A 144,179-nucleotide genomic window follows, 5' to 3' on the forward strand; every position below is an offset into this window, starting at 1 on the left:
GGGAGAGCAGGGAGCGCAGGCGTCTGCAGGAGGTGTGATTGGTGAGCTACAGCACATTCTCACCGCCTTTACGGCTCGGATGGATCAAATAGCCAAGCAAAACATCCTCCTGAACCGCAGGGTGGAGGCTCTCTCCGCGCAAGTGGCGGCGAACGCTCAGGGTGCTGCTGCAGCTCCTCCTCATGCCGACCCTGTGCAGGATATGAATGTTCCAGTGGTGGTTCAACAACGCCTCCCACCATCCCCTGAAGCATACATAAGCCCTCCTGAGCCGTACGGAGGTTGTGTGGAGACGTGCGCGGACTTTCTCATGCAGTGTTCGCTCGTCTTCGCACAACGTCCCGTCATGTACGCGTCAGACGCTAGCAAAATAGCTTATGTGATTACTCTGCTTCGGGGAGAGGCACGCGCTTGGGCTACGGCACTTTGGGAGCAAAATTCACGGCTCCTTCACACATACACTGGGTTTGTGAGGGAGTTCAGAACTGTGTTTGATCACCCTAACAGGGGAGAGACCGCTTCAACTGTGCTGCTGTCAATGAGACTGGGACGCCGGAGCGCAGCCACTTATGCAGTCGACTTCCGCATCGCAGCTGCGAGGTCCGGCTGGAATAACGCTGCGCTCCGCGCCGCCTTCGTAAATGGACTGTCGTCAGTCCTGAAGGAGCACCTGGTGGCCAAGGATGAACCGCGGGAATTAGATGGGCTTATCGATCTTGTTATACGGTTAGACAATCGGTTGGAGGAACGCCGTCGGGAACAAGACAAAGGGCGTGGCCGGGTGCGCGCCGTCCCTCTTCCTTCCGGGTCCGAGAAAGGTCCGCCATTCCCACGCTCCCTGGCCTCTACGTCCCGTGGGGCGACAGCTCCCCTGCTGACGAAGCTATAGACACGAGCAGGGCCACATTCAGACCACCAAATAGACAGAGGAGTTTTCCCCGCGGGGCGTGTTTTGTTTGTGGCTCAATGGAGCATCAATTGAGCAATTGCCCTGAACGGTTAAACACCAACGCCCGCCCCTAGAAACTGGGCTTAGGGTGGGCCAAGAAATTCACGTGGGACACACACATATTTCCACACGGCTCCCAGTTACAATCCTTAGTGGGGATTTAACCCTTCAGGCCCCAGCACTGGTAGACACAGGGTCAGAAGGGAATCTGCTAGACAGCAGATGGGCCAGGGAGGTAGGGCTCCCTCTGGTGGCGCTACCTTCACCATTGCAGGTGCGAGCACTAGATGGCACCCTACTCCCTTTAATCACACACAGGACACTACCAGTAACTCTGGTAGTGTCAGGGAATCATAGGGAGGAGATTGAGTTTTTTGTGACTCCTTCTACCTCCCGTGTGATTCTGGGGTTTCCCTGGATGCTAAAACACAATCCCTGGATTGATTGGCCATCCATGGTGGTGGTACAGTGGAGCGAGACCTGCCATCGGGTGTGTTTGGGATCCTCGGTTCCTCCCGGTTCCCAGGGTAAGGAGCAGGTCAATGTTCCCCCCAATCTGTCGGCGGTGCCAGGTGAGTACCACGATCTTGCTGACGTTTTTAGCAAGGATCGGGCACTCACCCTTCCCCCGCACTGTCCATACGATTGTGCCATCGATTTGTTGCCAGGTGTGGAGTTCCCGTCCAGCAGGCTGTACAACCTCTCCAGACCTGAGCGCGAATCGATGGAGACCTACATCCGGGACTCCTTAGCTGCCGGGCTGATCCGTAACTCCACCTCTCTGATGGGAGCAGGTTTCTTTTTTGTGGGCAAAAACGATGGCGGTCTTCGTCCATGCATTGATTACCGGGGGCTGAACGAGATCACGGTTCGCAACCGATACCCGTTGCCTTTGTTGGATTCAGTGTTCACCCCCGTGCATGGAGCCAAAATCTTCACAAAGTTGGATCTTAGAAACGCATACCACCTTGTTCGGATCCGGAAGGGAGACGAATGGAAGACGGCATTCAACACCCCGTTAGGTCATTTTGAGTACCTGGTCATGCCGGTCGGCCTCACTAACGCCCCCGCGACGTTCCAAGCTTTGGTTAATGACGTCTTGCGGGACTTCCTGCACCGATTCGTCTTCGTATACCTGGACGATATACTCATCTTTTCTCCGGACCCTGAGACCCATGTCAAGCATGTACGTCAGGTCCTGCAGCGGTTGTTGGAGAACCGGCTGTTTGTGAAGGGCGAGAAGTGTGAGTTTCACTGCACCTCTTTGTCCTTCCTGGGGTTTATCATCTCCTCCAACTCTGTCGCCCCGGATCCGGCCAAGGTCGCAGCGGTGAGAGACTGGCCCCAACCTACGAGCCGTAGGGAGCTGCAACAGTTCCTCGGCTTCGCAAATTTTTACAGGAGGTTCATTAAGGGGTATAGTCAGGTAGTTAGCCCCCTGACAACCCTGACCTCACCAAAAGTTCCCGTCACCTGGTCGGATCGGTGCGATGCCACATTCAGGGAGTTGAAACAGCGCTTCTCGACTGCACCTGTGTTGGTGCAGCCCAATCCTAGTCGCCAGTTTGTGGTTGAAGTGGACGCCTCTGACTCAGGGATAGGAGCCGTGCTATCCCAGAGCGGAGAGACCGATAAGGTTCTTCACCCGTGTGCCTATTTTTCCCGCAGGTTGACCCCAGCAGAGCGGAACTATGACGTGGGCAATCGAGAGCTCCTTGCGGTGAAAGAGGCTCTTGAGGATTGGAGACACCTGCTGGAGGGAGCGTCAGTGCCTTTCACGGTTTTTACTGACCACCGGAACCTGGAGTATATCAGGACCGCCAAGCGACTGAACCCCAGGCAAGCCCGCTGGTCACTGTTTTTTGGCCGTTTTGACTTCCGGATCACCTACCGCCCCGGGACCAAAAACCAGAGATCGGATGCCCTGTCCCGGGTGCACGAACGGGAAGTCAAGACCGAGCTGTCGGATCCACCGGAACCCATCTTACCGGAGTCCACTATCATGGCTACCCTAACCTGGGACGTGGAGAAGACCGTCCGGGAGGCCCTGGCACGGAGCCCGGATCCCGGAACAGGACCGAAGTACAGACTATACGTCCCACCAGAGGCCCTGGCTGCCGTCCTGGACTTCTGTCACGGGTCCAAGCTCTCCTGCCACCCAGGGGTGCGTAGGACCGTGGCAGTGGTCCGGCAGCGCTTCTGGTGGGCGTCCCTGGAGACGGATGTCCGGGCTTACATCCAGGCCTGCACCACCTGCGCCAGGGGCAAGGCGGACCACCAGAAGGCACAGGGACTCCTACAGCCACTTCCTGTGCCTCATCGCCCCTGGTCCCACATCGGTCTGGATTTTGTCACGGGCCTCCCGCCGTCCCGGGGACACACCACCATTCTCACGATAGTGGACCGATTCTCCAAGGCGGCCCACTTCGTGGCCCTCCCGAAGCTCCCGTCGGCCCAGGAGACGGCGGATCTCCTGGTCCACCATGTCGTCCGGCTGCATGGGATACCTACAGACATCGTTTCAGATCGCGGTCCCCAGTTCTCCTCGCAGGTATGGAGAAGCTTCTGCCGGGAACTGGGGGCCACTGTAAGCCTCTCATCTGGGTATCACCCTCAGAGTAACGGACAGGCGGAACGGGCCAACCAAGAGTTGGAGCAAGCCCTTCGATGTACTACCTCCGCACACCCGAGGGCTTGGAGTGAACGTCTGGCCTGGATCGAGTACGCTCATAACAGCCAAGTGTCCTCTGCCACCGGCCTCTCCCCGTTTGAGGTGTGTCTGGGGTACCAACCCCCTTTGTTTCCTTTGGTGGAGGGAGAGGTCGGTGTGCCCTCGGTCCAGGCCCACCTGTGGAGATGCCATCGGGTGTGGCGCACCGCCCGTTCGGCCTTGTTGAGGGCCCGGACGAGGGCGAAAGCCCATGCAGACCGTCGACGGTCCCCGGCCCCCGCATACCAGCCCGGGCAGGAGGTATGGCTTTCCACCAAGGACATTCCACTCCAGGTTGAGTCCCCCAAGTTGAAAGACCGATTCATTGGACCCTTCACCATCCTTAAGGTCCTCAGTCTGAGGCTCCAACTCCCGGCCTCACTGCGGATTCATCCGGTCTTCCATGTCTCCAGGATTAAACCGCATCACACCTCACCCCTCTGTGCACCCGGTCCGGCGCCGCCTCCTGCCCGTATTATCGACGGGGAGCCAGCTTGGACAGTACGCCGGCTCTTGGATGTCCGTCGAATGGGCCGGGGCTTTCAGTATTTGGTGGACTGGGAGGGGTATGGACCCGAAGAACGCTCCTGGGTGAAGAGGAGCTTCATCCTGGACCCGGCCCTCCTGGCCGATTTCTATCGTCGCCACCCGAACAAGCGCCCGTTGGGGGGGGGGGGGGGGGGGGGGGGTCCTGTTGTGTGGGCCGCCAGAAGAGGAGGTACTGCTGGCCCACCACCAGAGGGCGCCCTGCCTGAAGTGCGGGCTTCAGGCACGAGAGGGCGCTGCCGCCTCAGGAACAAGCCGTGGTGACAGCTGTCACCCATCATCCATGACAGCTGTCACTGATCATCTAATCCACATCTGGAATAAAAGCAGGAAGACACCTCCATCACATTGCCGAGATATCACCTTCATCAAGAGGTAATTTCCTCAGCCTTAATCTGTGCCGTATTGCACGTAATCGTTATCTGATTCTCTACAGGAGTTCCTGGTAGCTTGTGTCAGCTGGAGGCTGAGCTGGTCGCGGACAACAGGGTGACAAGCTGCACCCTTCCCGACCCGTGAAGACAAGCGTCTGTATCAGATCTGTAGAAAGACTGTGTATATATTTGCGGAGGTGGAGGTGTAATTCCCACCAGGATTATTACTGGGTGTTCACACACCCACACTTGACTGTCTTTGTTTTCTGCCAGTAGTACCAGATCCGACACGCCAAGACGATGGCCACCTGGGGACTTCGGGACTTGGCGGCTCCAGTATCCCTCGGGTTCGGTGGTAGTGGAAATTGTGTGGTTCCGGTTCGTCTCCAGACGGGTGTCTCCTATCGTCGAGCCTGCCCACACGACACCTTTATTAATTGACTTGTATACATTCTGTCATCTGCTGTGTTTGGTTGTGTCATTCACAACAGTAAAGTGTTCTAATTTATCTCCTTCCATTGTCCGTTCATTTACGCTCCCTGTTGTGGGTCCGTGTCACTACACTTTCCCAACATCATCCTCCGTTCCGTTGGCACAGCTCCAAATGCTGTGCAGCTCTCTGCACAGACAGAGTCCGCTCGGAATTAATAACTTCAAAACGAATTGCAGCTTTAAATAAAATTGCACCTCTTACAAATGTTGGAAGACAGACAATAAACTACAATCAACTAAAATGTTTTTTCCTCCCAAAATGAGACATCCCACATTCTTTATAAATTCCATCCTGACTTGCAGCACAGCCGGCTTCAAGAGCTCAGCTCAGAGGTATGGAAAGACATTCATGCCAATAATGTCTGAAAGGAAATGCTTTTGAAAATAACTACAGATTTTGTTTATTTCTATTTACATCCAGAGATCAGTGATCCACCATGTAGAGTTTATTATGTCCAAAATTTAAGGATCCAGTGACAAATTTCATATTTATTTACTTTAAGACTCAATAAAATGTTATTCAGTTTCAATACAATTTCAATTGAATTGGCTTATAAGCGCCAAATCATAACAAAACCCATATCAAGGCTCCTCACATAGAACAGTTCAACATAAAAAATTAAAATAAATAAATTAAAATTTATAATTCAAATACATAATTAAAAACAGAAGTAAAAGAATAAAACAGATAAAAATAAAAACTATTCATAAGCAAGAGAATAAAATAGGCTTTAAGTCTTGACTGAAAAATGTCCACGGACTCTGACTGCCTCACTGTCACAGGAAGACAGTTCTACAGAGGGGGTGCACGATAAGAACAAGCTCTTTGACCCACTGACATAGAAAACCTGTAAAGCCTACTTTTAGTACACAAAAAATTCACAAGAGGTATCGATAAGGGAATCCATAAGGAATCGGACCAATAAGCGGAATCGATAATGGTATCGATATCGATAAAATCTTATCGATACCCATCCCTACTCACAGACAAATGATGAACAGCCAAAATGAAGTTTGGAACATTTAAAACTGATGGATGGATAGGTTTGACCACATTACACCCATTTTGGTGTCTCTTCACTGGTGTCCTGTCTTTGTGAGGTCGGATTTTAAGGTTCTGTTACTAACCTATAAAATTATTCACGAAGTAGCACCTCCCTACTTAGCTCACCTAATTGAACCCTACATACCCGCCCAAACTCTGCATTCTCAGGATGCAGGACTACTTTGTGTCCCGAGGGTGAATAAAAAAATCTGCGGGCCACCGAGTTGGACACCGAGTTGGACAGTTGGATTCTGAAGAGACATTCAACTCCCGACTAAAGACACATTTATTCTCACTTTCATATGCCAAGCATACTGGCAAAGTGTGGAATTATGCTTCCTGTCCTTTTAAATTCAGTTTATTATTAATGGAACAGGTCTCTGCCTCAACTTTATCTAAATTCCGGGTCTGTTAGTGAAGCTTAGGGCTAGCGACCGGTGATCACCTTCGTATTTTCTCTGCTTTCCTGTTGATTTAATGCTGATGAATTATACCTTATGTTTGGTTGTCCGGCTGACTGATTCTGCTCTTTTTCTCTCTGTCCAAGATGTGGAGGGAAATACGCAAGAGTGGTGTCTGAGGAGAGTGGGATGCTGGACTGACGGCGGGATCACATGCCTGAAATTGTTGCAGGAGATGTTTTGTTTTTTCCAAACTCTATAAGACTTTGTTAAACTTTGTAAAAACCTTGTAACTGTTAGAATGGCCGAAACAGTGGGTCACCCCTTGGAGTCTGGTCTGCTTGAGGTTTCTTCCTCAGTATGATCAGAGGGAATTTGTCCTTACCACTGTCACCTGTGTGCTTGCTCTAGGTGTTGGTAAGGTTAGACCTTACTTGTGTAAAGCGCTTTGAGGCAGCTTTGTTGTGATTTGGCGCTATATAAATGTAATACATTGAATAATAATAATAAGAAGAAGAAGAAGAAGAAGAAATTGAATTGATTATAATATGTTCTTGCTTCAAGAACCATGAAATGCCTATGTCGAATCTGGTGTAGAGATCTGCAGGGGGAGTCCATTTAGCTGCTTCACTCTGATGCTGTGGAATGTAAAGCAAACGTTGTTGGACCCCAAGCACAGTGCATCCTGAAGCCTTCTCTACTTCTTCTCCCCTGCCAGTTGTATAATGTTTACATCTCCTACCATTTTCACTTTTCTGTGCAGACCTATAAGCACATGGAAAAAAATGAACTGTCTTGTCTGAGTTCTTTCAAACCGCTTCAGTGTTCCCTCTCCCCAGGAGTTTATTTTTCTCCACGCTGCTCTTTATTTACAACAATGAATTTAGACACTGAATTTGCAAAGTCAGGAAGGGACACACTTCAGGATGCTAAACTACATTTACATTTCTTGGCTTCCCGCAGTCCACTGCACTCTCTCATCCATACAGAATTAAATCTGTCAGCAATTTAATCTGGGCACTCCAAGCTTTCTCCGGCTCCATGGGGCTTTGCTGAAAAGAGAATGTGACTTTGCAATGCCAACAGCTCAATGGGACAGGATTTGCCAGCCACTTAAAAGTTCCAGTCATCCAGGTGAATATTCACTGTAAAACCGCACAAACGTGCACAGCAATCAGCAGGTACCTGATGATGTGGTGACAAACATGGAGAGATCATCCAAATTATTACATAACTTAATGGCAGCAATTTGATATTGATTTGAATGATGTTTTTCTTTCCACATACATCAGGGGTTTTAATATTTGTGCTTATAAGTATTTAATACATGCAGCCCATCAGTTTCTTTTGTTTGGTTGGTTTTATACAACCCCAGTTCCAATGAAGTTGACATTGTGTAAAATGTAAATAAAAACATTACAATGATTTGCAAATCCTCTTCAACCTATATTCAATTGAATACACCACAAAAGCAAGATAATTAATGTTCAAACTGATAAACTTTATTGTTTTTGTGCAAATATTTGCTCATTTTGAAATGGATGCCTGCAACACGTTTCAAAAAAGCTGAGACAATTGTTTTGGAAAGTGTAGTGACACGGACCCACAACAGGGGGCGCAAATGAACGGTCAACAGATGAGCCAACAGGTAACAATTTAATGTTGTGAATGTGCACAACGACTATACAGACAATCTCGGAATATGATAGCAGTCAATACACAAAGGTGACGTGTGGGCAGGCTCGAGGATAGAAGACGTCTGTCCTGAGAAGAGCCGGAACCACACGATTTCCGCCGCCACCGAACCTGGTGAATACTGGAGCCGCCAAGTCCCGAATTCCCAGGTGATCACCGTCCCCGACTGTCGGATCTGGTACTGCTGGTGAGGAGCACAAACAGTGAGATGTGGGTGTGTGCACACCCAGTAACAAAAACAGTCAGAAGGTGGAAAGTCACCTCCACCTCTAATCACACACTCGTGCAGCTCCTGTTAACCACTTATCTGGTTGGAGTGTGAAGCGAAGCCGTCGCTGATCACACCAAACGCCAATCCCACAGATAAGGAAACACTTACAGGAAAACAGCTGCAAAGAAGTTCAGACTATTAGTCAGTGTTTTCAGTTTAGCAGAGAATTACATTCACAGGTAGATGATATCTCGGCAATGAGGTGGAGATGACGTCCGAGTTTTATGGAGTAGTATGATGAAGCGTAGATGGGTGACAGCTGTCATGAGATAATGAGTGACAGCTGTCACCCCTGGCTGTGTCCGTGGCGGCAGCGCCCTCTCGTGCCTGAAGCCCGCACTTCAGGCAGGTCGCCCTCTGGTGGTGGGCCAGCAGTACCGCCTCTTCGGGCGGCCCACACAACAACAATGGTATGTTTACCACTGTGTTACATCACCTTTCCTTCTAACAACACTCAATAAGCATTTGGGAACTGAGGACACTAATTGTTGAAGCTTTGTAGGTGGAATTCTTTCCCATTCTTGCTTGTTGCATGATTTCAGTTGTTCAGCAGTCCGGGGTCTCTGTTGTTGTATTTTGCGCTTCATAATGTGCCACACATTTTCAATGGGCGACAGGTCTGGACTGCAGGCAGGCCAGTCTAGTACGCGCACTTTTTTACTACGAAGCCATGCTGTTGTAACACATGCAGAATGTGGCTTGGCATTGTCTCGCTAAAATAAGCAGGGATATCCCTGAAAAAGACGTTGCTTGGATGGCACCATGTGTTGCTCCAAAACCTGGATGTACCTTTCAGCATTGATGGTGACATCACAGATGTATAAGTTGCCCATGCCATGGGCACTAACACACCGCAATACTATCACAGATGCTGGCTTTTGAACTTTGTGCTGGTAACACTCTGGATGGTCTTTTTCCTCTTTTGTCCAGAAGACACAATGTCCATGATTTCCAAAAGAATTTGAAATGTGGACTCATCAGACCACAGCACACTTTTCCACTTTGTGTCTGTCCATTTCAAATGAGCTGGGGCCCAAAGAAGGCGGCAGCATTTATGAATGTTGGTGATGTATGGCTTTCACTTTGCATGGTAGAGTTTTAACTTGCACTTGTAGATGTAGCGACGAACTGTGTTAACTGACAATGGTTTTCTGAAGTGTTTCTGGGCCCACGCGGTAAGATCCTTTACACAATGATGCCGATTTTTAATGCAGTGCTGCCTGAGGGATTGAAGGTCAAGGGCATTCAATGTTGGTTTTCGGCCTTGCTACTTACGTGTAGAAAGTTCTCCAGATTCTCTGAATCCTTTGATTATATTATGGACTGTAGAAGATGGAATCCCTGAATTCCTTGCAATTGAATGTTAAGAAACATTGTTCTTAAACTGTTGGACTATTTTTTTCACACAGTTGTTCACAAAGTGGTTTCCATAGTAGCGAATAACTCGGGTGAATATCGGTCATTTTGAGCGACTGGGCATGGACATCGGCCTCTGAAAATGCATACCACCCTCCAAAACCATGTTATTGTATTAGTGTGAGTGAGTTTTCTGTAAATCCCTGTCTGGAGCTGCCTGTCTCTCCAATCCTAACATCGCAGTCCAAGAAGGCTAAATGTTTTTTTCTGGCATCCTCACTTGTCCACCGAGTTGATGTGCTCTGTAAAGACCTCCACTTCCTGTTGCTTGATTTTAACCCATGTGTCATCGACATATCTGAACGAGTGACTGGGCGAGATGCCCGTGAATGATGCCAAGGTTCTCTTGTCCACTAGCTCCATGTACAGATTGGCCACAATGGGGGATACCGGAGACCCCTTCGCATAACCATGGATCTTCCAGTAGTAATTCTCCGTAAACTGGAAATACGTGGTGTTAAGACAGATCTCCAAGAGTTGGCAGATGTGGTCTGGTGTAAGTTTGCCACTCCATGCATCTATGGGCTGCCCACAATCCATAAACAGGACGTGCCACTCAGGCCTGTTGTATGTAGCACAGATTACATCACTTACAATTTGGCCAAGCACCGCAAGTGGATTTTGGCTCCTCTTGTGGGTAACTCAGACCACCATGTGGAGAACACACAAGATTTTGTGAACAAGATGAAGGACCTTCAGCTGGAGGCAGATGAAACTATGGTGTCATTCGATGTGACATCGTTGTTCACCTGCATCCCCACTGCTGAGGACGTCACAGCTGAATGTGATGTGCAGCCAATCAGAAAGGGAGGTAACGGATGCACGGAGCGGAAAATAAAATCAGAACAGCTGTTCTGACTTACCAGAAGTCCGGTGGTCGCGCTGTCTCCACTCCTTTTAAATACAGTCCACAAACTATCTCCATCTGTTTACTCTGAAGTCACATTTAATCTCGAGAGATTTTGCGAGATTTCCTGTCTGAGCTGGGAATGTTCGTGTGTGAAATCTGTTTGTGTGTGGTGTGTTGTTTTTACCGTGTGGCTGAACACCACACACTGTACAACCAAACCTGTTAGATCTATGATTTTTTTATCTCCACGTGTGTGGTCCCTCAGGTTTTGGAAACCTGAGGGAAGTGATGGAAACCAAGGGGGAGCTGTTTTCTGACCATGGAGAACCCAATGTGACCAACCTGCAACCCCAGTGGGGGGTCAGTCAGAGTGACAGCGAGCAGAGGCCATTTTGCGATCGCAACTCCATCGTGAACTTGGTGTAAACAGGGGGTTAAAGAGAGTGATTGGTTGATTTTGTGCTCAGTCCACAACACACTCAGGACTAATAAAGACATTGTACCATTGAGATAGGAATAAGACCTTTTTTCTCACCACAAAAGCATTTATACCATGACGCTACTTTTTTCACACGCTTTCAACACTGCGGCTTTTACAATGATGCAGTTAATTTATGGATTTTTACAGGCTTTTTCACAAGTCAAAATACATCAGTTGATGCTATGAATTGATTTCCTGAAAGTTGCGCTCCTCATGCACTGTAAATTCACACACTGTGTAAATATAAGGTCTTACCCGTTCGTTTTAGTGAAGAAAAGTCCCTCTCCGGCACATTGCGCCATCAGATCAGTCAGCGGAGCAGAGCGTTCTCCCTCCACCCTTCCAAATCGGTTCTCTGTTTTGGCGCAACAAGTTGAAAAAGTCACAGCGCCTCAATAATGTCTCATTTACCACAGACTCCATCTGATCCTGGCTGCACGCGATGAAAATCAGAAAAAGAAAGTTAAAATTACTCAGTTCTCTGTGCTGGATGATGTGCGTGTCAATATTTACATGTAACACCTCAGGGGAAAAAGCATTTACGGTACATATTTAATTAAAAGTTAAAAAAAATCTTTCTAACATCTTTCTGTGTAAATATCTCATATTACAATGTAACAATGTATGGCTTATAGACAAGACAATTTCTTTTTTCTTTTTAAAAATGGTGGGTGCGGCTAATATTCAGGTGCACTCTATAGTCTGGAAATTACGGTAAATGTGATTTTTGTGATTTTTAGCGGAACTAAATTTAGCAGAAGCTAATTAATCCGCTGGTGGTTTTCAAAATTAGGTGAAAAGATAATCTGCTAATGAAAAAGTTAGCTTGGCTAATTAGCTGTTAGCAGACCTGTGCCCACCACTGCCTGTAACCAATGATCAATTTAAAGTTTTCAATTTGAGTATGCAGGGAGAACATACAAAACTTCACACAGAAAGAACCAGGTCAGATTTGAACCTGGGTCATTCTTGCTATGATCGAGCAGTATTACCCATGAAGCCACCATGCCACCCTGCTTTCAAAGAATCAGAAAATAATTATTTATTTCTCTTGCTTGTATCTCTCACTGGCCCGGTTCACCATGTATGTTACTCGGCCATCATCTGCCATCTTTTTTCTTTCTCTGTTAAATCCATATAAAATCTTGTCTCCAGGGTTTCTGTGGAGGTATGAAGTTTCAGAAGAAACTGCTGTGAATCAATCAGTAAGTAACAATTTATGTCTATGATATGTGCAGAAACAGAATGTCTTAGTGTTGAACACTGGTGCTTCTAATCCATTATCATAGCACTGAGCGTCCCGCAGGTAGGCATGCTTATTGTTATTACAATAGCAAAACAAAGGTGCTTTTATTGACTGAAGAACATCAAAGTTCACCAAATTTGTTCTCAATTAAGTTTGCCCTCATTACATGCTCTTTTAGATTGATGATAACATTTGTTATTTTTGAGTTATCATGCTGTCAACAGTTTAGTGGTTAGAACTGTTGCCTCACAGCAAGAAAGTCATGGGATCGATTCCCACCTGTGGTCTTTCTGTCTGGAGTTTGCATGTTCTCCCCATGTTTGTGTGGGTTCTCTCCGGGTGCTCTGGCTTCCTCCTACATACAAAAGCATGCAGATTAGGTGAATTGGAAACTTTAAATTGTCTGTAGGTGTTTGTGGGGGTGTGTATGTGTGAGTGTGAATGTGTTTGTCTGTCTATATGTGGCCTTGCAACAGACTGCTGTCCTGTCCATGGTGTAACCCGCCTCACACCCTGTGACTGCTGGGGGAGGCTCCAGCCCCCTGTGACCTTTAACTGGAGTAAGCAGGTATACAAATTGGATGGATGGACACTGTTAACATTTCATAAATCAGTGTTAACAAAAACGCTAAAGTGTAGGGGCTGGACTGGGGGGTGGTACGATACACTCGATCCAGAATACAATACAAATCCTCATACATAATTACACTGCTATTCACACTAATTATGTAAAAGTTAATCTGAATGTAGAAAGTAGAAAGTATGCTGAATGTTTAACATCAAAGAAAGAAATCATTCGGAAGTATAAACGGTAATTCTTGATGTTGTCGGTACTTTTTATTAATCACTTATGATTCTTCTGCAAGAGGTCATTATTATTTGTTTCTATCAGGTTTGACTGGCAAAGCAGGCTGGACGCAAGTGCAAGACGCAGAAACACAGCTCCAGTTTTAAAGTGTTTACTTGAGACTAGTGGTGGGCACAGCTAAACAAAAAATAGCTTGGATAACAGCTAAACCAATAAATCGCCCTAAATTCAGTATTGCTTCCAATACACTTGCAACTACTGACAAGCTGATTTTGAGTTTTAACTCCACAATCACAACTGGTAGCATCAAAAGCAACCACAAACCCAAACAATGAGTCAGCACTTCTGTTTTTGAGCACCCTGCCCACTACTGGAAGCTCCTGTTTACTACATAGCTTTAAGCAGTGAAGCAGTTGAGAGGATCAGCACAGCTCAACTCTCTACTCAACAGCAGTGTTGCCGTGAGGCGGAGGTCTTGGAAAATAAAGCATTGCTGACTTATGGTTTTGATTTATAAATAAAATTAATACCAATAGAATAACTCCATTAATGTCAATTCTGTCATTTGTACTAAGTTAAAACATAAGATATATCTTTTAATTTTAAATAATGCACTGATTCTGAAGTTTTATAACAAACACAGACAGATGCCAAAGAGAGTATGGGTAAATGAGCCTCCACTAACACTGATTGGTTGACTCATTCATTCTATATAAACATCACTGCGTTAATGTGAGGTGTGTGTGTTGGTGTTTACAGTGGGGAAAAAAAGTATTTAGTCAGTCCCTGATTGTGCAAGTTCTCGTACTTAGACCGATATGAGAGGTCTGTAATTTTCATCATAGGTACACTTCAATTATGAGAGACAAAATGAGAAAAAAAGAATCCAGAAAATCACATTGTAGGATTTTTAAAGAAGTTACCGTATTTTCCGCACCATAAGGCGCACCTAAAAGCCTTAAATTTTCACAAAAATTGGCCATGCGCCCTATAATCCGGTGCGCCTTATGTGCGCACTGAATTCCAAAATCTGTAAAAACGACCGACATTGTCTTTGACTGTCGGAAAATCGGACCATTTCCCACTGACACAAGGACGTAATACGTAAAGTACGTACACTGGCAGCGTAGAGTACGTACCCTGGCAGCAATAAACCAATCGGAGAACATTATGTAATACGTAAAGTACGTACGCTGGTAGCGTAGAGTACATACACTGCCAGCGATAAACCAATCAGAGAAAAGTCCGTGAGTCTGTGGTACGTACACTTACGTCCGCCACTCCTCCGGTAGTTACCGTATACTACAGGTATCCTGCAAAACAACATTTGTTTGTCTAAGGACCCCCGAAAATGGCGCCAGCAAAGAGACATGCTTATGAGGCACAATTCAAACTGCAGGCTATCAGTTACGCGGTTGTTCATGGGAATAGAACAGCTGCGAGAGGAAACAAGAAAATGAACTGTGCAAAATTAAAAAGACCAAATGGAGTTTCCGTGGAAACAAAGCGAGGTGGCCACAGCTAGAAGACCAACTCGAGCAATGGGTCATTGAACAAAGAACAGCCAGGAGAAGCGTCTCTACAGTCACCATTCGGCTGAAGGCAAAAACGACAGCGATGAGAGGGAAGATGAGCGGGAACCTGGCGTGTTTGATGGCGAAATTGCCCAGCTGTTCAATTCAGACACAGAAGATGAGGACTTCAATGGATTTGTGACAGAAGCATAATAAAAAATAATGTGAGTACCATGTTGTTGACTACCGGTAGTTCAAAGTTGTTAAAAAGTTCAAATAAACTCACCGTTTTGCTTCCGTGACCTTTTTTTTTTTTTTTTTGTAGACTATATGTTTTAGCGTGTGCCTTTTGTCAGGGTTAAGTACCCGCTAATTGAGGCCGCGCCTTATATTCCGGTGCGCCTTTTGTAAGGGTTAAGTACCCGCCAATTGAGGGCGCGCCTTATGGTGCAGAAAATACGGTATTTGTAAATTATGGTTGAAAATAAGTACTTGGTCACCCACAAACAAGCAAGATTTCTGGCTCTCACAGACCTGTAACTTCTTCTTTAACAAGCTCTTCTGTCCTCCACCTGTTACCCGTATTAATGGCACCTGTTGGAACTCGTTATCTGAATAAAAGACACCTGTTCACAGCCTCAAACAGTCAGACTCCAACTAAACCATGGCCAAGACCAAAGAGCTGTCGAAGACAATCCAGGAAGAAAATTGTAGATGTGCACCAGGCTGGGAAGAGTGAATCTACAATAGTCAAACAGGTTGGTGTGAATAAATCAGCTGTGGGAGCAATTGTAAGAAAATGGAAGACATACAAGACCATTGATAATCTCCCTCAATCTGGGGCTGCATGTAAAATGTCATGCCGTGGGGTCAAAATGATCATGAGAATGGTGAACAAAATCCAAGAACTACATGGAGGGACCTGATGAATGACCTGCAGAGAGCTGGGACCAAAGTAACAAAGGCTACACACTATACAGAGAGGGACTCAAATCCTGCAGTGCCAGGCACGTCCCCCTGCTTAAGCCAGTACATGTCCAGGCACGTCTGAATTTTGCTAGAGAGCATATGGATGATCCAGAAGAGGACTGGGAGAATATCATGTGGTCAGATGAAACCAAAATAGAACATTTTGGTGAAAACTCAACTCATCGTGGTTGGAGGAAGAAGAATGCTGAGTTGCATCCCAAGAACACCATACCTACTGTGAAGCATGGGGGTGGAAACATCATGCTTTGGGGCTGTTTTTTTGCAAAGGGGACAGGATGACTGATCCGTGTTAAGGGAAGAATGAACGGGCCATGTATCGTGAGATTTTAAGCCAAAACCTCCTTCCATCAGTGAGAGCATTGAAGATGCAGCATGGCTGGGTCTTCCAGCATGAAAATGATCCCAAACACACCGCTCGGGCAACGAAGGACTGGCTCCGTAAAAAGCATTTCAAAATCCTGGAGTGGCCAAGCCAGTCTCCATACCTCAAGCCCATAGAAAATTTGTTGAGGGAGCTGAAAGTCCATGTTGCCCAGCGACAGCCCCAAAACATCACTGCTCTAGAGGAGATCTGCATGGAGGAATGGGCCAAAATACCAGCTACAGTGTGTGCAAACCTGGTGAAGACTTACAGGAAACGTTTGACCTCTGTCATTGCCAACAAAGATTATGTTACAAAGAAATTATGTTGCAAATAAATTTAAAAATCTTACAATGTCATTTCCTAGATTTTTTCTCATTTTGTCTCTCACAGTTGAAGTGTACCTAGGTTGAAAATTACAGACCTCTCTCATCTTTCTAAGTAGGAGAACATGCACAATCAGGGGCTGACTAAATACTTTTTTGCCCCACTGTACATATAAATGTGCTTTTGTAAAATATGCCTTTTTTATTTGTAAAAAAAAAAGCCATTTGTAAAAAGCCAAAAAGTCAAGTCAACACTGCCATCTACTGGCGTTGAGACGCTCATACTGCCATGAACACTACTGGCCAGTAGATGGCAGAAGAGACTGTGAAAACTTGCCAAACAAAATTCCAGATAATCCGTGTATATGCAATCCGCCCGCACATCTTTCATTAAAAAAATCTCCTTTAACAGTGGAATATCCGGATAAAATGCTGAAACCGACTTCTTCTGAAACTTCTCTGTTCTCTCACGACGTCCTGGATCAACAGAGCCTGAAATGTGGAGGTTTTAAGCTTGAAACAGGCTGATGACGCTGCCTGAGAGCGCTGAGCGACGTCTCGCACCGTGAAAAGTCCTTAAAGCGACAGAATCACCTCAAAATCTCTCATCAGCTGTTAAAATTTTCACTGAACACCAGCTTAATTTTTCGAACCATGTCCACTTCGATGTGTCTCACAGGTTTAGAAAAAATTTTGATCAAACAAAGCGCCAGTCTCTCAGCAAGTTCTCAGACAAAGGAATTCCGACGAGGGGCTGGACGACTCCTCCCACAAGGAGTGCTCACAGGCGAATGACGTCACCGACAGGCGTGGAAAAACTCACGCATGCGCACGAGGGTTCAAGCATGTCTGACGTAAAAACATATGAATGAAATCCATATAAAAAACAAAAAACAAAAAGGACCTATACTTTACGGACAGCCCTCGTATATATATATTACTTTTAAACTCAGATAAAACTGAAGTTATTGTACTTGGCCCCACAAATCTTAGAAACATGGTGTCTAACCAGATCCTTACTCTGGATGGCATTACCCTGACCTCTAGTAATACTGTGAGAAATCTTGGAGTCATTTTTGATCAGGATATGTCATTCAAAGCGCATATTAAACAAATATGTAGGACTGCTTTTTTGCATTTACGCAATATCTCTAAAATCAGAAAGGTCTTGTCTCAGAGTGATGCTGAAAAACTAATTCATGCATTTATTTCCTCTAGGCTGGACTATTGTAATTCATTATTATCAGGTTGTCCTAAAAGTTCCCTAAAAAGCCTTCAGTTAATTCAAAATGCTGCAGCTAGAGTACTGACGGGGACTAGAAGGAGAGAGCATATCTCACCCATATTGGCCTCTCTTCATTGGCTTCCTGTTAATTCTAGAATAGAATTTAAAATTCTTCTTCTTACTTATAAGGTTTTGAATAATCAGGTCCCATCTTATCTTAGGGACCTCGTAGTACCATATCACCCCAATAGAGCGCTTCGCTCTCAGACTGCAGGCTTACTTGTAGTTCCTAGGGTTTGTAAGAGTAGAATGGGAGGCAGAGCCTTCAGCTTTCAGGCTCCTCTCCTGTGGAACCAGCTCCCAATTCAGATCAGGGAGACAGACACCCTCTCTATTTTTAAGATTAGGCTTAAAACTTTCCTTTTTGCTAAAGCTTATAGTTAGGGCTGGATCAGGTGACCCTGAACCATCCCTTAGTTATGCTGCTATAGACGTAAACTGCTGGGGGGTTCCCATGATGCACTGTTTCTTTCTCTTTTTGCTCTGTATGCACCACTCTGCATTTAATCATTAGTGATCGATCTCTGCTCCCCTCCACAGCATGTCTTTTTCCTGGTTCTCTCCCTCAGCCCCAACCAGTCCCAGCAGAAGACTGCCCCTCCCTGAGCCTGGTTCTGCTGGAGGTTTCTTCCTGTTAAAAGGGAGTTTTTCCTTCCCACTGTAGCCAAGTGCTTGCTCACAGGGGGTCGTTTTGACCGTTGGGGTTTTACATAATTATTGTATGGCCTTGCCTTACAATATAAAGCGCCTTGGGGCAACTGTTTGTTGTGATTTGGCGCTATATAAAAAAATTGATTGATTGATTGGGACAAAGACAACAGACAGTGTTTGACATAAACAGGACTCTAAAGAGCAAACAGGAATCGATTGCAGTGATTCCAACTGAAATAATGGAGAAGCAACTTGGACTTCTTCTGGCATTTTTACATAAAACAAACACAATAACAATGTCTATAAACCCAGAGAATAAATTCACGAGAGTTTTAAGCTCAGGTTACACATAGACGGTTTTGTCGGCGGGCAGTACGTAGACCGAAGTTCGCGGTAGTTCCAGCTGTATTCGCGGTGGAAAGGGGCGGAGCATTTCGCCGGCGTTTTGAGCGCCGTACTAGCCGCAAATGCGTGGATAAAACGCCGCTAAATCCGCCGAATAAAGCGGCATTTTTACGCCGTAGCATCCGTCACACGTCAGGCAACGGGGGTTAATACCCAGTTCTATCCTTTACAATGGCAGGTTAAGACGCACGTGAGAACGGCGGTGTTCTGCTGCCGCTGATAATGCCCTGTGTCCCGCTGGATTTATCCAGGCAAATCCTGCGTTACTCCAGGAACTTTTGCATATAGGCACTGCCCTCAGAGTATAATAGGCTGAAGCAGCTGTCACTGCAGGGGGAGGGAGCTCATCTCTCAGCCTTTTATTCTCCTTTCCTTTTCCCCTCCTCAACGTGTTGCTCGTCTCCACTACAGGGCTCTCCTCTGCTTCTGAACCAGACCTCTTGGTAAGTCCTTGCCGCTGCCAATTTTCTTTTAGGAGGCATACTGGAGCTTCTCTGCAAAAATATCTGGAGCTGGCCGCGAGTGAGAGGCCTGCATGCAGCGCGCTAGCGTTTTTATACTGACCGCCGCCTATCGGTCGTGTTGAACACCATTAACCGGGAGGTGGCATTTAGAATGACGTACTGTCCGCTAGTGACGCCATTTTGTCTGCCTCTGTCACTGGTTAAAACGCCTCTGACGATGCCGATGTGGGCTCTATCGCCATTTTACACGCGTTGGTTAGGGATACAACACCGGCTGCCAATTACGGCGGTGTAAACTACGGCACTACAGGAAGGGGAAGTATGACACGGCGATTAAAAAGTATCAAACGTCGTTGTATGCATTGTCTCCGTCGTCACACGAATTCTCCAGGAGCGCTCCCGGAATTATTCGACATGTTGAATAATTTTTTTGACGATTCCCGGTAAAGCCGAAATTAAGCCACGCCCCCTAGTGCCGGCGTTGACAACGGCGTTTGATCCTTAAGACGGCCAAAAACTCTTCCGGGACGCTTCCGGGAGCTCTTACCGTCTATGTGTAAACGGGGCTTTAGGCACAACATACAAAGAGTTTAATGCTGGTGTCCATGTGGAGCCTGATCAGAGTGTCTCAAATGCATTTCTTCTGTCGTGAATGTACTGAGGTACCCATAATGCACCTGGGCACAGCATGTCCACACTAAAACCTTAGTGCATTACTTTAAAACTAAAACATATATCTGATATTTTCACTTTATAAAACTTCTGACGTGACGTTAATTTAAATAACTTGTCTGAAATTAGTTTGGTTAAAATTTTAACCATAAGTTCAAACTGTATGCCTCTGGATGACTTGGGTGATATTGCCAGCATATCAGTATGGGGTTGAAAGAAATTAGCCTCTCTCTCTCTCTCTCTCTCTCTCTCTCTCTCTCTCTCTCTCTCTCTCTCTCTCTCGTTACCAGTCCTCCTTTGTCTGGTTTCTTCGAGAACCAGCTCTTCTGTGTTTGCAGAGGATAGAATTGCACATCTACTACAAAACATTTAACAGGTAGGTACTCAACTGATTTTAGACTTCATAAATGTTTGTAACTGTTAAGCTTTGTTCACCACACTTGCAAACATATTTTAGTGGTCTAAAAATTATCGGACCAAAACTTATCGGAAGATAATTTGTCCGAAGATGGTTTTCAAAGTTATCTGAAATGCTAATCTGATAATGAAAATATTAGCTTTGATAATTAGTGGTTAGCATATTAGCTGAACTGTATCCACCATTGCTTGATATGTTAGCTGGAGTCGGTACAAAGAAAGGCAGTCCAAAATGAGCAACAGTACAAAAAACATCAGGCTTGGGTGTGGTTGAGGCAAACAGGCAGGTCGACCAAAAACACGATGAGGCAACAATAGGAAAGCAAAAACACACAAACAGAGCTGGAAGGAAGGCACAAGGCACATCGATCTGGCGAGGGACATGAGCACACTGTGAGGCTTAAACAGCACCAGGTGAAAATCCTTATAATAGCTTTTATTTCCATTCGCACAAATGTATTGGGACAAGTGTGTATTTCTACCTGGTTCTTTTTATGTAAAATTGTGCCCCTTACCAAAAACCAAACCATTGTATTCCTCATTTTGAGTTTATTCAAGGTCACATTAGAAACCAGGCCTGGGACGCTCACAGACACTGTCCATCTTGTGAAAGGCCCCTAAAATGAGTCATACAACACTTTTTATACCTTGTGGATGTTAACATAGGTACGGTTTAGTCTCACATTTCTAATGTTACTGGCTCTCACCAACAGGGGGAGCTCTCCCTGTGTCTGAAACTTGGACAGATGACAGAGTAAAACTTAACATATTTCTCAGAACTTCCAAACAAATAACACAAATAGCTAACATAAAACAAAGAATTAGCACAGATATTATCTAACAACTGCACGTTCTATTCCAAATCAAAACATGAAGAAAAATTTTGCAAATTTGTTATTAAATTACAGAAAGTGAAGAAAAAGGAATATTAGGCTGCTCAAACAACAGCAGTGTGTTGTGGGCATGCACTGTTAGTCCTGTCTGAGACAGTGTCTGTGCATTTTGTCCTCTTCATCTGTCATGTCTGTCTCCCATGTGGCTTTGTGTCTTGGTATTTGTATGTTCCCCTGCTTCCTGTCTGAGTGTTACAGTTGTCCTCCTCATCGGTGTGTGTGTGTGTGTGTGTGTGTGTGTGTGTGTGTGTGTGTGTGTGTGTGTGTGTGTGTGTCTGCCTGCCTGCCTGCCTGTTGCATGTCTTGCAATTTGTTAACACTACTGATGGACAACTGCGTCTGCCTGTTGAACTGCGTGGTGCAAGGGTGCCCTCATGTGGCTGTGTCCAGTAGTGTTTTAATCTAGTATTAACACTTTCTAATTTTCAATACACTCACTCACACTCATCTTCAACCGCTTACTCCAATTAAGAGTTGCAGGGGCTGGAGCCTGTCCCAGCAGTCATAAAGCGCGAGGCGGGGTACACCCAGGACAGGACACCAGTCTGTCACAGGGCCACAAACAGGCAAACAAACGCATTCACACCCGCTCGCACACCTACAGATAATTTAAAGATTCCCATCCATCTAACCTGCATGTCTTTAGATGTGGGAGGAAACCGGAGCACCCGGAGGAAACCCACGCAAACATGGGGAGAACATGCAAACTCCACACAGAAAGGCCACAGGCGAGAATTGAACCCATGACCTTCTCGCTGTGAGGCAACAGTGCCAACCACTAAGTCACTGTGCTGCCCCTCATTTTCAATAGTATGACTCGTTTAGTATAAATCGTTAATAAATGCCCTTTTTATATAAATGAAAAAATTACATATTTCAACTACACATTTATTTGCAAAAACAAACACACGTGTTACAGTAACTTGAGTGTTGGTTTTATAAACCAGCAACCAGTGAAGGAGACTCATTTTTCCCATAATGCCTTTTGGCACATGTCTGTTAAAAGCACAAACTTTCAGAATTTAGAGCATTCTTTTAAAAGATATGTCATATGTGTGATATTTTCTCTCTGTAAAAATGACAGAGGTACCATTAATAACAATAACTGTCTGGAATTAGTTGTTTATGAGTAAAACCATAAGTGAAACGTGTGTTGTGCTTCATGTCTCCTCCACACTGACCGTCCATTGGCATGTTAAAACTAAATGACTTTTTTCTTTCTCTCTTTCTTTGGGGCAACAGCAGCTGGCTCGTTCCGCTCTCTTCTGCTGTGGAAAGACTGAGTTCGCAGCCGTCTGACTACGTAAGACAGAAGCTCTGGCTCATTGCTCGTTTTTGGGTTTGTGATCGCTTTTGTTTTGATTTTACTCAGAAGGCTTTGCAGTACTTAAATTCGAAACTGGCTTATCAGTAGCTGATAGTACTAAAAGTTTGCAGTTAGCTATAATGTCCTCTAAAATCTTTTGCGGTCAGTTAGCAGATTAGTTGTTATCAAAGATAACTTTTTGGTTAGCTGTGCCCACCACTGGTGTGTGCACCCTCCTTGTTGTGTCTGTCTGGGCTATGTGTGTATGTGTCTGTGCGCTCCTTGTTTGTTTCTGTCTGCGTCCTGTGTTGGTCCCGTTTACATGTGTGTTGGTGCTCCGTCATCACTCACCCATGTGACCTGTCTGCGATCTGTCATCCGTGTCTATTTCTGTCCATATTTGTTATCTGTCTGTCGCAGAATTCCGTCTGTGTTCTGGGTCGTTGTATTCCTCTCTCGTCACTACATGTGTATTTCACGTCTCCCTGAGTTTCTTGTTTTATCGAGTTTCTAATGTCATTGTTATGTTGGTTTTCCTCTGTGGTGCTTCTTATCCATTGGAGTCCCATCTTGTCACTGCTTGTTTGTTTATTCAGTTGTTGATCTTGGTTTTGTTCTTAGTTAAGTTCAGACTGCATTCTGGTTCTTTTTTTTTCAGTTTCATTGTTTCATTTTCATATTGGTTCCATGTATGTTTTTGTATTTTGTGTACTCCCCATTACCTCACGTTGTCCATTTTATTTTTTATCTCTGGGTGTACCTGTATTTACTCCCGTGTGTACGTGAATTTCCTCCTGCTTTTCTGTTTCCACTGATTCAGCACCTGTCGTTCAGCTGTTCATTGGTTTATTAGTCACTCCCGTCTGCTTCCTTGTTTCCCGGTGACGCAGACCGAACGGTCTGCCCCTAAAAATCGGTTCGCCTTTTGCATCTGTGCATGCGTCATTTCGGACCACAGCAGCACATCTGAGATGGAGACTCTTCACCCAAATCAATAAAATGGTTTAATTGGATTAGTAACCTTCAGGTGATAAAGGTAAAACCTCTTAAATCTTTCTAATGTCAGTTTTAAGCAGAAACTCTAGGAAATTCCGTGAAACAGTGAAATGTTTGACGTGCATGAACACATCAGCTAGTAGCTCGTTTAGCCATGGCACTCTGATCACTTCCGCCACCTTTTATGATGAAATAATGCTGAATTTATGTAGAAACTAGAAGCACTCAGAGAGTGCAAGCCTCCGCCAAGGCCATGGGGTCACTGACACCATATCATCTACACGCCGTGGAATCATTGAACCTAAAAAAGTCTAACAATGATGTTTGCTCAGTAGTAAAAAAGTTTCATCTGCTGTGACTGGATAGCATGTATCCTTAGCACTTGGCATCACAGTTTATTGCAACTTACACCTTTCCCAGAAGCTACTGTCATCTGAGCACTGATACTGATATTGCATGTGCTCATAGACAAAAACAAATAAGAGACAAAATTCAATTTATTATTCAGCTAAACTGCAAATATATGAATTTTTTTAACATTTATGAAACACTTCTCTAAACAAGGTCATAGGGTCACTGACCCTAAAGAGATTCCCTTCTTGGCACAGTGATGTATTTCTTTTTGCCTCTTTCTCTACAATTGTATATAATAATCATTAGATTATTAATATATAAACAAAAATAAATTTAAGAAATATTACAATTTGAAAACAAATGCACCCGAACGTGATGACAGCTGCAACTGCTTAATGCTAACTTTTAACATTGAAAATGCCATAGACATGCTAACGCATTAGCATTGGGATCCGGATCGTGATCCGGATCACCACTAAAATTTAATCACTTGTTCCTCTTGTCATTTCCAACCACTCCACAAAATTTCATCAAAATCCGTTCAAAACTTTTTATCCTGCTGAAAAACAAACAAACAAACGCGACCGAAAACATAACCTCCTTGGCGGAGGTAATGATTGTTGTAAAAGCTTCAGATATCTGTCGCCAAGATTGACTGGGGTGCAGTTTGAACCAGAAATGAGGTGTTAATCTGTGAACCGCAGGGGGGGGCAATTTTTATGGGGGGCGTTTGGTCTGCGACACCTGTCGATTGTCTCTCTTATGCATATTGTTTGTCTCCACCTTAATCTCTTGTTTGTAAGTAAATTGCACCCTGCTGTCTTTTGACATTCACTTTCCCATACTTCTCGTTTTGTTCCTCCCCCAGTCTTTGATGTATCAGATTGTTTGTCACTGTGGATTGACACGTCACTGCTATTGTTATCATTACCACTGTGGATAATTAAAGCACCCATGTTTTTGCTCCCATCTCCTGGCTGCCTGCTTCTGTGGTCCTATTTGACTCAGTTTAGCTCCAGACATAGCGTCTGCATTTTTCTTTCTATGACCCTTATTACAGCCTTATAGGTGGCCCTTATTTAAGGACAAAGGCAGTAAATGTTGTACATGCAGGTTTTAATTCATTTCTCTCTGAAAATCTGAATAAACATTACATTACTTCACACTCTACATTAATCTGGCACGATGCTGATTGAAACGGTGGCTTCCTCCAACTCCACTGAACTAAGAAGCTCAAGCAGCTTCTTAGTTCAGTGGAGTTGGATGTTACGGGCACTCCAGATAACCTTAGTGTCGGGCCGGCTAGCGCATCCGTTAGCATGAGCTTAGCAATGTCGCCTAAAGAGGATGGCCTTCGGACTGTTTTTAGGCGGAAGAAGTCGCATAAGGCCTGGTGCCCAGTTGTGGTACCCGGATCACAATCACCACTGCAAACTGTGAATCGTTTTTCAGCCTTGGACATGCCTGCTGATAGCCCTCCAAGCCCAGGGGTGACTTCCACCCCTTTCTCCAGGCCGAAACATCATGCATTCCCAAAGTTAGATTAGAGACGCCAGCTGACATGAAATGTATTCCTGGGGACAGTGTACCAAACATTGCCTCTCACATTAGGGTGCTGATGTTGCACAAGAATAGTTAGCCAAAGGAACACAGCCCTAGATATAGCCATGTCGTTTTTCATGTTGAAGCCAATGATATTAGGATGAGACACTTGGAGGTCACAAAAATGAACATGGAGAGGACATATGACCTCACCAGAAAGATGTGCCAACATCAGTTAATATTCTCTGGTCCCCTCCCCTCCTGGGGTAATTATGAGGCATTTAGCAGAGTGATGTCATTGAATAGGTGGCCGGCGCAATTTTCTAGATGGCAAGGCTTTAGTTTCATTGATAACTTACCTTCTTTCTGGGGTCACTATGGCTTGGTGATGCCAGATGGCCTTCACCCTACCAGAGAAGGTGCCACTATCTTAGAGCTCTATAGGGAGGGTAACATTAGGACTGTACAGCAGGCTATGGAGCATGATTAGAGAACCTGCAGGGCTTAGTGGGGAAATTAGTGCAGAAAATCCACTATGGTGATAGTGTAGTTTAAGTGGCAGGGAGGGAAATTCATCAAGTTGAATATGTGGCCTGCTTCCACAGATGTGTCCATAAAGAGCATAGAGAGATAGGTTTTGCAAACTTAATACCCATTATGACATTGGATAACATTAAAATTGAGGATGCTCCTCTGGCTGTTCCTGCAACATCAAATGTTGCAGGAAAGGCCACTACCTTTAGCCCATGTGGAACTTCTTAAACCCAAACCTAATTTTAGGCATCTTATATATACTACTCTGGAACCACCCCTAAATCCCAATAGTCCAATTGTCATCCCTACTGAGGTCCTTAGTTTGGGTCTCATTAATATAAGGCAGTGGAGTCCAAAGTATTCCAGAAAGGGCCAAGAGGGTGCACAGTTTCTTTGCAGCCATCAGTTACTGTTTCCTCCCACTTACAAGAACATGCAGCCTTGGTATTTTTTACCCCAGTAGGGTAAAACAGTATTTAGTTAGCCCTGGATTGTGCACGTTCTCCTATTTAGAACGATGAGAGAGGTCGGTAATTTTCAACATAGGACACTTCAACTATGAGAGACAAAATGAGAAAAAAAAAATCAGAAAATCACATTGTAGGATTTTAAAATCATTTAATTGTAAACCATGGAGGAAAATAAGCATTTGGTCAGTAACAAACAAGCAAGATTTCTGGCTCTCACAGACCTGTAACTTCTTCTTTAAGAAGCTCTTCTGTCCTCCACCTGTTACCTTTATTAATGGCACCTGTACTCGTTATCTGTATAAAAGGCACCTATCCACAGCCTAAAAGAGTCAGACTCCAAACTCAACCATGGCCAAGACCAAAGAGCTGTTGAAGGGCACCAGGAAGAAAATTGTAGACCTGCACCAGGCTGGGAAGAGTGAATCTACAATAGTCAAGCAGGTTGGTGTGAATAAATCAACTGTGGGAGCAATTGTAAGAAAATGGAAGACATACAAGTCCATCGATAATCTCCCTCGATCTGGGGCACCACGCAAGAAGTCATCCCCTGGGGTCAAAATGATCATGAGAACAGTGAACAAAAATCCCAGAACTACACGGAGGGACCTGATGAATGACCTGCAGAGAGCTGGGACCAAAGTAACAAAGGCTACACACTATGCAGAGAGGGACTCAAATCCTGCAGTGCCAGGCGTGTCCCCCTGCTTAAGTCAGTACATTTCCAGGCCCATCTGAAGTTTGCCAGAGAGCATATGGATGATCCAGAAGCGGATTGGGAGAACATCATGTGGTCAGATGAAACCAAAATAGAACTTTTTAGTAAAAACTCAACTCATCGTGTTTGGAGGAAGAATGCTGAGTTGCATCCCAAGAACACCATATCTACTGTGAAGCATGGGGGTGGAAACATCATGTTTGAGGCTTTTGGGCTTTTTCTGCAAAGGGGACATGACGACTGATCCGTGTTAAGGGAAGAATGAACATGGCTATGTATCGTAAGATTTTAAGCCAAAACCTCCTTCCATCAGTGAGAGCATTGAAGATGCAATGTGGCTGGGTCCAGCATGACAATGATCCCAAACACACCGCTCGGGCAACAAAGGATTAGCTCCGTAAAAAGCATTTCAAGGTCCTGGAGTGGCCAAGCCAGTCTCCAGACCTCGACCCCATGGAAAATTTGTTGAGGGAGTTGAAAGTCCGTGTTGCTCAGCGACAGCCCCAAAACATCATTGCTCTAGAGGAGATCTGCATGGAGGAATGGGCCAAAATACCAGCTACAGTGTGTGAAGACTTACTGGAAACATTTGACCTCTGTCATTGCCAACAAAGACTATGTTACAAAGTATTGAGTTGAACTTTTATTACTGACCAAATACTTATTTTCCACCATAATTTACAAATAAATTCTTTAAAAATCCTACAATGTGATTTCCTGGATTTTTCTTTCTCATTTTGTCTCTCACAGTTGAAGTGGACTTATGTTGAAAATTACAGACTTCTCTCATCTTTCTAAGTAGGAGAACTTGCACGATCAGGGACTGAATAAATACTTTTTGCCCCACTGTAGGTGTGAGCGAGCGTGTGAATGTACTTGTCTGTCTATAAACCCATTTACTACCCCTGAAACATGATTTTTCTGTAGCTTTGTCAGAGTGAGGCAAAGTACCTCCTGCATGGTATGTACTTTAGAACGGCCCTGAAATGTTGTGGGTGGGACTTGATAGCTTACAAATAAACATTTTCATTTTGTCTTGCATCCATCCATAAGCTTAAAGATGGCTTGCTAGCTTTCGGTGGCATTATATGCTGTCACTGTGAGCCTGGTGATTCTTCACTTGCAGTGGAGACACAGATGGCTGAGGAGTTCATTAAAAGAGCAATTCCAGAGTCCTGAGCTGTAGATCAAGATCCTGCCGTGGAACTGGGCCTTATATGTGTCGGTCCTGCCACACACTGGCGGCATTTTTAGGGTGTATCCCGCCTCTCGCCCAGTGGCGACTGGGATAGGCTCCAGCCCTAAACTGGAACAAGTGGATTCAGAAAAAAATGAATGGATGGATAGTGAGCTGTATGGATTCTGGTGTACATATGCTCAGTGCGAGAACAGCTGTTCTCTGGCATCCCTCGAGGCCCCATGTTAACTCAGATGTGTGTGTCAGCCCATGACTGCACAAACCCACCTCAGCAGGGCAGTGCACACAAGTCAATAAAAGAAATCAAGGCATGCATTCAAAAGTTAAGTCATCTCCCAGGGGCACGGGAGCTCGCCACTCGAAAAACACTTCATGAAGAAACTGTGAAAACAAAGACGAAGGACAGTTGGAGGAAAACTGGGAGGACTTAAAGACACTTTAAAAAACAATGTCTTGTGAGAAGACGAGCTGCTCCCATGGCACCATAAATCAGTAAGAGGCATTCTGCTCGAATGGAAAGCTGTGGACAACACGGATGACCTATCAATCACACACATAGAACTGCTACCATATTGACGACGCACAAACAAAATGTAGGATGTGTGCTAAGTGCTGTTCCCACAGCGGGTCTCACTGCAAATCATTCTTCTGAAGACATCCGCTGGGAGCCCAGTTAGTTATTGAGTGTGTGTGCGTGTGCGTGCGTGCGTGCAGCATTTCTTTGCTGCAAACAACACTAAAGGTCACACTGTTTAAGATGGGAACCATCTCTTTATCGAGGCTATGTTTCCAAAGGTATTCAAAGTGTGTGAGTGAGTGTTCGTGGAATATTATGCTGGTGACATTTGTATAATTCAGAAATCCTCCGCTTATAACCAGCAGACACTGGCTCAAAGCTGGAACTCAACAACAACACAAAAACTCAAGTAAATATTTTGTTTGTGACTTGTGTATTTATTTATGTACTTTCCATGAAAACAGCAACCGATAACCACATTTTTTTCAAACAAACCAAAGATTTGAATCACTGTTCTGCTCCTGAGACAATACACAATCATAACTGTTACAAAATAGATCATGACTCCAATTTGTTTTGTATTTTACCATGATTTATGTGTTTGGGTTTCTGTAAGCACATTCTGAGATACAGTTTTATGGAATGTCTTGTTTTGCAACATGGCCATTAGAGAGCACTGATCACTGAATGGGAGGGGGAGGTGGGGTCCCCATGATGTCACAACTAACTACTACACGTATTAAGCAAGTAAGTATTCTGGCCTTATCATCTTTTCTATGTATGTTTTCCAACTCCAAGCTGTATAAACCTGAATGTTTATTCTTCTACTTTCGGCCTCTCCCCTTAGGGGTCATCACAGCAGATCAATACTTTCCATCTTACCCTGTCCTCTGTCACAACAACCACCTGCATATCCTCCCTCAGCACATCCATAAACCTCCTCTTTGGCCTCCCTCTTCTCCTCCTGCCTGGTGGCTCCATCATCAGCATCCTTCTCCCTATATACCCTGGTTCCTTCCTCTGCACATGTCCAAACCATCTCAATCTTGCCTCTTGGATGATGTCTCAAAACTGTCCCACTGGAGCTGTCCCTCTGATATGTTCATTCCTAATCCTGTCCATTCTCAGCACTCCCAAAGAGAATCACAACATCTTCAACTCTGCCACCTCCAGCTCTGCCTCCTTTTTGTTAGTCCCACCATGTCTAAACTGTACAACATAGCTGGTCTCACTACTGTCTTGTAGACTTTCCCCTTCACTCTTGCTGATATTCTTTGGTCACAAATCATTCCTGCCACCTTTCTCCAGCCACTCCACCCTGCCTGTAGAGCTGTGTCCAGATGGTGAAAAAAAGTGGTCTACCCCTCCCCATCTTATAACTATATGAAACCTGTTTTCTTTGATGCATTTATATACCTACTAATAGAAAATCATGGTTGTATGATTTTTAAGTGTGCATAACATGGTGAAATAACCCCCTTCATTGCGGCTACATCTGAGAATTGTGAAATCAATACAGAAGCCCCTAATCTATGATTTTCTGAGATTATATAAACAAAATGGATATCTAATCCATGATATTTGTAGAAAATACACATTAGCATGATATTTTCAGTCACTTCTGTGGAAAAAGTATGATCCTTTGATAATCTTAACCCTTTGTTCTTGTAAGCTCAGAAACATTTTTGTCTTATTTCTGTGGTTGCAGAATGGGTAGAATAGCAATGTTTCTGCTTTTGTAGAGATGTAAGCTGTAGATTGAAAAGAGGTGATTATTTGCACTTCTACAGAGTACGACCTGAATTCATTTTATTGTCTAAAAATTCTGCTAATTCCTTTCAGCTGCAAGATGGAACTCTGTGAAGAACCCCCAAAGAAGAGAAGACAAATAAATATTTCACACTGCCTAATCTGTAATGAAGCACTTGGAAAGTCAGAAAAGAAGAGAAACAAAAAGATGCCCTCTATGAACGACTATCTGGAAATAGAGAACACAGTTTGAAGGGGGCTATCAAAATTACATATTGTAAAGATTGTAGAGCATAATATATACGAGTATGACAAACCTTGGTTCTGTTAAAACGGCCATATCAGAGGATGTGTTTCCTTCAGCTAGTGCCCAGTCTGATACCTATATTGGGAATCGACTAAGTAGAAATGATTCCTCAAGGTTTAACATATGAACAGACTGTTTTGTTTGTGGTAAGTCGTACATAAGGGGTAAAAAAACTCATTGCAATTTCTACAGGAACAGGTGAATCCACTAGGCAGAAAATGCTTAAGGCAGCAGAGGATAGACAAGACCATCCCATCAGTCTTAGAATGATGTCCTACCCTGATCTATTTACATTTGATGCAAAATATCACAGGGATTGCTACACAGGTTATATAAGTACAAACAATATTAAAGATGCTAGGACAAAACTCCAGCATGAGAAGGGATTAATGGCATATGACAAGGCTGAACTGAAACTGTACAGTTACATTAACAAGACTATTTTCAAAGACTAAAATGGTTGTACCACTCTCAGACTTGCATGCAAAATTTGTTGGGATTCTTCAGGAGGATGGCACTGCAAAATCAAGCATTGTCTCATTGATATCCTCAGTTCTCTTGGCCATTCTATCTCCTATGATGAAGTGAGACAATTTGTCACTTCTGTGGCCAATGATCAGCTAGCTAACACATCAGCAGTATATGTCCCTAGAGGCATTTGTCCATTCAATCCAGACAACACAGAAACATCTGTTGATGCTGCCATTGACAATTTTGATCAAAACGAGGAGACACTGGATGGCAAAACCACAATCCACTCGATGGAAGTTGTTCTGTACCAAAGAAATGTTCCTGATAAAGTGTCCTCCATACCCCGCGCAACCCAGAAGTCCCTCATCTTGTCCCAGGTTGAAGAAGAGTTGGTACAATAAACCCCACATTAAACCTGAGCCTTCTCTGCTGAATAAAAAGCTAAGTGAGAAAAGTGAAGGACCTGGTATGGATGATGGAGGACTGAGGAGGAGGTAAAGGAGACTGATGACTAAGCTGGTGATCCCGATCATTGTCTAAATAAAGTCTGCTGAGGGTATGAAAAATACATCTCTACAAAAGCAGAAATATTACTATTCTACCCATGTGCAACCACAGAAATAAAACAAAAATGTTTCTGAGCACAATATACCAAAAATTACACAAAATTACAGAAATAAAGGGTTAAGATTATCACAGGATCATACTTTTTTCCACAAAAGTGACTGCAAATATCATGCTGATGTGTATTTTCTACAAATATCATGGATTAGATATCCATTTTGTTCATATAAGATCAGAAAATCATAGAATAGGGCTTCTGTATTTATTTCACAATTTTCAGATATAGCTGTAAAGAAGGGGTTAATCCGCAATGCACACTTAAAAATCATACAACCATGATTTTGTATTAGTAGGCATGTAAATGCATAAAAAAACAGGTTTCATATAGTTATAAGATGGGGAGGGGTATGTCCCTTTTTAGGGCCCTTTTTTGGCCTTGGCCACAGCACTACTGCACTCTCTTCTTCACCTCTGTGCCACACTCTCCATTACTTTGGACAGTTGACCTCAAATATTTAAACTCATCTGTTTCACCACTTCTACTCCTTGTAACCACACTACAGTGGTCCCTCGCTATAACGCGGTTCACCTTTCGCGGCCTCGCAGTTTCGCAGATTTTTTTAGTGCAATTTGCATGCTTTTTTTTTTTTTTTTTTTTTACAGCGCATTGTGTTCTGTGTTCTCATCAGGCGGGCCGGTCATGGCACTGGTCGGCATCACCGCGATTGCCTAAGGGAGAGCACACTCATTGTGTTCTGCGTCCTGATTGGCTAAGGGACTGTACACCATTGTCAATCAGTCTCCTCCGTGCCGTGTCTCCTGTACAGTACAGAATGCTGTCACCAAATTTGTTTATAAGAATCTTCTCACCCAGAAGAAAAAAGAGCGCCAACAACTACCCATAACTATGTCCTTCACTCGGAAGAAGACACCTGCACCGAGGTGTCACTCAGTGGAAAAAGATGCTGCGGAGCAGCACCAGGATGAAGTGGCACGGTCAGAGGAACTGTGGAATACTGGTCAGTCACTATTAATAATTTCTTATGTGTCCAACCTTGTAGGTTGATCGTTAAAATTAAATTTGTTAGTTCTAAAAGCCATCATAATTATTTATAGGAAAACGTTCTATTTTTATTTCTCAAACAAATGTTTGGGCCTGAAAACAGGTTTTGATCTTTGGTTTCATTCTATAATACTGGACTTATTTTTCTACTAAGGTTTGAAAAGTGAGAAAATGTTAATGCCTCTTTGAGAAAAGTGTATAAAGTGTGTAGTGAGGGGTTTTACAGCCTTAAAACATCTATAATAATTGTAAAAAAATAACGCTACTTCGCGGATTTCACCTATTGAGGGTTATTTTTAGAACGTAACTCCCGCGATAAACGAGGGACCATTGTATTCCACTGGGCTCCCTCTCATTCACACACATGCTCCTACTGATGTTCATTCCTCTTCTCTCTAGAGCATATCCCCACCAGGGATGGGTGTTGGTAAGATTTTATTGATATCGATGCCATTATCGATTCTGCTTATCGATCCGATTCCTTATCGATTCCCTTATCGATACCTCTTGTGAATTTTCTGTGTACTAAAAGTAGGCTTTACAGGTTTTCTATGTCAACAACATTTGATTGAGTCTTAAACTAAATAAATATGAAATTGGTCACTGTATCCTTGATCTCTGGACATAAATAAAAATAAACAAAATCTGTAGTTTTTGTCAAAAAGCATTTCCTTTCAGACATTTTTGCATGAATGTCTCTCCATACCTCTGAGCTGAGCCCAGTCGGCTGCTGCACATCAGCACAGGACGTCTCATTTTGGGAGGGAAAAAAATGTTTTGATCGATTGCAGTTTATTTGTATTACAAAAGAAGAGGTGTCAATTGATTTAAACGGCTTTTCACTTTGAATTTTATGAATTCCGTCTGGACTCGTCTGGACTATCATTCTAACTTGACTCGGCAGAGAGCCGCGCAGCATTTGGCGCTGTGTGAACAGAATGGAGGACGATTCTCGTTTCTTTCTCACAACAAGACAGGAGTCCCAGTTACTGACTTTAATCCGCACAAAAGTGACTCACGATTGACAAATTCAGGGATGAAAGTGGTGAAAAATAAAAAAAGCTGTAACCCAAAATTACCCCCCAATACCACACACACGAAAATGTTTGAATTCTAGAAGTTCTGAAATGCAATCTGGGACTATTCCAGACAAATTACAGTGAGTGCAGCATCCATTTTGGTGAGAAAAATCTCAACTTTCCTTATTCAATTTCATTCCAGTAGTATTCTGCTATTACTAGGATGCAGCAGTTTTCTAGCTTGGCAGATGGTTTGACCGAAACAAATTATCATTAAACTTAAATAAGACAGAGATGAAGTGGAGGTGTAAGAGTCACTAGGTGTTCACAGGAAACAGTTATTTATTTATATAATTCTATATTTATTTATTTATGTTCATTGTTAGTTGGTTTTATATTTTCAGTTGTGTTTTTAATCAGGTTCTTTTTGTCTCTCTTTAAAATTGTATTGTAGCATTATTAGTTATTATTACTATTATTGGTGTTGTTGTTATTATTGTTATTATTATTATTATTATATAAACAAAATAAATTTTAAAAATATTACAATTTGTAATACATTTGACTCTTTTATGACAACAACGCTGAGCCATTAATTATTATACAGAAAACAAATGCACACAAAACCTCCAAAAACAACGGCCGCTCTGAAGGACCGATTGTTGTGTGGGCCGCTGAAGAGGAGGTACTGCTGGCCCACCACCACCAGAGGGCGCCCTGCCTGGAGTGCGGGCTCCAGGCACCAGAGGGCGTTGCCACCTGAGATGAGCAGCCAGGGTGACAGCTGTCACCCATTATTGGACACAGCTGTTTCTACTCGGCACCAAGGTATATCAGGAGGACGGCGTCTCCACCTCAGTGCCGAGATATCGCCTAAGACTGAGGTAGTATCCCTGCATCCTTATTCTGATTAACCAGCTAATCATTTGTTAAACCTTTTCAGGATTGTTGACTGCTAAAAGCTATATTGCTTGGATAAGTACTCACCTTCCTGTTGTGCATTGACAAGAGGTGGAGGCGGCTTCTCCCCTCTTCGTTACTGGGTGCTGTCGCATCACACCTGTGTGTTGTCGCTCTCTCCTGCCAGCAGTACCGGATCCGACGAGCGGAGGCAGTGGCCACCTGGGAATTCGGGACTTGGCGGTTCCAGTATTTCCAGGGTTCGGTGGCAGAGGAGATCGGGGTGGTTCCGGTTCGACTGAGACGGGCGTCTCCTACCTTCGAGCCTGCCCACACGACACCAGCAAATTCGACCCCAAATTGTGATTGTTGTACTTATTGTGCGTGTTTCACAATAGTAAACCTTGTTATTTATCTTCCTCCATTGTCCGTTCATTGCGCCCCCTGTTGTGGGTCCGTGTTCCTACACTTTCACAACACCGATAAGAGAATCATTAAGCAAAAAGGCTATTGATGTCGGTGGATTGAATCAGTTCTTAACGATACCCTAAAAGAACCAGTTCTCGATACCCATCCCTAATCCCCGCCTCTCCAGGCTGGACTCAATCAGCTCTCTACTCTCACTACATTTCACAATGTCATCTGCAAACATCATAGTCCATGGAGACTCCTGTCTGATCTCATCAGGCAACCTGTCCATCACCATTGCGAACATGAAAGGACTAAACTGATCCTTGGTATAATCGTACCTCCACCTTGAATATATCTGTCATTCCTACTGCACATCTCATTACTGTCCCACTATCCTTGTACGTATACTTCTCTGTGACTTCAGACTTCCTCATATAATACCACAACTCTTCTCTTGGCACCCTGCCATAAGCTTTCTCTAGATCCACAAACACACAATGTAACTCCTTCTGGCATTCTCTATGCTTCTCCATCAGTATTCTCAGAGCAAACATTACATCTACGGTGCTCTTTCTCTGCATGAAACTGTATTGCTGCTCACAGATCTTCACCTGTTTTCTAAGCCTAGCTTCTACTACTCTTTCCCATAACTTTGTACTGTGGCTGAACAACTTTATGTCTCTGTAGTTACTGCAACTCTGCACATCACCCTTGTTCTTAAGAACAGCAACCAGAACAATTCATCTCCACTCCTCAGGTATCCTCTCACTTTCCAACATTTTATTAGAAACTCCACTGTCATCTCTCCGAGACATTTCCATGCCTCCACTGGAATGTCTCTGGATCAGCTGCCTTTCCGCTCTACATCCTCTTCATAGCTGCCCTCGCTTCATGCTTACTAATCCCTTGCAATTCCGAATGTACTTTCTCCACATGATCCACCTCTCTCTCATTTTCTTCAATCATCAGCTCCTCAAAATATTCCCTCCACCTTCTCAACACACTCTCCCGCTTGTCAGCACATTGCCATCTGCATCTTTTTCCACCCTAACCTGCTGGACATCCTTTCCAGCTCTGTCTCTGTCTTTGTCTCAAAAATCAGTACAAGTCCTTTTCTCCTTCTTTACTATTCAACTTCTTGTACAGCTCGCTAAACGCCTTTTCCTAGCTTTTGCCACTTCTCTTTTCACCTTACGTCACATCTCCTTGTAATCCTGTCTACTTTCTTCAACTCTCCAACTATCCCAACTCTTTTTCACCAACCTCTTTCTCTTTATGCTTGTCTGGACATCCATGTTCCACCACCAAGTCTCCTTGTCTTCCTTCCACTGTCCAGATGTCACACCCAGTACCTTCATAGCTGTCTCCAGACATCTGCAGTACTTTTCCAGATTTTTTATTTACTTTTTTTTATTTAACCTTTATTTAACCAGGTGATAGGTATTTGTGGAATGAGGGAGGGTGTGGCCAAAAGTTGTTCACACCCTAAAGCCAGCTCTGGATGCAGGCACTGATGCTGCACTTTGGTGTATCCACAACAACAAAGAACCACCTTAGGGCCTGGATGGCACCCACACAGCCATACAACCGTTCCGTTCCCACATTTCTAAAATAACCTTCTATCTGTCAAAGACAGGTTAATTTTCTTCTCCGGCTACTGAAGTCCACAACTCGCAGGCACCTGTGCACTGGATCATGCACAGAGTAAAGCACCACATGGTCAAAATGTCACATCTAACTCTCACTAACGATGCAGGTGATACACCCCATTTGGGTCTCCCTAACTTAACACTCATTTGACACAAAGTCATTCCAGCAGTAACCAAAGTTGTTCTCCAGAGACCTAGTTCCAAAGACATCCAGCCTTAGGTCACTGGTTAGCGACCAAGTCTCGTTACCATACAATAAGGCTAGTACAGTAGTGTTCAGAATAATAGTAGTGCTATGTGACTAAAAAGATTAATCCAGGTTTTGAGTATATTTCTTATTGTTACATGGGAAACAAGGTACCAGTAGATTCAGTAGATTCTCACAAATCCAACAAGACCAAGCATTCATGATATGCACACTCTCAAGGCTATGAAATTGGGCTATTATTAAAAAAAAAAAGTAGAAAAGGGGATGTTCACAATAATAGTAGTGTGGCATTCAGTCAGTGAGTTTGTCAATTTTGTGTAACAAACAGGCGTGAATCAGGTGTTCCCTATGTAAGGATGAAGCCAACACCTGTTGAACATGCTTTTCTCTTTGAAAGCCTGAGGAAAATGAGACGTTCAAGACATTGTTCAGAAGAACAGTGTAGTTTGATTAAAAAGTTGATTGGAGAGGGGAAAACTTATACGCAGGTGCAAAGAATTATAGGCTGTTTTTCTACAATGATCTCCAATGCTTTAAAATGGACAACAAAACCAGAAACGCATGGAAGAAAATGGAAAACAACAATCAAAATGGATAGAAGAATAACCAGAATGGGAAAGGCTCACCCATTGATCAGCTCCAGGATGATCAAAGACAGTCTGGAGTTACCTGTAAGTGCTGTGACAATTAGAAGACACCTGTGTGAAGCTAATTTATTTGCAAGAATCCCCTGCAAAGTCCCTCTGTTAAATAAAAGACGTGCAGAAGAGGTTACAATTTGCCAAAGAACACATCAACTGGCCTAAAGAGAAATGGAGGAATATTTTGTGGACTGATGAAAGTAAAATTGTTCTTTCTGGGTCCAAGGGCCGCAGACAGTTTGTGAGATGACCCCCAAACTCTGAATTCAAGCCACAGTTCACAGTGAAGACAGTGAAGCATGGTGGTGCAAGCATCATGATATGGGCATGTTTCTCCTACTATGGTGTTGGGCCTATATATCGCATCCCAGGTATCATGGATCAGTTTGGATATGTCAAAATACTTGAAGAGGTCATGTTGCCTTATGCTGAAGAGGACATGCCCCTGAAATGGGTGTTTCAATAACACAATGACCCCAAGCACACTAGTAAATGAGAAAAATCTTGGTTCCAAACCAACAAAACTAATGCCTCGCAGATGTGAAGAAATCATGAAAAACTGTGTTACAACAGGATTGCTAAAAAAGCAGTTTGAACATAATAGTTTTGAGTTTGTAGCGTCAACAGCAGATGCTACTATTATTGTGAACACCCCCTTTTCTACTTTTTTTACTAATAGCCCAATTTTGTATCCTTAAGAGTGTGCATATCATGAATGCTTGGTCTTGCTGAATTTATGAGAATCTACTGAATCTACTGATACCTTGTTTCCCATGTAACAATAAGAAATATACTAAAACCTGGATTAATCTTTTTAGTCACATAGCACTACTATTATTCTGAACACTACTGTATCTTCTGGGCTGCGACAGCCTGTGAACAGCATCCACAAGGAAATTTGCGCAGTTTGACATGAGGTTTGCAGTTGTTCACAATCTATCTTTACCTGAGGCAAGTGGATTGTGAACGCTCACATATCGCTTGATTTTGGAACAAACCAAAACAATCGCCACAATGAACTCCCTCGCCAAATCGTCAAGCAGGGACATCTTACCCGTCACCACATAGTTGCTGTGACTCGTAACGTGCACAACATGTGAGACAACTATTGAGGGGTTGACACACACTTTACTTTTTATATTATCGGAGAGGAACAGCACTTCTTGAAGCAACTGAACACTCCGGCAGCCTCAAGCCACCCAGCTGTGCAGCCAGCGAACACCCACACAACGTGTGTGCTCACGCTGGGCTGGACACATGAGCTGCACCAACCAGATTCATTGTGTCTATTTATTTATTTAGTTACTTCATTAGTTTTCTGGGGAAAGAAGTGCAAATTAAGTTTACGCAGTGAGCCACAGGCTCTCGATTGGGTAGTGTTTATAAAATAGGTAGCTAACAATTTTCAAGGGAGGTAATAAGTTATGCAAAGCTTCTATTATGAGATGGAATGGTCAATCAATCAAGTTTATTTCTATAGCACTTCACAACAGTTTTCGCTGAACCAAAGTGCTTTCCAATAGCACCAGCTAAAGATAAAATAAAAAGAACAGTACGAAAAACACACATAAAAACATAATAAGAGCATCCATCCATCCATCCATCCATCCATTTTCTTCCGGAGTCAGGTCGTGGGGGCAGCAGCTCAAGCAAAGCCGCCAAGACCTCCCGATCCACACAGAAGAGCATCCATATAGAATAAAAATAGACAAAAAAAAGTGTCAAAGCAATTATGTGCAAAAAGCTGCCCTGAACAAGTACGTTTTTAACTTAGCTTTAAACAAAGGCAAGCTATTAATGGACCTCAGTTCAGGAGGTAATGTATTCCACAACTTAGGACCTGCTACTGCAAAAGAACGGTCACCCCATTGTTTGAACCTGGACCTCAGTTTTGGTCAGCAGACCGAAGTGCTCTGACAGGGTTGTGTGTTTTTAATAGGTCACATAAATAAGAAGGTGCAATGCCATTTACAGCTTTAAAAACAAACATTAGTTTAAAATCAACTCTAAAACATACTGGAAGTGCAGGGAGTAAAGTACAGGAGTGATGTGGCTGTGCTTCCTGGTGTTGGTCAACAGGCAAGCAGCAGCATTCTGGACCAGTTGGAGTCGGTTTAGGGAGCCTAGAGTGATACCAACATAAAGTGCATTGCAATAGTCAATCCGGGAGCTGATAAAAGCATGCATAGCCTTTTCAAGGTCCTTTTGGCTTAGAAAGGGTTTGACTTTTGCCAAGAGTCTCAGCTCGAAAAAACTGGCTCTTACCAGACTGTCAATTTGTTTCTCCATTTTTAAACAGTCATCAAACAGCACACCAAGGTTCCTTACCACAGCCCTACGATAAGGAGCCAGGGAGCCAAGATCTGGGTCAGAGTCAGTTTTAGCTCCAAACAGAATACACTCTGTTTTGGCTTCATTAAGGTGCAGAAAATTCTGAGCTAGCCAGTCCTTAATATCCTTAAAAGAGTTATGTATGGAGTCCAAAGCACTTGTATTATTAGGCACAACAGGCATATAAATCTGAAGGTCATCGGCATAAAAATGAAACTGAAGATTGTATTTAGTGATGACTGAACTCAGTGGAAGCATGTACAAAGAGAACAAGAGCGGTCCGAGGATACTGCCCTGAGGCACACGTGGTCAGAGGAACTGTGGAGGAGGAGAGGTCATTAACCATCACCCTGAAAGTCCTGTTGGTCAAATAAGACTGAAACCACTCCAGGACAGTCCCCCGAAGGCCAACCTGCTGGGACAGACGTGTGAGGACTGAGTGGTCCACAGTATCAAACGCAGCTGTTAGATCCAACGTCACCAGCAGCAGAGGTTTTTTAGAGTCCAAGGATAAAAGAATGTCATTTTGTACTTTTAAAAGAGCTGACTCAGTGCTATGTCGAGATCTAAAACCTGACTGAAATTTATCTAAAACAGAGTTGTGTTCTAAAAACAATGGCAACTGATTAAAAACAACTTTTTCTATGAATGGTGTGTGAGTTCAGAATGTTTTTAGACCCTTAGACCTCAACAGTTTCATTTTTCATAAATTATATAATTTTTAAATCTTTATTCGCTGTCTTAATGTATTTATAAATTGTTTAGGTTCTTGTTATCATATACACACTATTATTATTATTATTATTATTATTATTACTATCAGACTACAGTGGAAATAAGTGTTTTCACTTTTTTGTGCCAACACTGTGTCATACATTTATTGTGCCATAATTGTAAATACAATAAAAATACGTTTTTTATTGTATTTACAATTATATTATGTACTTACATTGAACTTACAAAATAAAATCACGCATACATGCAAACGCATACACAGATGTTGTTACGGCATATACTGTCGCAGTGCATATATTGTTGCCACAACAATACATGCCATGTTCAAAGTCACTGGCACATATTGTCCCAAGCAACATTATATATTGACAATCAAGGGACATATTGTCGCTGGTCACCAGAGCAAGAAGTTAAACTTGATGTTTAAGTATAAATTGTTTTTTTTCTCTGTCTCACACACACATGCACACACACTCACTTGCTCTCATTGCGTCCACCAAGAATGTAATAAAATCATCTGCATTTATTTATTTATTTAATATGCTGCTTAAATTCAGTGGGTGATGTTGTCTGATCTGTGGTCATAGCTCAAAGGTGTTTTTTGTGAGCGGCTACCCCAGGGGTGCTCGCGGTCCTCTCAGGAGGGCAGGGCTGGGGGGGGCGGAGTCTGCAGGCAACCCCATCCTGGGTTAGACGCAGACACCCTGTGCACAGAGGTCTAAAAAGTAGGCTTACCATGGATGCGCACAGGGTTCGGTTTTGGCGTTTTATCACCGTGAGCACACGAAACGTGTCACATTTATTTTCTTGCAAGCCTTGTCAGCAGCGCCAGGACTTTTTGCAACCAGTGCACAGTGCGCACAGGACCAAGGAAGATGGTTTGATCCACCCTGTACTGACTGGTGATGCTTCTGATGCTTCTGCTTCTAAATAATTGAACTGCATTTAGCGCTTTTCCATCTGCATCAGACGCTCAAAGCATCTTACAAATGCCTCACATTCACCCCGATGTGAGGGTGCTGCCATACAAGGTACTCACTACACTCTGAGAGCAACTAGGGGATTAAGGACCTTGCCCAAGGGCCCTTAGTGATAATCTGGTCAGGCTGGGATTTGAACCGAGGATCCTCTGGTCTCAAGCCCAACGCTTAACCACTAGACCATCACCTCCCCTAAAGCATGACCTTTAGCACTTACGAGATGCTGGTGAATTATTCAAAGTGCTCAGGTGATTTTCGCTCAGTAATAATAAAAATAGCGGCACTGCTGCTGCTTCTGCTGCTGATGGTGGTGACAAAACAGGACGCGCGCCGGACACCCGAAATCTCGCACTGTGCATAAGTATGGTGACAATTTCAGATGAAATATTCACTGTGTGTGCAGTTGCTGAGTCCTGTCACGCCGTCCCTTCCTCGCCATGAGTTTGCCAAAGTGTGCAGTTGAACAGAAAATGATTGTTGCATGGTGATGTGATCCCCAAAATGAGACTTAAGGACCAATGAGGTGGCACAAATCACAAGAGGAGATGTTTTATTTACTCATTCATGTGTTAGATTTACGCTGCACTGACAGTTCTTGTGCTGATCCACAGATTTATGCGCAAATCCAACCAGCTTTTACGCATGAGGTGTGCGGATCTAATTTGAGCAATTCTGTCGATTTGGCAAAATACGGGACATGAAATAACAAAGACAATATACATAGCCTACATATACTTGCCGAGGATGTCACAAAAAAGCACAGACATTTCCCCATGACAACACAGAAAAACAAACAACAAATATAAAAAAAAAACAATAAACAGAAATACTTAAAAATGGCTACAAAGCCATCTATATACATAAATTAATAAAATACAAAATTATTATGACTTTTCTCTCTCTCTCTCTCTCTCACACACACACACACACACACACACACTCACAACTGTTGCGGCATATCATGACAATATGTACCAATGTTCAACAGCACATATTGTCGTTAGTGCAGTGGATTGTATGTAGTAACACACCTGACACATATTGTCCCTGGCGACAGTATGTGCCGCAATGGGGCCATGAACGTCGACATATATCGTTGTGGCAACAATATATACGAGTACACTGCGACAATATGTGCTGTAACAGATGCCACTTCGTTTTTAGTATATAGATGATTTACTGCCCCCTGTTGGAATTTTGTGTGAGTCCAAAATGTAACTATCAACGTCCATTGTTCAGTGTTGTTATCTAATATCTGTAGTTTCTCCAAAAATATTAGTCCTATCAAGGTTCTGTTTTGGCAGCATTCATCTTTCAACCAAAATATAAAAGCATACCAAACGGCAAATGTCAGCTCTCCCCAGTTTGTCCATGATCAAAGTTAAACACACATACATGTGCACAGATGCCACTTGGCTTTTAATATATGGATGATTTACCACCCCCTGCTGAAATGGTGTGTGAATCCAAGAATGTAATTACCAACGTCCATTCTTCACTGTTGCTAGCTAATATCCCAAATTTCTCCAAAAGTATTAGTCCTGTCAATTTTCCGTTGTCGCGGAATTCATCCTCGACCCAATATACATAAGCATACAAAACAGCAAATGTCAGCTGTCCCCAGTTTGCCCATGATTGAAGCCACACACACACACACGTATGCACACACACATGCATACACGCACACAAAGGCCACTTAGCTATTAATATGTCGATGCTCCTGGGCTTTGGATGCACAAGCTGCACAAACCAGATTCATTCTGTCTATTTAGGTTTTTTTTCTGAGGAAAGAAGTGGATTCGAGTTTAATGTGGTCAGGGCACACCCACCATGCATGCGCGGGATGGACATGTCCTGTCGGGCCGTGGACAACCTACATAAACCAGATTTATTGTTTTTATTTTTTATTTATTTATTATTCTGAGAACAGAAGTTAATGCTCCTGGTCGGTGCACACCTGACATGCATGCATGGACAGCGTTCTGGACATCACCTGCACATTGAATGGGGATACGCCAGCACTCCGCCATTATTTTTTATTTTATTTTTTATTGGAGAACTTCCAGAGGATCACAGAGCCCATGCACGCACAGAGCAGCACTTCGATCAGATCACGGCGCTTGAACAGTGGAGGACTGTGGGATCATTTGCTGGAGGAGAGGACAGTCACCAGTTGGGACTATAATATGGATGTATAGCACCTCCTGTACATCTTCTGCAAGTCTGTGAGTGGCTTTCCACATTTCTTGTGTTTTTAATTATTATTTATGATTATTTTCAGTGGTTTTGCTGCCTAAAGTCGAGGGAGTTTTCAGAGCCTCTTTCACATAATAACAATGTAATAGTCCACATCTGTCCTGAGTACTGTGTGCACAAACGTAACGTGCCTGACACAACATCCCTGACTTTGACAGTATTTGCGTGCAAATCCTTTCGCAAGTGTGCCACGTGCCAAGTGGGTGTCCTTCATGCAGTATGTGTACGGAGCACTCGAGCTTTGTGGCTGTATTTTTGCCACCACTCCAGATGGCTTTCACCGGACAGCTGGCCATCATGCACACGTGTTGGGAGGACCAATTCAGGGACATTCCACATGAGAAAGTTATTGCCTATTCACCTGTTTTTGTGCAATTTTGTGCCTCCGCCTCCTCTCCATCAGTCCCACATCAGTGTAGTGTGACTGTTGGAAAGTAGTTAGAGACACAAAATTGCAACAACAGGCAAATTAATGACAATTTTTCAGTTGAAATCCACTGAAATGGAACTCATGACACTTTAGCACATGTCGCTTGAATGTGTGCTGAATGTCGGTGAAAATAGGGCCAAAAGGCATAAGTAGTCCACATATATAGTGCGCAAGTGCAAACCATGTAGTGTCGTACCTGCTTCTAATGCCTCATACACCTGTTGTTGGAACCATTTGTGCACACAAGTGCCTAAAAGACAAAGTGTGCACTGTGCAAACCCATCGCAACCTCTTGCGGCAGGTGTCGGCCAAATTCCAGGTGACACACACAAATATCTAACACCACTTGCTTGACACATAGAAAATGTGTGGCCAGTCGCACTCTTGGCACGATAACAGACTTCAGACAATCACCTTCGTACTCGCAGAGAAATTTGTTTAAGTCCCACACAGAGTGTGTCTTTGGTGTGTGCGCTGAGATGACAGGAGGTGTGTCCTCCCACTGTGGAAATCTGTGGATCTGGACTGTCCAACTGGACACCACGTACTGTGTTTGGACGGACATGGACAAACAACTGCCCACTGTGACACGCATGTGTCTGTTTGCTGTTATCAAGTGGGCATAAATAAAAACATATATCACTGTGGTGACTTGCTGCAGACAGCGCACGCACACATGGACAGGCTGCTCCCAGGCTGAAACAGACCATCAGATCACAACACGCAGCAGGCGATCTCACTGTCATGTCACTCACATGAACTCTGTTCCACATGATGTGGTGTCCTGTGGTGCGTCGTCCACAAGACGCGCGCGTGGCCGGTTGGAGACGCGCCAGCAAATGTGGAAATGAATGAGACGAGTAAACTGCTTCTCATTCATGTAATTTCATGACTTTATGTCTGTGACCATGGCTCATTTACAGAGGAACAGAACGGATCATATTTGTATTACTCGCTTGATAAATGCAGTGTTTTTATATGGTGTGTGATTTTAATTTTTTGTAATAATTCCATGTCCTTCCTGATATGAGGCAGATTCCCACAGCTTTCAAAGAAAAGCTCCGTAGATCAGTGGTAAAGTTGCTGACTGTTAATCAGAACTTTTGGACGGCGCAGGTTTGTGTCCAGTGAGTGGTCTGTTTTTCTCTTTTTTTGTTGTTTTTAATTATTCCACATCAGCAGCATGATGCGAATGGTTTTTATTTCATTATTTACACCAAATAAGCGGTGCGATGTGCTGCACCTGTCACTGTTCCTGCTCGAAAGACACCGGCGTGTGCATGAACTCTCGCACCAGGTTCGTGCACGCCTGCCCATTGGCACGATGTTTCGTGCGCTAATTTCAAACTGTTTCATGCTATTTCACCGTTTTTGTCCAAACACCGTCCAAACTTCGCGCTATGTGTGAAGGGGCCATAAGACAGGTAGCAACAGCACCCTTGGACCTTTGTTCTCCTGCAAAGATATCATTACCATTACCATAACATTGCCAAACACCTCTGCCCAATGACTTATGGCTCCATAGGCTCCTCCAAATGCGCCTGTCGGTCTCAAGGGCCAAGGACCCAGAAATATGAATGTCACTTCTGAAATAACTAAATACAAGTTCAACAGTTTCACCACATACAGATGCACTTCTGATGGCTAAGTCCAACAAGTCATTAAATGCACGGATCTTAGTTCTGATCCAGGACAATCTCAAACACAGACACTCTGATTCCTCACTCAGCTTCTCAAGCACTGCAGTCCATTGATTCTGTAAAGATCTCAGTATCTTCTGTGAAGTCAAGGTCAGTGTAAGCCTTTCCTCCACAAAATACATTTTTCAAAAGCAACTAATTCAACTCAATTAATTGTGTCTTTAGGGTCACTGCATGAGTGTTGTAGTACACTTGGCTGGATACTTCACACTTTGTGTTAGTAAGTATACTTGAAACACACATGCATGTGTGTCATTCCAGTGTGATTGATGGTGTTGACACAGTGACATAAACAGGGTGTGAGCCAGTAAATACGTTATATGTGTGTGTATGCAGACATGGATAAACATACTCTGTGTGCAGTGCCTATATTAGTGAGACACTCTTGCTGGCTGACCTGTTTTAGTTGGATGTTATATGTACATGTAACCATCTCTCGTTTGAAGATCACATTTGAGTATAAAATTGCCCTGTTTCAGAAGTCACAAAGGTATGATGTGTAAAATTCACTCCCCTGTTGTTGTCTGGGGAATCAGTCTGGGTTCTGTGTTTGTCTCCCCTCTTTTCTGTGTTTCGCTCCCAGTGGAGCGGATTGACATCACGTACAGCTGTGACAAAACTGCTTCAGTTAGTGGCATTCTATTTAAGCTTGGGCTGAACTGGAGGATGCCGCCAGATCTTTCCATCCACGGAAGTGGTAACCAGGGGCCTCATGTACAAAGCATGCATATGTACAAAACGTGGCGCCCGTCCATCTCCACGCCAACATTTAGATGTATCAAAAGTGAAATGACCGTGGTAATGTGTGTTGCGTCATGCAAAAATCCTGGCTGGTGTATACACCTTTCTACAGGTATTGTTCCATTGCCAACACATAGAGGTGATGCTGGGAACTGTTTATAGTTTAGTTATAGCTGTTTAACTGATCATCTGCAGAGGAACGGTCTATTTGAAGAGTTGCAGTCAGGTTTTAGAATTCATCATAGTACAGAAACAGCATTAGTGAAGGTTACAAATGATCTTCTTATGGCCTCAGACAGTGGACTCATCTCTGTGCTTGTTCTGTTAGACCTCAGTGCTGCTTTTGATACTGTTGACCATAAAATTTTATTACAGAGATTAGAGCATGCCATAGGTATTAAAGGCACTGCGCTGCGGTGGTTTGAATCATATTTATCTAATAGATTACAATTTGTTCATGTAAATGGGGAATCTTCTTCACAGACTAAGGTTAATTATGGAGTTCCACAAGGTTCTGTGCTAGGACCAATTTTATTCACTTTATACATGCTTCCCTTAGGCAGTATTATTAGACGGCATTGCTTAAATTTTCATTGTTACGCAGATGATACCCAGCTTTATCTATCCATGAAGCCAGAGGACACACACCAATTAGCTAAACTGCAGGATTGTCTTACAGACATAAGGACATGGATGACCTCTAATTTCCTGCTTTTAAACTCAGATAAAACTGAAGTTATTGTACTTGGCCCCACAAATCTTAGAAACATGGTGTCTAACCAGATCCTTACTCTGGATGGCATTACCCTGACCTCTAATCTATTTAATCTATTATTAGACTCTATCGGCTTTGCTCAAAAAGTAAATGAGTCCACCCACCACTTTAATCATATTTTAGATCTTGTTCTGACTTATGGTATGGAAATAGAAGACTTAACAGTATTCCCTGAAAACTCCCTTTTGTCTGATCATTTTTTAATAACATTTACATTTACCCTGATGGACTACCCTGCAGTGGGGAATAAGTTTCATTACACTAGAAGTCTTTCAGAAAGCGCTGTAACTAGGTTTAAGGATATGATTCCTTCTTTATGTTCTCTAATGTCATATACCAACACAGAGCAGAGTAGCTACCTAAACTCTGTAAGGGAGTTAGAGTATCTTGTCAATAGTTTTACATCCTCATTGAAGACAACTTTGGATGCTGTAGCTCCTCTGAAAAAGAGAGCTTTAAATCAGAAGTGTCTGACTCCGTGGTATAACTCACAAACTCGTAGCTTAAAGCAGATAACCCGTAAGTTGGAGAGGAAATGGCGTCTCACTAATTTAGAAGATCTTCACTTAGCCTGGAAAAAGAGTTTGTTGCTCTATAAGAAAGCCCTTCGTGAAGCTAGGACATCTTTCTACTCATCACTAATTGAAGAAAATAAGAACAACCCCAGGTTTCTTTTCAGCACTGTAGCCAGGCTGACAAAGAGTCAGAGCTCTATTGAGCTGAGTATTCCATTAACTTTAACTAGTAATGACTTCATGACTTTCTTTGCTAACAAAATTTTGACTATTAGAGAAAAAATTACTCATAACCATCCCAAAGATGTATCGTTATCTTTGGCTGCTTTCAGTGATGCCGGTATTTGGTTAGACTCCTTCTCTCCGATTGTTCTGTCTGAGTTATTTTCATTAGTTACTTCATCCAAACCATCAACATGCTTATTAGACCCCATTCCTGCCAGGCTGCTCAAGGAAGTCCTACCATTATTTAATGCTTCAATCTTAAATATGATCAATCTATCTTTGTTAGTTGGTTATGTATCACAGGCCTTTAAGGTGGCAGTAATTAAACCATTACTTAAAAAGCCATCACTTGACCCAGCTATCTTAGCTAATTATAGGCCAATCTCCAACCTTCCTTTTCTCTCAAAGATTCTTGAGAGGGTAGTTGTAAAACAACTAACTGATCACCTGCAGAGGAATGGTCTATTTGAAGAGTTTCAGTCAGGTTTTAGAATTCATCATAGTACAGAAACAGCATTAGTGAAGGTTACAAATGATCTTCTTATGGCTTCGGACAGTGGACTTATCTCTGTGCTTGTTCTGTTGGACCTCAGTGCTGCTTTTGATACTGTTGACCATAAAATTTTATTACAGAGATTAGAGCATGTCATAGGTATTAAAGGCATTGCGCTGCGGTGGTTTGAATCATATTTGTCTAATAGATTACAGTTTGTTCATGTAAATGGGGAATCTTCTTCACAGACTAAAGTTAATTATGGAGTTCCACAAGGTTCTGTGCTAGGACCAATTTTATTCACTTTATACATGCTTCCCTTGGGCAGTATTATTAGACGGTATTGCTTAAATTTTCATTGTTACGCAGATGATACCCAGCTTTATCTATCCATAAAGCCAGAGGATACGCACCAATTAGCTAAACTGCAGGATTGTCTTACAGACATAAAGACATGGATGACCTCTAATTTACTGCTTTTAAACTCAGATAAAACTGAAGTTATTGTACTTGGCCCCACAAATCTTAGAAGCATGGTGTCTAACCAGATCGTTACTCTGGATGGCATTTCCCTGATCTCTAGTAATACTGTGAGAAATCTTGGAGTTATTTTTGATCAGGATATGTCATTCAAAGCGCATATTAAACAAATATGTAGGACTGCCTTTTTGCATTTACGCAATATCTCTAAAATCAGAAAGGTCTTGTCTCAGAGTGATGCTGAAAAACTAATTCATGCATTTGTTTCCTCTAGGCTGGACTATTGTAATTCATTATTATCAGGTTGTCCTAAAAGTTCCCTAAAAAGCCTTCAGTTGGTTCAGAATGCTGCAGCTAGAGTACTGACGGGGACTAGCAGGAGAGAGCATATCTCACCCGTGTTGGCCTCCCTTCATTGGCTTCCTGTTAATGCTAGAATAAAATTTAAAATTCTTCTTCTTACTTATAAGGTTTTGAATAATCAGGTCCCATCTTATCTTAGGGACCTCATAGTACCATATTACCCCATTAGAGCGCTTCGCTCTCAGACTGCGGGCTTACTTGTAGTTCCTAGGGTTTGTAAGAGTAGAATGGGAGGCAGAGCCTTCAGCTTTCAGGCTCCTCTCCTGTGGAACCAGCTCCCAATTCAGATCAGGGAGACAGATACCCTCTCTACTTTTAAGATTAGGCTTAAAACTTTCCTTTTCGCTAAGGCTTATAGTTAGGGCTGGATCGGGTGACCCTGGACCATCCCTTGGTTATGTTGCTTTAGACGTAGACTGTGTTTCATAATTATTGTATGGCCTTGCCTTGCAATGTGGAGCGCCTTGGGGCAACTGTTTGTTGTGATTTGGCGCTATACAAGAAAAAAGTTGATTGATTGATTGATTGATAGTAATACTGTGAGAAATCTTGGAGTCATTTTTGATCAGGATATGTCATTCAAAGCGCATATTAAACAAATATGTAAGACTGCTTTTTTGCATTTACGCAATATCTCTAAAATTAGAAAGGTCTTGTCTCAGAGTGATGCTGAAAAACTAATTCATGCATTTATTTCCTCTAGGCTGGACTATTGTAATTCATTATTATCAGGTTGTCCTAAAAGTTCCCTGAAAAGCCTTCAGTTAATTCAAAATGCTGCAGCTAGAGTACTGACGGGGACTAGAAGGAGAGAGCATATCTCACCCATATTGGCCTCTCTTCATTGGCTTCCTGTTAATTCTAGAATAGAATTTAAAATTCTTCTTCTTACTTATAAGGTTTTGAATAATCAGGTCCCATCTTATCTTAGGGACCTCATAGTACCATATCACACCAATAGAGCGCTTCGCTCTCAGACTGCAGGCTTACTTGTAGTTCCTAGGGTTTGTAAGAGTAGAATGGGAGGCAGAGCCTTCAGCTTTCAGGCTCCTCTCCTGTGGAACCAGCTCCCAATTCAGATCAGGGAGACAGATACCCTCTCTACTTTTAAGATTAGGCTTAAAACTTTCCTTTTCGCTAAGGCTTATAGTTAGGGCTGGATCGGGTGACCCTGGACCATCCCTTGGTTATGTTGCTTTAGACGTAGACTGTGTTTCATAATTATTGTATGGCCTTGCCTTGCAATGTGGAGCGCCTTGGGGCAACTGTTTGTTGTGATTTGGCGCTATACAAGAAAAAAGTTGATTGATTGATTGATTGATAGTAATACTGTGAGAAATCTTGGAGTCATTTTTGATCAGGATATGTCATTCAAAGCGCATATTAAACAAATATGTAAGACTGCTTTTTTGCATTTACGCAATATCTCTAAAATTAGAAAGGTCTTGTCTCAGAGTGATGCTGAAAAACTAATTCATGCATTTATTTCCTCTAGGCTGGACTATTGTAATTCATTATTATCAGGTTGTCCTAAAAGTTCCCTGAAAAGCCTTCAGTTAATTCAAAATGCTGCAGCTAGAGTACTGACGGGGACTAGAAGGAGAGAGCATATCTCACCCATATTGGCCTCTCTTCATTGGCTTCCTGTTAATTCTAGAATAGAATTTAAAATTCTTCTTCTTACTTATAAGGTTTTGAATAATCAGGTCCCATCTTATCTTAGGGACCTCATAGTACCATATCACACCAATAGAGCGCTTCGCTCTCAGACTGCAGGCTTACTTGTAGTTCCTAGGGTTTGTAAGAGTAGAATGGGAGGCAGAGCCTTCAGCTTTCAGGCTCCTCTCCTGTGGAACCAGCTCCCAATTTGGATCAGGGAGACAGACACCCTCTCTACTTTTAAGATTAGGCTTAAAACTTTCCTTTTTGCTAAAGCTTATAGTTAGGGCTGGATCGGGTGACCCTGAACCATCCCTTAGTTATGCTGCTATAGACGTAGACTGCTGGGGGGTTCCCATGATGCACTGAGTGTTTCTTTCTCTTTTTGCTCTGTATGCACCACTCTGCATTTAATCATTAGTGATTGATCTCTGCTCCCCTCCACAGCATGTCTTTTTCCTGGTTCTCTCCCTCAGCCCCAACCAGTCCCAGCAGAAGACTGCCCCTCCCTGAGCCTGGTTCTGCTGGAGGTTTGTTCCTGTTAAAAGGGAGTTTTTCCTTCCCACTGTCGCCAAGTGCTTGCTCACAGGGGGTCGTTTTGACCATTGGGGTTTTTACGTAATTATTGTATGGCCTTGCCTTACAATATAAAGCGCCTTGGGGCAACTGTTTGTTGTGATTTGGCGCTATATAAATAAAATTGATTGATTGATTGATTGATTGAAAACATGAAGTCATTAGAGAGATGTGCACATCAGACCAGAGACACACTTATTAACAATTAACACAATCAAGTGTTTGCAATTATATGGGTGGATATAAAAGCATGTGCAAAGTGATGTGTAAAATGACATTAACAATGGCTGCGTTAGCGTTGTTAGAAGACTTTGCAAATGGTGCAATCTGAGGTGAGCATGTATGCAAGAAATGCGTGAATGTACTTGAAAATGATGATAATTTGCTCATAAGCCAATTTCAATTACCAAGGCCACTGTTACTGGAGTTGCGCGCAAAACTGTGGCTGACCCAGAGCACAATACAGTGAGGAGCCAGGGGTTGTCTGTGCACACAAAGGAGCTGACCACGCTGGGTTTCCTGGCAACAGGGACATTCCAGCTGAAGCTCGCTGACCATTCAGGAGTGTACCAGTCACCCTTGAGCTGAGCCATGCCAGCTGTGTGGAATGCAATCATCTGAATGTCATCCAGGTACATCACATTCCAACATTAAAGGGCAATAGGAAACATTTTCACTTCATCAATGTACAACTTATATGTGATGCGCAAATGCATTTAACTGACATCGTGGCTAGGTGGCCTGCTTCAATGCACGACTGACTCATCTTGACTAACAGCATGGTTGAGGCACCCCAGTCTCACACCTTCTTTCATGCTCCCGTTACGAGATGAGTGACATTTCAGTGACGCATTTTTTTATTTTACTATTTTTAACCCCTTCTCCTAACCCTAACCATAATGTAACTGTCTCCCTTCCCCTAACCCTATCCATAACCCTGCCAGACCCCCCCTCCCCCTCCAGTGTCACCCTGTGTTAGCCACGGTGCATTCAGAATGTGTGTGCTGCTTCCACGTCATGTTTATTTTCCGGTTGACAGTCTACCAAATAAGATATCCCTGCATATCTCCACTTCAATTACTTTCATTTACTTAACTTCATCTGTAGCTCACACTCACACACATTACACACAAGGATTCTATTTTCTTTGTACATTTTGCCATTGGGGTCAATTATAACCCAGCACAACCTGTCCTTTCATTGTTATGCAGAAGATCTGCAAATCTATCTGCCTATGAAGACTAATGGAAGTGATGCTTTGTCATCATTATTTAATTGTACTCATGATGTAAAGCAGCGGCTGTTCCAAAACTTCCTTTACCTGAATGATGGTAAAACTGAAACCATTGTGTTTGGATGTTCTGGCATGCTGAATGCAGTAACACCAAACTTTGGCGCTCTGGCAAATTATGTAAAACCAGCTGTTATCAGATCTGGATAACTGGTTCGGCTGGACGCAAATGCAGGATTCAGACAACAAGCTCTGTGGGTAAAAGTTGTTTACTGAAACAGTAAACGGGGTCCAGTACACAGTAAAGCACTCCAACAAGAATATCAAAATCAACATCAGGCAAAGCGGTGGTCGAGGATACAGGCAGGTAGTCAGAACACACAAGAGACAAGCAGGTTGAGAATTCAAACAGAGCTGGAAGAGAAGGCACTAGGCGCATCAATCTGGCAAATGACAAGAGGAACGGAGGAGCTTAAATAGACCCCGGTGATGAGGTGCTGATTAGGAACAGGTGTGTGTGGAACAAACCAGAAGGAGGGCGTGACCAGAGGGAGAGAGAAACGCCCACCACCAAGAGTCAGCAGAGCCATACAAGAGAGAAAGGGACAGACTGACCCAACAGAAAAACCCCAACAAGAGACTAAACATAACAGAACCAAGAAACCAAGACAAGAGGCACAGCAACCAAAGCCCAATCCTGACAGCTGTCAAGAATTTGGGAGTGATATTTGACAGCTGTTTGAGGTTCGATCAACAGATAAATTCTGTTGTCAAAGCAAGTTTTTTGAACTTTGTCTTCTGGCTAAAGTAAAGCCTTTTCTCAGTAGATGTGATCTTGAGAAGGCCATTCATGCCTTCGTCAGCTCCAGGCTTGATTATTGTAATGTACTTTATACTGGCATTAACCAGTCTTCTTTTGTACGCCTCCAATTGGTGCAGAATGCTGCTGCTCATCTTTTAACAAACACTTTTGTACTCACTCCATTGGCTTCCAGTTCATTTTAGATTTGATTTTAAGAGTTTAATGGGGTTTTTTTTAAAGCTATTAATGGTCTTGCATCTTCTTACCTGTCTGAAATTTTAACTCCGCACACTTTATGGGCATCTGGTCAGCTTTACTTTGATGTTCTGAGGTCAAAATATAAACTCTGGGGGTGATCATGCGTTTGCGGTAGCTGGCCCCAGACTGTGGAACAACCTACCTCTTGATGTACACACTGTAAAGTACTTTGGACACCATCTGGCTGCTGTAAAGTTCTTTATAAATACACGTTGATTGATTGATTGATTGATTGATTGATTGATTGATTGATTGATTGATTGATTGATTGATTGATTGATTGATTGATTGATTGTTTTTTGACACTAAAACTGCCTCATTGCGTTTGAGTCTGTCTCCAGTTCCAGGTCTGACGCAACACACTCACTCACTCATCTTAAACGGCTTATCAGGAATCAGGTCGCGGGGTATGATGTGTAAAATTCTGCTCCACAAATCCCAATCATTGTGAAATGATGTTCACATGCACAAGCTTTCCTCCCACGTGCACATTGCTTGCACATTTTCAATTATGTGCATACTGATGGCTTTGTCTGTGTCTGCAGTGTGTCAGTGAAATCAACAGTGAAATGTTTAGTTAATCACACTGAGGAGACTCTACAACAGAACAGCCATGACTCTTACACGTGGCCGTCATTACGTCATTAGTTCATTCACTCACTGCAGCAGTGACACAGTACCTCAGCCACGGTCTCTAAACATCAGATGGGTTCATAGCATAGAACTGGAACAGTGACTTTACAAAGAGCTTCACAGCAAAATGGATGATGAAATATGAGACAACACAAAAGCTTCATAAATATACATGTACGAAAATTAATCTCATACCAGCCTTTAATAATTTGAAACACAGTTTACTGGCACAAATTAAAGCATTTCATGTCTCAACTAGGACAAAACCCTGTTACTTGACTACATTGGTGTGATATGAAAACATTTGTTGACATGTATCATGATGTAATTATGTAGACTCCCAATTATACTGCAGCTATGTCATAGAGTGGAGCTACGGTCACTGAGAAATGTCTATCATGTAACTACATTATAACAGAACCATTTCGAACTATCTACAATGGAATGATGCACTGTAGACTGTATGTCTTCATGACCTATCCTCTAATTTGTTGAAAACACAAGACAACCAACCAGTCCTGCAACATCTGTTGGATGTCGCATTCATTCATTTTCTATACCCGCTTACTCCAATCAAAGGTCACAGTGGGGCTGGAGCCTATCCCAGCAGTCATAGGGTGTGAGATAGGGTGCAACCTAGACAGAATCCCAATCTATCACCACATATTGACAGAAAAACACATTCACTCACAGCTAAGATCAATTTGGAGCTGTCAATTCACCTAACTGCATCTCTTTGGAAGTGGGTGGAAACTCCACTTCAGAAAGGACCAGGGGGGAAGCGATCCCACGACCTTCTTGCTATTTGGTAATAATGTGAACCACTAAGTCACCGCACCTTCAATGTCACATCATGATCTACATAAATGATAAATGATGTGGTGTGTGTGGCCTTGGTCCCTGCCTGGCTCTGATGTTTTCTCTCTCTCTCCCAGGTGACTGACATGGAGCTGAGTGCTGATTACTACACCTGCATCTCATCTGCATCTCATCACTGCCTGTATATTTAAATCCAGTCATTCATCTCATCTTTGCCAGAAACTCAGTGATTCCTGCTCAGTACCTGGCCTCTCTATTGTCCATAATGGATTTGTTTTTGATATTCCTGTTTTCTCTGGCGTTCCCAAACCGCTATTTTTGGTATCTTTGAACTTGAGTGTTCTGCTGGTTAGCACTGAATGCTCATGTGCTCCGCCCACCGACTCATCTGTGTCTCTCCTCCTCCCCCAGCTTCATGGACAGTCACCTGGGTCCAGATTTCCTCCACAACCCCTCCTGCACCTCGGCTTGGGTTTCCGCACCTGTGTCCTCCACCCGGCTCATCCACACCACTCTGGTTCCGACATCTGTGAACTGTGGATCTCTGGTTCCACCGTGGTGCGTGTCTCTGCTCACCAGGGGCCTCATGTACAAAGCATGCTTATGCACAAAAACCTGGCGTACGTTCATCTCCATGCCAGCGTTCAGATGTACCAAAAGTGAAATGACCGTGGAAATGTGCAGTGCATCATGTAAAAATTCTGGCTGCCGTACGCGTGTTTCTACAACTATTGTTCCACTATGGACATGTAAAGGTGATGCCGGGAACTGTTAACAGTATGAAAACAAGAGGTCATCAGAGTGATGTGCACATCAGCGACACAGTAATGAGCATTTAACACACCCACGTGTTTGTAATTATATGGTTGGATATAAAACCATGCGCAAAGTGATGCGTAAAATGACACTAACAATGGTTGCGTTAGCATTGTTAAAACACCTTGCAAATGGTACAATTTGACGTGAGCATATACTCAGGGAATGCGAGGATTTACTTGAAAATGACAATAACTGGCTCATAAACCTATTTCGTTTACCAAGGTCACTGTTGTGCTGGAGTTGCGCACAGAAGTTCAGCCGGCCCAGAGAGCAATACAAGGAGCCAGGGGTTGCCGGTGCCCACACAGGTGGTGACTATGCTGGGCATCCTGGCATCATGGGCATTCCAGCGTGAGCTGGCTGATCGGTCAAGCCTGTGCCAGTCAACCTTGCACCAAGCCATGCCAGCTGTGTGGAACGTAATCTTCCGAATCTTATACAGGTACATTCCAACATTACAGCGCATTTTGCAGTGAGAGCCGGTTTCCCGAATGTAATCAGAGCTACTGACTGCACACATATTGCCATGAACGCACATCACATAATGAATTTGTTTTTGTTAATAAGAAATATTTTTATTCCATCAATGTTCAAATCATGTGTGGTGCGCAAATGCGCATCAGGGTGGAGGCTGCACAGTGCACGATGGGATGCTGCTTGGTGGTTAAATAATTTATCTGTGTAATTGTTCCTAACGAAAATCAGCGCAGACACATTTGGGCATGTACACACTCAAATGTTTGTTTCTTTTTTTATTATTATTAATATATTTTCTTTTTCTTGATGGTGGAACTAGAGAGCCCCTTAACAAGCCCCCAACTGTGTTTAGTATTTGTCAAGAAAGTGTGTAATGTCACACACTGTCAGCCACCCTGCACCTAATATCTTTTTACTTCAGTGTGTGCACGCAGCTCAGTTCAGTATTTTACACACACAAACGTACTTATTTAATTTCTGTTTTACATTACAGCAAGCTCTCCCCCTCTAGCTGCCACCTTATCGTGGTGGGGGAGTTTGCGTACCCGGATGATCCTAGGAGCTATGTTGTCGGGGGCTTTGTGCTCCCTGTAGGGTCTCCCAAGGCAAACAGGTCCTAGGTGACGGGTCAGACTAAGGGCAACTCAGAACCTCCATGACCACTGAAAGATCAAGGACCGAGACGTCGCCCGGTATGGTGGAGCCGGGGTCCCACCCTTGAGCCAGGCCTGGGGTTGGGGCTCGCGCGCGAGTGCCTGGTGGTCGGACCTTAGCCCATGGGGCCCGGCCGGGCTCAGCCCAAAGGAGCAACATGGGCCCGCCCTCCTGTGGGTTCACCACCTGCAGAGGGGGCCATGGGGGTCGAGTGCAGAGAGAATTGGGTGGCGGTCGAGGGCGGGTGGCCCGGTCCATGCTCACAGCCCCTGGCTGTTGGGACGTGGAATGTCACCTCGCTGGGGGGCAAGGAGCCTGAGCTTGTGTGGGAGGTTGAGAGATACCGACTAGAGATAGTCTGGCTCACCTCCACGCACAGCATGGGCTCTGGTACCCAACTCCCTCAGGGCACCCTGTGGGGAGTGCTCTGGGAGTATGGGGTCCGGGGTCCTTTGCTAAGGGCTATCCGGTCCCTGTACGACCGCAGCAGGAGCTTGGTTCGCATTGCCGGTAGTAAGTCAAACCTGTTTCCAGTGCACGTTGGCCTCCGCCAGGGCTGCCCTTTGTCACCGGTTCTGTTCATTATTTTTATGGACAGAATTTCTAGGCGCAGCCAGGGTGTAGAGGGGGTCTGGTTTGGGAACCACAGAATCTCGTCTCTGCTGTTTGCGGACGATGTGGTTCTGTTGGCTTCGTCAAATCAGGACCTTCAGCATGCACTGGGGCGGTTTGCAGCTGAGTGTGAGGCATCCGGGATGAAAAGCAGCACTTCCAAATCCGAGGCCATGGTTCTCGACCGGAAAAAGGTGCTTTGCCCTCTTCAGGTCGGTGGAGTGTCCTTGCCTTAAGTGGAGGAGTTTAAGTATCTTGGGGTCTTGTTCACGAGTGAGGGACGGATGGAGCATGAGATCGATAGATGGATCGGTGCAGCATCTGCAGTGATGCGGTCGCTGTATCGGACCATCGTGGTGAAGAGAGAGCTGAGTAGGGGGGCAAAGCTCTCGATTTACCGATCGATCTACGTTCCAAGTTCAGAGCAGGACAGTTTTGCTTTGTTGCAAGAGCATTTACCCTTCGAACATTTATTTCCCTTTATTACAGTTACAGTGGGTCAGTTTCAACAGAGCTTCTGGTGTGGCAGGTTGGTTCATCCACTTGATGGACAGTTCATCCTCATCAAGGGTCCACCCATGCTTGTCAGGAGATGGGGCATGGATCCACTGCTCAAGCGATTTTCCATGAATTGCAGCTTGGTAGTTGGCACATTTACAATGGAGGGACAATCAATCAATCAATCAAATTTATTTATAGAGCCCTTTTACAATACACAAGGTGCACAAAGTGCTTTCCATTAAAATCAAACAAAGAAAAGACAGGGTACATAAACAGTTAACATTCAAAAAAATAGAGTGCAAAAAATACACCATCACTGCTTAATGAGTGTCAAAAGCCAGTCTGAACAAATGAGTTTTGAGCCGAGCCTTAAAAAGATCAAAGTCTGCCATGGTTCCCATGTCAGGAGGAAGTTTGTTAAAGAGTCTAGGCCAGGGGTGGCCAAGTTCGGTCCTCAAGAGCCACCTTCCTGACACTCCTAGTTGTCTCCCTGCTCCAACACACTTGAATCCAATGAAAGGCTCATTAAAAGTTTGCTAACGAGTCTTTCATTGTTTCTTCTTTCTTCTCATTATCATTCAGTGTTTCTTTCTCTTTTTGCTCTGTATGCACCACTCTGCATTTAATCATTAGTGATTGATCTCTGCTCTCTTCCACAGCATGTCTTTTTCCTGATTCTCTCCCCTCAGCCCCAACCAGTCCCAGCAGAAGACTGCCCCTCCCTGAGCCTGGTTCTGCTGGAGGTTTCTTCTTGTTAAAAGGGAGTTTTTCCTTCCCACTGTCGCCAAGTGCTTGCTCATAGGGGGTCGTTTTGACTGTTGGGGTTTTTCTGTAATTATTGTATGGCTTTTGCTTTACAATATAAAGCGCCTTGGGGCAACTGTTTGTTGTGATTTGGTGCTATATAAATAAAATTGATTTGATCTGATTTGATTTCATTGGATTCAGGTGTGTTGGAGCAGGGAGACAACTAAGAGTGTCAGGAAGGTGGCTCTCGAGGACCGAACTTGGCCATCCCTGGTCTAGTCCCAGCAACAGAAAAAGCTCAATCACCCCAGTGCTTATACCTGGTTCTTGGGACTTCCAGTAAAAGCTGGTCTGTAGACCTTAAGGCCCTGGTTGTGTTACAAATACACAACAGTTCGGAGAGGTAAGGAGCTTTAAAAACAAAGAGCAAAATTTTAAAATCAATTCTAAAAGAAACGGGGAGCCAATGAAGAGAATAAAGGACTGGAGTGATATGTTGGTGACGGGGAGCTGCATTTTGAACTAATGGAAGTCGTTTGAGAGATGACCGGGAAATCCCAACATAGAGTGCATTGCAATAATCAATCCTCGAACTGATAAAAGCGTGAATGGTTTTCTCCAGGTCTGCACAGTTTAGAAAAAGTTTAACCTTTTGCCCTGACCACAGTATCAATCTGCTTATCAAATCTGAAGCCAGTGCCACTGTCAAAGGTGACCCCAAGGTTTTTTACAGTGGCTTTCAGTTTAGCAGGAAGGTGATTAAAATCAAAGGCGCAGTCACCAAATAAAATACATTCTGTCTTCTCCTCATTTAAATGGAGAAAATTTTGACCTAGCCATAACTTTATGTCTGCAATACAGTTGATGAGGGCTTGAAGAGCACCTGCTGTGTTTGGGATCACAGGCAAATAAATCTGTAGATCGTCTGCATAACAGTGAAAAGCAAGATTGTGCCTGGCTACAATAGATCCCAGTGGCAACATGTACAATGAAAATAATAAAGGGCCAAGAATCGAGCATCTTTACACAATGCACACCTTTCACAGTGCATCTTTTAGGGGTGGCAAAGCCTGTTCAGAATCAAATGAGACACAGTAAGGTTTGTAGTGGACCTCATTGACATTGCTGGACTCCTGACTATATAGTTGGCAGACAAAGGTTTCCAGAACTAAGCATGTAGATTCCTCTATCTCAAAACTGGAATCAAGTTCAGTGAAGGTAGTCTGGAAGTTGACATCCTTTCACATAACATTGAAAGCTTTTTTTTTTTTCCCCTTGGCATAAAAGGCACTTGTGGAATCACTGCCGGTGAACACATGGAGTCCAATTAAAGAGGAACATACATTTTGGCCAAGGGCTGATACCACCTTCTGGATGTTGATCACTTTCTGGGTTGTTTTCTTTTCAGTGAGAAAGTATAGGTCTGCAGGCACTTTATCTTGCAGGCAAATGGCAATGATGGCAACATCTGTATCAGTATTGCTGATGATTACAGGGTTGCAAGTTTGTGCCGCATGTCTGGTGTGGAGCAGGACCTGGGTGTCTGCTTCTTATTGGTCATACTGCAGTTTCTCAGCATCAGAAAGGGTGGTCACACCATCTTTGTACTGTAAATGATGACACATTTCACCATAGGTGAAGAAGACATCCAGGTCATATTTTGCTGCAGTTAGGTCGGCACTCTTACAGAAGTTGAACAAAAACTCAGTGAGACACTCCTTGTTTTTTTTTCCATCTGAAAGGAAATTCTTCCACTGATTTGGCGTTTTCTGCTCCACTCCGTAGATACGGACCAAATGAGTGTCCCCCCAATGCTTGCCTAGACTGTTGTGTATGCTTGATGCTGATAGATGGTTATCTGTCAACAACAAAGTCTACTGTCTGGCACTTATAGTGGTTGGCCAGACCAATCAACTGCATCAGAATGAGATCAGCCAACTCCCCAAAACTTCCTGGGATATTGGACAGTGACTGGATGAGTGCCATCCCATCAACTATCAAAGCAGCATTAACAAGTACATGTTCCAAATCAACATGACAGTCTCCAGAAATAGATTCAGTGTGATGCAGCACTGAGGCTTTTGTTGTTTTGGCAAGGGAGGAATCACTGGTAGCAAGTGGAAAAGATACAGAGCCTAGAGAATATGAGAGAACATTACAGAGATCAATTTGTCAGGTTTGAGTTACAACCAAGAGTCTGGCAAAGAGTTTTCTGTCATTTCAAACTGTCAGTTTGTTACATTAAGATTTCTTTTGATTTTCTTCTATATCACTTTCTTTCAAGTCTTCACTGGGCACAGCCATGTTGGTGTGTTTCACTACCTCCACTGGAGGAGAACTCACAGGACTGGCCACTGATTGGTTGATTTGTGTACTGTTTTATTGTGCCATACTTCACTGCTTTATTCCTCGCTGTGTACATGTGCAAAAATAGTGCAAAGCTTGATAATAGCTCATTAAGGAACTGCAGGGATTTCAATGGAGAACTTTCGGATTTAATGTAAAATGATCACTGAATTACTTAAGCAAACAGAAGATTTTTTTTTTTAAAACATTCTGAAATAACCATTTGGTTATTTCAGAAATACAACAAGTCAGCTCCTTGGATTTAATCTTGCCATGTAGCCAAATATGTAAATTCTAACTGCAGAAAAATTAGACTTACAGCAAAAACTTAAAAAAAAAAATCTACCTGTGATTTGTAAAAAATAATAATAAAAATAACTGCAACCATTTTGTCCCTTTTGTGCCCAAACTAACTCTTATCAGAAAAAATACCATATTTCCTTGATTAAATGCCCAGTGGCCTCATGTACAAACACTTACATTGATTTTTTACTAAAAGTTGGCGTACACCAAAACCCTGAATCAGGCATAAGTACAAATATATTCAGATGTGTCAAAGTGTGCGTAGGCATGAATCCATGCACGTTTGGTTTGTACATCCCACTGAACGTGGAATCAAGCACACGTGCACATGCACCAAACTCCTCCCTGGCCACGCCTCTATCTAAATATTAAAATGTATTCAAATAGTTTGGTTGTGTCATGCTGATGGCACCGTAAGTGTAGAGTGTACAAACGTCTGCATGTTGTGTGTAAAAATTACTTTCAGAAACCATGTAAAAACATTGAAAGTTGTGATTAGATCACTGTTCTCTCAGCTTGCTGTCATGTAAAACGGAAGTTAAATACATAAGTCTGTGTCTGTAAATGCTGAACTGAGCTGCATGCGCACAATGAAGTAAAAAGATATTAGGTGCACCGCGGCTGACAGTGTCAGTGTTTCACTCCTCCCTCTCCTGTCATATTTTAAACGTTTTTGCAGTGTGCATGCTGATTACATTTCAGTCATGGATCAAATAGAGGAATGTTTGTCAGAAAAGACCGTAAATATGACCAACTTTATAACACAGAGTCAAAAAAACTACGAAGATGCTCAAATGACCTGCAATTTATGGAGGGAAATTACACACAACGTTGGTTTGGAGGTTGATGATTGTATAAAGAAGTGGAACTTGGCAACGGACAAATTGGTCCAGAAAAAGGGAAAGAAAAAATGACCAGGAATCAAAGACTGTGTATCTCAACAAAAATATAAACGCAACACTTTTGGTTTTGCTCCCATTTTGTATGAGATGAACTCAAAGATCTAAAACTTTTTCCACATACACAATATCACCATTTCCCTCAAATATTGTTCACAAACCAGTCTGAATCTGTGATAGTGAGCACTTCTCCTTTGCTGAGATAATCCATCCCACCTCACAGGTGTGCCATATCAAGATGCTGATTAGACACCATGAGTAGTGCACAGGTGTGCCTTAGACTGCCCACAATAAAAGGCCACTCTGAAAGGTGCAGTTTTATCACACAGCACAATGCCACAGATGTCGCAAGATTTGAGGGAGCGTGCAATTGGCATGCTGACAGCAGGAATGTCAACCAGAACTGTTGCTCGTGTATTGAATGTTCATTTCTCTACCATAAGCCGTCTCCAAAGGCGTTTCAGAGAATTTGGCAGTACATCCAACCAGCCTCACAACCGCAGACCACGTGTAACTACACCAGCCCAGGACCTCCACATCCAGCATGTTCACCTCCAAGATCATCTTAGACCATCCACTCGGACAGCTACTGGAACAATCGGTTTGCATAACCAAAGAATTTCTGCACAAACTGTCAGAAACTGTCTCAGGGAAGCTCATCTGCATGCTCGTCGTCCTCATCGGGGTCTCGACCTGACTCCAGTTCGTCGTTGTAACCGATTTGAGTGGGCAAATGCTCACATTTGCTGCCGTTTGGCACGTTGGAGAGGTGTTCTCTTCACGGATGATGCGAAGGAGATGTGTTGCACTGCATGAGGCAAATGGTGGTCACACCAGATACTGACTGGTATCCCCCCCAATAAAACAAAACTGCACCTTTCAGAGTGGCCTTTTATTGTGGGCAGTCTAAGGCACACCTGTGCACTAATCATGGTGTCTAATCAGCATCTTGATATGGCACACCTGTGAGGTGGGATGGATTATCTCAGCAAAGGAGAAGTGCTCAATATCACAGATTTAGACTGGTTTGTGCACAGTATTTGAGGGAAATGGTGATATTGTGTATGTGGAAAAAGTTTTAGATCGTTGAGTTAATCTCATACAAAATGGGAGCAAAACCAAAAGTGTTGCGTTTATATTTTTGTTGAGTATATATACCAGGAGCCGTGGCAGTGCAGGCGGAAAGAAAGTCCTGCCTTGTTCTTCATGTCGCTCCCCCCCACTATTCTGGTGGTAAATAGCATTACGACCCCCACCAACACGACGGAAAACTTTGAAAGGGTCACATCCATGTCAACGTCTTTGTGTGGCCACAGAGTTTTTACCAATCATAGCACAGACTATAACGTACTAAAATGTCCTGAACAATATTCAATACACCAAACTCTCGACAGTAGTGTTACTGAACTCATGTAACAATGCAACAGTAACTTGATAAAAGGACAATATGGGCCAAGAATTTGAGTGTCCTAAGCGTAACAAGTTTTAACTCTGGTCTGAGTGCTCTGTTAGCTTTCGAGTACCAGCACCAGAAGTATATCGAGCAAAACTTTAACAAAAATGAGAAATGCATGAATGAGAAATTGTGAATTCTTTGGAGACAGTTCTGCTCAATGAAGTAACGATGGATAAAAACAGAAGCTGTTTTCCAGCTGCGACCAATTGCAGCATCTACACTTTGCTGGATTTTTGTCACAGGGTTACGGGGTTAATGATTTTGTGGTTTGTCAAATCAGATTTATTATGTGAGGATGGATTAATCTGTCAGTATTGTGCAGCCCATTAAGACACTCCCTAGCAAAGCCTTAATTAGGACGTTAATTGCAGTGATTATCAGTCACCTCTTGAGGCAAGAGACAGGCAGACAAGCAAAAATCACCGCCAACTTTTGGAGTGACACAAATTAGGTACAGTGCTTTGAGAAACCGCACACTGTGCAGCCTCGTACTTGTCACGTTTCCTGAATGTGTGTGAGCGGCCTGAACAAAATGATTGAGTGATTGCTTATAGATAATGTTCTGTGTGGGAAATCGCAGCAAATTAAATTATTCCTGTTGAGGGAGCATTGTATTAGAGCGCTGCGAGCGGGTGAAGCTGCATTCTCACTGAAGAGACACCAAAAACACCATCAGCTCTGCAGGCAATGCATCTGTTTGTCTGTGACGCTGATATGCATATGCAATAAGATGAGATGGGAAGACTGCGTTTGGACTGCAGGGCGCATCTGAGATACACGAGCTGCAGGATGCGTCCTTATCTCAGACGCTGCTCAGCGTTGTCTGTCAGTTGCAGACACAATCTGTGGTGCTGGTGATAACCCGACCTGCAGTATGCTGCCTTACATACTGATAACAACCCGTTACAAACAGCAAAGGTCCTAAATTCACTGCTTTGCCATTCAACAGAGGCTTCCATTGACTTTAGGCAGTGGTATGCTACAATGGAAATCTATTTGGGTCTCCAGAACATCAGGGTTCAAGTGGTCACACTAGTAACTTCCTACAGACTTCAATGTAGCCACACTAATATTTAAACTTTGATCATTGGTCCTTCTTAGCTAATGTGTCCTTACCTGGACATGTTTAGTTGCCAAGATTCTCTGATTTCATCTAGTCTTTAAATGAAATTAGACAAGACTATGTCATCTATTATTTAACTGTCTAAGTGTACTTTTCATCATGTTTCTATTAATACTGAACATTGAGTGAGGGCGAAGGATATTCTGGTGATGACAAAAACAAAAAAAAATTTATATTCTGGTGATGACAAAAACAAAAAAAAATTTAATCTTCCAAGGCCATCTGACTCATCCATCATGAGGACTCCTAGAACCAAATGACTACACCACTTTGAATGAGGCGGCCGCCATGAGGACCTCAAGAATCGAACAGTACCACCAGATGATGTGATCTAAAATAGCATGGGGGAAGAATTGTTTGGTCATGGCTGAAAGGCAAAGAAATAAATAAATTGGTCATGGCAACATCACTTCCGGTTTGCTTCTGCGTCAGATCAGTCGCAAGCATGACAATATGTGGCTTTTAATGTGTTTTATACAATAGAGATACATTGTGTATTCGGGAGTGGTATTTGCTCTTGAATTCCAAATTTAAATAATTATTTGTGTGACTTTAGTTACATTTCTGTTGTTGGGACCTTAGTGTGGCCTTCAACTATTCAGAGGGCTTAGATAATATCGCCCGGGAGCAATATAAAACCGAATTCGCAGCAGCAGGACAGGCAACTTGTCCATACTGACTTGAAGCTGGATGATGGGAACATGATCTTACACAATGGCCATATGTTCAATATCCTGATATTTACCTCATAGACACACCAAGTATTTATGAAAGTAATTTGTATTTTATGTTATTTATTTCATGTATGCATTGGAAATGGATGGAAATGCTGTGGTGAATATCTACTTTAAGAAAAGGGAGGAGCACAGGGTGACAAAAAAGAATCAAGGAAGGTGCACACATGTGGACTACATTCTTTGTAGGAGATGCAAGCAAAAAGAAATTGGAGACTGTAAGGTGGTGGCAGGAGAGAGTGTAAAGACAACATAGGATAGTGATTTGTAGGATCAATCAATCAATCAATCAATTTTTTTATATAGCGCCAAATCACAACAAACAGTTGCCCCAAGGCGCTTTATATTGTAAGGCAAGGCCATACAATAATTATGTAAAACCCCAAAGGTCAAAACGACCCCCTGTGAGCAAGCACTTGGCTACAGTGGGAAGGAAAAACTCCCTTTTAACAGGAAGAAACCTCCAGCAGAACCAGGCTCAGGGAGGGGCAGTCTTCTGCTGGGACTGGTTGGGGCTGAGGGAGAGAACCAGGAAAAAGACATGCTGTGGAGGGGAGCAGAGATCGATCACTAATGATTAAATGCAGAGTGGTGCATACAGAGCAAAAAGAGAAAGAAATAGTGCATCATGGGAACCCCCCAGCAGTCTACGTCTATAGCAGCATAACTAAGGGATGGTTCAGGGTCACCTGATCCAGCCCTAACTATAAGCTTTAGCAAAAGGAAAGTTTTAAGCCTAATCTTAAAAGTAGAGAGGGTGTCTGTCTCCTGATCTGAATTGGGAGCTGGTTCCACAGGAGAGGAGCCTGAAAGCTGAAGGCTCTGCCTCCCATTCTACTCTTACAAACCCTAGGAACTACAAGTAAGCCTGCAGTCTGAGAGCGAAGCGCTCTATTGGGGTGATATGGTACTACGAGGTCCCTAAGATAAGATGGGACCTGATTATTCAAAACCTTATAAGTAAGAAGAAGAATTTTAAATTCTATTCTAGAATTAACAGGAAGCCAATGAAGAGAGGCCAATATGGGTGAGATATGCTCTCTCCTTCTAGTCCCCGTCAGTACTCTAGCTGCAGCATTTTGAATTAACTGAAGGCTTTTTAGGGAACTTTTAGGACAACCTGATAATAATGAATTACAATAGTCCAGCCTAGAGGAAATAAATGCATGAATTAGTTTTTCAGCATCACTCTGAGACAAGACCTTTCTGATTTTAGAGATATTGCGTAAATGCAAAAAAGCAGTCCTACATATTTGTTTAATATGAGCTTTGAATGACATATCCTGATCAAAAATGACTCCAAGATTTCTCACAGTATTACTAGAGGTCAGTGTAATGCCATCCAGAGTAAGGATCTGGTTAGACACCATGTTTCTAAGATTTGTGGGGCCAAGTACAATAACTTCAGTTTTATCTGAGTTTAAAAGCAGGAAATTAGAGGTCATCTATGTCTTTATGTCTGTAAGACAATCCTGCAGTTTAGCTAATTGGTGTGTGTCCTCTGGCTTCATGGATAGATAAAGCTGGGTATCATCTGCGTAACAATGAAATTTAAGCAATACCGTCTAATAATACTGCCTAAGGGAAGCATGTATAAAGTGAATAAAATTGGTCCTAGCACAGAACCTTGTGGAACTCCATAATTAACTTTAGTCTGTGAAGAAGATTCCCCATTTACATGAACAAATTGTAATCTATTAGACAAATATGATTCAAACCACCGCAGTGCAGTGCCTTTAATACCTATGGCATGCTCTAATCTCTGTAATAAAATGTTATGGTCAACAGTATCAAAAGCAGCACTGAGGTCTAACAGAACAAGCACAGAGATGAGTCCACTGTCCGAGGCCATAAGAAGATAATTTGTAACCTTCACTAATGCTGTTTCTGTACTATGATGAATTCTAAAACCTGACTGAAACTCTTCAAATACACCATTCCTCTGCAGATGATCAGTTAGCTGTTTTACAACTACCCTTTCAAGAATTTTTGAGAGAAAAGGAAGGTTGGAGATTGGCCTATAATTAGCTAAGATAGCTGGGTCAAGTGATGGCTTTTTAAGTAATGGTTTAATTACTGCCACCTTAAAAGCCTGTGGTACATAGCCAACTAACAAAGATAGATTGATCATATTTAAGATCGAAGCATTAAATAATGGTAGGGCTTCCTTGAGCAGCCTGGTAGGAATGGGGTCTAATAAACATGTTGATGGTTTGGATGAAGTAACTAATGAAAATAACTCAGACAGAACAATCGGAGAGAAAGAGTCTAACCAAATACCGGCATCACTGAAAGCAGCCAAAGATAACGATACGTCTTTGGGATGGTTATGAGTAATTTTTTCTCTAATAGTTAAAATTTTGTTAGCAAAGAAAGTCATGAAGTCATTATTAGTTAAAGTTAATGGAATACTCAGCTCAATAGAGCTCTGACTCTTTGTCAGCCTGGCTACAGTGCTGAAAAGAAACCTGGGGTTATTCTTATTTTCTTCAATTAGTGATGAGTAGAAAGATGTCCTAGCTTTACGGAGGGCTTTTTTATAGAGCAACAGACTCTTTTTCCAGGCTAAGTGAAGATCTTCTAAATTAGTGAGACGCCATTTCCTTTCCAACTTACGGGTTATCTGCTTTAAGCTACGAGTTTGTGAGTTATACCACGGAGTCACTTCTGATTTAAAGCTCTCTTTTTCAGAGGAGCTACAGCATCCAAAGTTGTCTTCAATGAGGATGTAAAACTATTGACGAGATACTCTATCTCCCTTACAGAGTTTAGGTAGCTACTCTGCACTGTGTTGGTATATGGCATTAGAGAACATAAAGAAGGAATCATATCCTTAAACCTAGTTACAGCGCTTTCTGAAAGACTTCTAGTGTAATGAAACTTATTCCCCACTGCTGGGTAGTCCATCAGAGTAAATGTAAATGTTATTAAGAAATGATCAGACAGAAGGGAGTTTTCAGGGAATACTGTTAAGTCTTCTATTTCCATACCATAAGTCAGAACAAGATCTAAGATATGATTAAAGTGGTGGGTGGACTCATTTACTTTTTGAGCAAAGCCAATAGAGTCTAATAATAGATTAAATGCAGTGTTGAGGCTGTCATTCTCAGCATCTGTGTGGATGTTAAAATCGCCCACTATAATTATCTTATCTGAGCTAAGCACTAAGTCAGACAAAAGGTCTGAAAATTCACAGAGAAACTCACAGTAACGACCAGGTGGACGATAGATAATAACAAATAAAACTGTTTTTTGGGACTTCCAATTTGGATGGACAAGACTAAGAGACAAGCTTTCAAATGAATTAAAGCTCTGTCTGGGTTTTTGATTAATTAATAAGCTGGAATGGAAGATTGCTGCTAATCCTCCGCCCCGGCCCGTGCTACGAGCATTCTGACAGTTAGTGTGACTCGGGGGTGTTGACTCATTTAAACTAACATATTCATCCTGCTGTAACCAGGTTTCTGTAAGGCAGAATAAATCAATATGTTGATCAATTATTATATCATTTACCAACAGGGACTTAGAAGAGAGAGACCTAATGTTTAATAGACCACATTTAACTGTTTTAGTCTGTGGTGCAGTTGAAGGTGCTATATTATTTTTTCTTTTTGAATTTTTATGCTTAAATAGATTTTTGCTGGTTATTGGTAGTCTGGGAGCAGGCACCGTCTCTACGGGGATGGGGTAATGAGGGGATGGCAGGGAGAGAGAAGCTGCAGAGAGGTGTGTAAGACTACAACTCTGCTTCCTGGTCCCAACCCTGGATAGTCACGGTTTGGAGGATTTAAGAAAATTGGCCAGATTTCTAGAAATGAGAGCTGCTCCATCCAAAGTGGGATGGATGCCGTCTCTCCTAACAAGACCAGGTTTTCCCCAGAAGCTTTGCCAATTATCTATGAAGCCCACCTCATTTTTTGGACACCACTCAGACAGCCAGCAATTCAAGGAGAACATGCAGCTAAACATGTCACTCCCGGTCCGATTGGGGAGGGGCCCAGAGAAAACTACAGAGTCCGACATTGTTTTTGCAAAGTTACACACCGATTTAATGTTAATTTAGTGACCTCCGATTGGCGTAACCGGGTGTCATTACTGCCGACGTGAATTACAATCTTACCAAATTTACGCTTAGCCTTAGCCAGCAGTTTCAAATTTCCTTCAATGTCGCCTGCTCTGGCCCCCGGAAGACAATTGACTATGGTTGCTGGTGTCGCTAACTTCACATTTCGCAAAACAGAGTCGCCAATAACCAGAGTTTGATCCTCGGCGGGTGTGTCGTCGAGTGTGGAAAAACGGTTAGAGATGTGAACGGGTTGGCGGTGTACACGGGGCTTCTGTTTAGGGCTACGCTTCCTCCTCACAGTCACCCAGTCAGCCTGCTTTCCCGGCTGCTCGGGATCTGCCAGGGGGTAACTAACGGCGGCTAAGCTACCTTGGTCCGCACCGACTACAGGGGCCTGGCTAGCTGTAGAATTTTCCACGGTGCGGAGCCGAGTCTCCAATTCGCCCAGCCTGGCCTCCAAAGCTACGAATAAGCTACACTTATTACAAGTACTGTTACTGCTAAAGGAGGCCGAGGAATAACTAAACATTTCACACCCAGAGCAGAAAAGTGCGGGAGAGACAGGAGAAGCCACCATGCTAAATCGGCTAAGAGCTAGTAGCTACGCTAAGCTAGCGGATTCCTAAAAACACGCAAAGTGAATAATGTGTAAATGATTTAGAGGTGATTCAGCAGAAGGAGTGCTTTAGTTAAGGCACGTAAAGATTACACTGGGAAACAAATCGTAATCTAGATAACTAGATCAATCTAACTGCGCAGATTAAACAGCTAACAGATACAGAAAAACACCGCTGTGCTCCGGAACAGGAAGTGATACAATACCGCAGTGAGAGCCAACCACCAGTAGACTAACTAACATATTCATCCTGCTGTAACCAGGTTTCTGTAAGGCAGAATAAATCAATATGTTGATCAATTATTATATCATTTACTAACAGGGACTTAGAAGAGAGAGACCTAATGTTTAACAGACCACATTTAACTGTTTTAGTCTGTGGTGCAGTTGAAGGTGCTATATTATTTTTTCTTTTTGAATTTTTATGCTTAAATAGATTTTTGCTGGTTATTGGTAGTCTGGGAGCAGGCACCGTCTCTACGGGGATGGGGTAATGAGGGGATGGCAGGGGGAGAGAAGCTGCAGAGAGTTGTGTAAGACTACAACTCTGCTTCCTGGTCCCAACCCTGGATAGTCACGGTTTGGAGGATTTAAGAAAATTGGCCAGATTTCTAGAAATGAGAGCTGCTCCATCCAAAGTGGGATGGATGCCGTCTCTCCTAACAAGACCAGGTTTTCCCCAGAAGCTTTGCCAATTATCTATGAAGCCCACCTCATTTTTTTGAGGTAATGAAGAAGAGGAGAGTGGGCTCAACAAAGGATCAGATGGTGGAAGCTGAAGGAGGAAGACTGTTGTGTGAAAGTCGGTGAGTAGGTGAGAGAGGCACTAGATGGAGGAAAAGCAATTTTGAACAAGACAGCTAGGGCGGGATTGGGAGTGACATCTGGACAGTGGAAGGAAGACAAGGAGACTTGGTGGTGGAATGAAGAGGTCCACGAAAACATGAGGAGAAAGAGGTTGGCGAAAAAGTTTTGGGATAGTCAGAGAAATGTAGAAAGTACACAGGAGTATAAGGAGATGCAGAGTAAGGCAAAAAGAGAAGTGGCAAAAGAGCTGTACAAGAAGTTGAATAGTAAGGAAGGAGAAAAGGACTTGTACTGATTGGCCAGAAAAAGGGACAGAGCTTGAATGGATGTGCAGCAGATTAGGGTGATAAAAGATGCAGATGGTAATGTGCTGACAAGCGAGGAGTGTGTGTTGAGAAAGTGGAAGAAATATTGTGAGAGCTGATGTATGAAGAAAATAAGCGAGAGAAAAGGCTAGATGATGTGGCGAGTGTGAATCATGAAGAACAAGAGATTAGCAAGGATGAAGTGAAGGCAGCTATGAAGAGGATAAAGAGTGGAAAGGCAGTTGGCCCAGATGACATTCCAGTTGAGGTATGGAAATGTCTTGGAGAGATGACAGTGGAGTTTCTAACCAGATTTGTTTTATAAAATCTGGTTAGAAATTACGTTACATTACATAGAACTACACTGTTTGTTTGTGGATTTAGAGAAAGCATATGACACGGTGCCAAGAGAAGAGTTGTGGTATTGTATGAGGAAGTTGGGAGTGGCAGAGAAGTATGTGAGAGTAGTGCAGGACATGTATAAGGATAGTGTTACAGCGATGAGATGCACGGTAGGAATGACAGACTCATTCAAGGTGGAGGTAGGATTACACCAAGGATCAGCTCTGAGTCCTTTTTTGTTTGCAATGGTGATGGACAGATTGACTGATGAGATCAGACAGGAGTCCCCATGGACTATGATGTTTGCAGATGACATTGTGATCTGTAGTGAGAGTAGAGAGCAGGTTGAGTCTAAGTTGGAGAGTTGGAGATATGCTCTGGAGAGAAGGGGAATGAAAGTCAGTAGGAACAAGACTGAGTACATGTGTGTGCATGAGAGGGAGCCCAGTGGAATAGTGGAGTTACAAGGAGTAACAGTGGTGAAATAGATGAGTTTAAATACTTGGAGTTAACTGTCCAATGTAATAGAGAGTGTGGTAGAGAAGAGAGTGCAGGCAGGGTGGAGTGGGTGTAGAAAGGTAGTAAGAGTGATTTGTGACTGAAGAACATCAGTAAGAGTGAACGGGAAAAGGAGGCAGAGCTGGAGGTGGCAGAGCTGAAGATGCTGCAATTCTCTTTGGGAGTGACCAGAATGGACAGGATTATGAATGAACATATCAGAGGAACAGCTGTGGTGGGATGGTTTGGAGACAGTGTCAAAGAGGTGAGATTGAGATGGTTTGGACATGTGCAGAGGAGGGTCCCAGAGTATATAGGGAGAAGGATGCTGAGGATGGAGCCACCAGGCAGGAGGAGAAGAAGGAGGCCAAAGAAGAGGTTTACGGATGTGCTGAGGGAGGACATGCAGGTGGTTGGTGTGACAGAAGATGTTACATAGGACATGGCGAGATGGAAAAGATTGATCTGCTGTGGCGACACCTAATGGGTGCAGCCAAAACAAGAAGATGATGCATTATGAATTGATGGTCTGCTCAAGGAGGGGCCATGCTGCTGATTATTCCCCCCCAAAGTAACATATGATACTGACTGATGTGATGCATAAACCTCTTGCTGTGTCATCATTATTCTTTATGAAATACTGGCTTGTGCCAAGGAGGGCCATGCTGCCCAAATTTTGCATTCTATGTTTTGTTATGTGATGGATTTCGTGATGGATTTTAATTTTCTTTCTTGCTTTGTTGGTGCAACCCACTCTCTCGCATTTCCCAGGCATTTTAAAAAACAAAAACAGTGGCTAAATGTAAAAAAAAAAAAAAAAAAAACCTAATTAAACTGTCTGCTACTTAAACAATCCACCCAGCCAGCTCTAATACCTCACAGACAGAAGGTCTGGATGTGTGACCAAGTCAATAGACCGAAAACACATCTCGGATTTCAAAGTAAGTAGTGCGTAGTGCCGAAATTGGCCACTTAGCGCACCACTCTAAGTGTTGGCTGTTGTCTGCGACAACATCAAAACTGATTGAGAATCTGCAATATTCTTTAAATCTGAGGCAGAATATTCACATAAGTGTGAAAATAACATACAGAGTTAAGAACATTTTATTCTATGTCATGTTTCCTGCCAATTTATTTCTCTGAATCAAATTTATTTAACTTTTGTTGCTATCAAGTTGTGATTGCTGGAACACCCCCCCCCCCCCTCCCCATTTCAAAATTTTGTTGAAACTTACATCCTGAGTGGTCTTCAAGCTACATCAGTGTTCAGCCCAAGGATTTGCCTTAATTATATTAGATCAGCAACAGAACGTCACAGAGATGTCATTCGATCAATTCCAAAAACTACAAATTCTCATCTGTAAAATGGATATCTCCTGTAGATGGTCATTGATTCACAGCCAGTTGTGGAGGCAGGAGAATGACACATGGGTCTGTCTCCTTTCTGTCCCTGTGAGAGGCTGTAATCTGGCTACAGTATCTATCTGTGGCAGATCTTCACTCAAAAGAAACCAGTAAGAAGGCTTATAAACTCTAAAAGAATGGTTCTATCAACCTGAACACACTATTTTTTTTTCTTTCTTTCTGTATTTAGTCTTAGAGACAAAGAAAATCATCATGGAAAAACACATGGAGGGATTATTTTCTTTAGAAACACTGAGCACTTTGAGCAGATGGGATGAGTTCTGGAATACTTTGGACACCACTGCTGTAAAGGTATATTTGCAGGCTACTGAATCATATTGCTGAATGAAGATGCCACTTGAATGAATGACAAAGTAATTTGGGAGGTAAAGATTGTCTTTATTTAACATGGGTAGCCAAGGAAAGCCCCTGCCTGGTTTGGTAGTTAAGCTTATTTCCAGAAAGACCCATGACATTAGGGTGGTCCTGAATAACAAACTTCAACTTTTTCAAGATGCTTCTTCATTTATTGGTTCCTTTAGAGGTAAAAAATAAATTGGGTGAAATTTAATGAGATTTGAAAGATATTAACTACTGCCACCCGGCCTGTTTTTTGTGATGTGCGAGTGAGATTTTGCATTATGGACTGGATCCATTAGTTCATTAGTAGCATTAGTGGAAGATTTTGTTACATCTGCCTCAGGTTGCATTTTTGAGGCATTCAACGTCAACATAGACTTCCTCATCAAGGAGCCCTCAGAGTGGGAGGATGACCCGTCATTCCAGTCGTCACAGCAGGTCTGTCAGGATTTCCCCCTGGCCTCAGCCCTGAACTGTTTTTAACTTCTGTCATGTGTTTTGCTCCCCACCAGATGGAGTGCTCAGTTTTTTCTCCTCACCTGAATTCTATGAGAGACTGATTATTGTGAAAGACTATTTAATCTCACAACTGCTGCAAGAAACTTGCCACATAGTTTTGAGATCTTTGACCTTTGAGATCTAGAGACGTGCATGTCTTTGCTGTCTGTGCCTTGCTTTCCTCGTTTTGCCTCGCCAGCTTCACAAGCCTTGTCCAGGATCAAGACAGGGAACCAGAGGACCAAGCCTGACTGCTGAGCTTGAACACATCTCCAGCTGTGCGCTCATGATGCCGAAGCTTCCTGCAGCTTATGCTCAGGTAACGCTGGTCTCTCCCTCTAATACCTGCATTAGAGCGAACTGTCTTTTCCAAACGATTCCAGTACGGCTTCCAGGTGGACCTGGACCCTGGTACTAACTACCTGCACTGCAACATCACTTTGGGAACTCCTCAGCTCCTGGTGTGGAGCGCTTCTCAACTAAACGCCAGTTAAGTTCCCCTCATCTCTGTGAGATCCCATTCTCACTAGTTCCTGTTTGTGACTGTGCTATAAAGAACTGTTTCGAGAACTCTGTCTAAGAACTGCACAAACTCTGATAACAAACAGTTGAGAACTTTGCCCAGCTGTATCAAGTCTTGCTTGATTGGTGCTGTGCTTCAACATGCATCATTTGACCTCTGACCTTTGGATACAACTTATGAACTGAACTATGAACAATCGTTTAACACTGAACTGTATTTCTTAAGAAGAGGACTTTATTTCGTGAACTCTGCAACAACCTGTGTTAAACCTTTTATGAACTGTGACTGTGTGAGACTCCAGAATTACAAGTGCATTCCACTCACCCTTTGTGTCTTCTTCCTTAGTTCCTGGTTGCAGAGGTGAACGTCCTACCTGGCCCTGGTCTCAGAATCTTTTCTTACACATTCCTTCCAGACTTGTTCGGGAAACTGCAGCTCCCTAATTTCATCACTAGAGCGTGGGCCCCTCTCCATACTGCAGGCACCATAGCGCAGCATTTTTCATTTATTTATTATAAATAAATCTCATTTTCCTTTTGTACTCCTCTCCCTGCCCAGCTCCCTGCATTTGGGTCCTTAGTGTAAATGGTTCGGTTCTATCCAAACCCCTAATCACAACAAGGTCCTGGATAACATTGCTGCTGTCAATGATTTGGCTGAGTGAGGAGTTACAGTCAGATCCTGAAGAATGAACAGCAGTGCCAATACCTGCTTCAAGTTGTTGAGTGGCATCAACGTCACTTCCTGTAGGTAAAGAAAAATCTGAACCAAATGCCACTCCCCATAACTGTTTGTTTTCACCAAATTGGTGGATAGTGACATGTAATACTTTTTTATCTCAACTCTATGGTCAGTTAAAGGAGAAAGGATTGTTGTTTCAATTTGTATTTCATTTGTGTACAGACGCATTACTATTAGCGGTTTCTGTTGATATGCTCCACCACTGCAATTTCCGCCCCGCATGCAGAGTGGTTAGAATAGTTGTATCAAAACAAAATTTTGCACAAACCATTTTCTCATCAAGATGATCAATTTTGTCAGGAAGCACGTTAAGAAAGTCGCTTTTTTTTTTTTTTTTTTTTTGGCATACTGTAGAGGACCACCCTCCCATGACATGTGTCTCTTCACCTCCCAGCACCCCAGTTCAAAGTTTTCATTGCTGGAAACAGGACGATGCTTAACTCTGAAGGTATCTGTTGGGAACTTTGGGTGCAATCAGGAAATTAACCCAGATCACCAACATCACAGTCCAAAGTTAAGGAACAAAAACACATCCTCCTGAATATAGAAACCAACCAGGTACCAACTGAATCTAAAATCAAGAATAATCGTTTGTTGGAATATTGTTAAGTTCCTTTTAGAGCAAAGGCATTCTCACTCACTCATCTTCAACCGCTTACTCCAATTAAGGGTCACGGGAGGGCATTCTGTGTGGCTGAATTTATAGACGGTCCACAACTCTACAACCAGAGCGTAGAATAAGTCAGACTGTAGTCTTTTTAAAAGTGACAGCACTGTTCAAACTGTCCATTTCTCATCCTTATTTGACAAAGAAGCACAGTCCAATTCACATCTAACAAGAACATGATGTGAGCTGAAGCACAAAATTAATCAAACACATCTTGTCAATGTGTCAAGAGAAAAATGACTCTCAGAGGTGTGAGAGTCCAGCCATCGATGTTCACATGGATGTTGGAGGATGTATCAAACATAGGCTTCTAAGTCTCATTACTATCTTCCACACAAAGAAAACAAACAAAAGTTCACTGGTTAAGCTGTTGTCATAGAAACAAAACGAGTGACATTCTCATAATGGCAGTGTTTTCACACAGTCACTGATTCAGCTGTAGGTTCACACAAGGCTTAGTTTTATTCAAGAAAAAAAATCCTTTCCCACACCTGTGAAAATGCATTTTTCCTCCGTTAATATTTATGAGCAGTGGCAGGACATCCTCACTCTGTTATTGACTTGTTTGCCAAACAGAGACATGATAACAGTGTGTCAAGAACAAGGTAAGTGAGGGTTTCATCGAAAAGTGGACATTTAGCTCATTATGTTCATCATTTTTCCAGGAACAATGTCGCAGTCAGAGTTGGAGAAAGAAACCAAAAAAGGGACTCAAGTGAAAGTAGTGTTACTTTGTACTTATAATCACTCAAATAATTGTTAAAGTACTCATAACAAAAATACGTATTCAGGGAGGTGACTATTGACCGTCAGAAGCACTTGGTCACCAGACTGTTGGACTCAACTCAGATATCACAAATATCATATAATTCAAAGCAATGACTGCTGCCAAAGGCACGCTACAGAAATTCAAACCTTTGAATCAAAGCTTGTCTTGCAAGTTGAATTCAATACAAGAAGAGGATGATTAGCAGCATGCGGGTGAACAACAACATCAAACTTAAACAGCTTCATTAAATGGTGACTTCTAAAGCATTTCAATGGTTATAAAAGGAGCATCCCAAAAGGCTCAGCCGTTCACAAGAAAAAATGGGGCGAGGATCACCACTTTGTGAACAACTGTGTGAAAAAATAGTCCAACAGTTTAAGAACAATGTTTCTCAACGTTCAATTGCAAGGAATTTAGGGATTCCATCATCTACAGTCCATAATATAATCAGAAGATTCAGAGAATCTGGAGAACTTTCTACACATAAGTGGCAAGGCCGAAAACCAATATTGAATGCCTATGACCTTTGATCCCTCAGGCGGCACTGCATTAAAAACAGACATTGTGTAAAGGATCTTACCGCATGGGCTAAGGAACACTTCAGAAAACCATTGTCAGTTAACACAGTTTGTCACTATATCTACAAGTGCAAGTTAAAACTCTACCATGCAAAGCGAAAGCCATGCATCAACAACATCCAGAAACACCACCACCTTCTCTGGGCCCGAGCTCATTTGAAATGGACAGATGCAAAGTGGAAAAGTGTGCTGTGGTGTGATGAGTCCACATTTCAAAATTGTTTTTGGAAATCATGGATGTCGTGTCCTTCGGACAAAAGAGGAAACAGACCTTCCAGATTGTTACCAGCGCAAAGTTCAAAAGCCAGCATCTGTGATGGTATGGGGGTGTGTTAGTGCCCATGGCATGGGCAACTTACACATCTGTGATGGCACCATCAATGCTGAAAGGTACATCCAGGTTTTGGAGCAACACATGCTGCCATCCAAGCAATGTCTTTTTCAGGGATGTCCCTGCTTATTTCAGCAAGACAATGTCAAGCCACATTCTGCACATGTTACAACAGCGTGGCTTCGTAGTAAAAGAGTGCGGGTACTAGACTGGCCTGCCTGCAGTCGCCCATTGAAAATGTGTGGCGCATTATGAAGCACAAAATACGACAACGGAGACCCCGAACTGTTGAACAACTGAAGACTTACATCAAGCAAGAATGTGAAAGAATTCCACCTAAAAAGCTTCAACAATTAGTGTCCTCAGTTCTCAAACACTTATTGAGTGTTGTTAGAAGGAAAGGTGATGTAACACAGTGGTAAATATACCACTGTTCCAGCTTTTTTGAAATGTGTTGCAGGCATCATTTCAAAATGAGGAAATATTTGCACAAAAACAATAAAGTTTATCAGTTTGAACATTAAATATCTTGTGTTTGTGGTGTATTCAATTGAATATAGGTTGAAGAGGATTTGCAAATCATTGTATTCTGTATTTACTTTTTACACAACGTCCCAACTTCATTGGAATTGGGGTTGTATATAAAGTAACAGTGTAACAATAACACACTGGGGAGGGCCGCTTGAACAATTAACGATTGTCATCGAATGATAGGTGATACTGTGTGTGTGTGGGGGGGGGGGGGGGGGGTGCACTCAGCTGCCAGTTATTAAGTACATTTACAAGCAGTGTTGTGCACAGAGTTATCCAGGATAAATGATAGAATATGAATTTCACACAAATAAACTATGCTGATTGTGTGAGTCAAAAAAACAAAACCTGTAGCTCCACAAAGCCAGTTAATCCTGATTGTTCCTGTGAAAGTGGAAAGCTTACAGTCTGTAACTCTGCGGCAGGTGTCTTACCATATGCTGCATTAATTACACAAATGTCTTTAATGACTTATAACACCGCTCATTACTGCGCTGCAGGGCGGTATGCCTTCTGTCCCTGTTCTCCGGACCTGATGTTATTTATAACTCGTTTTACAGCCAAAATAGTGGAGGAGAAAAACAGCTACCTAGCAGACAGCAGCACAGTGAAATTTATGTTCAGGAAGGCTCAGGCAAGGTGCAAAAATAAATCCAATTGTTTTCAAACGACTCCTGTGTAATAGAGCCTTGCATGTGATTACGTTCTCCAGCCGTGTTGAGAATATTTAAAGCCACAGCCATAATCCCAGATTATACTGACCACACAGCAATTTCAAAGTTTGCATTTGTGGGGGTATTTTACTGTCTGTTCATGCTGTAGGGAGCAAGAGTGTTAATATGAGTGTGTGTCAGTGTGTGTGTGTGTGTGTGTGTGTGTTTGTATTAGTTTTAGTGTTTCAGGTCAGAACATTTTTTCAGCATCATAGACAGCAACCCTGCAGTTTTTTGTTTTTGACTCACAAAGAAAAAAAACCTAAACTGACAGTAATCACCTGAAAACACATTACACAGTGGTCACACGTTCAGCACAGTTTCATCTCATTTTATTGTAAGTCATCAGCGTGAGTGTAAAAACACAGTGATGTTCAACAGGAGACGCTGAACCAGCAACACGAGTTACAAGTATCAAGTTCACCGTGAATCAACTGACACACAAAAATGGAGTTAACTGTGGCGTCGACAAGCAGCCACAAGCCATCCTGCTGCTGGCCTTCGAGGGGATGGAAGTAAATACCATCTGTTTCAGGTCGCCACGTTGGAACCACCTCAATAATTAGTACATGAAAAATACTGGTGGAGCACTGCAACAATTAACACACAGTGCTGTGCTTTGTATCCAGTTTGCATGCGGGGATTATGGATAAAACTCCTCTGAGTCAGTTGGGGTGAACATTTGTGTTGCCAAAATCTGTTTGCCACCTAGTTCACACATTTAGACAGAGGAGAAAATGTGCTGCAAATATTATCTGTAGCATTAACAGTGTTCCTGCTAGCTTTCAAAAAGGGCAGGTTGCTCGCAAAAAAAATCAGGGCACTTTTACCCATGAAATTGCAAAATGAGGGCAGCCATAAACACATAATCTGTTCATCTTAAAAAAAAAGGTGTAAACGTATTTTATTAAATGAAGAGCCTCGATAGGTCAACAGACAGGTTTCCACATACAAACTGTTAACAGACTTGTGCATCGTCATTTCCCAACTCCTCAAGATCACTTTCAGTGTCACTACAAAGTGGAGCAAAGTCAGCAAAATACAGTTGTGCTCAAAAGTTTACATACCCTGGGAAAATGATGCTTTTTTTTTTTCTTTTTTTTTTGGGCCATTTTTCAGGAAATATGAATGATAACACAAAAACTTTTTTCACTCATGGTTAGTGATTGGGTGAAGCCTTTTATTGTCAAACAAGTGTGTAATGACATCAGAAACTACCCAAATGACCCTGATCAATAGTTTACATACTCCTGTTCTTAATACTGTGTGTTGTCCCTTTTAACATCAATGACAGCTTGGAGTCTTTTGTGGTAGTTGTGGACGAGGCTCTCTGATGGAAAACGGCCACTGAACATGTCTTGGACTTTATTTACATCAATTATGAAGAAATACAAACAGTATGGCACTTTATGGGGCACAGTGAACACACATAGTATTTCTGGACTGAACACAGAGAAAACCGACTTCACATGTCGACAGCACCATTCTGGATGTTCCACTGTTTTCAGACATTTTGTTGAAATGGACGGACCAACAAACATAACATTTGGAACTTGGTGCAAATGCCCACCTCCACTTCAAGAAGAATTTTGCGTGGAATGCTCAGGGCACTCAAATGCGCGAATACGATAAATCCGGTTTACATGCATCGTCCTCATCCTCCGCTGCCTGCTGCCTGGACTTGCTCAGGCTGGCCGCTTCCAGAAGCACAGTTCATCTGTGATCATATGTAAAAGGAAAAATGTGTCATCAGAACAACAGAACAGCTGAAGGAATATATCCTAAATGTGCTTAAATATGCATTAACCATTTGTGCCCCCCCAATTCAGAATCATCCTATTATGTTTTATCTTTTATTGAGCCAAGAATATATTGTTACATTTATGAGTGTGTTCTAATGTTTGGAAGTGATCAATTATATATTAGTAGAGCCTGTTGTTGTTGAAGAATATATTACTCATATGCTCATAGTGATCAATATTTAGCAATGCTTATTAAACATGTAATCAATAGCTAAGGTTAATTATGTGATATCTATATGTTCAAATACTTTTGAAATATATGTTTGGATGCTTTTGAACTGTGTATTGTATACCAAATTAAAGGTATGTTATGTTTATGATTATATTTGCTTTTGCTTTAAATATTAGTTCAGTTTCTTAGCATGCTGTTATAAAGATAATTTACTTATATAATCATTTTCAAAGTGTTATAAATGTGAAGTATCCCTTTTTCAGTGAGGCCCTGAAAGATACATTGAGAAACATCCATATGTTAAAAACAGCATATGGAACAGGATGCCAGGACTGACCACAGTCAGCAAAGACCACAGTCAGATAAGAAGACTAAACTTGATACACGGGTATGATTAGACTTGTTTGTCAGAATGTTGTGCAATTTTTGAGATGTGCAAATATTCTTGTGGTATAACCACAGTGATGAGACTCACTGACAGTCCTTCAGTTAGCAGTTTTCTGCCCAAAACAATTTCGTATCAGTTTAGGCACAGGTCTCAATTCAGGAGAAAGACGAAGCAAGAAGACTGCACGGTGCGTGTGGGCAGGACCGATGCCACGAAGCAGAGGGATGAAGACCATTCAGGTGAAGGACGCCCAAGTTTAGCATAAAATATTGTATTGGCATAGGAAGACAGAGGAGTATAAAAACAGAGCCCAGCCCAGCTTGCTGGAACACCAGACTGCTGGTTGGAAGCTCTCAGCTCCTGGGACCCTCAGAACATCTGGATATGATTTAATCTATCTCACTCATTCTGTAAAACTTGAATTCTGTTAAATCCTGTGACATTTAATTTCTGTTTAATAAATCTCTGAGCAGTGGCTTAGCCCTCAGGGTAATTGTGTTTAAATTTAAATAACTGGTCAAATCCTTCTTTCAAATCAACAGACGTGTGGGATAACAGAGACAGGGGGAGGCAAGGTCACTGGAGACCCCTGGAATTATCCCAAGACAGCCCAGACGTGCACTGCTGAGCCCGGGTCAGAGGCTGCGGGTTTTGTCGCTACCTTGTGGATCGTCCACAGAGGCTTATGTTTGACGTGCACAGGTACAGGAAATAAATGACTGATGTGCACATGTTGTGTCTGCAAGCTGTTGTTCATTTTGACTCTGGTGAGTTTGATCAGGTGCTGTAACAAGGCCTGACTGTGTAAGTGAGTTTTTTTTCTGGGGGTGTTCTGTTTTGGGGCCCGGTCCTGAGTGTTTGGACAGAGCTTGTGTGGCATCATTCCTCAGACTGCAGGTTGAACACTGATTGGAACAGACTCCGTTACATGTCTGCTCTCTCTTTCTTCACTGGGTCACATTTGGGCTGAAATCACTGATCTTTATTCACCTTATTCAGGAAGTCAGGGTGGGTGGCTCCATTTTGTCAAACAACTTCCGGTTTGCCACTGCGTGTATGATTAGCTACGTGGGAACACAGTACGCTCGAAGTGTCCAAACATGAGCAGCATTAATTGTTCAGTTCGTGGGTGCCACAACAACTGGAAGAAGAGGAAACTATCACTTTCAGAACGATGTTTTGAACATGGAAAGGAGAGATCTGAGTGCTGTGGACCAGCATTTAACTTGTTCCCTCCTCCACTGAAAGACAAGGATCTCGCTAAAGGCGCTGAATTTGAAAAATCCACCCAAACCTCCTGATATCTGTTGTTTTTATTTTATGAAGAACAAAAAACACACCACTGGATCTTTACCCAGAGAAATTATTAGAATATAACGCTCCGTGAAGAAGCTATGGTGGATGCTAGTGAGACAAACAGGTAAGCTGTGTTTGTAGCATTAGCTGCTATCTTATTTACTCATTTTCTGGCGTTTGATACAACCAAACACTGCATGAAATAACACCATACATATAGGTGATTCTTAGACTACGGGCACTTATTATGTCCTTTGATCATATTGTATGAAAAACAGAAAAAAGGGGAAATTTCACACTTTTATAGTTAGCTTTACAATGAAAGTGTGTTAAGAAATTTGTTCTAGTAGTCTATGATGACTTTTTCACCTTTTTTCAACATCATTATATGCAAATATTACCGTTTTGTGCTTGTCCCACACCCAGACTTTTGATCTTCAATGATAAAAATGAATGGTAAAGAAACGTTTTTTCGAACGTTTTAAAATATCTCTGAATAAAATATCAGTAAAATAATCAAAACATAATTGGGGTATTCAATGTCATACAACTGTTGTGATTTTTTTAAACAAAATGTAGTTGTCCTACACTATTGCCGTAATTTCCACCACAACACTGTAATGTCCCTTTAAACAGTTTGTATGAAAGATTGTTTGGGTAGTTTCTATGGAGATAAACAGTGACATCAGAGCACATGTATATAGCACCAATCAATCAATCAATCAATCAATTTTTTTATATAGCGCCAAAAGCAGGAAATTAGAGGTCATCCATGTCTTTATGTCTGTAAGACAATCCTGCAGTTTAGCTAATTGGTGTGTGTCCTCTGGCTTCATGGATAGATAAAGCTGGGTATCATCTGCGTAACAATGAAAATTTAAGCAATACCGTCTAATAATACTGCCTAAGGGAAGCATGTATAAAGTGAATAAAATTGGTCCTAGCACAGAACCTTGTGGAACTCCATAATTAACTTTAGTCTGTGAAGAAGATTCCCCATTTACATGAACAAATTGTAATCTATTAGACAAATATGATTCAAACCACCGCAGCGCAGTGCCTTTAATACCTATGGCATGCTCTAATCTCTGTAATAAAATTTTATGGTCAACAGTATCAAAAGCAGCACTGAGGTCTAACAGAACAAGCACAGAGATGAGTCCACTGTCCGAGGCCATAAGAAGATAATTTGTAACCTTCACTAATGCTGTTTCTGTACTATGATGAATTCTAAAACCTGACTGAAACTCTTCAAATACACCATTCCTCTGCAGATGATCAGTTAGCTGTTTTACAACTACCCTTTCAAGAATTTTTGAGAGAAAAGGAAGGTTGGAGATTGGCCTATAATTAGCTAAGATAGCTGGGTCAAGTGATCGCTTTTTAAGTAATGGTTTAATTACTGCCACCTTAAAAGCCTGTGGTACATAGCCAACTAACAAAGATAGATTGATCATATTTAAGATCGAAGCATTAAATAATGGTAGGGCTTCCTTGAGCAGCCTGGTAGGAATGGGGTCTAATAAACATGTTGATGGTTTGGATGAAGTAACTAATGAAAATAACTCAGACAGAACAATCGGAGAGAAAGAGTCTAACCAAATACCGGCATCACTGAAAGCAGCCAAAGATAACGATACGTCTTTGGGATGGTTATGAGTAATTTTTTCTCTAATAGTTAAAATTTTGTTAGCAAAGAAAGTCATGAAGTCATTACTAGTTAAAGTTAATGGAATACTCAGCTCAATAGAGCTCTGACTCTTTGTCAGCCTGGCTACAGTGCTGAAAAGAAACCTGGGGTTGTTCTTATTTTCTTCAATTAGTGATGAGTAGAAAGATGTCCTAGCTTTACGGAGGGCTTTTTTATAGAGCAACAGACTCTTTTTCCAGGCTAAGTGAAGATCTTCTAAATTAGTGCGACGCCATTTCCTCTCCAACTTACGGGTTATCTGCTTTAAGCTACGAGTTTGTGAGTTATACCACGGAGTCAGGCACTTCTGATTTAAAGCTCTCTTTTTTAGAGGAGCTACAGCATCCAAAGTTGTCTTCAATGAGGATGTAAAACTATTGACGAGATACTCTATCTCACTTACAGAGTTTAGGTAGCTACTCTGCACTGTGTTGGTATATGGCATTAGAGAACATAAAGAAGGAATCATATCCTTAAACCTAGTTACAGCGCTTTCTGAAAGACTTCTAGTGTAATGAAACTTATTCCCCACTGCTGGGTAGTCCATCAGAGTAAATGTAAATGTTATTAAGAAATGATCAGACAGAAGGGAGTTTTCAGGGAATACTGTTAAGTCTTCTATTTCCATACCATAAGTCAGAACAAGATCTAAGATATGATTAAAGTGGTGGGTGGACTCATTTACTTTTTGAGCAAAGCCAATAGAGTCTAATAATAGATTAAATGCAGTGTTGAGGCTGTCATTCTCAGCATCTGTGTGGATGTTAAAATCGCCCACTATAATTATCTTATCTGACCTAAGCACTAAGTCAGACAAAAGGTCTGAAAATTCACAGAGAAACTCACAGTAACGACCAGGTGGACGATAGATAATAACAAATAAAACTGGTTTTTGGGACTTCCAATTTGGATGGACAAGACTAAGAGTCAAGCTTTCAAATGAATTAAAGCTCTGTCTGGGTTTTTGATTAATTAATAAGCTGGAATGGAAGATTGCTGCTAATCCTCCGCCCCGGCCCGTGCTACGAGCATTCTGACAGTTAGTGTGACTCGGGGGTGTTGACTCATTTAAACTAACATATTCATCCTGCTGTAACCAGGTTTCTGTAAGGCAGAATAAATCAATATGTTGATCAATTATTATATCATTTACCAACAGGGACTTAGAAGAGAGAGACCTAATGTTTAATAGACCACATTTAACTGTTTTAGTCTGTGGTGCAGTTGAAGGTGCTATATTATTTTTTCTTTTTGAATTTTTATGCTTAAATAGATTTTTGCTGGTTATTGGTAGTCTGGGAGCAGGCACCGTCTCTACGGGGATGGGGTAATGAGGGGATGGCAGGGGGAGAGAAGCTGCAGAGAGGTGTGTAAGACTACAACTCTGCTTCCTGGTCCCAACCCTGGATAGTCACGGTTTGGAGGATTTAAGAAAATTGGCCAGATTTCTAGAAATGAGAGCTGCTCCATCCAAAGTAGGATGGATGCCGTCTCTCCTAACAAGACCAGTTTCCCCAGAAGCTTTGCCAATTATCTATGAAGCCCACCTCATTTTTTGGACACCACTCAGACAGCCAGCAATTCAAGGAGAACATGCGGCTAAACATGTCACTCCCGGTCTGATTGGGGAGGGGCCCAGAGAAAACTACAGAGTCCGACATTGTTTTTGCAAAGTTACACACCGATTTAATGTTAATTTTAGTGACCTCCGATTGGCGTAACCGGGTGTCATTACTGCCGACGTGAATTACAATCTTACCAAATTTACGCTTAGCCTTAGCCAGCAGTTTCAAATTTCCTTCAATGTCGCCTGCTCTGGCCCCCGGAAGACAATTGACTATGGTTGCTGGTGTCGCTAACTTCACATTTCGCAAAACAGAGTCGCCAATAACCAGAGTTTGATCCTCGGCGGGTGTGTCGTCGAGTGGGGAAAAACGGTTAGAGATGTGAACGGGTTGGCGGTGTACACAGGGCTCCAGTTTAGGGCTACGCTTCCTCCTCACAGTCACCCAGTCAGCCTGCTTTCCCGGCTGCTCGGGATCTGCCAGAGGGGAACTAACGGCGGCTAAGCTACGTTGGTCCGCACCGACTACAGGGGCCTGGCTAGCTGTAGAATTTTCCACGGTGCGGAGCCGAGTCTCCAATTCGCCCAGCCTGGCCTCCAAAGCTACGAATAAGCTACACTTATTACAAGTACCGTTACTGCTAAAGGAGGCCGAGGAATAACTAAACATTTCACACCCAGAGCAGAAAAGTGCGGGAGAGACAGGAGAAGCCGCCATGCTAAATCGGCTAAGAGCTAGTAGCTACGCTAAGCTAGCAGATTCCTAAAAACACGCAAAGTGAATAATGTGTAAATAATTTAGAGGTGATTCAGCAGAAGGAGTGCTTTAGTTAAGGCACGTAAAGATTACACTGGGAAACAAATCGTAATCTAGATAACTAGATCAATCTAACTGCGCAGATTAAACAGCTAACAGATACAGAAAAACACCGCTGTGCTCCGGAACAGGAAGTGATACAATACCAACAAACAGTTGCCCCAAGGCGCTTTATATTGTAAGGCAATGGTGTGGTGGAAATTACATTTACAAGGCCAATAGTGCCCGTAGTTAAAGAATCACCCATATATTAATCCTTTTCAACCCAGGCAAAATTATAATCTTTTTTTACACATTTTACAAACTTCATGTCTTGACAGTAGCAAGGATCCCATTTTGACTTAAATGGGAATTGGTCGGTAATTCATGCAGATACAGTTTGTCCACAGTAGGTTCTGTGATGAATGATATGTGCACAACTTAATCATCGGTTTTATCAGACATCTTCACCGTGCAACAAAGTACAGAAGAATTGGGAGGAATAGGATTAACATTACGTAATCTTGGCATTATGGTGGTACTACTTGTCGGGTAGTATTTTAGCTTGATTGTGCTTTTGTATGAGCTTCACGCCGCTGTGCGTCATGGAGCTCATAGTTCCATCCACGCCGAGTGACAACACAAAGTAGTTAAAAATAATCAAGGGCCACTTTTTCATGTTATCTTCCCACTCTGTTATGACCCGTGGGTGAGCCAGAGTCGTTCTCTTTGAGCTTTTCACAAAGGTTTTTGTTTCTACCCATGTTATATCTTCTATTGTTCTATATTGAAAACACCGCTCAGCGGAAGTTCTAAGACAAAACGGAAATGCTTGTAAAAGTGGGCGGGGCTGAATAAGGTGAATAAGGTGCAAAACAACTTTTATTCTCCAGGTCAGTGTCAGTTCTTGTTTTACTGAGCACTACAGTGCTCCCAGCCTCCACTGTATAGACAGAAAATAAATGAATTATCCTGGAAATGTGCAAATTTTAACTTCATTTCCGCCCTGTGTGTTCATAGAGTGATACTGTTTGTTTTTGGATCAAACGCACTAATAATACAATAACATGCTTTTGGAGGGCGGTATGCATTTTCAGAGGCCCGACATTTATGGCCAGTCTCCCAAAATGACAGATATTCGCCCGAGTTAGACGAGAATGGAGGGACTCAGAAAATGCATATCACACAACAACAGCATGTTATTTGCATTATTATCACTTTACTGAGATACACAACACATAACACGTACATAACAAATTGGCTCACTTTAACTTTTGTTGTATCGGCTGGCGCTCGCTGCTCTCCGAATTCGGCAGTACGTCCTCATCAAGCTGGCTGCTTTGGCTGCGCTGTTCATTGTCGTACTATCCATGAGAAAATCATCCGGAATATCCATAGTGGGACCAACACACACTTCTCAATCAATCAATCAATTTCAATCAATTTTTTTTTTTTATATAGCGCCAAATCACAACAAACAGTTGCCCCAAGGCGCTTTATATTGTAAGGCAAGGCCATACAATAATTATGTAAAACCCCAACGGTCAAAACGACCCCCTGTGAGCAAGCACTTGGCTACAGTGGGAAGGAAAAACTCCCTTTTAACAGGAAGAAACCTCCAGCAGAACCAGGCTCAGGGAGGGGCAGTCTTCTGCTGGGACTGGTTGGGGCTGAGGGAGAGAACCAGGAAAAAGACATGCTGTGGAGGGGAGCAGAGATCAATCACTAATGATTAAATGCAGAGTGGTGCATACAGAGCAAAAAGAGAAAGAAACAGTGCATCATGGGAACCCCCCAGCAGTCTACGTCTATAGCAGCATAACTAAGGGATGGTTCAGGGTCACCTGATCCAGCCCTAACTATAAGCTTTAGCAAAAAGGAAAGTTTTAAGCCTAATCTTAAAAGTAGAGAGGGTGTCTGTCTCCCTGATCTGAATTGGGAGCTGGTTCCACAGGAGAGGAGCCTGAAAGCTGAAGGCTCTGCCTCCCATTCTACTCTTACAAACCCTAGGAACTACAAGTAAGCCTGCAGTCTGAGAGCGAAGCGCTCTATTGGGGTGATATGGTACTACGAGGTCCCTAAGATAAGATGGGACCTGATTATTCAAAACCTTATAAGTAAGAAGAAGAATTTTAAATTCTATTCTAGAATTAACAGGAAGCCAATGAAGAGAGGCCAATATGGGTGAGATATGCTCTCTCCTTCTAGTCCCCGTCAGTACTCTAGCTGCAGCATTTTGAATTAACTGAAGGCTTTTTAGGGAACTTTTAGGACAACCTGATAATAATGAATTACAATAGTCCAGCCTAGAGGAAATAAATGCATGAATTAGTTTTTCAGCATAACTCTGAGACAAGACCTTTCTAATTTTAGAGATATTGCGTAAATGCAAACAAGCAGTCCTACATATTTGTTTAATATGCGTTTTGAATGACATATCCTGATCAAAAATAACTCCAAGATTTCTCACAGTATTACTAGAGGTCAGGGTAATGCCATCCAGAGTAAGGATCTGGTTAGACACCATGTTTCTAAGATTTGTGGGGCCAAGTACAGTAACTTCAGTTTTATCTGAGTTTAAAAGCAGGAAATTAGAGGTCATCCATGTCTTTATGTCTGTAAGACAATCCTGCAGTTTAGCTAATTGGTGTGTGTCCTCTGGCTTCATGGATAGATAAAGCTGGGTATCATCTGCGTAACAATGAAAATTTAAGCAATACCGTCTAATAATACTGCCTAAGGGAAGCATGTATAAAGTGAATAAAATTGGTCCTAGCACAGAACCTTGTGGAACTCCATAATTAACTTTAGTCTGTGAAGAAGATTCCCCATTTACATGAACAAATTGTAATCTATTAGACAATTATGATTCAAACCACCGCAGCGCAGTGCCTTTAATACCTATGGCATGCTCTAATCTCTGTAATAAAATTTTATGCTCAACAGTATCAAAAGCAGCACTGAGGTCTAACAGAACAAGCACAGAGATGAGTCCACTGTCCGAGGCCATAAGAAGATCATTTGTAACCTTCACTAATGCTGTTTCTGTACTATGATGAATTCTAAAACCTGACTGAAACTCTTCAAATAGACCATTCCTCTGCAGATGATCAGTTAGCTGTTTTACAACTGCCCTTTCAAGAATTTTTGAGAGAAAAGGAAGGTTGGAGATTGGCCTATAATTAGCTAAGATAGCTGGGTCAAGTGATGGCTTTTTAAGTAATGGTTTAATTACTGCCACCTTAAAAGCCTGTGGTACATAGCCAACTAACAAAGATAGATTGATCATATTTATGTTAGCAAAGAAAGTCATGAAGTCATTACTAGTTAAAGTTAATGGAATACTCAGCTCAATAGAGCTCTGACTCTTTGTCAGCCTGGCTACAGTGCTGAAAAGAAACCTGGGGTTGTTCTTATTTTCTTCAATTAGTGATGAGTAGAAAGATGTCCTAGCTTTACGGAGGGCTTTTTTATAGAGCAACAGACTCTTTTTCCAGGCTAAGTGAAGCTCTTCTAAATTAGTGAGACGCCATTTCCTCTCCAACTTACGGGTTATCTGCTTTAAGCTACGAGTTTGTGAGTTATACCACGGAGTCAGGCACTTCTGATTTAAAGCTCTCTTTTTCAGAGCTACAGCATCCAAAGTTGTCTTCAATGAGGATGTAAAACTATTGACGAGATACTCTATCTCACTTACAGAGTTTAGGTAGCTACTCTGCACTGTGTTGGTATATGGCATTAGAGAACATAAAGAAGGAATCATATCCTTAAACCTAGTTACAGCACTTTCTGAAAGACTTCTAGTGTAATGAAACTTATTCCCCACTGCTGGGTAGTCCATCAGAGTAAATGTAAATGTTATTAAGAAATGATCAGACAGAAGGGAGTTTTCAGGGAATACTGTTAAGTCTTCTATTTCCATACCATAAGTCAGAACAAGATCTAAGATATGATTAAAGTGGTGGGTGGACTCATTTACATTTTGAGCAAAGCCAGTAGAGTCTAATAATAGATTAAATGCAGTGTTGAGGCTGTCATTCTCAGCATCTGTGTGGATGTTAAAATCGCCCACTATAATTATCTTATCTGAGCTAAGCACTAAGTCAGACAAAAGGTCTGAAAATTCACAGAGAAACTCACAGTAACGACCAGGTGGACGATAGATAATAACAAATAAAACTGGTTTTTGGGACTTCCAATTTGGATGGACAAGACTAAGAGTCAAGCTTTCAAATGAATTAAAGCTCTGTCTGGGTTTTTGATTAATTAATAAGCTGGAATGGAAGATTGCTGCTAATCCTCCGCCTCGGCCCGTGCTACAAGCATTCTGACAGTTAGTGTGACTCGGGGGTGTTGACTCATTTAAACTAACATATTCATCCTGCTGTAACCAGGTTTCTGTAAGGCAGAATAAATCAATATGTTGATCAATTATTATATCATTTACCAACAGGGACTTAGAAGAGAGAGACCTAATGTTTAATAGACCACATTTAACTGTTTTAGTCTTTGGTGCAGTTGAAGGTGCCATATTATTTTTTCTTTTTGAATTTTTATGCTTAAATAGATTTTTGCTGGTTATTGGTGGTCTGGGAGCAGACACCGTCTCTACGGGGATGGGGTAATGAGGGGATGGCAAAAAGGGATTCTCGCCTTTTTATGTTTTCTTCTGCGGACAGTTCTTGGGCTGCGCGCTATGACGTCATTTGTTTACGCACAGTGGGCGGGTATAGCCAGATAGCATCGACGTAAATCTATGATACCGGCTTAGCAACGCCTCGGCAAAGTGATAATATAATAATAGCCTGTATTTGTGCTGAGCTTTAAGACTCTGCTTTTCAATTCTGCCGTACAGTCGATCAAACATCACTATTATATCAGGGGTACTACCGTTTTTTTTTAACACCAGTTATAGTGAAATACAGTTGTATGTAAACGTTTGGCACCCTGATGATTTCCATGGTTTTCCTTTATAAATCATTGGTTGTTTGGATCAGCAATTTCAGTTAAATATATCATATAGCAGATGAACACACTGATAGTTGAGAAGTGAAATGAACAGTGGTGGGCACAGCTAACCAAAAAGTTAGCTTCAATAACAGTTAACCAGCTAACTGAAAAGTTATGTTTTATAAAGCTAAACTGATAAACCACCCAAATATTTATCAGAAGCTACAGCTAACCGATAACCTTCAGTATTGTCTCCAGTACATTTGCAACAACTACTAACAAGCTGATTGAGTTTTAACACCATGATCACTTCTGGTAGCATTGAATGTGATCACAGACCGAAACAACGAGTCAGCACTTCTGTCTTTGTGCATTCTGCTCACTGCTGGAAGCTCCTGATTACTACATAGCTTGCAGCAATAAAGCAGCTGAGAGGAGTAGCAAAGCACAACACACACACACACACACACACACACACACACACAAATAAATGCATCATTACTCCTTAACAAAATATAGCAGTGTCGCTGTGAGGCAGAGGTCTTGGGAATAAAGCAGTTTTGACTTACAGTTTTGATTAAAAAATAATAATAATTAATCTGGATAGAATAACTCCTTTAATGTCAGTTCTGTCATTTGTACAAAGTTAAAATATAACACGTCTTTTAATTTTAAATATTGCCCTAATTCTGAAGTTTTGTAACAAACACAGAGGCCAAAGGGATTATGGATAAATGAGCCTCTGCTAACACTGATTGGTTGACTCATTCATTCTATGTAAAAACCAACACATTAATGTGATGTGATGTGTGTGTTGGTATTTACATATAAATGTGCTTTTGTAAAATGTGCCATTTTATTCATATGTTAAAAAAATCCATTTGCAAAAGCCAAAAGTCAAGTTGTGATTCGACAACTGTCTGATATTACCGGGGTCAAATTGCATAGAACACTGCCATCTACTGGCACCTAGACGCTCAGACCCTTACTCATAATCCTGTGCATACCAGTTTTTTTGTTTTGTTTTGTTTTGTTTTTTTTCATGCGCCAGAGAGTTGCTGTGGTTTAAACAACAGAATCCATGACGACAATTGTAAATGAACATTATACAACCAAAATGTACAATTTTATTTCTTTAGCTGCTGCAAGAGGGTGCAACAACTCTCAGGCATGCAAGGGATTATGGGATATCTCAATACTTAAGGCAAATACTGCCATGAACACTACTGGCCAGTAGATGGCAATAGAGACTGTGAAAACTTGCCAAAACAAATATTCCAAATAATCCGTGTGCTACGTTTAATCTGCGTGGAATTTAATAAACGCAAACTGAATTTTAAACATCTTATATATATTACTCTGGAACAAAGAAGACAGTGTTGTAGGTCAATAAGCAGGATGTTATAAAGCAAACAGGAAGTGATTGCAACTCACAGTGATTCCAATTGAAAACAATGGAGAAGTAACTACTTCTTCTGGCATTTTTACATAAAACACACACAACAACAACATCTATAAACCCAGAGAATATATTCATGAGAGTTTTAGGCACAATATACAAAGAGTTTAATGCTGTTGTCCTGATCAGAGCGTCTCAAATGCATTTCTCCTGTCATGACTGTACCGAGATTACCCATAATGCACCTCGACACAGCATGTCCACACTAAAACCTTCAAAATTAGTGCAATACTTTAAAACTAAAACATATAGCTGATGTTTTCACTTTATAAAACTTCAGACGTGATGTTAATTTAAATAATATGTCCCAAATCTTAACCATAAGTCAAAGCTGTATGCCTCTGGATGACTTGGGTGATCTTGCCAGTGAGTTAGTATGGTATCAAGAGCAATTATCTTGTGGTCAGCTCTTGTCTGACTGCAGAGGATAGAGGGGTTTCTTCTGAAACCAGCTCTCTTCTGTTTACAGAGAATAGAGTTGTTTATCCGCTCCAAAAATTTTAACAGCTAAGCGCTAAAATCTTTGATATCAGACTTAAAGGTTAACTGTCCCAGATTTATTCAGTCCATCTCCAAAAATATGTTCGCAATCTAAAAGTTATCGGACCAAAACTGATCGGAAGATAATTGGTCCGATGATGGTTTTCAAAGTTATCTGAAAAGATAATCCGATAATGGAAACATTAATTTCAATAGTTAGAGGATTAATAAAACTGTGCCCAAAACTGGAAATGAAGTTTATAGTATTTGCAGAAACTGTGAAATAATTATTTAAACAAAATTAGGCAGGTGCGTAAATTTAGCTAGTTGAAAGTGCATCTATTTGTCCATTCTGCAACAAACAAAAGAGATTTGTTGGTTCCAGTATCTCGCTCTGTACAGTGTTATGAGAGGGTTTCACTGAATTCTTTTATTTTATTACATTTATTTTGATATTTTGAATTGCCCTATCAGAAGGTAAACTGTGAATAAAATCCTACTGCCCATGTCTTTGTATTTTTAAGACTTTCGAAAGACTGACTTAAAATATTAAATAGCAATTAAGGCCTTATTTTTAGATTAACTGAATTTTTAGATGTGCAGATCTGAACATGACGCTGCAGGTGTGTGGATCTGAATATGACAGCTCGGCTGTGTGGATATGAACATGACAGCGTGGGTGTGTGGATCTGGACATGACAGCACGGCTGTGTGGATATGAGCATGGCAGTGTGTGATCTGTGTGTGACATGTCGAAGGGAATACACCTGGTGGATTTTCTTGGTGAGAAAGCTTCAGTGAGCAAGAAGCTTGTTTGCTGTCCTCACCATTGCAGTCGCACTGAACACCACCACAGTGGAGAGGGCACTGTGGCCACATGGACGTAGTGAGGAAGTTTGATGTCATGATGCCTAAATGAGTCACATTTGCATTCAGACCTCTTTGAATAATGCCAAATCCATCTTACAAGCCACAGTCAGTAATTCAGAAATATGTCAAAACTGTGTCAATCCCTTGAGTGTCAAAATGATGATTTAGTGTGTATCTCTGGAATATATATGTGTATATGTCAGATCTGTCAAAAAAAAATATACATTGTGAAGACAGGGAAAAAAAATTCACACGGGAGTATAAATTACAGCTTTATGTGGAACACACAGCATTTCTCTGGGGGTGAGTTTTATCAATGAACAGGAATTCATTGCAGCACATGTGCACACCACAGCCTGTGCTGTTTCTTAACATAAGCATTCTTAAAATCCCAAAATATGCAACATTGACAGATAAACATTGGACAACATTATGTGATGAGGTTTGGAAAACATTTGATTCTTTTTATCAGTTCTTTAATTTTGTGTTTTTGATTCCTGGGGAACCACTATATTATTATTACAACCCCAGTTCCAATAAAGTTGGGACATTGTGTAAAAATGTAAATAAAAATGAAATACAATGATTTGAAAATACTCTTACCACTTGGGCTCAGGAAAACTTCAGAAAACCATTGTCAGTTAACACAGTTCGTCGCTACATCTACAAGTGCAAGTTAAAACTCTACCATGCAAAGTGAAAGCCATACATCAACAACATCCAGAAACGCCACCTCCTTCTCTGGGCCCAAGCTCATATGAAATGGACAGACGCAAAGTGGAAAAGTGTGCGGTGGTCTGATGAGTCCACATTTCAAATTGTTTTTGGAAATCATGGATGTTGTGTCCTCCAAACAAAAGAGGAAAAAGACCATTCAGTTTGTTACAAGTGTAAAGTTCAAAACCCAGCATCTGTGATGGTATGGGGGGGTGTTAGTGCCCATGGCATGGGCAACTTACACATCAATGATGGCACCATCAGTGCTGAAAGGTACATCCAGGTTTTGGAGCAACACAAGCTGCCATCCAAGCAACGTCTTTTTCAGGGTCGTCCCTGCTTATTTCAGCAAGACAATGCCAAGCCACATTCTGCACGTGTTACAACAGCGTGGCTTCGTAGTAAAAGAATGGCTTGCCTGCACTCCAGACCTGTCGCGCAAGTGTGGCGCATTATGAAGCGCAAAATATGACAATGTCCATGTTTTAATCGTGGGAGGTCACCCACAAACAAAACTCCACATCGAAAAAACTGGACTTTGGTTAAAAACAAACCCCAATGTATGAACAAACCCCATTATACACGCATCCCGCACCATCAAATAAATAAATTATTTTCAAATAATCCGTTACATCAGCAACCTCATTCTGACCCAAGTCTGAATTGTTTTTGCTGTTACCACCTTCCAAACCTTGGCCAAGAAGTGTTGCATTCATGTTTGTAGCCTGTACAGAGACCCTTTCATGATAATATTGTCTCAGAAAATTCAAATTTCTCAGTATTTTCTAAATAATGAGGTGTACTTTACTGTACATAATGTGTTCGTCCATTCTCACGCTCACATTTTATTTCAGTGTGAGGACATGTGGTGTCTTTGAGCTGTGAATTTGCCCAGTTGTATTGGATCATTTTCTGTCTGAAGGGGAGATGAACCTCTGCTGACCCTGAGTTCTGGAGGAAGACCAGAGGCTGTTGATGGTCACGTATGGTCGCCTGCTCAGAGCTGGGGTGCTGAGTCTCTGTGGGCTCCAGGTACGCAGGCTGGCCTGACCTTTAGGAACACTGCGTACTATCAGCATCTGCAGTGCCAAAGGATCAAACACTGACTTTCAGCTTCATTTATGTTTGGAAAGCGCACGATCAGTGTGCAGCCATGCAAGGAGCCGACTGCAAACAGCAAGAGATGGAGACAGAAGAAAGAAAGGTCACTTAGGGGAACGTCAGCTTGTTCACAGCCGGGAGGAAATGCTGAACATAAAGATGATGACAGCGCACTCGGCAATGATAAAATAATCCAGATTGGACTACAGCCTGTAAAATTTGCTGTGTTCTGTAACAGGCAGACTTTGCTGCTGTTTTAATGTGATGTTCTTACTAATGACTGACTCATCCTGAAAATTTCCACAGTATCAAGAAGGCAACTCAGTGTGATAACGGCTAAGACCACAGTTGCACACCAGCTGTGTCTAAGACAATTTAGCCACTAAATCCACCTATCACACATATAAAAACACAGATTAAGAGCAACAATCAAAATCAATACATTCAGCTGTCACATACAATATAACTAAGACAAAGCCTTGGACTGAACATCGGCATAGGTTGATGTAAATACATCATGTTGATTATATATGATACACATAGTTCGAAACTGCTTGGGTTGATGAATGTCTCTGTTATGATTATAGTTCTGGTGTGAACCCAAAAATGCAAGCAGTAACCAGACAGGATTAGGGTGAAAAAAATCCACAGGTGATTTACTGTCCACAGAGGTGAAACACACAGTCCAAAACACACGGTAAAAAAACATACAATCCAAAAACCACACGGTGAATTCCCTAACAGAAATACGAAACCACATTTCCCAAAGTAGAAACCACTAACTGGAGGTAATGGAATGGAGCAGGTGACAAAATACACAGAGGGGATTTATACAAAAACTGAATGAGCAAAACAGGGTAACACAGGCAGCAGTCACCACCACCAACTCAACCAGATATAGACCTAGCACAATCAGAACTACCGCCCACACGAAGAGGCCTGCCAACTGGCCGGTAGGCACTGCAGACCCAGTCTGGAGAATGAACCGGGGGCCGACAAAAGTCCATAGCCAGAGCAGGAGGATGACTGAAACTTGGCACAGGGTCAGGCGAATGGCCAGGGAGCCAACAGTCCATTGTAGAGTTGGGAGGACAGCCAGGTGGGCGACTGGAGTCCATTGCAGAGTCAGGAGGGCGGCCTTGCTGCCGGCAGGTTGTCAAAGCAGAAATAGGAAAGAGGTTGTCCACTCCCTTGGAATCCATGACCGAGGCAGGAGAGCTGCTGGATGACACCACTGTAATTGACAAGCTGCTAAATAGCTCACTGGGATCCACCGCAATGATTGGTGGACTGTTTGTTGTTCCACGGGAGTCCATAATGGTGTCAAACAGGTGGCTGGATGACCAACTAGAGCTCACTGCCATGACAGGCAGGCTGCTGGATGATCCACGGAAGTGCACGGTGTTGTCAGGTGACCTACTGAATGATCCATACGAGGTCCGGACGGTGCCAAATGGGCAGTTGGATGGACAAGAGTCCACAGTCCAAGCAGGAGGGCAATCACAAGGCCCACAGGAGCTCGTTGGAGATCGTCACCATCCCTCCACCACCGGAGACACCACCCAGGCCGCAATTAACATCAGCAGTCGGCCTGTTGGCCCTGCAGAGAAGTCGACATCGCAGGCTAGGCTAAGCTAGCGACTACCTACTACATTCACGGAAGCCTCAATAACTCTATTGCTTAAGAAAGACAAAAATCCCCTCCATTGCAACAGTTATAGACCCATTTCCCTTCTTAATGTTGACTTAAAAATTCCATCTAAAGTGCTCTCCACTTGACTCCAAAAGGTCACACCAACACTAATAAACCAGGACCAGACTGGCTTCATTCCAAGACGACAGTCTTTTCACAACACCAGAAGATTATTAAAGATTATCTGTTATTCTTCAGACTCTATCCCAGCTGAAATCATCCTGTCATTAGACGCCAAGAAGGCATTTGCCTGCGTAGAGTGGAGCTACCAGTTCTTCACTTTAAACAAATTTGGTTTCAATTCCAACTTTACATCATGGTTTAAACTTCTTTATACCTCCCCAGTAGCTAGTATCAATATTAACCTCTTAAACCCTAGAGTCCCCAAATTTGGGTACTTGCCCTGTTTTGGAATATTTGAACACTCATAACTAACCAATGTTGACACCAACATACACTTATATACATCAAAATGTCAAGCGAAGTCTCCTCTACAAAAGTATCCACTTCAATCACATATCAGCTAACCACAGCTGAAATGCCAAGCAAATAAAGACATAAATCGGAATTCATTTTTTGGGACAAAAAACCTCATTTACTCCTACTAAGTATTATTTACTTTCAATTTTTTGCATCCACAACATCCCCTAGGACCTGACTTTTAGCTGATCCAAACTTTTGCATTTTTGACCTTGTTCAAGCTGAGAAATAAATCATAATGTATGGGTATGTGAGTTTGGTGAAATAGGCTCTAGGGCTTAAGGGGCTAATGGCATAAAATCTAAACCTTTTTTTGTTATCCCATGGCACTCGTCAGGGATACCCTTTTTTTTCGTCATTATTTGCTCTCGCTGTCGAACCATTACCCTTGTGGCTACGTAGCGATAGGAAGGGATATCCCAATTTGGCCTTACCCACAAAGTTTCCCTATACACATCCCTCCAAGCTATTTTGGATATCTTAGAACAATTCAGGGTGTTATCTTGCTATAAAATTAACCTGCCTAAAAGTGAGCATCTTCCAATTAATTCTTCAGCGGAGATTCTCCCCTCCACTCTTTTTTTCTTTTAGAAAAGCAACCCAAGGTCTAAAATACCTTGGCATTATCATAACAAAATCACTCTGATTTATTTGCAAAAAACTTAAATACGCTTTTGGAGCGTTGTAAATCAGATTTAGCTGTATGGTCCACTCTACCTCTGTCACTTCTGGGCTGTATCAGTCTGGTCAAGATGACAATACTTCCCCGCTTTCTCTATATTTTTTAACACATACCGCTGTTTATCTGCAAATCTTTTTTTTCTACACTTGACCAGTTGATTAATTCCTTCTTATGGTGCAACAAACAAGCTCACCTTAAGAGATCAACTCTCCAACTTCCCAAGTCTCTCAGAGGTTTAGCCTTGCCTGACTTTCACCGATACTACTGGGCTAGTAATATTCATAAAATCCTCTTTTGGAATCTTAAGACTGCCCCAATAATCACCCACTATGGGCCAGCATGGAACTAGCGTCCTCACCTGTTGCTTTATGGTCAGTGGTCTGCTCACAGCTACCCCTACCAACCAAACATATAGCACAGAACCCCATTGTTTCAAGACCTTAAAAATTTTAATTTATGAGACAATTTGGCCTACACGCCTCATCTAAACTAACCCCTGTTTACCAAAACATTTCATTTCTTCCATCCTGTTCTGACATAGCCTTTGAATCCTGGTCAAACAAGGGTCTGCAAACTATTAATGACCTCTATGATGATGGTGTTTTCCTTCTTTTACAGACTTATTAAAAAAATTCAATCTCCCTCAGTCTCATTTATTCCTTTTCTTCCAGATTCATCATTTTGTACAAAATCAGTTCCCTCACTTATCTAATTGCTCCCCGGAAACCTTGATGGATACACTTCTCCTAATCAAAACAACACAAAAATCCCTAACATTAATCTTATATTATACAATTTTTAAGATGAACCTGACCTCCCTGAACTCCCTGAGGTCTGTCAGGGACCAGGACCTCAGGATCACATTCTATGACAAACAATGAGATCGCATACTTAGTCTTGCCATACCACCTCTATATGCACTAGGCACAAACTTTTACAGTGCAAGATCTTACACAGGAGCCATTTCACTAATACAAGATTAGCTAAAATCTACCCAGACAAAGTCAACTCTTGCTACAGGTGTCAATTGTCTCTAGCCGATCACATGCACATGTTTTGGTTGTGCCCCAGACTTACTGACTTTTGGCGTGCCATCTTTGATACATTAGGAAAGTTTCTGTGTAGGCTCTCAGTTGTCCAGGTGGTTTTCATAGTAGAGAAGCTTGAATCTTCGACTGGACTGGGTTGCTTGATGCGAGGACGTTTAGCTTCAAATCGCAGAAGCTTCCTCAGCTAAAATTCTTGCTCTGGAAGTCTGACTTCTGTCTGACTCTTGTAGAGAAGAATAAAACAGAAGCCAAAAAAAGCTGGAGTTTTAAACCTAACCAGACCCCTCCTACTGAGAGGCAGACTGCTATAGGCTAATGACTAAACAATAGCTCTAATTAGCAACTATTGTGCTCTAGTTAGCACACCTAATGACAGGACAGCTGTCCCTCTAATGATGGGATGGATGCCTTTCTGATGGCTCCCTTGATGACGTGAATGACTCATTACCATGAACAAAAGACTGAAACGTTTCACAAAGAATGCCTCCTTCACCCCTCTCTCAAGCCATTTCTTCTCTCTGGCTAATATTTTAACTTCCTTGTCTTCAAACGTGTGGTTACTGTCTTTAAGGTGGAGATGAACCGCAGACTGAGGTCCACTGGCGCCCTCTCTGCGGTGCTGGTATAGCCTTTTGTGTAAAGGTTGCTTCGTTTCACCTATGTAGTGTTCGTTACAGTTTTCCTGACATCTGATAGAATACACTACATTGCTCTGTTTGTAACTAGGGATCATGTCCTTAGGGTGAACTCATTTCTGTCCCAAGGTATTAACCAGTTTAAAGTAAACTGGGATTTTGTGCTGTCTGAAGATCCTCTGTAGTTTTTCGCCTACTCATGCTAAATAAGGGAGAGACACTCCTCTTCTTCTTGTCTCCGTCTCCTGTCTATCTGGTCTCTTTGTTCTCTGGGACTTCTGCACTTTGTCCAGGGACCATCGTGGGTACCCACATACTGTGAGGGCTTTCCGGATACGTTGTTGTTCTTTAGCCCTTCCCTCTGCAGTTGTGGGCACCTGTAGGGCTCTGTGTTGAAGTGTCTGATCACCCTGAGCTTGTGTTCAAGGGGGTGGTTTGAGCCAAAGACCAGATATTGGTCAGTGTGAGTTGGTTTTCCGTAAACCCCTGTCTGGAGCTGCCTGTTCTCTCCAATCATAACATCACAGTCCAAGAAGGCTAAATGGTTGTTTCTGGCATCCTCACGTGTGAACTTGATATTGGCGTCCACCGAGTTGATGTGTTCTGTAAAGTCCTCAACATGAAGCGAGTGGAGAAGACAGCCTTGACATCTTTCACGGGCATCTCTCCCAGTCACTGCTTCAGATATGTTGATGACACATGGGTTAAAATCAAGCAACAGCAAGTTGAGAGAACAGAGAAGTTTCAGAAGAGCTCGGGATCAGCAGTTTATCCAGACATTCCACTGTTAAAGGAGATTTTGTAATGAAAGACGTGCGGACGGATTGGCGCGTCGGCAGGCAGCCGCTCATGGCCCGGCGCCACAGGAAAAACACCTCCGTTGGAAGCCTTAAGGACAAGTTGGAACATGTCCAGCTGTTAAACAATTTCTCAGATACTCACTCTACTGAAAGCCATCAAAAGCCGCCTGGTTTTTACAAATGGTTATCAACACGGAGGTGTTTTTCCTGTGGCGCCTGCCCACGCGCTAATCTGTCCGCACGTCTTTCATTACAAAATCTCCTTTAACAGTGGAATGTCTGGATAAACTGCTGATCCCGACCTCTTCTGAAACTTCTCTGTTCTCTCACGACGTCCTGGGTCAACAGAGGCTTAAATTTGGAGGTTTTCAGCTCAAAACAGGCTGACGACGGCGCCTCAGAGCGCGGCGCGACGTCCCGCTCCGTGGGAAGTCCTAAAAGCGACAGTAAGACTCCATAATCTCTCATCAGCCGTTAAAATTTTCACTGAAAACCAGCTGAATTTCTCGAATGGTGTCCACTTTGATCTGCCTCACAGGTTCTGAAAAAATTTTGATAAAGCAAAGCGCCAGTCTCTCAGGAAGAAGTCAGACAAAGGAATTCCGATGAGGGGGGTGGACCACTCCTCACTCAAAGCCTGCCTACAGGCGAATGACGTAACCGACAGGCGTGAAAAAACTCACGCATGCGCACAAGGGTTCAAGGTTGGCTGATGTAATCGCACGTGATTCAAATCCATATAGTTTTTGAAAAAAATAAAAAGGTACGTTATTTTTCTCGCAGACCTCATAATTCTGAAGTTTTGTAACAAACACAGACAGATGGCAAAGGATTATGAGTAAAATGTGCCTCTGCTAACACTGATTGGTTGACTCATTCATTCTATGTAAACCAACACGTTAATGTGAGGTGTGTCATGTGTTTACAGATAAATGTGCTTTTGTAAAATATGCCATTTTTTATTTGTAAAAAAAAGCATTTAAAAAAAAAGCCAAGTTGTAATTAGATAACTGTCTGACATAACCTGTGTCAAAATAAATAGAACACTGCCAACTACTGGACGCTCAGTACTAGGGCAAATACTGCCATGAACACTACTGGCCAGTAGATGGCAGTAGAGACTGTGAAAACTTGCCAAAACAAAATTCCAGATAATCCGTGTCTGCTACGTTTAAGATGCGTGGAATTTAATAAACGCAAACTGAATTTCAGACATCTTATATATATATGACTCTGGAACAAAGACAACAGACAGTGTTTGACATAAGCAAGACGTTAAAGAGCAAACAGGAATTGTTTGCAATGATTCCAGTTGAAAATAATGGATGAGCAACCTGGGCTTCTTCTGGTATTTTTACAAAAAACAAACACAATAACAATGTCTATAAACCCAGAGAATATATTCACGGAGTTTTAGGCACAATATACAAAGAGTTTAATGTTTTTGTCTGTGTGGAGCCTGATCAGACATCTCAAATGCATTTCTCCTGTCGTAACTGTACTGCGATTACCCATGATGCACCAGCAGCATGTCCACACTAAAACCTTCAAAATTAGTGCACTACTTTAACACTAAAACAAATATCTGATATTTTCACTTCATAAAACCTCAGACGTGATGTTAATTTAAATAACTTGTCTGAAATTGGTTTGGTTAAAATTTGAACCATAAGTTAAAAAACTGCGTCAGTCAGTCAGAGCTGCGTGTCGTCAGAGTGAGCTGCAAAAAGTTTGTACCTGAGTTTTCAGAGGTGGTGTTTGTAGTTGCTATCTGCCACGCCGGTGTTTGCCAACCCAGACAGTGGGAATACCACCTCAACCGGCAACTTAGCCCCGCGACTGGACAGCAACAACGTCCGAGGCCCGCCCAACGTGGTGAATTTACCGAGGCTGCGTGCTGTGTCATTGAAGCCGCGCGTCACGAGTGCCGCTTCCCCAAGGCCTCGTGCAGCCACCGCAGATCCATCAGCGCGGAAACACAGAGGGCGTGCGGCACCAGCGCAGCGCAGATCCATTCCGGTGACAAACAACGCAGGCTGTTAACATCTGTGATCGCCAAGCAGCCCATAAGCCAACCATGGGGCCTAAGAAGGTTCTGACGGCGGAGGAAGGTGACAATATTAAAAAATCTCTGGACTTTCTATCAGAGGAGATTTCTGTTGTGAAGCAGCAACAGAAATCAATCATGGATCTGGTGGAGGAGGTGAAGGCATTACGGCTCCAGAACGGCGAGAAAGACCGGCGTCTGGTGCAGCTGGAAAATAGAGTGGCTGAATTGGAGCAGTACACCAGAATCAACGACGTCATCATCACTGGTCTTCATATCAAACCACGGCCCTACGCACGGGCGGTAACAGATGAGAGCGGAGGAGAGCCCAGTGAACAGGAGGTCAGCGCTGAGGAAAAACAGGTTGCTGATTTCCTCCTATCTAAAGGTATAGAAATGGATTTAAATAACATTGAAGCGTGCCACCCTCTGCCCCGGAGAAATGACGGTGATAAACGAACCGTCATCATGAGATTCATCAACAGAAAACACAAAACAGCACTGTTAAAACAAGGAAGAAAACTGAAAGGGACAAACGTATTCATCAATGAACATCTCACCAAACAGAACGCCGACATCGCCAGGAAAGCACGCTTCTTAAAGAAACAGGGAAAAATCCAGCACACATGGACTTCAAACTGTAAAATATTCATCAAACTGAACGGATCACCAGAACAAGCAAAAGTCATGGCAATAAGGAACATCGAGGAGCTGGACAAATATGAACAATAGGTATGAGGACTCAAACACATCACAGCATCATGAAGCAGACTGGAGCAACCCACTCATCCACATCATCTACACCCGGAGACAAGAGAGACATAATGACTAAGGATAATGATCCATTTATTTCTGCCCAGGAGCTCTGTCTAGATACATTTGATTATAATAATTCTGCTAACCGCCCCTTCGAATCTGAAAATGATCCTGATACATTTTTCAGTGAGAATATTGTGAGACAGTGCAAATATTTTACAGAAGAACAATTCAAAAATTATAAAATCAATGATGAAGATTTTTCAATTATACATTTCAACAGCAGAAGTCTTTCTCGTAATCTGTCCACTATTAATGATTGTTTGAAAACATCCAAAAAAGTTTTTCAGTTATTGCAATTTCAGAAACATGGTTAAATGAGGATAATAAAGATCTGGTATATCTTGATGGTTATGAATTGTTTCTGGTTAATAGGCAGACGAGAAGGAGTGGAGGCATTGCATTGTATGTAAGGTCAGATTATAACTGTAAACTCATTAACAACATGTCATTTACAGTGGACAACATCATGGAATGTGTTACCATAGAAATTACATCTATAAACTCCAAAAACATAGTTGTTAGTTGCATTTACAGACCTCCTCGGACAAATATTGACACCTTTGAAGACATTATCTTAGGAATGTACAACAAAATCAACAGAAATAAGCATTTATTTGTCTGTGGAGATTTCAATATAGATTTTTTAAACCCTCACAATCACCCACAAATTACCTCATTTATAAACACCTTGTACTGTTTAGGACTGTTTCCAACCATCATTCATCCTAGCAGAATAACTATGGACTCAACAATTCTCGTTGACAATATTTTAACTAATGCTATATCCGGTAATCTTAGTGGGGGACTACTGGTTAGTGATATTAGTGATCACTTGCCAGTTTTCTCAGTCTTTGCATTGGAGGGTTGTTGTAAGTATCGAAGCAATATCAAATTCATGAGTAGAAAAGTAACACCTGAAACAATTGAAAATTTAAGGGAGGATTTATCAAGTCAGAATTGGTCGGATGTTTTTGTTGATGATGTTGACAGGTCATATGATGCTTTCATTTCCATTTTTTCCATTTTTTTTCCAGTTTGTATAATAAACACTGTCCATTTAGAAATCACTGTCCATATATAGAAATCAATATAGCAACAAACCATGGATAACTAAGGGGCGTCAGAGGGCATGTAAAAAGAAAAACTTACTATATAAACAATTCATAAAACTACAAATTAAGGAAGCTGAAAGTAAGTATAAAACATATAAGAATAAGTTAATCAATATCATGAGACTCAGTAAAAAAAGATAATGAGTTACTTGTCAAAAATAGAAATAACATCAAAAACACATGGAACATATTAAATGAAATAGTAAAAAAGAATAGAGTAACTAGAGATTATCCTTCATTTTTTCAGAGTAACAACTACATCACGATTGATAACGACGAGTCTATTGCTGAACACTTTAATGAATACTTCGTTAATGTGGGTAAAAATCTTGCCAGTAAAATTGACTCATCAACTAATAACTTCTGGGTAAATAATTCAACGTTTAACAAATCTGTTTCAATGTTCATTGGTGGTACTCATGAAAGGGAAATACTTGATCTGGTTCATGGTTCAAAAGTAAGAAATCGACTGATTTTAATAATTTGGATATGGCTTTATTAAAAAAAGTTATTGATTGTATAGTAAAACCGTTCAATTATATTTGCAATATGTCACTAAGTACTGGTAAATTTCCTTCGCAAATGAAAATAGCCAAAGTAATTCCTCTGTTTAAAACTGGTGACAAACACACATTTTCTAATTATAGACCTATATCACTCCTGCCACAATTTTCCAAAATTTTGGAAAAAATATTTGCTAAAAGATTAAATGATTATTTACTGAAGCATAACATCAGTTGTGAAGAACAATATGGATTCAGAAGGTCTCGAACTACATGCTTTGATGGACTTTGTGGAAAGTATAGCAACTGCAATTGACAATAAACAATACACAATAGGTGTTTTTTTTTTTACAGAAAGTGTTTGACACAATTAACCATGGAATACTATTAACTAAACTGCAGAAATATGGAATCAGAGGTATGGCATATGAATGGATAGATAGTTATTTACAAGGCAGATTTCAGTATGTTCAATTCAATAATACAAATTCTGAACTCAGGGAAGTCACATGTGGGGTGCCGCAGGGCTCAGTGCTGGGTCCTTTGTTGTTTATAATCTATATAAATGATATAAGTTGGGTGTCGAGTTCACTGAGATGTGTCCTTTTTGCAGATGATACAACTGTGTTCTGTAGCGGTGAAAATCTTGAACAGCTTCTGGACATAGTGGAGAAAGAACTGGAAAAATTTAAGGTTTGGTTTGACGCTAATAAGTTGTCACTCAACCTTGGGAAAACTAAATGTATTATATTTGGAAATAAACAGGCACACAAATGTAAAAATTTAACTATAAACAATAAGGAAATTGAGTTAGTAACAGAGAATACATTTTTAGGTGTTATAATTGATAATAAACGTAGTGTTGGGAAGGTGTCGTAGCACGGACCCACAACAGGGGGCGCAAATGAACGGACAATGAGTAAGCCAAAAGGTAACAATTTAATGTTGTGATAATACACAACTAAATGTACAGAAATTTGCACAGTCAATAAACACCAAGTGACGTGTGGGCAGGCTCGAAGATAGAAGACCCCTGACGAGAGAGAAGCCGCGTCCCACATGGCTTCCACCACCAACGGTCTGAAGAACACCGGAGCCGCCAAGTCCCGAGTCCCCAGGTGGCCTCTGTCTTCGGCTGTCGACCCTGGTACTGCTGGCAGAAAGCAGAGATATGATGTATGAGTGTGAGTCCGCACACTCAGTAATTCACAGTCCATACACAGTTAGGAGGGAGCTCCTCCACCTCCAATCACACACTTGTACAGCTCCTGGTTTAATCACTTATCTGGGTTGGGATGTGAGGCGAAGCCGTCGCTGTCACACCAAACGCCAATCCTCCAGATAAGGCGACACTCCAGGAAAACGGCTGCAATAGAAGTTCAGGTTATTACACACAAAGTGTCTGTCAGCAGAGAAATTACCTTTTTAATGGTAGTCGATTTCTCGGCGAGGAGGTGGAGTTGCAGTCCGGCTTTTATGATGGTGATGATGATGAACGAGTGACAGCTGATGCATGGGATGAATGACAGCTGTCACTTCTTCTGGGTCTGGCGCCCTCTCGTGCTTGGAGCCCGCACTCCAAGCAGGACGCCCTCTGGTGGTGGTGGGCCAGCAGTACCTCCTCTTCAGTGGCCCACATAACAGGACACCCCCCCTCAACGGGCGCCTCCTGGCGTCCGACCAGGCTTGTCCGGATGTCTTGCGTAGAAATCGGCCAGGAGGGCCGGGACCAGGATGAAGCTCCTCTTCACCCAGGAGCGTTCTTCAGGTCCATACCCCTCCCAGTCCACCAGATATTGGAAGCCCCGGCCCTTACGACGGACATCCAGGAGCCTGCGGACTGTCCAGGCAGGCTCCCCGTCAATGAGCCGGGCAGGAGGGGGCGTAGGTCCCAGAGTACAGAGGGGCGAGGTGTGATGTGGCTTGAGACGGGAAACGTGAAAAACAGGGTGAATCCGCAGTGAAGCCGGGAGTTGAAGCTTCACTGCGGCCGGGTTGATGATCTTGAGGATTTTGAAGGGTCCTATGAATCTGTCCTTCAACTTCGGGGAGTCGACACACAAAGGGATGTCCTTGGTCGAGAGCCACACCTCCTGCCCGGGCTGGTATGTGGGGGCCGGGGAACGCCGGAGGTCCGCATGGGCCTTGGCCCTCGTCCGGGCCTTTAACAGGGCAGAGCGGGTGGCCCGCCACACACGGCGGCACCTCCTGAGGTGGGCCTGGACCGAGGGCACACCGAACTCTCCCTCCACCAGCGGGAACAATGGGGGCTGGTACCTCAAACATGCCTCAAAAGGGGAGAGGCCGGTAGCAGACGAAACTTGGCTGTTATGGGCATACTCGATCCAGGCCAGATGGTGACTCCAGGCCGCCGGATGCGCGGAGGTGACGCATCGAAGGACCTGCTCTAGCTCCTGGTTGGCCCGCTCTGCCTGGCCGTTCGTCTGGGGGTGGTACCCGGACGAGAGACTCACGGTGGCCCCCAGCTCCTTACAGAAACTCTTCCACACCTGCGAAGAGAACTGGGGACCACGATCTGAAACGATGTCCGATGGTATCCCATGCAGCCGCATGACGTGGTGGACCAGGAGGTCTGCCGTCTCCTGGGCCATCGGGAGCTTCGGGAGGGCCACGAAGTGGGCCACCTTGGAGAACCGGTCCAGTATCGTGAGAATTACGGTGTTGCCCTGGGACGGCGGGAGGCCCGTGATGAAGTCCAGGCCGATGTGAGACCAGGGGCAATGAGGCACCGGCAGGGGTTGGAGGAGTCCCGTAGTCCTCCGATGGTCTGCCTTGCCCCTGGCGCAGATGGTACAGGCCTGGACGTAGTCCCGGACGTCGGTTTCCAGGGACGCCCACCAGAAGCGCTGCTGGACCACTGCCACGGTCCTACGCACTCCGGGATGACAGGAGAGCTTGGACCCGTGACAGAAGTCCAATACGGCAGCTCTTGCCTCTGGTGGGACATACAGTCTGTTCTTGGGGCCAGTCCCCGGGTCCGGGCTCCTTGTCAGGGCCTCCCGAATGGTCTTCTCCACGTTCCAGGTGAGGGTGGCCACGACAGTGGACTCGGGGATGATGGTCTCGGTGGGGTTCGACAGCCCCGCTTTGGCTTCTTCTTCATGCACCCGGGACAATGCATCTGATTTTTGGTTCTTGGTCCCGGGGCGGTACGTGATCTGGAAGTCAAAGTGCCCGAAGAACAGAGACCAGTGGGCTTGCCTGGGGTTCAGCCGCTTGGCGGTCTGGATGTACTCCAGGTTCCGATGGTCTGTGAAAACCGTGAAGGGCAACGATGCCCCCTCCAGCAGGTGTCTCCACTCTTCAAGAGCCTCCTTCACCGTGAGGAGCTCCCGATTGCCGACGTCATAGTTCCGTTCAGCTGGGGTCAACCTGCGGGAAAAAAAGGCACAAGGATGGAGAACTTTATCAGCCTCCACACTCTGGGACAGCACAGCTCCTATCCCTGAGTCAGAGGCGTCCATTTCTACTATGTACTGGCGATCAGGATCAGGCTGCACCAGAACTGGTGCAGTCGAGAACCGGCGTTTCAACTCCTGGAACGCGGCTTTGCACCGATCCGACCAGGCGAAGGGGACCTTGGTGGAAGTCAGGGCAGTCAGGGGGCTAACTACCTGACTGTAACCTTTAATGAACCTCCTGTAGAAATTTGCAAAGCCGAGGAACTGCTGTAGTTTCCTGCGGCTTGTTGGTTGGGGCCAATCTCTCACCGCCACAACCTTAGCCGGATCAGGGGCGACGGAGTTGGAGGAGATGATGAACCCCAGGAAGGACAAAGAAGTGCGGTGGAACTCACACTTCTCGCCCTTCACAAACAGCTGGTTCTCCAACAACCGCTGTAGGACCTGACGTACATGCTGGACATGGGTCTCAGGGTCCGGGGAAAAGATGAGTATATCGTCCAGATATACGAAGACGAACCGATGCAGGAAGTCCGCAAAACGTCATTTACCAAAGCTTGGAACGTCGCGGGGGCGTTAGTGAGGCCGAACGGCATGACCAGGTACTCAAAGTGACCTAACGGGGTGTTGAATGCCGTCTTCCATTCGTCTCCCTTCCGGATCCGAACCAGGTGGTACGCGTTTCTAAGATCCAATTTCGTGAAAATTTGGGCTCCATGCAGGGGCGTGAACACTGAATCCAACAGAGGTAACGGGTATCGGTTGCGAACCGTGATCTCGTTCAGCCCTCTGTAATCAATGCATGGACGGAGTCCGCCGTCTTTTTTACCCACAAAAAAGAAACCAGCACCCATCGGGGAGGTGGAGTTCTGGATCAGCCCGGCAGCTAAAGAGTCCCGGATGTAGGTCTCCATTGATTCGCGTTCCGGACGTGAGAGGTTGTACAACCTACTGGACAGGTACTCAGCGCCCGGGACCAAATCGATGGCACAATCGTACGGTCGGTGCGGGGGAAGAGTGAGCGCCAGATCTTTGCTGAAAACATCAGCAAGATCATGGTACTCCTTTGGCACCGCCGATAGATTGGGGGGGACTTTGACCTCCTCATTAGCCGTAGTGCCGGGAGGAACCGAGGATCCTAAACACTCCTGGTGGCAGGTTTCGCTCCACTGCGTCACAACCCCGGACGGCCAATCTATCCGGGGATTGTGCTTCACCATCCATGGAAAGCCCAAAATCACTCGGGAGGTAGATGGTGTTACATGGAACACAATCTCCTCCCTGTGATTCCCAGACACAACCAAAGTCACTGGTTGTGTCTGATGTGTGATTAATGGAAGCAGGGTGCCATCTAGTGCTCCACCTGCAATGGTGCCGGCAGAGCCACCAGGGGGAGCCCTACTTCCTTTGCCCATCTGCTATCCAGCAGATTCCCTTCCGACCCCGTGTCTACCAGTGCTGGGGCGTGAAGGGTTAAATCCCCACAAAGGATTGTTACTGGGATTCGTGCAGATTTGCGGGGTTTCCCCGCGTGCGTGTTATGGCCCACCCTTAGCCCAGTTTCTAAGGACGGGCATTGTAGTTTGACCGTTTGGGGCAGTCCTTCTGCCGGTGCTCACAAGAGCCGCAGATAAAACACTCCCCGCGGGCCAGCCTCCTTTGTCTAATGTTTGTTTTCACTTTGGCCCTGCTCGTGTCCATAGCCTCCTCAGCAGGGGGAGCTGTAGCCACACGGAGCTCTCTGGCAGTGAAGCGTGGGGACGACGTCACCTTTTCGGAAGCGGAAGGGGGAGGGACAGCTCGTGCCCGGTCACGCCCCCCGGCCTGCTCCCGACGATACTCGTTTAAACGGTTGTCTAAGCGTATAACTAAATCGACAAGCCCGTCAAAATCCCGCGGTTCCTCCTTAGCCAGTAGGTGCTCCTTAAGGACCGGAGACAGTCCATTTACAAAGGCGGCGCGGAGCGCAATGTTATTCCAGCCGGACCTCGCTGCCGCGATGCGGAAGTCGACTGCATACTCGGCTGCGCTACGGCGCCCCTGTCTCATAGACAGCAGCACATTCGAAGCGGTCTCGCCTCTGTTGGGATGGTCAAACACTTATTTGAACTCCCGTACAAACCCAGTATAAGACGTTAGGAGCCGTGAATTCTGCTCCCAAAGCGCCGTAGCCCAGGCGCGTGCCTCTCCTCGAAGCAGATTTATAACATAAGCCACCCGGCTGGCGTCTGACGCGTACATGACAGGGCGCTGTGAAAAGATGAGCGAACACTGCATGAGGAAGTCTGCGCACGTCTCAACACAGCCCCCGTACGGTTCCGGAGGGCTTATGTATGCTTCAGGGGACGGTGGGGGGGGTCGTTGAACGACCAGTGGAACGTCTGATACAGGCCCAGGACCAGCCAGAGGAGTGGCTGCAGCAGCGCCCTGATCGTGCGCTTCCACCCTGGCGGTGAGAGCCTCCACCCTCCGATTAAGGAGGACATTCTGCTCGGTCACTAAATCTAACCGAGCCGTGAAGGCGGTTAAGCTCTGCTGCAGCTCACTCAACACGCCTCCCGCTGATGCCTGCGCTCCTGGCTCTTCCATTGGCCATTCAAGCTCGGGTTGACGCCCCTCGGAATCCATGACGATGGCCGAGAAATCCTGTTGGGAAGGTGTCGTAGCACGGACCCACAACAGGGGGCGCAAATGAACGGACAATGAGTAAGCCAAAAGGTAACAATTTAATGTTGTGATAATACACAACTAAATGTACAGAAATTTGCACAGTCAATAAACACCAGGTGACGTGTGGGCAGGCTCGAAGATAGAAGACCCCTGACGAGAGAGAAGCCGCGTCCCACACGGCTTCCACCACCAACGGTCTGAAGAACACCGGAGCCGCCAAGTCCCGAGTCCCCAGGTGGCCTCTGTCTTCGGCTGTCAACCCTGGTACTGCTGGCAGAAAGCAGAGATATGATGTATGAGTGTGAGTCCGCACACTCAGTAATTCACAGTCCATACACAGTTAGGAGGAAGCACCTCCACCTCCAATCACACACTCGTACAGCTCCTGGTTTAATCACTTATCTGGGTTGGGATGTGAGGCGAAGCCGTCGCTGTCACACCAAACGCCAATCCTCCAGATAAGGCAACACTCCAGGAAAACGGCTGCAATAGAAGTTCAGGTTATTACACACAAAGTGTCTGTCAGCAGAGAAATTACCTTTTTAATGGTAGTCGATTTCTCGGCGAGGAGGTGGAGTTGCAGTCCGGCTTTTATGATGGTGATGATGATGAACGAGTGACAGCTGGTGCAGGGGATGAATGACAGCTGTCACTTCTTCTGGGTCTGGCGCCCTCTCGTGATTGGAGCCCGCACTCCAAGCAGGGCGCCCTCTGGTGGTGGTGGGCCAGCAGTACCTCCTCTTCAGCGGCCCACATAACACGTAGCTGGAAACCACATATAAATTATATGAAATCAAAATTGTCACAAACTATAGCCATTTTGTATAAAGCCAAAGACGTACTGCCACAAGAAGGGTTACTTACTTTATTACATTCTCTGATGGTACCATATACGATACGATACAATACGATACACTTTATTGTCCCCTCAGGGAAATTTGTCTTGGACTCATGCTAGGTGCCTTACAAGAAAAGAGAAAACAAACAATACAGATAAAAACACAACCACATCCATAACAAATTAACATGACAGGAGTCAGGAGAAACACCATAAATATTGCATAATTCCAATTTTAAACATTATTGTTTAACAATTTAATAGACATGGGGACGAATGAATTTTTAAATCTATTCAGTCTACTCCGAGGAACTCTGTACCTTCTCCCAGAAGGAAGGAGAGTGTACTCTGCGTGAAGAACATGAACTGAATCCATCAGTATCCTCTGAGCTGCTTTCAATACAGACTCTTCATAGAGTGAACTGAGGGACTGATATTGTTTCTTTCCGATTATCTTCATTGCATGACATATTGTGTTGAGTCATGGGGAAACACTTACAAATCAAATACCAATCCAGTATTCCTTTTGCAAAAATGAGCCATACGAATCATCTGCAATAAACATTATCATGAACCAACTCATTCTCTATTTGTGTCTTTAAATTTATTAAAATTCATAGATTTGGTTGATTACATTACAATACAAACTTTGTTTCAAGCGAAAAACCAAGCCTTACCGAGACATGTCCAGAGTCTGTTCCGATTGAGGGAATCCAGATATAGTTTAAGAGGTTGTGCAGTTTTTATGAAACCACCAGTAAGAACAAATGTAAAGGGTTTTTGTGTGTCTGTGGTTGGGGTGAGGAAATGGAACAAATGTTCAACAGAGGTTAGAATGAGTGGTACCTTAGTAAGATTTAAGAAACTACTCAAAAAGAACATCATGTCTAAGTATCATAAAGAATCAATCAATCAATCAATCAATTTTATTTATGTAGCGCCAAATCACAACAAACAGTTTCCCCAAGGTGCTTCATATTGCAAGGCAAAGCCATACAATAATTACAGAAAAATCCCAACTGTCAAAACGAGCCCCTGTGAGCAAGCACTTGGCGACAGTGGGAAGGAAAAACTCCCTTTTAACAGGAAGAAACCTCCAGCAGAACCAGGCTCAGGGAGGGGCAGTCTACTGCTGGGACTGGTTGGGGCTGAGGGAGAGAACCAGGAAAAAGACATGCTGTGGAGGGAAGCAGAGATCAATCATTAATGATTAAATGCAGAGTGGTGCATACAGAGCAAAAAGAGAAAGAAACACTCAGTAAGCCTGCAGTCTGAGAGCGAAGCGCTCTATTGGGGTGATATGGTACTATGAGGTCCCTAAGATAAGATGGGACCTGATTATTCAAAACCTTATAAGTAAGAAGAAGAATTTTAAATTCTATTCTAGAATTAACAGGAAGCCAATGAAGAGAGGCCAATATGGGTGAGATATGCTCTCTCCTTCTAGTCCCCGTTAGTACTCTAGCTGCAGCATTTTGAATTAACTGAAGGCTTTTCAGGGAACTTTTAGGACAACCTGATAATAATGAATTACAATAGTCCAGCCTAGAGGAAATAAATGCATGAATTACTTTTTCAGCATCACTCTGAGACAAGACCTTTCTAATTTTAGAGATATTGTGTAAATGCAAAAAAGCAGTCCTACATATTTGTTTAATATGCGCTTTGAATGACATATCCTGATCAAAAATGACTCCAAGATTTCTCACAGTATTACTAGAGGTCAGGATAATGCCATCCAGAGTAAGGATCTGGTTAGACACCATGTTTCTAAGATTTGTGGGGCCAAGTACAATAACTTCAGTTTTATCTGAGTTTAAAAGCAGGAAATTAGAGGTCATCCATGTCTTTATGTCTGTAAGACAATCCTGCAGTTTAGCTAATTGGTGTGTGTCCTCTGGCTTCATGGATAGATAAAGCTGGGTATCATCTGCGTAACAATGAAAATTTAAGCAATGCCGTCTAATAATACTGCCTAAGGGAAGCATGTATAAAGTGAATAAAATTGGTCCTAGCACAGAACCTTGTGGAACTCCATAATTAACCTTAGTCTGTGAAGAAGATTCCCCATTTACATGAACAAATTGTAATCTATTAGATAAATATGATTCAAACCACCGCAGCGCAGTGCCTTTAATACCTATGGCATGCTCTAATCTCTGTAATAAAATTTTATGGTCAACAGTATCAAAAGCAGCACTGAGGTCTAACAGAACAAGCACAGAGATGAGTCCACTGAGGCCATAAGAAGATCATTTGTAACCTTCACTAATGCTGTTTCTGTACTATGATGAATTCTAAAACCTGACTAAAACTCTTCAAATAGACCATTCCTCTGCAGATGATCAGTTAGCTGTTTTACAACTACCCGTTCAAGAATTTTTGAGAGAAAAGGAAGGTTGGAGATTGGCCTATAATTAGCTAAGATAGCTGTGTCAAGTGATGGCTTTTTAAGTAATGGTTTAATTACTGCCACCTTAAAAGCCTGTGGTACATAGCCAACTAACAAAGATAGATTGATCATATTTAAGATCGAAGCATTAAATAATGGTAGGGCTTCCTTGAGCAGCCTGGTAGGAATGGGGTCTAATAGACATGTTGATGGTTTGGATGAAGTAACTAATGAAAATAACTCAGACAGAACAATCTGAGAGAAAGAGTCTAACCAAATACCGGCAAATAAATAAGCAAATATAATTTGATTTATAGGGAATATTCAATTTATAAGTGGGACTTATTGTATATTTGAATGTGTGGGTATGTGTATGCGTATGTAGATATATAGATATGAGTAGGTGTATATGTATATATGTATATAAGTGACAGTGTATATGTATGTATATATATGTATATATTTATGTATGTAAAGTATATACGTATGTATATAGGTATATATGGCACAGCCCAAGCAGAGGGTCACCCCCAAGAGCCTGGTCTGCTTGAGGTTTCTTCCTTATAGGTAGTTTTTCCTCACCACAGCTGCCTCGTGCTTGCTCTGGGGGTTGGTAAGGTTAGTCCTTACTTGCGTAAAGTGCCTTGATTCGACTTTCTTGTGATCTGGTACTATATAAATATAAGTGAATAGTATATTGATGTGTATGTCTGTGTGTCGACATGTAGTAGTGAATTTGTTCTTATGTAAATATGACTGATTAGAACTGTTGGACTTGTACTAGCAGGGGTGGGCGCTAATAAGCTTTGCTTCAGCCCACACCCTTTCGGACTCACTAGTTTTGTCTGAGTTTGTGGAATTGTTCATTTTTTTCTATTTGAATATTTTGTGTGCCGAATAAAAAAAATTATTATTATTAATTAATTATTTATTATTATTAAAACTGTATGTCTCTGGATGACTTGGGTGATATTGCCAGCGTATCAGTATTGGGTCAAAAGAAATGAGTCTTTTTTTGTGACTGGTTCTCCTTTACTTGCAGAGGATAGAGCAGTTTCTTCTAGAACCAACTCTTCTCTGTTTATGGAGGATAGAACTGTGCATCTACTGTACTATAAAGCATTTAACAGGTAGGTGCTTAACTGATTTTAGATCCTATAGATGTTTGTAACTATATAGCTTTGTTTACCACGTCTGCAAAAATACATTAGCGATCTAAAAATTACCGGACCAAAACTTAAGATAATTAGTCCAATGATGGTTTTTAAAGTTATCTGAAAAGCAAATCCGATAACGAAAACATTATCTTCAATAATTATCGGTTGGTGGATTTTTCGGAACTGTGCCCATCACTGATGTCTGGTTGAAAAAGGCCAGCTGCATTTTGAAATCGGTGACACATATTGACTGCTAGGGCCCTGTACAGTAGTTGGCGCTGTGTACCACATAAAGTTCTAATCCACCTTAGTAGAAGAAAAATCTTCGAGCCAGATTTGAACCTGAACACATCATCGTCAATGACACCAAAGTTATATCGATGAGTAAGTACTGTATTTTATGCCAGCAATTGTTAAACTTGTTAAAAGCTGCATTTCTCCTTTAATTCTGTTGCCTTATATACATGTGTTTCTCCAGTGATTTTAGATGAATAAAACTAGCATACAGCCATCTAATTCATGCTCTGTTGACTTATATGAAATGTAAGATGCTCGGGCCGAACGAAATACAGCTACTTTACTCCTCCTCTGTTCTGTATAAAAGCTCTTGACTTCACCACAGTGCTGCTGTGTTACAAGCTGTGTTGGAGCGAGGTGAGAGTGGTGACTATACGAAAGACTGTGAATTACATCAGTAACACCTTATTTAATGATTGTTTCACAGTGGTTACATTCAACAGCACACCACATTTAGAAGAGTCTTTTATTGATAAAGACAGTTTGTTTAGTTATTTGAAGAAACAGTCTGTTGAGTTGAATAAGTCCAATAATGACTCGGACTTTTTTTTGAATAACCTCTTAATTTTGCTCTCTGAAGGATTTTTTTTTTAAATAACCTCTTAATTTGCTCTATGAAGGACTTTTTTTTAAGAGCCTCTTAATTTTGCTCTCTGAGTGACACCAGGATGCATTACACTTAAAAAATACACATGCCTCTGAGTGTTTCTCAAATGCCCTCAAAAGTACTGAAACACTTGGTATTTCACACATTTTAATTTGTTTATGCCATTTCAAATACAAACAAGTCTAAAATTATCTTCCTTAAACTCAAACTGAAAGCAATTCTTTACATATAAATTAATGATATAAATTAATTAAAAATATAAAATCAAGCTTCCTGATGAAGTGGCATAGAGGAGGATTTTCTTAAAGAAGACCTGAACATTCAGCAATTTGCCAGAAAGTACATCTGAGATGCAAGCCTAGATGTGATATTTTGATGGAATTATTATTATTATTATTATTATTATTATTTGTATTATTTGTATTATTTGTATTTCTTCAAAATTATTGCTACGAGGTACAATTTTGCTTTATTTTATTTTTTTAATGGCACATCTTCAGCTAATTTTATATTCACTGAAAAAAAAGCCAATCTAACTACAATGCCTGCACGTCTGAACGTCACCCCTGGAGCATCCGCCTACCCCACCTTTTTTAAGGATTCAAAGGATTCAAAAGGATTCAAAAGAATTTTATTGTCATATGCACAAAAGAACATGTTCCCTGCACAATGAAATGTGTCTACTGCATTTAACCCATCCTAATTGCCAGTAGGAGCAGAAGTCGCCATTAGGCGCCCGGGAACCAGCTCCAGATGTACATCCCTGCCTTGGTCAACAGCAGGGCTGCGCAAACCAAGACAGACCCATAACAAACGACACACAACACACAACCAGTGGTGGGCACACTTCCGATAATCTGATAACAGATAATTATCGAAGATAATGTTTTCATTATCGGATTATGTTTTTAGATAAATTTGAAAATCATCATCGGATTAATTATCTTCCGATGAATTACCGTCCGATAACTTTTAGACCGATAACGTACTAAACAGTGAAAAACCTTTTTAAAACTGTTAAAGCTGTTGAAACCTACCTGTTAAAAGTTTCCTAATAAGCATGTTGTTCCACCCTCTGCAATCAGAAACCACTCTATAGTCTATAAGCAAAGGAAAACTGGTGACCAAAAAAAAAGTCATTTCCTTTAACACCATACTAATATAAGCGCAATGTCACCAAGTCATCCAGAGGCATACATGTTTAACTTATGGTTTAAATTTTAACCACTCATTTTAGACAAGTTATTTAAAATTATTGTCATGTCTGAAGTTTATAAAGTGAAAATATCCGATATATGTTTTTGTTTTAAAGTAATGTGCTAATTTTTAAGGTTTTGTGAGCACATGCTGTGCCAGGCAGCAATGCATTATGGGTAGCATAAGGAAATCTCAGACGTTCACGACAGGACAAATGCATTTCAGACACTGTTCAGGGTCCACAGATAACAGCATTAAACTCTAGTGCCTAAAACTCTCATTAATATATTCTCTGGGTTTATAGATGTTAGTGTATTTGCGTTTGTTAAATTCCACACATCTTAAATGTAGCAGACGCTGATTATCTGGAATTTTGACATTTTTCAAGGCCTCCACTGCCATCTACTGGCCAGGAGTGTTCATGGCAGTATTAAACGTCTGGGTACATGGCTGCTCTCAAAGTGTTGGTATTGTCCATTGTCCAGGCGCTTTTTGTGTGCATATATGTTAACTTTGTATTCTAAAACTACGGTTAGAAGTAATTCCGACTCCTTATCGGTCCACACGAACGAGGTTGGCGCCATGTTTTTAGTTTTTGTGGAAGCGACGACAAGAGAATAAGGCTCCTGATTGGACAGAATTTTAATCAGTACCGCCACCCAAAGGTTTGGCAGACTAATTACAACACATTTATACAGTTCAATGTGGGTGGATTTTTTTTTTTTTAACGACATAGTGTGGATGAAGTTTTTTCCCCAAACTGAAAGGGTAAGATATTCGGTTTTACAAATACCCGACAACGTGTGTACATGGCCTTATGTCTGTGAAAGGCACTATATAAATAAATTTACTTACTTACTTACTAATATTGAGTGCACGTTTTACAACATCATAAAAGTTTTAAAACATGCAATTGCGATGACACTTCCAGGGCTCCGTAAAAATGCCTGTTTTTACAAATAAAAATGGAATATTTTACAAAAGCACATTTATCTTTAAACCAACACACGACACACGTCACATTAACGTGTTGGTTTATATAATGGATTACTGAACCAATCACTGTTTAGCACTTTCACCCAGAATGCTTTTCGGTCTGTGTTTGTTACAAAACCTCAGAATTAGTGCCTTATTCAACATTAAAAGATATATGATATATTTTAACTTTGTACAAATGACAGAATTGACATTAATGGAGTTATTCTATCAGTATTTTCAAAAAACCATAAGTTAGTATGACTTTATTTTTCAAGACCTCCGCCTGACCGGAGTGTTGAAATTGATAGGGAGCTGGCTTTATGGTTGCTCTTGGTGTGTCTCTGTGGTGGGAGCGCTGTTGTAAGAGTGTCAAGCAGGGGCAGAATGTTTAAAGAAAAATGATTATGATTAGTAAAGAGTTGATTTCGTGGGTGCTCTCAGGATTTGTCTGTGCTGCTTCCTGCAGGGAGCAGCATGGTCAAACATTCTTTCTTATTCTTTAGGTCTTTTGATGCTTTCAAAAGTGATTGATAAAAATCAATTTCAGCTCTTTAGTAACTGCAAATGTCCCATAGACAACACCGGAATTTATCGGTTATCGATTATCTGTAACTTCCGATACATTTTTGGGTGGTTTATCGGTTTATTTTTATCAAAGATAACTTTTCTGTTATCTTATTATTTGTTATCGAAGTTAATTTTTTGGTTATCTGTGCCCACCACTGCACACAACACACATAGGCCGGCCCGGTACATAAACACATATTAAAAAAGCACACGCGAGGGAAAAAGGAGAAAAAAAAAACCCTCATAGCCGCTGCGTTACACAGCAGCAATGAGGAAAAAAAACCCCATCAGCACAGAAAAACAATAATCACACAGACAAACAAAGACGCAGGACGACAACCGAGATTTGAAGGTCCAGTTTATCAGAATACTCCAGAGGCAGCCTATTAGGCACCGTCAACGGCTTTGTCCGACAATCTTGGAGGGGGAGGGGCTCAGCCCTGAGCAGTCCACTGTCCACAGTCAATGTCAGAGCTGGAGAAGCTGAGGGGAGGGGGATGACCAGGGAGCGAGGCTTAAGTGTTGATCTTCTTGAGGAGGTTTCTTATCACAGCGGCCTTGGAATGCAGCTGTGTTTTGGGGAGGCCAAATGAATATCCAGATTAGCAGATGCCTGAAAGATTCCACAGTTCTGAGAACAGAGTGGCTCTCAGTGCATCTGAATGTAGAATGTGGTCTTTACAGACGGTCAAAGCGGGTTTCCAGAGCTGCAATCCTGCCCGAGATGTTTTCCAGCGTGCGGTTAACACCTGCCAACTGCGCAGCCACTGCCTTCCCAATCGAATCAATCATGTAGGGCAGTCTGGATGGCCCAATCAAAGCTGCCTCCACTTTCTTGATTTTCTGGTAAACCAGCGCCATGCCCGCTCCACACAGCAGAAAGCCGGTCACCACCAAGCCAAATATATACATATCTTCGACGTCCTCCACAGAAAGCATGTAAAGGCACATGACCTGCCATCTCCTCCACGAGTCCATCACGTAACCCATCACATGCGTCCCGGCAGGACAGGTCGGGTCCTCCGCCCCTGAATGTCTGGTAGAAAAAATAGTGTCAATTGCGTTCAAAGACCACTTTAACAGATCCATTTTTGTCGTTTTCCAGAAGAGCAAAGCTGCAGCCTCACAGACAACACGCCACAATTCAATCAATTCAATTTTTTTTTATATAGTGCCAAATCACAACAAACAGTTGCCCCAAGGCGCTTTATATTGTAAGGCAAGGCCATACAATAATTATGTAAAACCCCAACGGTCAAAACGACCCCCTGTGAGCAAGCACTTGGCTACAGTGGGAAGGAAAAACTCCCTTTTAACAGGAAGAAACCTCCAGCAGAACCAGGCTCAGGGAGGGGCAGTCTTCTGCTGGGACTGGTTGGGGCTGAGGGAGAGAACCAGGAAAAAGACATGCTGTGGAGGGGAGCAGAGATCGATCACTAATGATTAAATGCAGAGTGGTGCATACAGAGCAAAAAGAGAAAGAAACAGTGCATCATGGGAACCCCCCAGCAGTCTACGTCTATAGCAGCATAACTAAGGGATGGTTCAGGGTCACCTGATCCAGCCCTAACTATAAGCTTTAGCAAAAAGGAAAGTTTTAAGCCTAATCTTAAAAGTAGAGAGGGTGTCTGTCTCCCTGATCTGAATTGGGAGCTGGTTCCACAGGAGAGCAGCCTGAAAGCTGGTTCCACAGGAGAGCAGCCTGAAAGCTGAAGGCTCTGCCTCCCATTCTACTCTTACAAACCCTAGGAACTACAAGTAAGCCTGCAGTCTGAGAGCGAAGCACTCTATTGGGGTGATATGGTACTACGAGGTCCCTAAGATAAGATGGGACCTGATTATTCAAAACCTTATAAGTAAGAAGAAGAATTTTAAATTCTATTCTAGAATTAACAGGAAGCCAATGAAGAGAGGCCAATATGGGTGAGATATGCTCTCTCCTTCTAGTCCCCGTTAGTACTCTAGCTGCAGCAATGCCGTCTAATAATACTGCCTAAGGGAAGCATGTATAAAGTGAATAAAATTGGTCCTAGCACAGAACCTTGTGGAACTCCATAATTAACCTTAGTCTGTGAAGAAGATTCCCCATTTACATGAACAAATTGTAATCTATTAGATAAATATGATTCAAACCACCGCAGCGCAGTGCCTTTAATACCTATGGCATGCTCTAATCTCTGTAATAAAATGTTATGGTCAACAGTATCAAAAGCAGCACTGAGGTCTAACAGAACAAGCACAGAGATGAGTCCACTGTCCGAGGCCATAAGAAGATCATTTGTAACCTTCACTAATGCTGTTTCTGTACTATGATGAATTCTAAAACCTGACTGAAACTCTTCAAATAGACCATTCCTCTGCAGATGATCAGTTAGCTGTTTTACAACTACCCTTTCAAGAATTTTTGAGAGAAAAGGAAGGTTGGAGATTGGCCTATAATTAGCTAAGATAGCTGGGTCAAGTGATGGCTTTTTAAGTAATGGTTTAATTACTGCCACCCTAAAAGCCTGTGGTACATAGCCAACTAACAAAGATAGATTGATCATATTTAAGATCGAAGCATTAAATAATGGTAGGGCTTCCTTGAGCAGCCTGGTAGGAATGGGGTCTAATAAACATGTTGATGGTTTGGATGAAGTAACTAATGAAAATAACTCAGACAGAACAATCGGAGAGAAAGAGTCTAACCAAATACCGGCATCACTGAAAGCAGCCAAAGATAACGATACGTCTTTGGGATGGTTATGAGTAATTTTTTCTCTAATAGTTAAAATTTTGTTAGCAAAGAAAGTCATGAAGTCATTACTAGTTAAAGTTAATGGAATACTCAGCTCAATAGAGCTCTGATTCTTTGTCAGCCTGGCTACAGTGCTGAAAAGAAACCTGGGGTTGTTCTTATTTTCTTCAATTAGTGATGAGTAGAAAGATGTCCTAGCTTTACGGAGGGCTTTTTTATAGAGCAACAGACTCTTTTTCCAGGCTAAGTGAAGATCTTCTAAATTAGTGAGACGCCATTTCCTCTCCAACTTATGGGTTATCTGCTTTAAGCTACGAGTTTGTGAGTTATACCACGGAGTCAGGCACTTCTGATTTAAAGCTCTCTTTTTCAGAGGAGCTACAGCATCCAAAGTTGTCTTCAATGAGGATGTAAAACTATTGACGAGATACGCTGTCTCACTTACAGAGTTTAGGTAGCTACTCTGCACTGTGTTGGTATATGGCATTAGAGAACATAAAGAAGGAATCATATCCTTAAACCTAGTTACAGCACTTTCTGAAAGACTTCTAGTGTAATGAAACTTATTCCCCACTGCTGGGTAGTCCATCAGAGTAAATGTAAATGTTATTAAGAAATGATCAGACAGAAGGGAGTTTTCAGGGAATACTGTTAAGTCTTCTATTTCCATACCATAAGTCAGAACAAGATCTAAGATATGATTAAAGTGGTGGGTGGACTCATTTACATTTTGAGCAAAGCCAATAGAGTCTAATAATAGATTAAATGCAGTGTTGAGGCTGTCATTCTCAGCATCTGTGTGGATGTTAAAATCGCCCACTATAATTATCTTATCTGAGCTAAGCACTAAGTCAGACAAAAGGTCTGAAAATTCACAGAGAAACTCACAGTAACGACCAGGTGGACGATAGATAATAACAAATAAAACTGGTTTTTGGGACTTCCAATTTGGATGGACAAGACTAAGAGTCAAGCTTTCAAATGAATTAAAGCTCTGTCTGGGTTTTTGATTAATTAATAAGCTGGAATGGAAGATTGCTGCTAATCCTCCGCCCCGGCCCGTGCTACGAGCATTCTGACAGTTAGTGTGACTCGGGGGTGTTGACTCATTTAAACTAACATATTCATCCTGCTGTAACCAGGTTTCTGTAAGGCAGAATAAATCAATATGTTGATCAATTATTATATCATTTACCAACAGGGACGTAGAAGAGAGAGACCTAATGTTTAATAGACCACATTTAACTGTTTTAGTCTGTGGTGCAGTTGAAGGTGCTATATTATTTTTTCTTTTTGAATTTTTATACTTAAATAGATTTTTGCTGGTTATTGGTGGTCTGGGAGCAGACACCGTCTCTACGGGGATGGGGTAATGAGGGGATGGCAGGGGGAGAGAAGCTGCAGAGAGGTGTGTAAGACTACAACTCTGCTTCCTGGTCCCAACCCTGGATAGTCACGGTTTGAAGGATTTAAGAAAATTGGCCAGATTTCTAGAAATGAGAGCTGCTCCATCCAAAGTGGGATGGATGCCGTCTCTCCTAACAAGACCAGGTTTTCCCCAGAAGCTTTGCCAATTATCTATGAAGCCCACCTCATTTTTTGGACACCACTCAGACAGCCAGCAATTCAAGGAGAACATGCGGCTAAACATGTCACTCCCGGTCCGATTGGGGAGGGGCCCAGAGAAAACTACAGAGTCCGACATTGTTTTTGTAAAGTTACACACCGATTTAATGTTAATTTTAGTGACCTCCGATTGGCGTAACCGGGTGTCATTACTGCCGACGTGAATTACAATCTTTTGGCGTAACCGGGTGTCATTACTGCCGACATGAATTACAGTCTTACCAAATTTACGCTTAGCCTTAGCCAGCAGTTTCAAATTTCCTTCAATGTCGCCTGCTCTGGCCCCCGGAAGACAATTGACTATGGTTGCTGGTGTCGCTAACTTCACATTTCTCAAAACAGAGTCGCCAATAACCAGAGTTTGATCCTCGGCGGGTGTGTCGTCGAGTGGGGAAAAACGGTTAGAAATGTGAACGGGTTGGCGGTGTACACGGGGCTTCTGTTTAGAACTACGCTTCCTCCTCACAGTCACCCAGTCAGCCTGCTTTCCCGGCTGCTCGGGATCTGCCAGAGGGGAACTAACGGCGGCTAAGCTACCTTGGTCCGCACCGACTACAGGGGCCTGGCTAGCTGTAGAATTTTCCACGGTGCGGAGCCGAGTCTCCAATTCGCCCAGCCTGGCCTCCAAAGCTATGAATAAGCTACACTTATTACAAGTACCGTTACTGCTAAAGGAGGTCGAGGAATAACTAAACATTTCACACCCAGAGCAGAAAAGTGTGGGAGAGACAGGAGAAGCTGCCATGCTAAATCGGCTAAGAGCTAGTAGCTGCGCTAAGCTAGCGGATTCCTAAAAACACGCAAAGTGAATAATGTGTAAATAATTTAGAGGTGATTCAGCAGAAGGAGTGCTTTAGTTAAGGCACGTGAAGATTACACTGGGAAACAAATCGTAATCTAGATAACTAGATCAATCTAACTGCGCAGATTAAACAGCTAACAGATACAGAAAAACACCGCTGTGCTCCGGAACAGGAAGTGATACAATACCGCAGTGATCAGCCAACCACCAGTAGAGGCAAGCAAGAGCGTATAGACGCCCTATCTACACGGAGATAAGCTGAGAGGACTCACTGTCTACTACTACTACTCCTACTTCCTACTCTCCACAGAAGTAGGAAAGATAAGGAGGGAGGGAGAAGAGAAACGTGCGTCCATCTCGGCCGAGTGCAAGCTGGCAAAAAAAATGAAAGTTGGTTAAATGGCCACCCTAAATCAAATATGTTTTTAACCCCAACACATTGTAAAAAGCAAAAAATAATGTTTTTTTAACAGTATTATTTGCATGTCAATATCAGTTTGAGAGTTTGTGGTACAAGAATTGCACACAAGGTGGAATGGATCTGGTGAGTTATTTTTGATGATATCTGAAATTTTATTGAAATTTCTGGACAGATGGGCATTCCAATGAACATAATATTGGCCTGTGTGCTCATGTATCCACTTACCTCCTCTTCAGGCAGAATGTTGTGTGGAACACCCTCTGTGGTCCGACATGCAAGTACATTATGTGTGTTTTTTAGCTTTCACTGGACATACTAACTGACTAATGTGGCTGTTCCACAGAGCACCATTCCTTCCAGTTTAATCCCTAATAGCAAATCTGGGTGCATTTTGATTCATTTTTGATTCATCTTTGTCAGTCTTGAACAAACTTGGTATATGTATTGGGTACGGCCATCATCAGCACCAGTTTTGAAATTGGTGTCAAATTTTCGAACTGTTAAAAAATTTCATCCTGAGGCACAAAACTTTCACTAGTACGTGGTAACTTCCAGGCGTTCATAGTCTTAACTGCTTCAATCATGTCTGAATGTCTTTAATTAAAGACATTCGATCCTTCCAGGCTGTTGCTCCCAGGCTTTGGAATGGTCTCCCGCTCTCTCTGCGCTCACTGGACTCTGTTGACACTTTTAAAAGCCAACTTAAGACCTTCTTTTTTACACAAGCTTTTGCTTAGGTTTTGGGCTGCTATGCTATATTTTTAAATGTCTTGGCCACTGTGTGGTGTATTGTGCTTTTTATGTTGTGAAGCGCCTTGTGGCTCTTGTCTGTGAAAGGTGCTATACAAATAAAACTTACTTACTTACTTACTTTAAAATGGGTGTTCCTTGTTTGAAACCGAAAATAATAAGTGCAGCTCCTTACGTTTGTTTTTGGGCAGATAGCCTAGTCTGCACTTTATAAGTCAGCCAGTTGCCAGGTCCACCCTTCATAAACCATCCTTTACGGTTTTTGCACTTTTTTGGATCGTGGACAATCATAGTGGAACAGTGCCCTGTGGAACAGGGGTGTAGCATATAATAGCCACACCGATTAGTGCCTGGAAGAATTATAGTACACATGTTCATGATTGCAGGTATGATGCCTGCATGAAAAGTTCTGGCCTTAACAATGATGGGATTTTTCATCATATTTTGACATTATGTCTTTGGTGGTACACACACATCTGTTGCCAGGGCGACAGAATCCAGATCTAAAAAAAAGTGCAGATATGACATTATTTTGAAAATGCTTTCCAGTCGATTCATTGACTGTGGTAAGTCTGATGGTGTCAGCTCAGGAGGGCATGGTGTTTGCTGACGAGATTCAATGCCACAGGCATGCACAGTTGCCATGGAAACCACTGACTGGAGAGTCGGGCATTGCCACAACGAAACAAGACTCTCTTTTTTTTGCCTGAATCACTTCATGCAGCTGCTTCACAGAGTCAGCACTCACTGTTTATGGTTTGCCCTTTGGGAGGTCCATGAATTGAAATCACCCCCATGATCACCATGTGGTCCACATGATCAGCCTTCTAGGTGGCGACAGACTTTGGGTCACCTTGGAGACTTTCTCCTCTATTTCTCGCTCAAATCTTCACACTTGTAAACAAAGCAACATTGTCTCCTAATGGAACACACATATTAATATGGATTTGCGTGGGAGTTAATTGTCAAATTCAGTTTTGTATCATCAGCCAGTGCATCAGCAAGTGAAAATGAAATGAAAGATGGTTCAACATCTGAAAACCTTCAAATAAAGAGTTTTATCCAACCGCCACACTTAGGGCAGTAGGTACAGTGTGAGTCATGCCTGTGTGCAGTCCTATCAAAGGAGGAGTCAGAGGTCAACCAATATAGCAGAGTGGTGGCAGTGCAGCCACGTTCTGTAACATCACCCTCAAGGAAAAGTCTGACAGAGTTCTCGCTGTCCGTAAGAACTCATTAGAGCCAAAATCAGCCCCCTGGTGGATTCCCCCTTTAGTGCTGAGCCTACCAGGAAGCGTGTTAGCAAAACTAGATTTCTGCTTTTGCCACAAAACATAATGGTGGACAGATATGTATTTTTGAAAAGTGTTTTATGCAATCAAATCTGTTGTGACATTGAGACCGGAGGTTCAAAGTGTGTCAAGTACATTCACACATCTTCTCCTGTATGTTGCAGCTTTATGCTGACAGCAGCAGTGGTGGGCACAGTTCCGCTAACCGCTAATTATCGAAGATAATATTTTCATTATCGGATTATCTTTTCAGATAACTTTGAAAACCATCATCGGACTAACTATCTTCCGATAAGTTTTCATTCTTAGACCACTAACATATTTTTGCAGACGTGGTAAACAAACCTTTGAAATCTAAACTCAGTTAAGCACCTATCTGTTAAATGTTTTATAATAGATGCACAGCTCTATCCTCTAAACAGAAGAGAGCTAGTTCTCTATCTTCTATAAACTCTAAAAGCTAGTTCTAGAAGAAACTGCTCTATCCACTGGAGTCAAAGGAGAACTGGTTACACAAGGGGGGGGGGGGGAGAGAGAAGAAAAAAAAAAAAGCTTATTTCTTTTGACCCCATACTGATACACTGGCAATATCACCCAAGTCATCCAGAGGCATACAGTTTTAATTTATGGTTCAAATTTTAACCAAACTAATTTGGGACAAGTTATTTAAATTAACATCACGTCTGAAGTTTTATAAAGTGAAAATATCAGATATATGTTTAGTTTTAAAGTAATGCACTAATTTTGAAGATTTTAGTGTGGACATGCTATGACTTGTGCACATTGGTTAGAGGCACACTGGTTACTTGTGCCTACCACTGCCAGAAGTGCAGTGCCGTGATATGTCAATCATCTGGGGTCACACCTGGGGTGTCCAATCAGATTTCAGGGGAGTCTAGTGCCATCCTGGCCTCCCCTCTAGCTCTGCCCATGCCAGGAAATGTTCAACATTTGACATTTCCTGTTTCACTGTTTTTTTTTTTCATATAAGCCAACTTTATTAACATGTCAAGAGTAACAAACTATCAACATTGAAAATACAATCCAAACATAAAAGACATAGACAGAATACACAGTAAACCATAAGGACACTGGGGGAATAAAAAAAATTCTAATTGAAAAACAAAAAAGAACAAAAGGTTACATGTACACTAGGGGTTTTCTTTAAGTTTACAGTCTTTAACAAAATTATATAATTTTATACCATTTTTCTTCTTCATAAATTTAAGTGATTGAAATATCAGACAAAGCCCTTTGTGAAAAATGTTGACGTTTGGTTTTGTCTTTAAATATTTTTGTGAATGAAAAACTTCCCCATCATTAATGAAACATTAAAAGCTAAATCTTGGAGTCTATCATCTACAGCTATACCAAATAAGACATTCTCTTTGTCCAGATGAGACGGAGATTTCGATGAACACCAGAAATAAAAGTCTTCCCAGAAAACAGTCTCAATGTCAGATTCACAAAGGTCCAGTAATTCTCTTCAAAACCAAACCAAAGCCTCAGAAATTCCTTGGAAAGATACATGTCATTGATATGTCATTGTCAACTTACTTTATTTTTGGGGGAGACAGGAAATTCTATAAATTTACTTATTGTTCACTTCCTCTTTGAGAAAGTACTTAGAAATCAGAATTCCGTGAGATGATATGGGGCACTTTCCTGTTTCACTGTGAAGTCAAAATTTGGCACGTCCTGTTTCAGTCTCAGTTTGCCACTGAATTCCCGTGAGATCGCACAAGATCTCATCTATTGTCAATTCAAGAAGTGTTCAACATTTGACATTTCCTGTTTCACTGTGAAACAGAAAAATTTGTGAAAATTTGGCACTTCCTGTTTGGGACACAGTGTACCATGAGTGAGCTCTGCGCCACTGCACAACGCTTCGCTCGTAACAATATGCTGTACTATTAAAGTGTTAAAATATTTACAAGGCCCTTGAAATATGCTTCTCAGTATTTTTCCAATAATTTGTTAAATTAAAGATGAATGATTTAGCAGATTATAGCCAACTTTACTGGCCGTGATCATCATAAAGTATACTTTTATTTATCAACTCATATTTCAAAAGTACTATGACTAAAGAAATATACAAAAATGATGATCTATTGGTATTTGTGAGATTTTATACATTTAATAAATTTACTAAAATATATATTTTAAATATTTTTATTTGGGGGAATTTCGGCTACATCAGAGTGGATTTATCCATGGGGACTATGATGGTGTATCGACTTTCTAAAAACGTCAGGTCAACAGTAGTGATCTGTGGAAGTTGATAACTGCAATTTAATGTTTGCTTTACATCCTAATGCGGCTTAGGACAACTTTAGCATCTGTCATTGATCACACAGAGCCTGAAGTGAAGTACACTGACAGGAAATCCCAAGATAATCATTGTGTGTCTCTGCCACGTGCAGCTTTGAATTTAAATACGTGTCAGTATGAGGAAAAAATGATAAGAGCAGCATGTCTGATGTGAGTGATAATGTTTGTGTGTGGTGGGCTCACCAAGTGGCAACTCGCTCTGATGTGCCGCACTTATAAAGAAGACAGACAGGTCTCTGCCAGCGTGAAAAAGTGTAGCACTGCCTGCTTCCTTTGTGCTGCTTTTCCTAATTATCTCAGGCCATTGTGCTGGCAGGCAGCGAGAACACTGTGACGCCCGGACACAACTCCACATTTCATTTCCTTTCTCTCTGCTTCCTCACCAGCACTACATTAAGCCAGAAATCCACTGGCTGATTTTCTAAAAGACTTGATTAAATACAGGAAATGGGACATGATTTCCCATTTAGAATTCATAACAGGCTGACACTTAAGTAATTTAAATCCCCTCTACCGTTTGAGCATCAGATTGACTAATTTCACCTTACCATAACTGCATCGGCCCATTTCATCTCAAAATGATAGCAAACATAGTGGCACAAGCCTATGTGAGTTTTTCCTCTAGTGTTTGGCCATGAAAATACCTCACTCCTGAATGGATTACTGCTTGTAATTCAATTTGCTTGACCTTCTGGTTTCATCTAATTGAAAAGGGCTGAACTGAAGATGCTTTGGTGAATATTAATTCCCCATTAGTGTTGACAACACAGCTTCACTGACCCTTTCAAATCTCTGTCTCTGGACTATTATCCATGCAACGCACAATGTAAATCTGCTATACATCTGCTGTGTGTCACGTTTTAGCTCCAGTCCGGTTTTCTTGTTTTTGACTTTGTTCCTGTCATGTTGAGATATTTCTCTCCATGTCATGATCTCTCTGTGTTAGTTTTGACCTCTGGGTTGTTGACCTCCATGTTTGTGTGTCTGTGCACTTGCGGGATGAATTGCTCCATGTTCTTAAAGTGTTTGTGAGAATGTCTTCTCGTTGCCAGATTACATTAGTTCTTGCCCTACTCTCTAGCGTTCTGAGCCTTCATGTTTATTGACTCTGACCTTGTTATCTTTCTGGAACTCTTGTTTTTGTTGGTTGTGTTGTGATCTAGTTTCAGTGTTTTTGGATTCCATGTTATCAAAACTTGCTGCATTCCGGATTCTTGGTTTCGCTTGGTGTATGGACTCTATGGTATGAAATCTCTTAGTTATTGAACTCATTCTGTGCTTTTGACAATTCTGTTCTCAAGTGTATTTGTCACCAGGTTTGATTTTCAATTCACTTTCAATTTATTTCTTTTATGTAGCGCCAAATCACAACAAAGTTGCCTCAAGGCACATCACACAAGTACGGTCTTACTTTACCAACCCCTAGAGCAAGCACACAGGTGACAGTGGTAAGGAAAAACTCCCTCTGATGATTTGAAGAAGAAACCTAAAGCAGACCAGACTGAAAAGGGGCGACCCTCTGCTTAGGCCATGCTACGACACAATTTACAAAAACAATTTACAAAATGAATATACAGGAAATTTTGCCGGTTCACAGGACAGAAGGGTTGCAGAAACAGACACCATACCCATCTCTAGATGAAGCCACACCTCAAACAGAAAGGAAAAAAAAACAGAATCAGGCATCGGAAAGACATCAAATATAGTATAATTAGCCAGCATTAAGCAACAAGAAAAACAGAAGAAATACTAAGGTGATCGCCATCCACTAGCCCTAGGCTTCACTAAAAGACCTAGAATTTAGATAAAGTGGAGCCCGCTCTGTTTCCTAATAAACTGAATTTAAGAGTAAAAAGCATAGTAACATACTATGCCAGTATGCTAGCCATGTGAAAGGGAAAATAAGTGCATCTTAAGTCTGGACTTGAAAGTCTCTGCAAAATCTGACTGGGCAGATTTTGCACTCTACGTAGCCATTGTCAAAGTATAAATTCGAGACAAAACATTTTCTGAGAGATACTCAAACAGTAACTTTATCTCATACTGATCCACTCCTTCGAAAATGTCATGCATTATGTCCAAAGAGAAATTGTGGCAAACATGAAAAACTGTAGACTATTGAGTGTTGAATTCTTCAAACCAAACCTGGACAACTTCAGTAAGTCTGATCGCAGCTCACTTTTCCACAGAAGAATTACCTTTTGGTCATCCTCACTGCACACTTTCTGGGCATCATGTCTTTCAATCAAACACAAATGGCTGAAATGACGTCCACTAAAATACTTAGCAAAACCCATTATTCTGTGCATCCCCAAATTGTCCCCAGTTACCTCATATACTGTCTCATAAATCTTTTCAGTGGAGAAAGGCAAAGCAAAACCATGACTCGTCAGTGTTTTGATATCATTAATCAGATGATGTAATATGACGCAATGCTAAAATAACCTTGGCCATATGAGCATCGTGTTCTTTATAATTTGCAGTTGTTTAATTAATTATTAAGATCCTGTTGTCTTACGTAAAGTTTGTACATGTTCAGTAAAGTCCTTCTATCAATCAGTCAATCAAAAACAATATTTACGTTTTAACAGCATCTGCAGGAGGCCTTACGAGTGCATGTACATGAGCTTTGGCAAGAGCAGAAGTTGTGCATATCAAGGAATATTTGTTGATAACCCTCTGTGCATTTGCTGGTATTATTGAAACAAATACCTCCATAGGAAGTTAGCTTTGTGTTAGCATAAGTTAGTGTGTACACTAACGCCGTAAAATGTCTCATAAATGACTCCAGAGATGTTATCAATTTATAAAAAACGTTTTCTGTTTTAGAAGTGTTTATTCTCGCTAGCTATTATATAATATATAACATAGAGGATATTTACACAGGAACAAAACAGAGTTTTGCAGCTAGCTACCAGCCTGTGATGTCACCATGCTAACATCAGTGAAATGTCTTGTAAATACGTTCAGAGGTGTTATTAGGTTCCAAAAACAACATTTTCAGTTTTAAGAGTGTTTATTTCTCACTAGCTTTTCCATCATATATGAGAGACATGTATATAAACACACAAAACAAAGCGGTTTTGGAGAGACCAGCCACCGACATCACAGTGCAGCTCTACTCTGATTGGCTGTCACCCCCGCCACTCAAAAAAAAAAAATGGCATAGATTGAAACTGAATGTGAATTTTAGCCTCTTAAAGTACCTCTTAAAATATGACAAGGTTAGCCATCTTTGAACTTGTTGCCAGTGAATTTGAAGACTGTGGGACTAATTGGACTGGACTTATGCTGACCACAGACAGATGGGCAGACTGGCACACAAAGCCTTCGCAATACCTGGCGTCCATGTTGGATGGCCTCTGGTAAAAATAGGATCAAGGCCATATTTTTCACATCTTCTTTACGAAACACAGCAACTAAATGAATGTTCATCACGGGAGAGTTTAACTTTGGTGGCAGGTTCCTCAGAACAAAATATAGAGCACCAATTTTGTAGACACAATATTTTGAACCCAGAAGGTTAGCTGTCTCAAAATTATTACAGTACAAGTGGATCTCTGCACCCTGCTGTGGAGGTGGGTGTTAATAATGAGGTGACACCTAGATTTACAGAATCTGATACTATTTCACTAGACGCGCTAGCAAAGCTCGTGACATCTACAAAAAGCACAACCTGCCTATTTGATCCTATACCAACAAAACTGTTTAAGGACCTGTGGCCCGTTCTTGGGCCTACTGTGTTAGAAATTGTTAATCTTTCATTAATCTTTGGTTCTGTTCCTGGGTGTTTTAAATCTGCAGTGATTAAACCATTGCTTAAGAAATCTGGTCTTGACCCTGGTGTATTGAGTAATTACAGGCCGATATTAAATCTGTCTTTCTGTTCTAAAATTCTGGAAAAAGTGGTCTCACGGCAGCTTGTAGACCATCTTACTGAGAATGATCTTTTTGAGCCACTTCAGTCTGCTTTCAGAAAACATCACTCCACAGAGACAGCGCTTACCAGAGTGGTGAATGATTTTCTGTGTGCAATGGATTCGGACACCACAATGGTTTTAGTGCTCTTGGATCTTAGTGCTGCGTTTGATACTGTGGATCATCGTGTTTTACTTGATATGCTGGAAAATTTCTTTGGATTACTGGAAGTGTTCTTGCTTGGCTGACGTCATACTTGTCCAGTCGTTCTTATTGTGCTGTGTATAATAACACTACTTCTGGTTTTGGTAAAATGAAATTTGGGGTTCCACAGGGGTCTGTGTTAGGCCCCTTGCTTTTCTCACTTTATATAGCGCCCCTTGGGCATATTCTGCGGCATTACGGGATTGCCTTTCATTGTTATGCTGATGATACTCAATTGTACATGCCGGTAACTGCTGGTATGTGAGAAGTTGGTTGTCTAGTAATTTCCTACTCTTGAATTCTGATAAGACTGAAATGATGGTTCTTGGTCCAGCCAGACATCGGCATCATTTTGACCAGTTGGCGCTTAATTTTGGTTCGTGTGTTGTGCATCATACGGACAAAGTGAGGAATCTTGGAGTACTTTTCGATCCTACATTGTCTTTTGGTCCCCACATTAGAGACATTACAAGGACTGCCTTCTTTCATCTGCGAAATGTGGTGAGGATTCGTCCCATCCTGTCTATGGCTGATGCTGAGACTCTGATACATGCGTTTATTTCTTCCAGACTGGATTATTGTAATGTTTTATTTTCTGGCCTGCCGCAGTCTAGCATTCGAGGACTTCAGTTGGTACAGAATGCTGCTGCCAGACTTTTGACACAAAGTAGAAGGTTTGACCACATTACTCTCATTCTGGCATCCCTTCATTGGCTACCGGTTTCTGCCAGATCGGATTTTAAAGTTTTATTGTTGGTTTATAAAATTGTTCATGGACTGGCACCTTCTTACCTGGCGGACTTGGTTAAGCCCTACCTACCTGCGAGACCCTTGCGTTCACAGGGCGCAGGGCTTCTGTGTGTTCCGAGGATGAACAAGAAGTCTGTGGGGTATAGAGCCTTCTCCTACCATGGTCCGACTCTTTGGAACGATCTACCTGCTGTTATTCGGCAGTCTGACACGGTGGAGACTTTTAAATCAAGACTGAAGACCCACTTTTATAGACTGTCTTTTCATTAATTTAATTTGTTTATGTTTGCTTTGTAATTTCCTTTTATTCTTCTGTGTTTTATCTTTTTATTGTGCTTTTCTTGCTTTTAATTTTGATTTTAGATTAATTTGTGTTGTTGTGAATTGTGTGAAGCACCTTGGGGTGACTTTGTCGTGAGTTGGCGCTATATAAATTAATAAATTGAAATTAAATTGAAATTTGTAAAGAATTCAGCTGTTTTAAGAACAATGGATGTGACTTAAAGTCAGTGGCGGGCACACTGCCGATAATCCAATAACAGATAATTATCGAAGATAATGTTTTCATTATCAAATTATCTTTTTAGATAAATTTAAAACCCATCATCGGACTAATTATCTTCCAATGAATTGCAGTCCGATAACTTTTAGACCGATAACGTAGTAAACTAAACAATGAAAAACATTTTTAAAACTTTAAAGCGGTTAAGACCTATCTGTCACAACTCATGAACTCTTGGAGACTCATCAGTTGTTGGCACGTCAATACTGTAGACTGTTGTCTGCACAAAAATCTAGAGCTCGACCAGGGACTCGTCATAGGACAGGTAGTGAGATTTGAACAATTCGTCAAAGACTCCCAAAGAGCTGGAAGCTTGGCAGGGGATGAGTTGTTTGTCCACAGCAATGTAGAAATCATCCTGTCCTGGGTTCAGCCTACAGCAAGCATATATGGTTGTTTGCCCTCTCTTTCCCGCAGGTGTTCATCAATGCTGCAGCATGACTGAAAAACAGAATTAAATTAAACATTATATTTTTACACCATGAAGTGATGGTTCAAATTTTTTTTCTTGGGGTCCCATGTAACTGTAACAGGTTCTGTAAACTGCCACTGTTTGAGAACCTTTGTGTTGCAGGATGTTTGTGAAACACTATGTTAGATAATATCTGTGCTAATTCCTTATTTTATGTTAGTTATCAAGTGTTTGCTTTTGTTATCTGTTTAAAAGTGTTTGGAACCTGGTTTAAAGTTTCAACAAGAGTTAAGTTTCACTTCCTTTATGCATGTGCAAGTTTCAGATACAGGGAGGGCTCCCCCTATTTGTGAGAGCCAGTAACATATACAACCCCTGGCAAAAATTATGGAATCACCGGCCTCGGAGGATGTTCATTCAGTTGTTTAATTTTGTAGAAAAAAAAGCAGATTACAGACATGACACAAAACTAAAGTCATTTCAAATGGCAACTTTCTGGCTTTAAGAAACACTATAAGAAATCAGGAAAAAAAATTGTGGCAGTCAGTAACAGTTTCTTTTTTAGACCAAGCAGAGGGAAAAAATATGGACTCACTCAATTCTGAGGAATAAATTATGGAATCACCCTGTAAATTTTCATTCGCAAAACTAACACCTGCATCACATCAGATCTACTCGTTAGTCTGCATCTAAAAAGGAGTGATCACACCTTGGAGAGTTGTTGCACCAAGTGGACTGACATGAATCATGGCTCCAACATGAGAGATGTTAATTGAAACAAAGGAGAGGACTATCAAACTCTTAAAAGAGGGTAAATCATCACACAGTGTTGCAAAAGATGTTGGTTGTTCACAGTCAGTTGTGTCTAAACTCTGGACTAAATACAAACAACATGGGAAGGTTGTTAAAGGCAAATATACTGGTAGACCAAGGAAGACATCAAAGCGTCAAGACAGAAAACTTAAAGCAATATGTCTCAAAAATCAAAAATGCACAACAAAACAAATGAGGAACGAATGGGAGGAAACTGGAGTCAACGTCTGTGACCGAACTGTAAGAAACCGCCTAAAGGAAATGGGATTTACATACAGAAAAGGTAAACGAAAGCCATCATTAACACCTAAACAGAAAAAACAAGGTTACAATGGGCTAAGGAAAAGCAATCGTGGACTGTGGATGACTGGATGAAAGTCATATTCAGTGATGAATCTCAAATCTGCATTGGGCAAGGTGATGATGCTGGAACTTTTGTTTGGTGCCGTTCCAATGAGATTTATAAAGATGACTGCCTGAAGAGAACATGTAAATTTCCACAGTCATTGATGATATGGGGCTGCATGTCAGGTAAAGGCACTGGGGCTGTCATTACATCATCAATAAATGCACAAGTTTACGTTGATATTTTGGACACTTTTCTTATCCCATCAATTGAAAGGATGTTTGGGGATGATGAAATCATTTTTTAAGATGATAATGCATCTTGCCATAGAGCAAAAACTGTGAAAACATTCCTTGCAAAAAGGCACATAGGGTCAATGTCATGGCCTGCAAATAGTCCGGATCTTAATCCAATTGAAAATCTTTGGTGGAAGTTGAAGAAAATGGTCCATAACAAGGCTCCAACCTGCAAAGCTGATCTGGCAACAGCAATCAGAGAAAGTTAGAGCCAGATTGATGAAGAGTACTGTTTGTCACTCATTAAGTCCATGCCTCAGAGACTGCAAGCTGTTATGAAAGCCAGATGTGGTGCAACAAAATACTAGTGATGTGTTGGAGCGTTCTTTTGTTTTTCATGATTCCATAATTTTTTTCCTCAGAATTGAGTGATTCCATATTTTTTTCCCTCTGCTTGGTCTAAAAAAGTAACCGTTACTGACTGCCACAATTATTTTTCTTGATTTCTTATAGTGTTTCTTAAAGCCAGAAAGTTGCCATTTGAAATGACTTTAGTTTTGTGTCATGTCTGTGATCTGCTTTTTTTCTACAAAATTAAACAACTGAATGAACATCCTCCGAGGCCGGTGATTCCATAATTATTGCCAGTGGTTGTAGACTAAACTACACCCACTGAAATGCCCACATGGTATAAAAGTGTTGCACGACCCATGTTCTGGGTCTTTTACAAGATGGAGTCTGTCTGTAATGTCCCATGCATGATTTTCAGCATGACCTTCAATAAATTCAAAATGAGGAATATTAATGTGTTTCTTTGTAAGCGACAGTAAATTACATAAAGAGCCGGGAGAAATTCAGTGGTGGGCACAGCTAACCAAAAAGTTAGCTTCAATAACAGCTGATCAGCTAACTGAAAAGTTATCTTTTATGAAGCTAAACTGATAAACCATCAAAAAACGTATCAGAGGCTACAGCTAACTTTTAAAATTGAGCTTTAACACCACCACTTCTGTCTTTGTGCACTGTGCCCTCTTCTGGAAGCTCCTGTTTACTATGTATTTTACTCTACCACAGCAAAAGGAGCCTGGCCACCAGGTTATCACAAAAATAAAAATCATTATTCCTTAGCTATATACAGCAATTCCGCCATGAGGTAGAGGTCTTGGAAAATAAAGCAGTTCTGACTTATGGTTTTGATTTATAAATCAAATTATTCTGATAGAATAACTACATTAATGACAATCCTGTCATTTGTACGAAGTTAAAATACAACACATATCTTTTCATTTTAAATAATGCACAAATTCTGAAGTTTTATAACAAACACATATAGATGCCAAAGGGATTATGGGTAAAATGAGCCTTCGCTAACACTGATTGGTTGACTCATTCATTCTATGTAAAAACAAACACGTTAATGTGATGTGTGTGTTGGTTTACATATAAATGTGCTTTTGTAAAATATGCCATTTTTTTCCTTATGTAAAAAAAAAAGCCATTTGCAAAAGCCAAACGTCAAGTTGTGATTAGACAAACGTCTGATATAACCAGGGTCAAAATGCATAGAACACTGCCATCTACTGGTGCCCAGACGCTCAGATCCAATGAGAAATACTCTGTCTATATACATCTGAGGTAATTTTACATCAATTCATTGTCAGATTCAAAGATAGAAATTATGGTATTTGAAATTTTCATTTGAAAGCTTTTTGACTGAATTCAAATCATAGAAATTAACAACTTACTTCCTCTGACATCTAAAAAACGTGGATATGTTTTGGAGACGTGTGGTTCTCTGCAGGTTATGGGCAAGGTCCTGGTGATGTTGCAGGGTCATCTTCATCTCCTGAAACACACTTGCTTCATCAGGAGAGTGTACAAGAAATGAAACTGGCCCCATGCAGACATCTCCATCAAGCTGCTGAGGCACTGAGGCTGCATTTCTTCGGTGCTTAGGTCCTTGTGCTTGAGGCGCTGTGGCTTCCTCAGCTGGCTGTTTTACTTTTTTCATGAATGTGGTCTTCAGGTGCCACACTGAATATCCAGTGCCCTTTACTGCATCATAGAAGAAAAGAAGAAAAAGAGAAGCTACAACATTGAAAAACAAAAGAACAGCATAGTGTATTCCAGATGTTAAACTGAATTTATCTACTTATAACATTGAACCCTAGCACTTATATTCACATAAACTAAAACCCCAAATCTCTAGATTGCAAAACTGGTGCTGTGTTTATTAAAGTAATACTGTTATAAAACTTGCACAGCCATTAGGAGAAAAGAGATCTTTCAGTGAAGGAAAGAGAATAATAACTCCCAGGGCATACATCTCTTTCTGCTTACAGGAAGGCATTCTGTTGCACAAAGTGCAGGGAGTCAGTTGTTTAAGCAAGTTAATATAGCACAAAATACAACAGTTATCTAATGACAAGAACATGGGTCTGTTGAGGAAAGCAGGAGTGGTGAGAATCACCATTCAGGTTTACAACAGACAACACTGAATTAACTTATGATAAATATGCAAAGTCCACAGTATTATCTGCATGTCCTCTGTATTAAAGACAGGCTCCGGCTTTAAAATACCTGTTACCATGGTGAGTTGTATTATCTGGCCTTAAATGATGGTGATTTGTTCCTTGATAAAGGGGTCTTCCCACTAGAGGCCGAATGAGGGGAAAAAGCACCGGAATGGAAGTTCAAACCCCCCTTGGGAGGTGTCAAGGTCCATACAGGCACATCGGACAGCAGTCTGAGAGCAGTCGGCACAGTCATGTAGCCAAAGTACATGTACACAACATCTGCGGCGCACCCCAGGTGGAAAACATATCGAACGGCGGTCTAAGTGCAGTCTTACCGCAAAGTGACTGCAGTCAAAATATTCGTGCAACATGAAAACGCCATTCGAAGCATTCTGCTAGCGTTCAGGGGGCAGTCCGAAATGTTTGGCAACATTGAATCCTGGATGAATGTCCCACTTGTGTCTGAATGCACCTCCTCATCACAGTAGAGACCGAAATGACAGTGAATGCCGCCCAAATGAGCATTTGACCGACAGTCAGCCAGATTCGCACTTGAAAGTCCTCGGACAGCAGTCTGAGTGCAATTCAAACCGTCGGGTACAATCAGCTGCCCTAAAGTTTAATGAAAGCTGATTTTTTTCACGCATTAAGATCATAACAGCAGTGCGACAAAAGAGAAAAAATCTGGTCATGGAGCAAAATAAAAATTTTCATTGAGACGTGTTAAAGCTAATAATCATTGTCACATCTGGTTTCATGCTGCATTTAGTTCTAAACCCTATTAAGACAAACTAGCATCAAAATCTGCTGCTTCAAAGTACAGGTGAATACTGTTAACTCGCACAAATTGAGGTCCACAGAATTGGACTACGAGTTATATGAAACCACAAGTTAATGGGTTAACCAAAAAAAAGTTAAAATCAGCTGACCATGTGATCTTAAAATAGTTTTGACCATTTGAAGCATGATTCCTTCCTGGATGATGATTGTTTCTTCATCTGGAGTGGGTTTGGGACTTCAGCAGTGAGGGTTTCATCAGGCAAGACAATTCTGGAAGATGACTTCTGGGCAGCACGGTGGAGTAGTGGTTCGCACTGTTGCCTCACAGAAAGAAGGTCATGGGATCGATTCCCACCTGTGGTTTTTCTGTGTGGAGTTTGCATGTTCTCCTCTTGTTTGCATGGGTTTCCTCCGGGTGTTCCGTCTTCCTCCCACATTTAAAGACATGCAGATTAGGTGAATTGGAAACTTTATAATTGTCCAGGTGTCCCTTGCAAAAACAGATTTTCAAGGGACTAACCTGGTTAAATAAAGATTAAATTCTTCATCTGGAGTGGGTTTGGGATGTTCTTCTACCTCCTCGAGCTGCTACACTTCAGCGGTGAGGGCTTCGTAAGTGTAGATGATTCTGGATGACTTGAAGTTTTTCATTTACAGGTCTGGATGTGACCTTCCTCTATGGATCCTTCCCACCAGTTTAGATTGCACCGGAATTTACACACACACCCACCCCTCTTGCCTGAGGCATGCGCCCAACCCTCGTACATGTGGTGGGTGCCTGTCCCTCACAAAAATGGTCAAATCAAAATTGACTTTTATACAGTAGTCTAAATTTCTGGGGTCCACCAATTGACCATAGAGCATAGAGGCAAATTCTTCCCAAGATTTTAAAAATAAACAAATAAAAGCCATATTTGGATGATATTAATACACCATGACTTCCCTTTCCTGAGCCACATTGATCACCTAATCCTGGGTCTTTCCTGGGGTCTCCTCCCAGATAGACGTGCCTGGAACACCTCCCTAGGGAGGCGCGCAGGGGGCATCCTTACCAGATGCCCGAACCACCTCAGCTGGCTCCTTTCAACGCAAAGGAGCAACGGCTCTTCTCCGAACTCCCCACAGATGGCCGAGCTTTATTTACAATCCAATTATATAATTAATTATGCCCGCCAAGAACGTAACAAAGTCAGCATCTTTTATTTATTGAATTTATTTGTCTGTCTGTCTGTTAGCAAAATTACATCAAAACTACTGCACAGATTTTGACAAACATTTTCACCACAGATAGATATTAAGCCAAGGAAGCCTCCTTTAAATTTTGGAGGTGATCCAAATCTGGATCGGGATTATAGATCAAGTTTCACTTTATATAGGCTTTAAAGGATTACGTCAAAACTACTTTACAGATTCTCACCACATTTGTGACACAGATAGATATTGGGGCTGAATTTTGGAGGTGATCCAGAACTGCATTGGCGCACGTCAGAAATCTACGATTGCTCTTGTTAAACATGCTTTCTTTACAAGTGCTCTCATTGCAAGTTTGGATTTCTGTGCATATTGATAACCATTTGATTATTTTGATATTAAATTACATTGAAGTAGTTGTAGTAAAAATTATAAGTATTGATTAATTGTTAACATATAAATATTTAAAGTACATCTCTCTCCTTCATAACTGCTACTGTGTCGGCTCTGTCTGTCTAACATGCACTGATATAATGGAATCAGACACCTTTGGCTCGCTAAACAAAGGTATCAGCGATCACTGTGAAGAGAAACGTGCATCAAACTATAAATCATCCTATAATGAGAAACTGCTTCAGTCTTCTTGCCCATTATCTAAATGTTACCATTCCTCCTCATCCCTCCTTGTTGTGTAGACTGTGGGGCAGTGTGCAATGAGTGAGTTGGTCGAGAGAGGAGAGGGAGCGGGAAACGTGTGCGGCGCACAGAAAGTTATCGCTCTGGTAGTACTCGTCATATGATATTTGGGAGTAGATTCATAGCACATTGGTACACAATTTGAGGCTTTGTATCCGCACAATGTGGTTTCTTATTAACTATGTCTGGTCCGTGGTCGTGTAGGAGCAGATTGCAATAGTTTTTGAAATGCTGCCTTAGCGTGCACATACTTTATAACGTCTGCAAA

The sequence above is a fragment of the Thalassophryne amazonica genome, chromosome 6 (assembly GCF_902500255.1).
Source record: "Thalassophryne amazonica chromosome 6, fThaAma1.1, whole genome shotgun sequence".
Classification (NCBI taxonomy): Eukaryota; Metazoa; Chordata; class Actinopteri; order Batrachoidiformes; family Batrachoididae; genus Thalassophryne; species Thalassophryne amazonica.